Below are 144,179 nucleotides of genomic sequence, written 5' to 3' on the forward strand. Positions count from 1 at the left end.
TCAGAGTGATCCCAATACAGGAAGACCAATATATTAGTTCCGAAAGCCGCCGAGGTCAAGTCAACTTCTTGAAAGAGAAGATATAGTGTATCGATATATAAGAGTAAGGATTATTATGAAATTATTATTATACATCTCAGGATGTGCATTAAATTGAAAATCAGCAACTAATTGTAAGTAATGGCTTTAAGGGCTATACTTCAGTAATTAAAATGAACATTGAATACTACCAAGGACAAAACCCAGATATCGGGTGCCATATTAATGAAAAACGGATAACTGAATTCCAAATTAAAGCAAAATAAAATTTCAAAGAATCGAACATTTAAAAAGTATTCAATATTTAGATATAAAGAATGAATACCGAAAGAGTTGGAAAAGAGTATTAAAAAGGAGACTTCACGGAAGAGAAGTTGATAAGACCATGACTAAAGCTAATAGATGTAAACAAATAATGCAAGTAAAAGTAAAGTAAAATGGAAAAAAAATGGCAGAAAATTCATTGAAACTAATTGAAATAAAGATATGAAAGAAATATATCAAAATTTAAGAAAATTAAACGGGGGGAAAAGATCGAAACAAATATAAGAAAAATGAATACAAAAATGTCAAAAAGATATATATATATATATATATATATATATATATATATATATATATATATATAAACTATTTATTTAATCTACATGAGTAGGAATGGTCCGTTGCATAGTAGGAACTAGTTTTATTAAAATCCTGTTGTAATGGTACACTCTTCTGAAAGTTTAAGGTTAGACTCGGCACTTTAAATTACAATTGCGAATAACTTAGGACGTTTACTATGTTATAGTTGACGGAATAAAAGTATGATACGCTCGTGCATTATGCAACACGGCTGTTCCCGAACTTCCGCAAAGTTCAGCAAAAGTTCAGCAGGAAGATTTCCAAGTTGGACAGAAGTTCGGCCAAACCCACCCGTAGAAAGTCGGTACATACATCGACTAAAACATTGTTTAAAAAAAACTGATGATACAAAACAGTAGTCCGAAAAATCTATATGAAAATCTTTATGCATGGTAATGATATAAAAAGCGTTATGCATGGTAATGATGTCATTCTCGATTGATTAACAGTGTCTAACTTTTTCGGATATATACTCGAGAGTCAATTCAATTATAAGAATATTATGCTGTCATAGCCCTAAGCTGAACTGAAAACAGCTAGTTTATTAAATTTGCGCGTGGTAAGAGTGAAAATGTCATTTTACACGTAAGCGTGACAAACTGACGAACCCACATTAACACTTGTGAGCCGGCCGACAACGCCTCACAAAGATATCGAAGGGAGAATCTGAAGATGAAAATAACATTGCATCGAACGCTTCATATTCCACCTCTATGAAAAAGAATATTGATCAAAGCAACTTTCATGCTGCCGCCGGGATATAAAAAATGGCGAACACACGAGGACATTGGCAGAAACAGTTGTTCAACCAATATAAAAAGGGTATCATGAAAATTATTTAGTCCACAAGAAAAGGTGATTACAAACGTCCACAACCCATCATGCTTGCTGTCTCTAACTTTATGAGTTGACACTGACCAGTTCAGCGATATCATCTCGCGTAGAATAACAATGTCTTCGAGTCGTTTCGACATTTACTAGTTTTTTCGAGCAATTCTTTTACATAAGGCGTTCTTTTATTTATAATAACGTCAGCATATAAACGAAGTGATAAGAGAGAAAAAAAACACCCAATTCTTGTAAGAAAAATCCATTAATAGACAGAAAGTTAGTAGGATTGTGGTGGTAATGGTAGTGTTTATGGTGGTGTCGGCGGCTGTAGATGACGACGTGAATCAACAACATCTTTGACCAAAGTTCGAATCTAGGCGGTTCTATCGCACAAGTTTCACATATTGTTGATAGCAACCTTTAGCCAGGCTATCTTGTAATAACTACCGGAACTAATCACTCAGACCACTGCCAACTACAGAATTTCGTACTGTTCTTATTCATATGAATTTCCTTTACAAATTGGCAGAAGAAAATTACACGTTCAAACTTAAATTTATATCTCGTTCAAATGGAGTTTATCGTAATTTCGCCAACATTTTTATTAGTTAAATATATCCATACCAACATACTAAAATCTGAATCATTTGCAATGCATAGAAAAAGAATTATAACAATTATTTATTTATTTTCAAAATAGGAACATCCAAAAGTAAGGGACAAATATGAGAAAAACAATGTAACCAGCCAAAAAACAATAAAAATACATGTACAATCAATATTCCGTAAATAAGCCTTTGCTCTCAATGACCGCTGCTCACCTTGTACTACAAGAACGAATCAGTTCTTGACATTCCTCGATACTAATTTAAACCATTCTTCTTGAAGCTTCACTCACAAATCCCCCGTTTTAGTGGGATTTCTTTTCATAAATTTAACTCTTAAGGTCTTCCAAAGATTTTCTATTGGATTTAAGGCAGGACTTTGCGGTGACCAATCCATAATTTCGAAATCTTATTAACTGATTACCACCTTTTCCTTGTGGCATGGGGCATTAGCTTGCATAAACGTAGTCTTATCGAAGCATGAATTCTGTATGATTAGCTCAGCATGATTTTGAAAAATATTTTTGTAGATCTGAGCGTGTACACGAGTTTGTAACCGGACAAGAGGCGTTGTTCTTTCGCTAGAAATCATTCCAAATTCCATGACGCTTCTGCCCACAAACTTGACAGTTTTCTTAGTACACTTTACACTTAATCTTTCACCAATACGTCTCTTTACATTGTTTTTTTCCATAATTTCGAAATAAATTAAATTTGCTTTCATCACTGAAAATACTTTTGCCCAATTTTCATATGTCCAAATTGCATATCTGTGTGCAAACTCTAATCTTGTCTTCTTATTCTTCGAACTAACAAATCGTTTCTTCCCTGGGGTTCGATTAAACATCCCTATTTCTTGCAGTCGTCTAGAAGCAGTCTCTCACAACCCATTTAATTTTTGTGAACGACTTAAAACGGTCCTTTAATGATATACGCTGCATTATTCGATTTTTTGCCGACGTATTGCGGGGTATGCCGGTTTTAAACACTAACTATTCTGCCAGTATCATTGTAGGATTTAACAACCCTGCCTACCACTTTTGGAACGTTTCACTTTCTCAGAACTCTCTCTAATTATTTGCTTTTCCTTGTGTAGCTTCACAATAGCTTGTCTCAAAGAATAATCATGTTTTTGGCGTTTCGCCATATTATCGGCTGATGCAACGTTTACAAATGATTAAGTAAGACTTATTCTTGAGAGGAAATCTAATGATTTGAATATAGTATACAGTTTACATTGTTTTTCTCAATTTTGTCCCTTACATTTGGACGTTCCTATTTTGAAAATAAATTATTTTTCTATCCTTTGCAAATGATTCAAATTTTAGTATGATATTATGGATGATAACGACTACCAGTTGCCAACATTCCAGCATTTCACAGTTTTTATTTCTCACAAATAAAAGTTTTTAAAAGTTCCCCCTAATTTTGGACGCTACTGTATATATATATATATATATATATATATATATATATATATATATGTGTGTGTGTGTGTGTGTGTGTGTCGTTACATTTCAATCACTGGGAATCACAAGTCACCTGACACTATCGCAAAGAAATAACAACTAAAAACCGAAATAACTTTTTTTCGTGCAAATTAAATTCGTCGTTTTTCCAAAACAACTCATTCTATTACCTTTTCAAAATCTTTTCGCACGCACATGTGCTTTTTAAAAGTCTTTGTTCCCGCCACCTGACGTTTGCGTCGACCAATGTTTTCCCGCCCTCGTATGCACCCGTCCATCTTCTACTCGACCACGTGCTCTCCTTTTTTTTCTTTTTGTTTTTCGCTCCTTCTTCCCGACAGATCAGCGAATGCACAAATTACTACTTAATTTGCATATGTGCTATACTACGGCTGCTGCTTATTTTCTCACACACACCCAATAGGCGCTCTGTTACACATCATCATATACGAATCCTATCTAATTTTCAAATAGCATCTATCATTTAACCGTTTAATTTAATAAAACATGTAAAGACTAAGTAATTAAAGCTTATAAACTTTCCTGAAAATGATTGAAAATATTAATTGTTTCATGAAATGAAAGATACAAATGATGAATTTCATTGCTAAACTCACCAATGAAAGCAATTCTAAATGTTTAGTTATAAAATAGAAGCAATCCTTTATATAATATTGAGATTAATTTATCTAAATATTAAATAAAATGTTTCGGTACTCGGGTTAATATTGAAGTATAAAAAATGAATATAACATTCTATATGGAACACATAACGCTCTTTACCGAACAATAAGAATAGTAATTGTCTGTATTTTTGAGATGAGGTGTTTTCATTGATTGAGATTGTCGGACTGACTTCCTCGTCTTGGTTGTTATTGTCACAACGTTTCGGACTCAAGATGGGATGAAGTAAAAATAATAAACAGAGAGACCCACTGGAAAGTGAGAAAACTTAAAGAAACAGCTCACATGCTCGGACATAACAACCTACTGAGCAAACCAAGCATAGAGCTGAATGCAATTTGGACACCTCTGATAGAGAGAGAAAACCTTGAATAACAACATAGGTTTAACATTAACAAAAAACCAACTAAGAATTGTCCTAGTGACATATGGCCGAGTGGTCCTAGACGTTGTATCAAAGTTTGCAGTTACCTAAAGGTGCTGAGTTCAATCCTGAACGAAAGCAGTGAAAAAGTAACATTGAAAACAGAGAATCAGCAACTATGTCCCAAAGCCTAGCTGGAGTCCGAACACGGTACCCCCGTAATAATAATAAAGGGTTGGGTTCGAGACTCCTAACAAACGGTTCCCCAGTTCAATAAGCCGGAGGGCAAAACGGCCGAAACGTTGTGACAATAACAACCAAGATGAGGAAGTCAGTCCGACAATCTCAAACAATAAGAATAGTGTACTAAAAAACGAAAGTGACAAGTACACAGAGGGTCAGATGTAGAGTTTGCTGAGCAACATGCTATTTTCTCAAATATGTTGGTGAATTACAAGCATAGCCATGAACAGATCCGAACACTTTATTATGTATATCGCTTTTATAACATAAAAAGAAGGTGCTATTCTTTCTATAATCAAACGCTATTTTCATTGAACGTGTTCGACTTAGTTCCAATCTCTGTTTCCTTATTGTCTTTACATAATTACAGCAAATATAGGTTATCATTTCTCTGTGTGCGGAAGGAGAAAATCCATGAACTTAGTTTGTCATCTTTGTCATCTGTTGCTAGAAAATTAATTCTATCTTCACCTCCTCAAATCGTTTTTTTTTTATGAATCACCACTTATCCGAGCCCAAAAATCACTTCTGGATGAAAATCACTGGTTGCCAGTTGACAGATAAGAGAGCATCGCGCGATATATAATGGCAGATATTTAGCAAGATTCGATTATTAAAGACGACGAATCAACAAATATTTGTTTACATTGTATTTGAAAACGACCATATTATATTCAGCAAGAAAACAGACACGCGGAATGCATTTCATAGACTAATAGTTTAAAAAATGAGCGTTGTTTTCTTTAGTTTTAGGCACCGAGAGAGATAAAGTAAAATTATTTAAATTAGTTGTAGCTAGACACGTCTATGATGTGTATGTTTTGCAGCAGGGGAACCTTAGCTTGCAGCTCAGTCGAGAGCCTGTCATAAAATGACGATAGAAGCAAAGAAAGACTAGCAAAGTGTTCCATGTTGAAGAGGTAATAAGAAAGTCATTGCTTATTAGATTTTGTAGTCGGATTTATTACCAGGTCTAGGATGAAAATATACGCTGAGCGTCACCTTTCAATATAGTAGCCTAAATTAGGGCATATTTAGTGTTTATACATCAAGACATGTGTCTTCTGTTTAAATGTCTGAAGTATCCAAAAGAACAGAAAAGATATTTTATAGATTTAGAGTTAAAATGATTAGATATTTTTGCTTTAAGACACGTGACTATATCCTTTTTGTATGATAGCTGTTCTTTTAAACCCTTATGCTCCATCAAGCTCACTCTAATTCTCTCCTTGCATCTTAATCTCTCTCTCTCTCTCTCTCTATATATATATATATATATATATATATATATATATGTGTGTGTGTGTGTGTGTGTGTGTGTGTGTGTGTGTGAAACCTATATACTGAACGAATTTTTAATATACAGACATGAAATTTAGTACATAGGGTATTTTGACATGGGAAAAACTTTTCATTCACTTTGAATCCGGAAAAAACTGCTGCTAAGGGGTTTAAGTGTAAAAGTTGGTACATCAGTGATATCGGATTATCGTATGTCAACTGGTTCACGAATGCGCATGCGTGAATTTTTCACATAACATATTCTATAAGTGGTTTGAAAACACATTTTAATGATTGTGTCAAGCTAGCCTAATGCTTATCGTACTTGACTCACTGTCTTTGGGTTTTGGTTTCAATCTTTGCTCGAGTATATCTTCTCTCACGCACACGAAAAAATCATTATACTCACATGCACACGTCTCAATTGAATCGATTAAAATATAACATTTATACGTGTTTTACCACCGGGGCAACATCGGCCGGCCTGTTAGTATATATCAATAGTTTTTTCCATAGTTGTCCACAGTTCACATAATTGCTTATCTAAATGAAATCTAAAATTTTTTCATGCTGTATAATTACATACTTCGTACTTCTTATAAAAGAGTAACTTATATATTACCTATTTTGCATTTTCAGAAGGCGGAAGTAAGTATTAAATTAGATATTTATTATTTATATTTTATATTATTAATATCTAAGTTGATAGGTTAATTTCTAACTGTAGTGTATATCTATATTTTAGAAATTAGTCAATATTAAGTGGACGTCTTTGTGTAATGGAGTGATTGGCCCTAAGACCTTGAAATGCAACTAATCTAAATGAAGTAAGATCTGATGTAAAACGTGTGTTACCGACCTCACTAGTCATTGAACTATAATACTAGCAATAAAAAGGCATCCTTATTCCGGATAGACAATCTTCCTAGAGTTGATAGCTAGAAAAATTTTCCGGATTGCAAAACTTAAATTCCGTAAAGAGTACGTAAGCTCTGACTATTCCCCGGCTTTCATATTTCTCCTTTTGTCTATTAGCTAGATGCCGAGGAAAATAACAGGAACTTCTCAGACACCAAATGTTTGCCCTTGTTTGCTGATTAGGACAACAAGCAAGGTCACCCCAAACTTTTCTCCTTCCCACTGCTTTACCCTCGCATCTCTATTAGATCGAATAACAGTGTGACGCCTGCTTGCTACCCATGAGATTATTACGTGTTTGACAGATTCAAGGTACAAAATGGATAGTTTGTCTTACTGCTGATCCTGATTGACATTACGAAAGCTCCAATTGTTTGGTAGCGCTTGGAGCGATTGATTTTGATCAGTTTTATATCGGGGGTGGGGGTTGTCGTGCAATGTAGCACAGAAAAAAAAAACGAAAAAAGAAAAAACTGCGCAGTTATTTCTGGTGAGCTTTCCTGAAGTCACAGCTATATTGACATGGCACATCTAATAGTAAACTGGTGTATTCAGATTTCGCACTAAACTGACACACTACATTTAACTTACTCTATTCTAAATCAATGACATTTCTAGCAAAATCATCCCCTTCAAAACAGACACAAACATAAACACAACAAATTAACCTCATCCTATGAGTCTAGCATTCGAAAATATCCTTGGGTTAAAATTAAGTTAGATGGTGTAGAATATTTTCTCCTAATAAACACCCTGGACATCAATGCATTAATTGAAACGAACCTCCACCCTAGAACTAGACAGACAAATGCATGCGCCTGGTATCTATATTAATAGCCTCCTCTTAACTCGAAAGCGCAATCTAGAATCAAATGATGAGGGCTTCATGTGCTATGGGTTAACCTTGAATCATTATTTGCTCACGTTTTTCTACTCTTTTCTCTTGAAGCAGGACTGTACCATAATCAAACAGTTGTCTTGCAGTATGTATGTAGTGCTTAGATACTAATGCTCAAGTACATGTATATGGGGATTTTAATGCCCACAATAATCGTTAGATTGTTTCACCTACAGGCAACCACATAACCGACTCGTCTCCCTGAGGGTTATAATAAGCATGCTTAATTTCTAAACCTATTGTTTATCACAGTACGCAATGACCAAATGCCCCTAGACTAATGGTGAACGCCGGTAACGGTTGTATATTGGTTGACGTCGTCATAGCTGTTCAGCACTGTGCTGAGTAGGCGTTGCTTAGAATGACAAGATGTTTTTAAAAGACTGATTCCGAACACGATAAGAAAACACAGTAAAGATTACCAATAGTCTCATATTTTAACTACGTTGTGTAGAGTAGTACAGAGCAAGCCTGGAATCTCATGTTCTAACATGGAAATATCACATCATGCCCAACGTTTCTCAATGGTTCACGCTAAATTTTGCAGTTTCCATTGCTCAAAAGCAACAAGCATTCAAACAATTCGTTCGCCAAAAATTAAGTACAAGTACGCAAATGTTTATAGAAGCAGTGAATAAATGTAAGAGTGAATTAGTCGCAGCTAAGAGTATGGATTCCAAACTAACCAGGAAACGTACCAAGCTGCAGAAAATTAAACGTCGTTTTTTTTCTGTAAAATTTAAAGTAGTCTTGGGAATAATGGACACACATCTATTCTTCCTCAAACAAATAGCAATGCGGTCGCTTGCTTGGCGACCGAGAAAGCTGACCATTTTGCCCAGCGGTTTGACTACAACTTTCGAGGGAGAAGCCATACTAGTACATCTGAAAAAATCTCTCTTTCTCATGCTCATGTTACTATAAGACTTTTTGTCCATCGTTGCCTTTGAAAACTGCGAACATCATTAATGATGCTGCGATAATCGCGCGTGATTTTTTAAGGCAAGAGTTGCGTAATCTCAAATAACACTTCTCTTGAGTTGACACTATTTTATTCCAATGGCAAAAAAAATGTCAAGACGACTGGAAACAATGTTAAAATAAGTAGAGAGAACATACAGCGCCTACTATTCCCAAATTCCTATTCATCTGATACTGGGCAGGCTCATCGTTGGTTGACTTAGCTGAAGTGACGAGAACGGGTGTTTCATCGTGATTGTGCCGTACATAAAAACTTAAGCACTTCTAAGGCGTATGGGTCTGATCATATCTCTGCTATACTAATTAAGAAATATTTCCTTAACTGTCCTCTCAAAACACATCTTCAATTATCTAATAAAGTCTTACTTTTCAGATATGTGGGAATTTGCTCATGTTTTACCAGGTTTAAAAAGATTCTCGTGAAAAATTTGGCCCACACAAACTTCACCTCATCAATCTCCACCATGCTTTTCTAAAATAATGGCGTTTTCAATCAATCAAGCACTTGCCCGCCATCTTGTAAATGTTAAGCTTCTTTTTGACCAGCAGTATGCATTTAAACAAGCGCGTTCAACCGTTCCTCCATTCAGCCACGTAAATGGCATTTAAAATGTTTTTATAAACATTGTCCGTCAATTTATATATCTTTAAAAGTGAACGTGTCTGTGTGTGTCTTTGTGTGTGTACATTTTCAAACGCAATAGCTCTGCCAATTTTTAGTCTACAGACTCGAAATGTTATATAAAGGGTACTGAAATTTTGGGAAATCTTTGTAATTCGTTTGCGGCTAGAAATTTGGTTGTTAAGAGGTCAAAGTTCAAGGATTTGACCTTTGAGAACTCTACCAAACTCCTCCGACAAATTTAGCTCTAAACATTTGATATTTTAGATATAGGTTCCTTAGACATGGATCTAACGTAATAACTTGATTTGAGCCCAAAACAATAACTTTTAAGAGGTCATAATAGGGGTGAAAGTTAAAAAATTAACCTTTTTTTTTGCTCAGCATACACCGTCAAACACGCGGGCAACGCCGGGCTGAAATGCAAGTATTTTTATAAACGCGAAACTCTGCATTACAGAAAGAAGTAGATTGCAATAGTATTTAATTATAATTCTCAGCGTTAAAATGGCTGCTTATATAATTGTCAACATCTAAAATGTATCACAGCTTTTCTGAGACTATCATCAATCTGAGCCCAGGGATCGAACGTTCGCCGATGGATTTTATAGGTGATCATTCTCATAAATAAGCCATGAGTTACAGATTTTGAATTAATCCTCGTAAAAAGCATCTGTTTTTGTGGCACCTATTTTGGGCGAAAAGAGCTTTTATATGTCTAAAACAATATTTATTTGTATATAAATGTTAATCTATTTGTATGATTAAAAAAACATGTACGCATGCGTGTATATACTTAATGCTAAAATAGAAGTGTGGTGTTTTAAATGTTGCATGAAATGCAAAGCAGAAAAAGATAAATAAATGTAGATGGACTCAGTAATCCGAGTGTTAAAATACAAGTAAAAATGCAAGAAAGAGAATGAAGAAAAAATAATTTAGATAAAACATCAATAAAAAACGTCCATTTAAGCTTAATGTAACTGAACAATCTTAATGGATCTAAAGAGAAAACAAATATTAAGAATATTTTTTACTGTAAGAATTATTTATACCAGCGTACAGACCGTATTAACATATACACGGACTTTAAAATAATGTAGAGTCAAAGGAAATCAGAGAGACAAATAACGATTTATATGTTGCCAGTAAGAATATAAGTGTAGGAAAATTTTCGATAACTACACTCCATAACGAAGTCAATTCATTTCTATCACACTAATAATAGCAGGAGAATCTATATATTTTGCCAAAAAAGGGAATCTATATATTTTGCCTTAAAGATACTAATTGATACGATTTATGATACAGTATATCCGGACTAATGATTCTTTATTTGTGGGTTATTTTCAAAGATTTTCTGCAGATGCAGTTCCGAGATTTTTTTTTTTTTTTACATAGGCGTCACCACTTATCAAGGCCGATATGCCACTCAAGGATAAGGTTTAAAGAGTGTAGAGTAGTTAAAACGACAATATAGTAATCGATAGTAATGGAAGTTCGGTAAATTTGTTAACTTAAGTGGAACGGCTCATCAGAAACCTGTTCACGTTGGACTTGAAGACAACCATATTATAGACAGCTGGAAAGCAGGAAAACGGAAGACAATTCCACAGGCGTGCAGTTCTAAGAAAGAAGCTTTGATCATGGAATCTATGTTTAGGTTTAAGCACAGATAAAGAGTGGGGAAAATTATTGATAATGTTTTCAGCTAGTCTAGTGTTTCTTGTGAATGTTTGGATTCTTAAGGTATATCTTGTTAAACTCGGGAAGCTTTCTGTTGAATTCAGGAATCTGTCTGTCGAACTCGGGAATCTGCACGGATTTTTGTTTTAAGAACGTTTTCGCCCAGTCATCCATGACTGGGGTGTGCCGAGCATACCTGGAAGCGCACAAGCGTATGACTCGGGCCTACCTACGGTATAGAAGCGGACCTGGGACCTTTCGGTTACAAATCAAGTCCACTAAAGAACTACAACCATCTTACCCCAAAGTGACGATTTAGTTTCGCCCAACGGTTATAAAAAGAACAAACAGATAAGTGATTTGCGGGTTTTGAAATAAACTGCTTTAAGAACGTGTCTCGCGTTATTGCTTTTTCGTATCGTGGCGGGTCGATTCAGCGAGATTGCTCGGTCCTGCTTGAGAACGTGTTTGTCGATTCAACGATGTTTGTGGTGTGGCGGTGGATTTGACGGTGGTATTCGGAATTGCGTGGACGAATTTGTTAAGGACCGACCATGCCGTCACTTGTGAAAACATATATATATATATATATATATATATATATATAACATTTTTCTGGCGCTCTCTCTCCCTCGTATAAGGACATGCGCAGAAGTCTTAATTAAATCGTTATTGTATTTTGAGTGTCGCCTTTTAATAGAATTCGACCTTCATCTAGCAGAATTGTGTAACGTATAGGTGAGTTTTAATACTATGTATTACGCCAGGGATTCTAGCTTAGAATCCGATTATGAATTTTAAACTAATTATTCGCTGTTAAATATGACTATTTATCTTTATTAGCATATTACGGTTTTTCAAATGTTCTAACTATTAAAGACACGTGTGTATAGTTTTCCACATTTACATGCAATCGCGCGCATACGGTTTTAGTCATGTTATTTTTCGTAGTAGGTTTGACAGGCAAAAGACACTAGTCAAATGAGAGAAGGCTACCCTCTTATGTTGATCAAATAAAGGGATTTGTTCAAAATTCCGTGCAGATTCCCGAGTCATACAAAAAGTTTTCCGAGTTTCGCAAAGTTAGGATGTACCTTCAATAAGTTCCATACTTTTTTTATACGAGCAGTTTTATTGATAGTTCACCCATGAAACTCTACCCACCCCTTTTTCAAATAATCTCTTCCGGCTTGAATACACTTGTTTTTCTGTTCCAGCCAGTCCTGACAGGTCGTGGGAACGTGCCAATGACCCTCCCCACCGCCTGGTTCATCTCCTCAATTGTCTGATAACGACAGCCTCTAGTGTTTCCTCTTGAGGTTAGGGAATAACCAATAGTCACAGTGAGCAAGATCTGAACTACAGTAAAGGGTAAGCTTGATGCCCATATTGTTCATCAGAACGTTTTTTTTCTGATCTTTTCTGAGCACACTAGGGACAAACATTTCCGTATCCTCAGTTTCTCACGAATAATTGTGTGTACGTTTCCCATACTTACATCAAAATAGGCACTTATTTTTTCTATAGACACACGACAGTCCTTACTTATGAAATTATATATTTGACCGATCTATTCTGGTGTTCCGACATCTTTACTCCTTTCACACCATCATTTCTCATCGACTCTCTGCCTTCTTTGAATCTAATGCCACAAGAGAATGATGCCTGATACATGGAAGATATCTAAAAGAGGCGGAAGAACCCCATATGTTTTTCTGTCAATTTCGTCCAATTTTAAAACAGAACTTCATTGTATATCGTTTTTGTAAAGTGTCCTTAGGTCTAGATTGCATTTTTTAAATTACTCAGCTATCAAAACTGAAATAATAAAAATGCGTAAATCATCTCATATCATATATCGCAATTACATACTGTATTTTCAAGAGTCTGGGAAAATCTTGTATGCCTGTACAAAAGTATCAGAATACTTGTTGAAAGCTCTACTACACCTACAGAAGATCGCAAGTAAAATCGACCAAAACGGAAAGAAAATAACGCTCAATATAAAAACAGTTGTTAGAAGAATCTAAATAATTCGGGTCTTAAATCCTTATCTGAAAAAATAACAAACATTGAATTAACTCGGTTTAGATTTTATCTACGTGCATCCATAGAAGAGCAGATAAGATACAAAATTGATTTTAAATGTGGGTAAAAAGCAGCACCTGTAAAACCGTATTTTAGATCGGGAAAATATAATTTATATACATTTATTATTATTTAGTTACATTAGAGGAATGCTGATTTAAGTCACTAATCTCTATATATAATATTTTGATTCATCTTCTCTTCTCTATATATACTATTTTTTTTGCAGAAATTCCCCTCTGAACCAAAGTACCGCAATTTTGAAACAACAGATACCACATACAAATTCAATACACCTATCCTGGCAGCCACTATATTATGCTGCTGATTCATTACCATTTCTGCCACATTCACTCGTGAAAATAAAACATCTGAAAATAAATACATCTGATGAGCAACACAATCACAATCGCCGCATTTACAGAGGAAGAAGTTGTTTCTCTCTCTCTCTCAATATTTACTGTGCCTACCGCTACCAGTTGAGACCGGGCAAGATCCTACATTTTTCTATAATATTGTGCTTGAACATGCATTAACTGGTTATTACATAATGCATACCCATAACATTATATTTCCATTTCCTGATAAAAAAATACCGCTTCTCAAATTCCGCCCATGTTTGTTGTCTTATACCTGATTATTCTACAAGAAATAAACGAACAATCCCGAAATTATTATACATGGGCTCACTCTCTACAGAAGAAAAGCATACTAAAAATCTAAGTTAAACAGATTAACCGATTGCCGTCGCTCTCTACATATTGCAATCGTGCTGTAAAAAGCAAAAAAAAACAAAACAAAAGTAAACATAATAACCGATTGACATCGCTAAAAAACAACAAAATAAAACATGACCGATTAGCGTAACACTCTAGAAATTACAATCGTGCTGAAAAAAAAAACAATCAAAATTAAGCATATTAACCGATCGGTGTCGCTAAAAATAAAGCAACAAAATTAAATATTTGTACAGATTGCCGTAGCTAAAAAAAACAATAACAAAAACGAAATTAAACCTATTAAACGACTGTGATCGCTCTCTACAGATTACAATCATGCTGAAAAAAATCAACAAAATTAAACATATTAACCCGCTGGCATCGCTAAAAATAAAGTAAGCATATTAACCGATTGTTGTTGCACAGTAAAGATACAATTATCTCAAAACCAACCAAATTAAAACCAATCAACCGATTGACGTTGCTAAAAAAATCACAACAAAACTAAACATATAAAACTAAACATATAAAACTAAACATATAAAACTAAACATATAAAACTAAACATATAAAACTAAACATATAAAACTAAACTTATAAAACTAAACATATAAAACTAAACATATAAAACTAAACTTATAAAACTAAACATATAAAACTAAACATATAAAACTAAACATGTAAAACTAAACATATAAAACTAAACTTATAAAACTAAACATATAAAACTAAACATATAAAACTAAACATATAAAACTAAACATATAAAACTAAACTTATAAAACTAAACATATAAAACTAAACATATAAAACTAAACATATAAAACGCTTGTCGTTGCGCCTTGCAGATTTCAATCGTACTGAAATAAAAACAAACTAAATAAAACAGTAAACGTTTGGCGTGGCTCAAAAAAATAAATAAATAAAAGTAAGCATATTAACTGAGTGTCGTGGCACTTTACAGATTACAATCGTGCTGAACAAAAATCAAACAAAACTAAACATATTAACCGATTTGTGTCGCTCTATACATGAGATAATAATTTATTTTATTTTTATAAGTAAAATTTACATTAGCTTCACCTCCAGAATTTTTTTTTTGATATGAAGACTTTTATAGGTTTTTCGACTTTTATAGGTTTTCTGGACAAATAAAAAATATATTTAAGCGTATTTTACGCCCAAGCAAAGCTGGGCGCCCAGTTTCGTAAGTCATCAGTACAGAAATTAATAGTTTAGTTCTTAAAAATATCCTTCCAATACTAACTAAATGCTCTAACCATCTTGTTCTGTTTTAATATTATAGAAATCTAGTGAAACTTCCCACGTCGATTGCTCCAACGAGTTATATGCGCAAGCATTAACACGTTAAACTTGTTTTCTGCATTAGAAAAATGTCAATGTTTAGTTTAATAATTAAGCGATCATACAATGAATATTTTCCAATCACATGATTTTTTCTTGAAAGATGTTAATACAGTTAATGTAATCTGTAAATATATGACGATATTGTGCAACATTATGTCGCGATTAAAATATTCGCAAACTCTTATTAATAATCTGTCTCTAAAATCAATTCTGCAGACTAATTTATAAAAAAAAAATGTGTTTTGTCGCTACGATTTTAACAGCGATTTTTATTAGCTTTCTTTGATATTCAGCACACTAATTGACGTCTTAATTCACGGCAAACGAAGTCGAATTTCATTTCATCCTCAATCGTTAAACTAATATAAAAAATAAATATTTACGACATTATTTTTTTGCAATAATAGCCCCACTATAAAGAAACACCAAAGAACAATAACATTTAAGAGAATTCAAGTTTGTGTTGAACTAAAAGGAAGCAAAACTTGAGTAAACTAATTAAAGCAAAGCAATTATGAATATTTAAAGTGCATGTGGAATCATAAAATAGGTTTGGCATGTGTTTGTGTGTGTGTACGTGTGTGTGTGTGTGCTTCGCTTAATTGTTTACTTATAAAACGAATTAGAACTTCTGCGTCTTTAAATATTGGGTTTCAGAATTGTCTGGGTTTCATACAATTATCATGTTTTCTCATAGTAATGTTAACCTGCATCGTAGTGCTTTCCTTCCTTGATATTATGAGCAGAAATACTAGACTGTTACTTGCAAAGACGGAAAAGTATAAGTCTTAGAAAGCACAACTTGACGTCGCAGAAGTAACGTTGACTTACTCACTCCATTAATCTGCACATGTATGGCGAATTAGGATTTACACTGGAAATGACCCCTTCACATGGAAAGCCATCTTTAATGCAGACTCATATACCATGCCAATGGCGAATTTGGTGGTCGGATTTTGAGATAAAACTTGAATATCCGGTAATCACGAACTCATCTTCGAAAACGATCGGTAATCTTCTTAGTGACACACAATATGGTTTCCGATTTGCTAGATCTACAGCAGATATAGTCACAGTCATATCTTATAGGATTAGCGAATCGCTCGATGAAGGCAAGCTTTCTAGGTAAATTGCTCTTGACATATCAAAGGCCTTTGATAGAGAATTGCATAAAGGTTTCTTCACAAGATCTCCAGCTATGGAATAGCTGGAAATGTCTTCTCAATTATTAAATCATTGCTCTCTGATAGGTTCATAAGTGTAGTAGGTGGTGGGCAAAAATCAGATGCTCACAGGGCTCCATCCTGGGGCCAACTCTATTCCTGATCTATATTAATGATCTTCAAAATCACATCCTTACATCATTCGTAGACATCTATGCTGATGACACTACCATCTATGGTAGCACATCTAAGACTGTAAACGACCAAGTTCTCCCTGATTCTCTCTCCTCTGACATTGAGCACGTGGTACAATAGGGAAAGGAGTTGCTGATTACTTTTAATGCATCTAAAACCAAGCTTCTATCTTTACATCATCAACATTCTGATCTCCATCTGGCATCAGCTGAAATGAATGGATTTCGTGTTGGAGAAACCACATGTTTTGACAAGCTTCTGGGCTTGTCCTTTACTCCTGATCTGAAATCGAAAACGTATATCAAATCTGTTTCCAAGGCCGCTGAAAAATGGTGGGATCCTTTTATCGATCCAGTAGATATCTCACTGCTAATGCAATTCTCTATTATTATAAGAGGTTGGTACGTCCAGGGATGGAGCACTGTTGCCATATCTGGACAGAAGCGGCTGGAAGCAGCTTATCCTGCCTTGACAGAGTTCAAAATATACTTCGTAGCCTCATAGATGTCCTTTTTTCCCTGCAACCTCTATCTTACAAAAGAGATGTTGCGAGTTTATCTCTTTTTATCGTTATTTTAATGGCAAGTGCTCGACTGAGCTTCAATCTATTGTCGCCCCTCGCCAAAATTTCACAAGAAACACTCGTCTAGCTGAAAACACTATAAATAATTCCCCCACTCTTTATCTGTTCCTAAACCTTAACGTAGATTCCATGAATTAAGCTTCTTTCTTAGAAGTGCACGCCTGTGGAACTGTCTTCCGTTTTCCTGCTTTCGAGCTGACTATAATCTGATTGTCTTCAAGTCCAACTTAAACAAGTTCTTGGTTAACCGTTCCATATAATTTAACAACTTTTACCGAATTTCAATTACTAACGATTACTTTATTGTGCAATTGTCTACGGTACACTCTTAACCCATATCCTCTAGTGGCCTTTTGGCCTTGATAAGTCGTGATACATTTGTAAAAAAATATGCCAGTTTTGCAAAGGAAAAATACAGCTGTTTTTAATGCAATTGAATTTGAACCTCGGAAGGTTGGAACGTAGACCACTAATGTTAAAGAAGATGACCCGGTAGTTGGGGTCTGCTTTAGGAGTCGGAGTTCTAGATTTAATCCTGTTTTTTTTTTGTTTGTTTTTTTGTCTTTTTCTTGTGATGTTACATCTTTGGAGGGTTGAATGATGCGGAGAAGGTCGCCAGTTATTTGAGAAGAGCAGAGTAAAAATTGGTAAGAATGATGTTTGCAACCATGATAAGGATGAAGCCGTAATAAGTACCCAATAATATGGCATCAAGAAATGCTACCAGAATTACTGCATGGTCCAGAATCTTTTCGACAAATCGCAATGCAGTAGGACATCCTCCTTGGGGATTAATCCAAGGTTCGGGTCCCTGCCTATCAGAAGGATAACGTCATCCAAGCAAAACGTTTATGCCCAGTACACATTAGATACATGACCGCAAGGATAGAGATAGAGAAAGAAAATAAGTACATCTCAAGCGACTTCTCATAAAAAGAAACACTGCCGGCTCAGAGTACATCTATTTACTCCTTCCTTTGTCAGAGACCTCGCTCATTGTAAATGAGGACTGATTGACACAATAGAAGAAGCGAGAGTTACGGAGTTGCCGAAAACGATTTCACACCGAGTTTTCCACTCTCCATTTAAAATAACTAAGTATTGTACTTCATATAAATTCAGAACAAGCCTTTTTGAATTTCAGGAAGGAATACCAATAACTTCTCCTCTCACTAAGGTGTCTAAAGTAAAAGGGAACAACTTGGTAGATAAATAAGTAGACATTTAAAGAGTATGAACAGGCAAATAGTATTTAATAAAAGAAAAAACAACAAAGCTATAGAAATGTTCCTGAAATTAAGCGATAAATCTCATACAAGAATCTGCAAAAACAGTCATTTATAAAAAAAAAAGCGTCATCAAAAAATAACGTTCTTACAAGTTATAATAAGTAAAAAAATTTACTCGTATTATACTTTGTTTTCAAGACATAATTTTTTTTAGAAAAAAAAACATTTTCGAAACTTATCCAACATATTTGCAAATTGTGATATGGGGTTCGCAAACTAGAGACAGAAAGAGAAAGGGAGAAAGAAACAGATATATAGAGAGAAAGAAAGAGATGGTGAGAGATAGAGAGATAGATAGAGAGATAGATAGAGAGATAGAGAGAGAGAGAGAGAGAGAGAGAGAAAGAAAGATTTTGGGTTTAAGTCACGGGATGGAGAATGTGATAAACCTTATTAAGTAGTCACTGCAAAACGATAATTTTATATAGAGAAATAACCGTAGTTGTTTTTTGTGAGAGGGGGCAGCATAGGAATATACAGAACATTGTCCATATTTATAGCGACAGTAAAAAGCAAATGGAGTAAAAAAGGACAGAAAAAACTACAAATTATGGAAATGTCATTGAAATTAAGAAGTAAGTTTCATATAAAATCTGAAAAATGAAACAGCGAATTAAAAAAAAAAAGCTGTAGCGAAAAATAAGGTTTTTCAACTGAACACACGTAAAAAAATGTATGTGATTATATCCAGTTTTCAAGACACTTTTTTTTAACATGTCTGGTATTTTCAGGTTGGCAGAAACATTATTGCTGTTTAAAACTTTTAAATTTGGATTGACATATTTCGGTTCAAATAAGAATTTATTGATCGAAATAAGCACCATCGAAATAACCACACGTTTGCCAACGCAAAACGTATTTATGCCAGTAACGTAAAAATCTTGCGTTCTGTTACGATGAAGTCGATAAGGGCGTTTTTGATATCGTATTGGTTTTTTAAGCATTTCTCAGGCAAGAAGTTTTAGTAATGCTTGATAAGTGGCAGTTGGTTGGTGAGAAGTTTAGAGAATATGGCGGATGAGGTAAAGTTTCGTATCCCAATAAGTTAAACTTCAGCAGGGTTGGTTAAGCAACGTGCGGTCGGAAAAAGTGAAGGAAAATTGGGCCTTTTTGTTGACATGCTGGGTACTGTTGTCGAAGTTTTTTTTCTGATGCATTTTATTCATTTTTTAACAGTAATTCACCAACGTAATGGTTTCGTCTGCATTTTAAAAAACTATAATTGATAAGACCGGTTGAAGACGACTAAACTGCCAGCATGACCCTTTTTTTGTGCAACTTTGGCTTCAGAAATGGTCGTGCAGCTTTGTTGACGACTAACCTCTGAGCTGAATGTCGCCGGTTATCGAAACGAACCCACTTTCATCGTAAGTTACAACCCGGTCGAGTTCTTATCACGTAAAAAAGGAAAAGATGACATGCCATAACGGCATTTCTTTTGGCTGTCTTTTAATCTGTGAGTCACTCTTTTATCACGTTTATTGTCTTTTTAATCTCTCTAAAGTGGTTGAAAATCGCTGCAAACATTACATCTAATGCAGAAGCAAGTTGAGTGTTGATGTGCTTCGACTAAGACTATTAATTGATCGTTGTCAACACCAGATGACCGACAACTACGCTTATCATATCATGACTCTCCTTGCCGCCACGAAATTTCTTAAAACATCATTGTGTTGAGCGTTCAGTAGTGGTTCCTGGACCAAAGGCTTCGTTGTTATCCCTAGCTGTTTTTTTTAACTTGAATTAAAATGAGAGAATTGTGCAGATGTGTTTCTGTTCCATATTGTACTCAACGCTCTGAAAAGTAGAAACATTTGTTTCCAAACTATTGTAATTTTACTGATAAAACATGAAAAACACTCTTAAAAATGATATATGAAGTAAATGTATTATAATGAACACTGGTTTAAAAATACATAATTTGGAATCAAAATTTAAAATATCACAAGAACTTTCTTGTCAACCTAATAGCATTTGTGACTTTATAGTACTTAGACTTTAGGATGAAACCGTCTTTACCACAGTGAGAAATGTTTAGATAATAGTCTACTTGGGCGCAAGACATGTAAAAATCTAATCGTTGTAGTTCTGGTCACTTTTAATAAAAACTAATGGAACAATTGCGGTGCGAAAATACTTGTTTGCAAGAATCAAGTGTCGCTTTACTTTTTCCTATAATCCTCTCTATTATCAGGATGCTAAAACTAGTTAAATTACCTAATCTTACTTCTTAATTCTACAAAGCGTAGGTCAAACGGATGATATTTTTCTAGACAGTATTTCATATGAATTTAGCCGGTATGAATATGGCTAAGAAATTAAAACCTTTTTCTTTAATGAGAAGATGGCAGGCATAAGTTGACTTAAAATGCTAGTGTACGCACGAGAAAATCTATACTTCTAAATTAAACCCAGTGTATTTTTAGAACTAGCCTGAGTGCCCGGCGTTACCCGGGTGTTAATAAGAGATGTGTGTTTAGTAAAAAAAAAAAAATGGTAGTAGGGAGACAGGCTCGAACCCGTACCGCGAAGGAGGAAAATAACGTGAAAAAAAAGTGATGTATTTGCCGTTGCGGCCATCGTCAAACCGGAAGTGCCGAAGGTTTAAATTAAGGCTATTCAACCAAAAAGAGGGGATGACTTTAAAAAAAAAATATGGGCGAAAAAAGCGACCCCGTCCCTGTAGAAATGTACCCAGTTGAGGGTGAGGAGATTAATGTTTTTAGTCAATTTTTCGATATTTTACGTCCGAAGGTGCGAGCTTAAACGATACCAACCTCGTGAAAATCCGTCACCTCTGTCGAAAGTTTCAGGCAGAAATACAAACATACATACATACATACATTTAAACAGACAGGTGAGATTTATATTATAGAAGATTACTTATGTCTTTCTATAGATCGAACGGGAACGAAAGCGCTAAATATTTTGGTTTCGGATCAAGTAGATAACTACATACTCTTGCTTTAAACTTTTGTAAACCACTGCTCAATATTGGGTACAATATAATAATCAATATAAAATGCACCCTATAATAATAAATACAAATCCGATTGAATTAAAATAGCATATGTAAGCCTAATAAACGACGAGGTGAAACCGGGTGCCCATGCTAGTCTGTCTCTATTCATTATCTCATAATACTAAACAAATACGGCTTGAACCTAATATTACATCTTACTGCTACAAATAATACCTAAATAAATAAACTAACTACATTTTTTCAGATAAATTCACTATAGCCGAACCAACGTTTACATCTGAACACATTTTCGATATCATTAGAATAGTCTTTACGTCTACTTGTTGACATCTAACGTAATATAGGGCTATTATTTCATCCTCACGGCTTTCATTCCATCAAAAGATAATGTCGCATATTCCAAGTACATCATGTATCCGTTTCGACTGATCACTATTGCAACATCTGCTTACCTTCGTTATCATCCGACTGGACCATGTTACATAAACAGTCTCACTTATAGCATAACCCTATGTCTAGCTTTTTTAGTTTTATTGTTTTTGTTTTGTTTTTCTACAAAAACGTCACTGCTTATAAAGACCGTAAGTCACTCGAGGATGAGGGTTAACAAGTGTACAATAGTCAATGGGACAACATCGTAGTAATCGTTAGTAGTGAAAATTTGATAAATTTTATTACTTAAGTAGATGGCTTATCAAGAAATTGTTTACGTTGACCTTGAAGAAAACTATATTGTAGTCGCAATTCTCTTCTTTGGAAAAGAGGTTGCAGAAAAGAGAAAAGTGTATCCCCTACTATACTACGCAGTCTATTTTGAACTCTGTCAATGCAGGATGAGATTATTCTTGCAGCTTCCGCCACGATGTAAAATCAGTTCTCCATTCTTATACACTTGATTCTTATACAGGAAGAGAATTGCATCAGCAGTGATATATCTAATGAAGCGGAAGAATAATTCCACCTTTTGTTCAGTGACCTTGGCAACCGATTTGATGTACGTGTTCCATGTCAGATCCGGAGTAAAGGTCAGACCCAGAAGTGTGTTAAAATATGGAGCCTCCAGAAGACACTAGCCATTAATTTTAATTGATGCCAGACGGAGATCAGAGCATTGATGATGTAAAGATAGAAGCTTTGTTAGAGATACATTTACATTACCCAATCATCCTTTTCCCCCTTGTATCATGTGCTTAAGATCAGAGGAGAGAATCAAAGAGGATCATGCACGGCCTTATAAGTGTTGACATAGCTGGCAGTGTCGTCAGCATAAATCTCTACGAATTATCTGAGGATGTGATTTGGGAAATTTTTCATGTAGATTAGGAAAAGAATTGGGCCCAGGCTGGAACCTAGGAAACTTCAGCAGTAATACTATGAGCTCTCTTATGAACCTATCAGAGAAAAATGCTTAAATAATTTAGAAGACATATCCAGCTATACCGGAGCCGGAGATCTTGTGGAATAAATCTTGATGTCATACCCTATACAAGAGATTTTTATATGTTACGAGCAATTGCCTTAGAAAAGAAGCCTCCGTCGAGAGATTCCTAATCCTGTAGGATATTATCGTTAGCAAGCTGAAACATCAGTGACATGAAGGATCATATTTATAAGCAATGATTAATAAAAAAAAATAATTGAATAACACTGCTTATTATTTGTAGGGTTTAACACTTTAGAACTATCAAGCGTTCTGCGTTAGAACGTAGAAGTGGCAATGTAGCTACTTTGGCAAATGCACTTAACCAAGTTTTAAACATTCGTCTTACTCTGACTGCATACGATCTGATATAGTAGATATAATTTCAAGGTTTAGAATGCCAACTTGCATATGCATGGTGGAACGAGAAAATTGTCACTCTAGAAAAGACGAGATGATTCCATTTCCGTTTGATGAAAAACGGTTTTATTTTTGTTGAATACGATCTACTAGTAAGTCAGTTGTATACAAATCCCAAGATAGGATTTCCTATCATGTCTGAAAGTTGTTCTATGTTCAACGAGCGAGATCAGAGATGCGCCGCTGTAAAAATTAATGCTCTCTGTCGATCCAAGTTATGACATCGAGACTATTGCCTACATCCTCAAAATGAAAAGTTAAATAGTTCAACGACTGAGGGCAGAGTTCAACGAAGTTTCTGCTCACTGTTATGGTCTTTGGTGAGGTTTCAAGTGAGGACCACATCATGCCACCTCAGATCTTCGTAGTCGACTTGAATGTAAACATCAAAGTGTACTTGGATGTGCTGAAGAATGTAGCGATCCTCTGATGAAATCAGGTGGCCGCTGGCAGGCCCTGGATGTAGCAACATGAATCTTCGCCGGCTTTCAAGTCCAAAGAGACTCAGGTTTGACTTCAAAAAGAGTGCTATGGCTTTGTACTCTATTCTAACTGACCTTCCGTCTCCCCCAACATTAACCAGCTAGACTACTTAGTTTGGTCATACGTCGAGAACATCACAAACATGACCTCCCCCAACACCAAAGACAGCCTGATCGCTGCCATCCGCCGAGTATTTGCGAGCTCCCGCCGGCGGTTATGAAAAGGCATGCTCCTGTTCCGGCCCTGTATCGAGGCGGTGATTGAGGCTGAAAGCGGCTATATTGAATGGATGTCAGCTATATTACAATTACAAGAATTTTTTTTTCAATAACATGTTTCAAATAAACTGTAGTGTTGTTTTCTTTAGGGCGACAAATTAATCATTCCACCCTGTAAACTTACCAACAAGACAAGACGAAACCAGTTAACTACAAGCATGTTTCTATTGACTTTCATTTTTCCTTGCAAATCAACTAAAGTCTCAGAAATGCGGTTCACAATTATTTAAATGCCATTTTACTATAAACTGCCAATCACTTTAGTGGTGTTGTAGCTTATCCACAATTTTTAAATGCAGAACTTGGTTTTCTAGCGAATATCAAACAATGAAATTTAGTAGTTATTTAGAAATAAACGAATTATGAATGCATACATTGTAGCCAAAGTTATGCAGGTTCATACACACATTTTAAAATTTCATACAAAATGAAAACAAACAGTTCATCTGTTGGTAGGTATTAATCTGACGTCGATAAGATGAAAAATTTAGACTTTTTAAAATTTGAATTTGTTTAAAAATCTTTGTTCATGGAAATGCAAGATATGACGCAATTAATCCAAAGAGATAAATTATTTTAAGGTATCCATAAATGCCAACTGAATAGATTCTAACTTAGAAAGCAATAATCACTCCTTCCATTTTCTTTTCAGAAACATCTGTTATTGATTGTAAACACTAAATGACAAAAATAGGAGAGTGGTAGGTATGAGGCTTCCGAAAGTAAAGCAAACACTCAATTTCTACACTCTTTATTATGTCGTGCTATCAAATAAAATAATACAATTTTAAATAAACGTATATGCAAAGTGATATTGTTTTTAATCATTTGAAACATAAAGTGCTGATAATATTCTCTGTGGTAAAAAGACGGAATATTTATTGTTTTAAAAACGTATTAGATGGCTACAATTTTAAATAAATAATAATCATTTGTTTTATTTTTAAATATTTAGCAGATAACGAGAATGATTTATACGGAAGAAGAAAATTTATCTTCTTTTTTTGAATAGTATTAGCCGTGGCAAACATTTATTAATCCAAATAGAACGTAAATATTAACAGTAAATTTGGTAGATTAATGTAGAAATGCATCGCTATTATTACTTTATAATAGAGAAAATATATTTCGAAGCTCGCAAAAAAATAAATTTTGATTCGAACCATTTAGGTGGGATAATCTATTTTAGTTCGGTTTCACATGCAATTCACCGACAAGTATTTACAACACGACGCAATATGTTCTCTCTTTCTATTTTTTGTCAGATAGTCATCCTTCTTTAACTGCAATCAGCTATTCTGTTGGAGTAATTCCCTCCTGGACACATACATTGCTCAGCTCGGTTTTGAAGGGGTAGCTAGAGGAAAACCGAGTGCTAATTTAGCGTGTCTTCCGAATCGCCACGCGTTTTTTCTATTTTCTTATCCTCTTTTTTTCTCAATCTTTATATAGGCATTTCAATCTATTACGTCACGCTCTCGGCAAGGCTTAAATGCTGATGCAACATTAACTCAAAACATGAGTCCTCAATATGCATATGTATTCTAGCTTGGTCTTTTAAATGACATAATAAGGGACTACGTTACAGACACCCCCGTTGTATGCCCACAGGTCTCAGCAAGTCACTACATTAATTCCGGAAGACACAACCATACAGTGCATGTCTGGATCTCTTATACGATATAATAGGAAAACATTAGAGAACCCTGCTAGTTTATTCTAACTTTATATATTTATTTTTTTAATCGGCAATTATTTTGATTTTCACTCCAGACAGAAGGAGATCAGCCAATCACTCAGTCATTCTCATGAGAATCGCTAAAATACTGAAAAATTGAAGAATCATTATAAATGCAATCTCCAAGAGCGCACTTTTGTTTTGTTTTTAACACAGACCCAAGGAGAGAAAGAGAGAAAGAGAAAGGGGGACAGAGAGAAAGAAAGATAGAGAGAGACCCATAATCAGCACCGCTTTAATCCGGATATCTAAAAATCAATTTAATGGCGAAAACTTCGTTCTATTGCATTGTTACATTGAAACTAATTCGTCCGAAATTGCCTTTGTGAAACCTTTTATCTTTTTGAGTGTTAATAGATCTCAAGATGAAAAATGCATCTGGCTTCAGTCAATCGTTATTTGAGATCAGTGAGAGCCTAACAAGAAAGTCATCCGGATTAAAACTAATAGTAAGAAAGTCACCCCGATTGCTATTAACAGTTCTATCCAAACAACTGTTTAGACTTAATGCATAAGTGTTGGATTAAAAATAAAAGTTAAGGCCAGTTACTTAACAACTAGTAAGTCAGCATTTTAAACATATTAGATACATTGATACATATTCTGGCTACATCAAGAATATTATTTGACTGTATAGTTTTTTTTTTATATATGTCGGATTTAGCAATGGCAGTCCTTATGAAGACGCAACGAATGATGAAATACACAGTTATTGCTATTTTGCTTTTACTGCACATGTTGTATTCTCTAAAATTAGATATTGCCGTTCTCATCCTCCCATAATTTTAATGTTATTTATCAATTCATTTGTGCGTGCAGTGCTGACCAACTGTATGGCATGACGTAGTAATCGGACAGATGAGTCCAACAAAATATATCTATTAAGATTAGAAATCTGACCTAATTAGACTTACACATGAATTACAATGAGTGTGGCCCATTTATCATACGCTATAAGACAGTTGTTTTATCCAGCGTAAGATACTTTTAAAAAATCGATGCCTCCCCTTAGTCTCAAGAGAAAACGGACAATCCTGTAATAGTATAGTGTCTAATTATAAGGGACGTGTTGCGCAATCCCTCAACCATACCTCTCCTTAATCGGCATTGATTGGATCGTGACGTAATGAGAGGGCCAAGACTGACTGGAAAATGCCGAGATAAAAGGAGAGCATATAGAGAACCAGTTAGCCAGTTTAATACTGACCATCCTCAACGTTGCTTAATTTCAGTGTTCTGACGCATCAACTTAAGTATGGCACATAGACCAACACCCACCCACACACACGCACACACACACACACACGCACATATATATATATATATATATATATATATATATATATATATATATTGAAAGATGATGTACTGTGTAAAGTTCACTGTTGCTAAAAATAAAACTAGCGTATATTTCAGCGTATAAAGCGACCGTCAGATAAGCCGAGATATAAAATTGGAGCAAATTTTAATAAATTTATCATATATCAGTTATATAAGACAGTTGCTTAATCACGATGCCATGTTTGTTTAACCTAGGCAAGGGATTGCAACACCCGGTATCTTATGAAATATTGGTTTCTAAAGATGATTTTATAACTTTAAATGTAATCTTATCGGCCGAAATATACGGAAGTTTATTGCCTGTGTCGGTTTCTTCGTGTCGAATGTGGGATTTTGCTGCTGCACATTGCATTTAAACTTCGTTTTTTAATAGCAAACGTAAAATTTAAAAAAAAACACGTACATTAGATGCCCAAACAATTTTCGATACGGTTTCGATCAGTTTAAGTTAAACCTGATCGGAAATCTACTGTAATATTCAAATCCTGTTGGATATTTTCATAAAACAATGTTATAATCATTTTATTATATGCACCGAAATATATGATCTACATTAATTAAAATAACTTTATGTTTAATTTTATTTATTTTTTTACAAAATAAAAATGCATATATTTAATAAATATCACCAAATAGTAGTTAATTAACAACATGTTCTAAAAACACATATACAGGACATCGACGTTTTATCGGATGCCCTTTTCTGGGTTTGCTGGGAACGAGCAAATTTAAAGAAATTCAACGAAAAGTATCGATGGAGAAGCACTTTTTACGTGTTAATTCGTGAAGGGGTGGCCTTGTTGTCCTTTTAATAAACAAGTCTTTATAATCTTTTGTCACTGAATTTCACTCATCATTAAATAGAAATGTGGGGATAATAGTACTTGTCTAGATATTTCCTGCCTCGTACCTCTAAAATTGAAAACTGCTACTACACCTTGGATAAAACAGCTCAGAGTTCATTCTTTTAGTCTGTAAAAGTAAACAATAAAATTCACAAACTCGTAAAAATAATCTATTCTGCATGTTTTCTTTTGCGGAAGTTGCATCGCAATCATTTTATTACTCTAATTTTATTTTTATGATAGTTGCTCGGAGTAACTAAACTTTCTAGTTTTTGCTAAGCTTCTGGGTTTGACCTTTACTCCTGATCTGAAATGGAACACGTACATCAAGTCTGTTGCCAAAGTCGCTGGAAAGATGGTGGGATCCTTCTTCCGCTCCAGAAGATATCTCACTACTGATGCAATTCTCTATCTATATAAAAGCCAAGTACGTCCAAGGATGGAATACTGTTGCCATATCTGGGCAGGAGCTGCTAAAAACAGCCTATCCTGCCTTGACAGAGTACAAAATAGACATCGTGGCTTAGTGGGGATGCCCTTTTCTCTACCCTGCAACCTCTTTCCCACAGAGGAGACGTTGCGAGCCTATCCTTGTTTTATCGTTATTTCCATGGCAGGTGCTCGTCTGAACTCCAATCTCTGCCCCCCCCCTCGCCAATCTTTCACGAAAAACACCCGTCTAGCTAAATCCACTGTGAAAAATTACCCCCACTCTATATCTGTCCCTAAATCAAAACGCGGATTCCATGAACAAAGCTTCTTTCTTAGAACTGCACGCCTGTGGAACTCTGTTCCGTCTTCCTGCTTCCCTCCGGACTACAACTTCGATGTGTTCAAGTCCAACGTTAACAAATTCCTAATGAACCGCCCCCTTAAGTAAACACTTCATCAAATCTCCACACTAACGTAATGTACTTGCAATAACCCTTATCCCTGAGTGGCTTCCGGGCCTTGATAAGTGGTGATCACTGTGTAAGAAAAAATGTAAAATATTAACGGGTTGTACTCTTTTAGCAACGGCTATATAGGGGAACTTTTATTTCTTTTGTGTACAAATAACAACGAGCACAATTTTCACAAATAAAACTTTTTTTTTGGCAAAATCAAACAATCCAAGTGTAGAATATACTATCACCAGATGATTTATTCCTATCACTCACATAGTCGCCTTCAAGTCAAATAGAAACAAATATTTTTAGCCCTGCTAAATAATCAAATGCCAACTCTTCTGCCTATTCTTTTTACCCCGCCATAGTATTGATCATCATCCAATTGATTATTACTTATCCTAGAGTGACACTTGCAACTTGATAATCAGTTATTTATAATGAATTAATGATTAATTATTGTTGACAATTCACTTCGTCATTTTCCCTTTCATTATTCACTCCCTACTTTATTTTCGATTACAGTTATTGTCCTTACCAAAACAATAGCCATATGTTTTTCCCCCTTTTTCTTCTTCTTTATTTTAATATGTGTCGTTCTTTTTATCACCAAAATGTCTTAATTTTTTTTAAATTATTCTTTATTGTTTTAACTATTTCCCTTTATTGTTTTCTTTTTAGTCTCCCTTTCTTTTACTGCTTCAGATTTGTCATTGATTTCGTTTACTAAAACCCATTCTTTTTGTTCGCATTTTTTTTTAATTTTCGGTCATTTTTCTTTACTTTTTTTCTATCTTTAATACGTGAATTTTAATCTTTTTTCATTTTTTATACTTTCGCCTTTTATGTTTTCTACTCACTTTTATTCTTCTGCACTAATTAACCGTGAACCCCATAAAGTTTCTTGTAAATTTCTCAGCTTGCTCATAATACTGTATTTTTAAAATTTTTACTTCTCTGCAAGTAAAATCAAAAGGGAACGGCCACGAAGAGTTTTTTTGTGTCCCAAACTGTCCAAACCCGTTTCCGAAAAAATACTTTATAGATTACAGCATAGCAGTTTTGACGATCAACTAGAATCAATACCTCTCGAGTCATCTTTTGAATTAAGTAGTGTACTCAATCTGTTAATATTACTGTTTAATCATCCAAATCTTACTAATCCTTTCATAGAAGAGAATTTTGCTTTCATAATAATCTATATAATTATAAAACTCAAATGACCTTGTAACGAGATATGTAACCCACTTTCCGGTTTACGACATCCGGTTGCGCATGCGCCCATGACCTGCGCACTGAAATATTAACGTTATTATTTCGAAATTATTATTTAACATGGGAAGAGTGGGGTTTAAAATAACTTAAACGTAATGCAGAAATGAACTATGTAAAAAAAAACAGATATATCAAAATTTGTATTTAACTATAATAAGTATTATAGTATCTGTTCAGTGCACATTTACCTATAAGTATGGTCAACCACTTATAATTCAGTTACTGTAAATTTTTCTTTTTCAAAAATAATCACTTATAATAAACAGAACGACTCCTAGAATTCTATCTATATTCTTTTTTCATTTTAATATACTTTCAAAATAGACTTCGTGGTTTGGTGGGGGATGCCCCTTTCTCTTCCCTGCAGCCTCACTCCCACAGAAGAGATGTTGCGAGCCTGTCTTTGTTTTATAGTTATTTCCATGGCAAGTGCTCGTCTGAGCTCCAATCTCTCGTCCCCCCTCCCCAATCATTCACGAGAAACACTCGCCTGGCTGAAACTACTGTCAATAAGTTTCCCCACTCTTTATCTGTGTCTAAATCCAAACGTAGATTCCATGAGCAGAGCTTCTTTCTCAGAAGTGCACGATTGTGGAACTCTCTTCCGTTCGCCTGTTTCCCACCTGACTACAACTTGGATGTCTTCAAATCCAACATAAACAAATTCTTGACAAACCGCCCTCTTAAGTAAGACACTCTATCAAATCTCCAATACTAATGATTACTACAATACTATCTCATTTAATACTGTACACGCAATAACCCTTATCCCTGAGAGGCCTCCGGGCCTTGATAAGTGGTGACTCCCATGTAAAAAAAAAATGTTTCTGTTATGTAAAAAAAAAAAATTTTTACGTCACAAGTGTCACGCTCATACATGAATTCCATGGCTAATATAACATACTGACCAAACGGGTTAGGAGTAGTCGAGTTTATTATAGGAAACAGAAACAAAAATGTTATTACTTCTTTCTTTTCTGTTTTCATGTATTGCGTTTTTAGTTCTGGTTTTCATTTCGTCTTTCTTATTGTTCTTAAACGAGTTTATGCAATACTAACCGTTCATTTAGCTTTATAAGCGTAGAATCATCCCATCTCCTTTTAGATATCACAGGATATATCAACCGGAAAAGTAGATTCACAGTTAGTTGACTTGAAGAGAATATATATACATATATATATATATATATATATATATATATATATATATATATATATATATATATATATTATAAAACTCGACAAAACGTAATTTCCGAAATTACAATGCTTCCATCACCAAAAGTGGCGCATTTGAAAACTGAAATTCGCCCAAATTCATGTTTCATTTTTTTCTTTTCAATAAAAAGGAACTATTAATCGAAATCTAGATTTTCTATATTCCTCCAAGTTTGGCTGAAGGTCTTAATTTAAACTAGTTCGATTTATCGCGCTTTTTATTCGAACTCGACACACACACATACATACATACATACGTACATATATATATATATATATATATATATATATATATATATATATATATATATATATATATATTTCTGATACCACCAGAGTGATCTCTCCAGCGTCGGGTAATATAATACGAATTCAAACACCAAGCAAAAAAAAAAAAACTATTAAAATAAATGTGCATAAATATAGGAATAAAATTATATAAAATCTTATGATAATTGGAAAAAAACAAATAGGAAAACAGGGAAAATTAAAACAAAAATAAATAATTAATAAATAAAAAATAAAAATACGGAAGTACGCGTTAAAATGGAAAACTATCTTTACATAACACCAAAAGATTGAGGAAGTGAGGAAGCATGGCTGTGGAAATCTTTTTACCCGAATACGATGACCGGCATGTTAAAAATATACCATTTGTTGTAAAAATCTAATGGATAAACATCTGAAGAAGTTGGTGGGGACAGGATATTTTTGTGAAAACATAAATCGTAAAATTGCCATTCATTAATGAAACAGCTGTAATGGAAAAATCCAGCAAATAAACTAAGGTTATAAAAAAGAAAACATGAGTCTTTGAATTTTCAACAAAACTTTGCATTATATATATATATATATATATATATATATATATATATATATATATATATATATATATATATATATATATATATTTGTTTAGAGAAAGTTTTTAGATGAGCTTAGTGTGTTAGAGAAAAGAGTGAGCTCAATTCTATAAGAGGAGACAATATAAAGCTCCAGGAGTATCAATTGGAGATTATAAAAGAGAACAATAGGAATGGTAAATGAATTCCTAAAGACTATATATTGGTAAATATAGATTGGTTCATTTATTCAATAAAAGATTACAAACAATTAATTGGGGGATACAATGGCCTCTTATGTCAAGGCATTTTGAAACCTAATTCTTCTTATCATAAGAGTAGACAAGATACTAGGTAACATTGCGGAGAAACGGCGTCTAGCGTGCGATCCATTAGGAACAAAATAGATCAATTAAAATTATAGATGATGTTGGGGGAAATTTTATCGAAATCTAAATAAAGGAGAGAAGCGTATTATATAGAGTGTAATGTAGAAAGGTGTATAGGGTCTTTATCATATTCTTAAATGTATGTAGTATATGTTTTAAGGCTTAAGGGGGGTATCGTGTTGATGGGTGGTAATTTTATTTTATCGGTATGTAAGATGCCTATTATCTATGCAGGATTATTTTATTGACAGATACAACCGAGACGACAACAACACTATGAAGTGGTATATAATTTTGGGGTGGGTATTATGATGATGATTTAAGACGAAAGGGCGAATGGGTGTATTCTAAGCAGGGTTGAACAAAGGGGATTACATGGGGCGGCCTGTTCCAGGATTTTAATTTCGTGGGGGGGGGTTCGGGAGTGATTTAAGGGAGCAAGTAAGTGGTGAGTATGGGTGGGTAGTTGTAAGGCTACAATCTTCAATTTCAAAATGCGAATATATACTAAATAATATATATCAATAATTCTAGAGTTTCGTTGTTATTGGATGTACAGGGAGAGGTTGGGGTATGAGGCAGAGTTATAAGGATAGGATAGCAAAGTTTGGAGGTTTATAAAAGGACAAACGAGAATTTAGAATGTGGATAAATGGCGTGGTGTGATAATAGTTGGAAAATATACTATTAATAGTGATAATAACAATAACAACAATAATAAAAACAATACTACTACACTAATGAATCTCACGCAAGACGTCGCATCCCCACTATGTTACCTAGCATCTTATCTACTCTTTTGATAAGAAGCATTAGGCTTCGAAATGCCTTGGCATAAAGAGTCCATTCTATTCATAAATTCTTTGTTTGTATTCCCTTATTGTAATAAATGAACCAGTCTATATTTACCAATATATAGTCGTTGTGACTTCATTTATCATTTCTATTGTTCTCATATGTATATATATATATATATATATATATATATATATATATATATATATATATATATATAAGAGAGAAAAAGAAAAATGTGAGTTGAATTTACAATCAAATCTATTATTTGGCTAAATGCTTCAAAAAATATTTTTTCAAAGTCCTTATTCCTCGAAATATCAGAGAATGTACTTTATGCTATTCTCCTCACAAGAGGACAGAAAGAGATCAGCATGAGGAGAGTAGCAAGAATATCATCCTTTGAAATTCAGCGAAATAAGGATACGTAAATTTTTATTTGGAGTATTCAGTTAAACAATAAATTTGATCGTAAATTTCACCTTACAGCTTTAATCTTTTTTCTCTTGTATTAATCTCTACTCTCTATCGTGTGTGTATTGAGCTTTTTTTATTTCGTTGAGATTAAAGTATTTATATATAAATGCTGGTATTCATATTAGATTGAAGTTTAACATTACTTATATCAGGTAAAAACTGCATCGTTTTTAATGTTTATTATATATATATATATATATATATATATATATATATGTGTAATCAGTAGCGTCCAAAACTAAGGGACAACATTTTAAAACCCAATATTTAATAGCTGTGAAAGCTGAAAATTTGACAATTGGTTGTCGTTATCATCCTTAATAACACACTAAAAAAGGAATCATTTGCAAAGGATAGAAAAAGAATTATAACAATTCTATATTTATTTTCAAAAAAGGAACATCCAAAAGTAAGGGAAAACATTGAGAAAACAATGTAAACAACAAAAACACAATAAAAATACATGTGTAATTAATAGTTAGTAAATGAGCCTTGCTCTCAATTACAGATGCACATCTTCGACTACAAGAACAAATCAGTGCTTGACAATCCTCGATACTAATTTTAGACCATTCTTCTTTAAGCTTCACCCACAAATCCTCCATGTAAGTCGGATTTCTTCCCATAATTGTGTATATATATATATATATATATATATGTGTGTGTGTGTGTATGTGTATATATGTGGATATATGTGTATATATGTGTATATATATATGTGTATATATGTGTATATATATATACATATATATACATCAACTTGGTAAATTCTATACTACCTTCTAATCCAGGAAGTAAACAAGACCTTGGGTCTAATTAAGTAAAACTTTTGCTTTATAGCGTTTTAATATATTAGCTTGTGATGACATCATTTAATGATCCGATGCTAATTAAACGATTATCTATCGAAAATTTACATAAAACAATGGAAACGCTTAGATGATCGATATTGAGTCACAAAAATTGCACGGAAAAGTAAAAGCACACTACAACGTCCCATCCCTACTCTTGCAACACAGTATATATATATATATATATATATATATATATATATATATATATATATATATATATATATATATATATATATATAGCGGGATCGGGAAAATCTATTTTAGAACATACTTATATATAAGAAAATATAGTAACAATAGTTGGATGAAATTATGTTCCTTTTTGTTTTCTTATTTCCATTGAATCCTTTGATAAACAGATGAAATCTACAGTGGCGTCAAAAAAAGTCACACTTACGATTTTTTAAACCGCAAATTAAACTATATTTAATGTAACCGTTTGAACAACATATAACTCATTTGATTCGCCTTTTATTCTCTTCGTAGTTTTACTTGTAATGCGTTGTTTTAGAAAAAAACCGAATGAATGCATTTTATTTGCACCTAAAAAAAACCCGGAGTGAGAATGTTATTTTGGCAGGAGGTTTTGTAAAAAGGACAATTGTTTAAACAAATAAAACTCGTGCAAAATTAAATATAAGTACTGAAGTAAATACTAAATGAAAAATTACTAAAAAAAATCTGACAAAATTTCTATAAAGAGAATCATATTTCTAAGCTTATAAGTAATATTAAATTGACTAATTATCTTGCCATTGTGAAAAATTTCATTAAATAGGAAGACATTGTTTTTTGTTCATATTTTAAATTAAAATACTGAAATAGAAAATACACGTTTATGCTTAGCATGGGCTATGCTGAACGGCTTATAAATAAATTTGTTTTATTTGCGATGATATTATTCATATCGTGTGCATTTGTTTGACGGTACTTTGCTACTTTTATTCCACTAACTACTGACCACTGAATTATAAGAAAATCATGTTCTTTTAATTTTGAAATAAATGGTAAGACACTTAACATGATGGAAATTATTCATTAAAACTAAAACTAATTATGAAGATAATGCACAACAGATTTCATTGCCACTATGGTAGACAGATAAGTACCCACTAAACACGTGCAGTACTCACAGCCCTCGCTAATAGAAATTGAGCATTAAATAGCGACAATGTTTTGATATAGGCGGTTGAAAATTGGCAACAGATTTCGGACAACAAATCAAATTTCCCGGATATGGAATATATCATAGGCATCAGCACTTACTTATTTGACTTTTCTATGAAGAAAGACGCTTAGAAATTAGAGATGAGCGAGTAAATAAACAGTGCACGTATTAGGTAGAAGAGTATGTCCAAATGTATTGTGCAATCAATGTTTATAAGTCAGAATAATGATTATGGTCCGATGGGTCAGGTATCAACCGTAATAGCCCATTAAGTCCATGTAGTGACATGCTTTGTAAGTAAAGGGGTGAACATGAGTAAAATAAATGCCTTAAATAATTTCGTCAAAAGGTACTGAGCACTTAATACACAAAACCAGGCGAAAATTGCCTCGAATAATCTCGCCAAACAAGAGCGGGGCGCTAAAAGACAATGTGACATGGACTAAACAAAGAGTTTGAATAACTAGTGTTCTCTCAAATAATCGTGTTAAAAGAAACTGAGCAATAAAGAGACAAGGTACTCACAGAGCTAGAGAATAGCTTATGATAACTAATTTAGTCCAATATTTAAAAAAATTAGTTTTACTTAAAACAACTATTAAATCAGTTTACGTAAAATATCTATCAAAGAGGGAAGGGGAGATATAGACGTTATAGCTGGTAGAATGGTTAAAGAATAATACGAGGGGCGTGCAATAAGTAATATTCCTGACCCACTTTCAGTTGCCTAATCTAGCTGAAATTTTGCAGGTGAAATGATTTATATCTCTACGGGTTATGTGCGAAAGTACGGCTCTAAATTAATTGTAGTTTATTTTTTACAGGTGTTTGAACTGTGTTAGGTGTGAAATGGAGCCCGTGGAATGTCGAGCAGTGATACGGTTTTGTATTTGAAAGGACACACACCACAGGAGACTTTTGATGAAATGAAAGAAACTTACGGTGATAATGCCCCATCATATGACCTTGATGAGGTATCTGTCTGTCAAGTTGAGGTTGCCATTTTGGAAGATCGGCGCATTACTATTCGCCAAATAGCCCAAGATGTCAAGATCAGTACAGATTCTGCATAAGGTGCCTGCCAGATTGATTCCCAAGTTTCTCACACCATTCCAGAAGCGAAAACGCGTCGAGTGCTCGACGATGAATTTGGAGATGTGCTAAGAAAATGAGTCAAAGTTTTTCAAAAGACTGATTACACAGGATTAAACCTGGGCCCATCATTATAATCCAGAGACCAAAGCCCAGTCAATGCAGTGGAACCACTTGGACTCACAGTCTCCAAAGAAGGCAAGGGTGCAGCCCTCCGCTGACAAGGTCATGCTCACAATCTTCTGGGACCAGGACGGAGTAGTGATGACAGATTTCCTGGCAAAGGGTACCACAATTACAGGAGCCTATTATGCTTCACTTTTAAGGAAATTAAGGGAAGCTATCAAAATCAAGAGGCGGGCAAAATCAACAAAGGTACCCTCCTCTTACAGGACAACGCTCCGGTCCACAATTCGCATGTCGCCAGATCAGGAGCACAGGCGTTTGGTTATGAAACCATCACCCCCATCTTCCCTACTCTCCTGACCTTGCCCCCTCTGACTTTTACCTCTTCCCAGCCATGAAGTTGTTTTTGAAAGGAAAACGTTTTCCAGATGATGCAGCCTTGATTTCTGAAGTTACATCGCGGTTGGAGGACCAACATGGGGTGTTCTACAAAAACGATCTCGAGAGCGCCATCAAACGATGGGAGAAATTCATTACTCTGTGTGGTTCTTATGTAGAGAAAGACTAATAAATGTGCCAAGTTTCGTTGTTCTACTGCTATGGGAAATGGGTCAGGCGCATTACTTATTGCAAGCCCGTCGTAAACAAGTCGCACGAAAAAAAAATATGGGAAATATATGTGTAAAAATTAATCTTTAAATACAATTAGCAGTACAACATATGTGTTATGAAAACTGTCAAATAGTAATAAAATGACATGATTACTAAAATAAGAAATACCCTTGTTTTTGTTTGGTGAGTTTACACACCCCGGACAAATAAAAAGCAAAGACGTTAATATAGTCTGGCTTGAGTTTAACAGATTTTGTAAAATATAATTGACATTAAAAAATGTTTCCTATACAAGCAAGTTGAAACAGTTCAACATTGCTTCAAATAAATTTCTTCAAGAAAACATCAAAATAGTCATTCTCGCTATTTAAACACGTAATTGGGTCTTTTTATTCCTTTTCAATTTATTAACATGTTGCTTTTAATGATTAACAAAATTACGTTGGAATTCATATGTTTGTGTAAAAAATAGAAAGAACGAATAAAGAAATAATTTCTAGCAGAAAAAAAGGAAAATAGTAAAATATGAAATGGAAAAGTTTAATAGACTGTATTCTTAGAATATCTAATTGGATTGAATTACTCGTTTGTTTTCTTTTAGTACATCAGACAAGTTTTATTAAGATTATTGCAAATAATTGTTTTGAAGTTGGAAGTATGAAACAAAGCAGTGCGCTGTAGCGTATGGGTGCATGATCTGAAGACCCCTAAAGATAGATGGTTAGCGAAAATATTAGCAGCAGGAGCAGCCGTCTTATAACATATACAAATTAACCATTCGGTCGTCACCAAAAGAATAAAGAGAGAAAAAGAAAAGTCTACAGAAAAATAAGTTGTGTGAGCTGAGGAAGATGGACGTGTCCAGTCGATATCAAGAAAGCGCTTACATTCGCCGGCCTAAGGTGACGGGAAGAGACACTTAAAAATACACGTTTTATAGAAATAGCGTTCTAAAAGACACGGTGGTGCGAAAAAAAAACTTTTGAAACAACCCCGGAGAAATGCATTTCATTTGCATTTTAAAAATGTCAAGTAGGATTTTTATTTCTTTCGTTTTTAATGTGTTCGTTCATTTGCAACGGTACCAGAAAATGTATGTTTCAGAGACGTTTAAAATATAACGACACAATTTAAAATGTAACGGCCACCTTACACACACACACACATACACACACACACACATACACATATATATATATATATATGTATGTATTTGTGTGTGTCTTTGTGTGTATACATAGAGAGAAATATATAGTGATAGAAGGATAAATATAACACATTTCCGTGTGCTAGAATGTTTTTATAAAAAATTACACACGATTAAAGTTGTCGTTAACTATGCATAACTAGAATTCAATCAATTATAAAATGAAATCAATTATATAATCAGAAACCATATCAAATGAGTAAATAATTAATTAACGCTCGTCATTGAAGGAAATGTGCAAATTACTTTACATTCATGTAGTCGCCTGAATATCAATATCTGAGTATATTAATAAATTTGTTAAAGTAGAGTTTTAATAACAACGTCAGAGTGAGAAAAGCTCAACTTTATAGGTATATATATATATATATATATATATAACTATATATATATATATATATATATATATAAAGGTATAAGGAGCATTAAGTAAGTTATGCCACTGACCTACTGACAGCTTCCTAATCTAGCTGGAGTATTGCATATGCAATTATTTATATGTATATAGGTTATGAAGCAAATTACAGTTTTTAATGCATTGTGGTTTTTACATATGTTCGAAGTGGCAGGTGTAAAATGTGGTCTGTTAAGTTTCGCAGATTTATCAGTTTTTTTTTGTTTTGTATTCGAAAAAAGAACAATATAAAATGATGCCCTATAATGTGATACTGTGAAACATTGCGAAAAATCTGTTGAAACAGCTCCAGGACATGGTCGCCTTTTTATTCTACTGATTAGGCTCCTGTATCAAGGTTGAAGCTGTCATTTTGGAAAATGATTATTCGATATATATCCAGAAATTAAAGAATAGTACAGCGTATTGGCAAATTCTTGACCAAATTGATTCTGAAATTGCTGAGACTTTTTCAGAAACAAGAATCTGCCAAGTGCGCGTAGATGAATTTTGAGATGTGTCTAGAAGGCCGATTACACAAGATGAAACCTGGTTTATTACTATGACCTAGTGACCAAAATGCAAGTCAGTGGAAACAGTTAAACTAGCTAGCAAAAAAGGGAGCAGGATCATACTTAACGTCTTCTGAACCCAGGACAGAGTGATCGCATATTTCATGACAAAGCGTACCATAATTGTTCTTCACGTTTGAGGAAATTAAGAGAAGCCATCAAAACTGGTTGGGAGCCAGGATTAGCAAAGAGACCCTCCCCTTTTAAGACAACACTTTCTATATTAAAAAAAAAGATTAAGGAATGTACCAAGTTCCGTTATTCTACCGCTATAAGAAGTGGGTGGGCAGCTTAATTATTGAACACCTTTTGTGCATATATATATATATATACGTTTGCGTGAGGCTATGTGACTAATAAAATTGCCTACGTCTTATTGATATTTTTTATCGAATATCTTGTAGGTTATATATTACCTGAGAGTAAATTATATTACTTTTCAGCCAATTACTTGATTATTTTTCGTTATAGTAGACCATCTTAAACATGTCTTTGGATTTAACCTGTCAAGATTGAACCGTCGCGAATCCCAGCAGCTACAGTTTCTCTTGTACTTCTGACGCCGTATCCTACCAAATGCTTTTGACTTATTTCCACGTAAATTCTAGTCAATCACATGGTTAAAGCCTTGACGATTTGTTTAGTATTTGTTGCTGGGTTTCAACATAAGAGAAGCTTTATTTAACCAAGGAGATGTTATAAATATTTATTTTAGCAACACCAAAGACTTATATATATCAACATTTAAAGAGCCGATTAAAGAACTGAAATATTGTTTTCGAAATTCATCAACAGTAGATTTAAATAAATATATATATATTATATATATATATATATATATATATATATATATATATATATATATATATATAAGGTATATCATAAAAGTACTATGAATGGAATATTCGCAGTTGCTTTTGTGGTTGACGAATATTCAACATTGTCTCACACTTACTCCAATAATAAAATAAATTTCGACCTATTTTACTATTGCAATTGTTTACTAACTATGAAACAGCTTATAAACGAAAATTCTACTAACAGTTAAGCTGAAATGCGACCATTATAGATGAGCTCATGATGTCATAAAGTAAATTTATTAGAATAACTACACGACGTTGATGGCGAATTCTCATGTTTTGTTTTCATTTTTGTAAAATTTGCTCTTTTACAATTTCTCAGCTTTTAAGAAATTTAACAATTGCCACATATTTTAGCTATCGGTTTTACAGCTTTATAAACGTAACCATGAGAAAGGAATGCTAACCGAAAGATAAGCAACTCTGTGAAAGTATCAGCTTGACAAGGAAGTTCTTGTGGTCTTTAACTTTTAAATTCTGATGAACATATCACGGCTCATACAATACTGTATTTAACGAAATAAGCACCATCAGAATCCACAAACGTTTGCCAAGGCAAAACAAATGTATTTATGCAAATAACGTAAAACGTGTTTTTGATATCGATTGGGTTTTTGAAGCATTTCTTACGCATAAAATTATCGAGATGTTTGAAAAAATGGTAATCAGTAGGTAAGAAGTCTAAAGAGTGTGTCGGATGGGGCACAGTTTCGTAGCTAAATTCGTTCAACATCTGCAGTGTCGGTTTAGCGATGTGCGTTCGGGTTATTGATAAAGAGGAGAACCGTGGTTTTCCTGTTGACTCAGGTTGGGTATTATTGTCGAAGTTTCTAATGCATTACATCCCTTGTTGTAAGTACTTTTCCGCCGTAATTGTTTCGCCTACATAAAAAAAAAACGATAATTGATGAGATCTGGCGCAGTCAGCCTGATCTATAGTTTGTGCAAATCTGACTTAGGAAAGTGCCATGAAGCTTCATCGGCGTGTAACTACGAAGCTGAACGTTGCTGGTTGATGGAACCTTACTTTTTATCGCAAGTCACACGTAGGTCGATAAACGGGTCGTTCTTAGTGCGTAAAAGAGAGAAAGATGACACTTCATAACTAACGGCGTATCTTTTGGCTGTCGTTCAATTTATCAAGATTTTTCTTTTATCAATTTTTTATGAAGTTTTTTTTTCTTCTTTCCGATCCCTCTTAAGTGGCTGGAAATTCGCTGCGTCTAATTCAGAAGCAGGTTCTCGAACAGTTGTACGTAAATTAGCTTCGACTAATGCTCATTATTAACCGTTGTTTATATCTAAAGACAGACTATTACGCTCATCATTTTCACGACTTTCTTTGCCGCCACGAAATTCCTTAAACCACCATTGTGTTGTGAGTTCTGTAGTGGTTCCTATGCCGAACGCTTCGTTTGTATCACGAGTTGCTTATGTAGCATTTCGGCTTAAAATCAATAAAAATAAGAAAATTGTGCGAATTTGTTTTTCATTTTGTATTAAACGTTCTGGAAAGAAGACATACTTGCACAAAAGCGATCGTATTTAAAACGATGAGATAGGGCACAAAACGCCTTTTTAAACGATATATAAAGTAAAGGTCTTATAACTAAAATGTTATTTGAAAATACACCAATTAACATCAAAATAAAATATTCCGCAAAAAAACCTTGTCAACCTAATATTAACGTTTCTTAATAGCATGGCATTTTGAAGCGCTTTTTTAAAGCGGTCTCCGGAGGGGAGAGAAACTTTTCGACAGAGCTCGTTTTAGTGCACCACTTCAATTATTTTTTCCAACGCATATTCGAATAGGTGAGCGTGAGAGATATGTGAGATGATAAACACAGATAAAAACTGAATTCATACTCAATAATTATTACGCGATATACATATATGTTTTAAATGTAGGCTTACATAGATAAAAAAAAACAGAGAAAGGGGATTCCTTAGTTGAAATATCTTAAAATCTGATTATCAAATGATCTGAAAAACTGTTATACTCAATTACATAAAATATATTTGACTGAAATACTTTTATAGGGGTAACTGTTCATTTGTTTTCACTCTAGAAAGAAATTTCAGTCACAAAAGTTATGAGTTTATAAATGTATTCATTTTTCTCCAAGATCAGACGATAATGTGAGAAAATTAATGTGGGGCGTATGTGTGTGCGTTAGTGTTAGAGTGTGTATTTTTGTGTGCGGGTGTAAACTAAGATATCAACCACAAATCCGCGAGAGGAGCGAGGAGATTAAAGTAAACTAGATTTTTGCTCTCTCGAGTATCTTAGTTCAATTGTATATTTTAAAAAGTTTGACTTTAGATGTATCAAAAGAAAACATAAATTCAAAGAAATAAATGTTACTTGGTAAATGGTACAGTTTATTTTTTATTAATTAAAACGAGTGTATGTGCTGAGAAATATGCAGAGCAACTACATTAGTCGTTTTACTTTAGAACATAAAACAGTAAACGTCGGTGGCTAAACTACTTTTAATTGTAGATGCCCACTCCACGACAAGAATTTATTGATTTTCTGATTTGAAAATGTCAAGGCAATATCCAGCATGGATGCAGTCCGGCAGTACTTAGATTAAAAGTCGGAAGCCGTTGCAAAAGAATCACCGTCAAACAGGACTCCGCCATTCTGCTAGGTACATGCACGCCGACAGAAATATTTGTTAAGAATCATGGAATGAAGTATTGAATGGAATTATTGGAATTCTTTAGAGTGTAGAAGAATGCTTTATCGTGTGCTTATTTCAACGACAATTGATGCGATCGTTTTAAGAGATACTTAAATAATGTACTGAACGAAGCTTAATGACTAATAAAATGTTCTGCAATGTGAGTGGAAGAAACATTACCAGTAAGATTAACGATGGAAATCCTTTAATGGCAATTTCTATTCAGTTTAAACAACAGAACGCAAATCATTAAAATATTTGCAGCCAATACGTTACTGTGTTTCCTCGCATATTGTTAATAATAAGCTGAATGTTTCCGGAGAAGAATCAACAGCAATATGCTCATCTTTACACCATATGTCTCCATTAAGGCGACGTATATTAAGTATATGTTTAAGTACTGTACAAGAAAATATTATCTGGATAACTGTTGAAAAATATAGCATAACGAATGAGAGACCAATCATGATGCAGATTTTTTTTACATAAATATATTAATTTAAATTGTAATTGTAGTTACAGACCCATATAATAGTTTTCGTCAAGAAAAAATGTGTAAGACATGTTTTATTTGTGACAAGGAATGTTATTTAACCCTGCGTAATCTTCTTTATTTGTGCCCGATACAAGTGACTGTGCCGCAGTATAAGCATGAAACTAAGTAGTAGAAAGATGTCTCTCTGTTTGAATACATATTAGAGAGACCAATCAAAATGAAAATGAATTATATTTAAGGAGAGTATCGAGTTACTAACAGAAACTTATTTACATGATGTACCTTTCCCTTGTGCGCAGCCATATTCAATGCAAAAACATACTTTCTTTTAATCTATTTACTTGTCTATCTATCTATCTATCTCTTGAAAAAATATATATATACATATATATATGTTCGTGTGTATTTCAGCAGTATGTTTTCATTCAGTTCACAGATATTGTTAAATAGCGCACGTTGTTGCTTAATAACCTTTTTTGTAATGTTTCCACTATTCGAATGGAGGTTGTTATGTCCAATTAAAATTCGCGAAGGAAAATTTCGTAGTCGTTTTCCTCCATCTGTTTTTTTTGCAAGTACTTTAAACTGATTTTATTCAGTAGTCTTCAGGCAGTTTTGATTAGAGTTTCGTTTCAAATATGGATGTTTTGATATGCTTCAGTTCAAATTACATTTAAATTACTTAAAATAGTGAAGTGTTGAAAAACATTTCACAGGATACCTTCGATATCGACGATTGAAATCGGAAATTTTACGTGTTCAATTTTTATTTTTATTTTTGCGTTTTGAAGTGTGAGATTCATGTGATATTTATATCAATAATTGCTACCTTTCATATGAGAATAAAAATATGTTTTTACTAAAACGCTAAAATAGGCATACTTTTAAATCTTTAAAAATAAATTAAAAGTTATATTTTAGAATGTGTGATCCTTCCATATACTGGTACATAAGGAACGCTTTAGAGAATCGATACCAAAAAGAACAAAAATTAAAAACAGGGTGTGAACATTATAAGTGATAATTGTATCTGTGTATTACGGTTTTTTTTTTCAAGATACGGTAGCCCGTTAAGGTTTACAAAAAGTTGTTATCTCCCCTTTTTAAAATTAACTTAAGACGTGGATTTCCGTAGATGATGGTTGTGATTCTAACATTTTGCACCCTCCAGAGTGTAACCAAATTCTAATAAAAGTCTTTCTCAACTTGATTTACGCAATAAAGAACTGAGGAAAATACAGTATGATCTATCTTTTTAAGTGTAGCTCATTGGTTATTATAAATTAGAAAATAAGAAAGGTGAAATGATTTTAATGCTAAAAATGTATGCTTGATGTAAAAATAAAAAAGTCGTTGCTCTTTACTCTTAACAAGTATTATGAAAACATTTAAAGCTTGGTTGATCAATTATTATGAAAGAAAAATTATAAAGCGAAAATTAACATATTTCACCATAAAAACCGTTTGTAATTATAATTAAATTAAATTATTTAGAAAAATATATGTTCTTGTCTAGTTACATTAACATTCATGAAAATGCTTGAATAAATATTTAGACGCGACTGGCTTCAAATACCAAAAATTCAAGGTGGCGGCGGTAAGCACATTGTTCTTAAAATCTATGGGATCGCGCGAAATAAGTAAATTATTGGAATGTATTTAAATATAAAGTAATTATATTATAATATATTTGCAAATTCTTATAGCCAACGATAGTAAATTGTATTTCGACTTAAAAAAGTTAGTTTAATTAATTCGAAAATCTTTCATAAAAAATATTTAAATTTCGTTGACATTCGGCGAAAACTTGGTCAAACGCGTTTCTTTTGAAAAATGTAAAATTTGAAATTCTATTTAAAATGACAGAAAAGTATGATATTATTCTACTTTTGACATAATAACCTTCATGTTTTTATCTTTCTGGAAAAATAAAAATTTGTTCAGAAATAACGGATTTTAATAGTTTTTAATAAGCTTAAGAAAAATCAGTTTTCGATCGATTGGAAGTCACTAATATATATATATATATATATATATATATATATATATATATATATATATATATATATATATATATATACGCAGTTGCATTATCGCAGACAAAATAAATACATATTTTCAATTTTATTTCACAAATGTATTTAGATGTGTTTCAATTATTAATTGGATGTCTGTTATTTAAATGTTAATATTTAATTTAATATATGTACCGTTAGTGACATTTTCTTATCTAGTTATAAGGAAAATAAGTTAATTTTTAACTTAGTAATTTTCAATGTATGCATTTTTAATTTATATAACTATTTTAATTAATTACTTAAACATTAAACAGCATTTAAATGTTTAAAATTTTTCAACCATAACTTGTGATGAGAAAAATTGCTTTCAACATATCACGAGTTCGAGCCATATTTAATTAAATGATGTTAATCTTAACGGTTATGAATTTCTGGAATGGGTATTTGTATTGTTTGGATTCCCATCTTGATTGAAATTTTCACAACGTTTTGATCAATGGACACCCCGAATTCTGGAATGTGTCAGTCAAACTTGTAAATTTCGAACGAAACACGTTATTTATTTAACTGGAATAGCATGCCTTTTTCCGTAAGTTATGCCTCATTAGAGGTCTTAAATAATTCGCAATTGTAGTTTTCGATCGCCCACTCTAAGAATAGAACCTTCTACTATTGAATTTTCCAAAGACTCTACTCACTTGGCCACTGGTCCTTGCGGACAATTCATGTACACATTTTAAGAGCCTTAAACCTATGTTTATTTCTAGTTGTAAATATCACTAATCATTACTAATTATTATTGATATATATATATATATATATATATATATATATATGTAATTGTTTTTTTTACTTCTTACTTGTCCGTATTATCTATTATTTATAATTACCAGTTTCCATATCGTATTAAATTATACAAGCAGAACTTGTGGAAATTCCACAGCAGCTTCTTTCATATTTATTATATTGCTTCTGCGCATTCTGTGGACGTCCAGCGTGAATGGAGACCGCGAGATATAATTGAAGTTCTTTTGTATGGATTCCTAGTGCGGACGAAAATGTCACCATATCATTATACTATCTTTAAACAAAACAGATATTACCCTTGTATCTGAGCCAAAAGACCAAGAATGTATATTTTAGTTTCACGTACGACTCCAAATTGACATCATATATTTGTTTTATTTATTTATTTTTTTTTACGTCGCGTCTTTGGAGATCGGCGATTCTATTTATTAAAAAGAAGAATAGAAGGTGATAAAATACTTCTAACATTATATTAGCGCATCTATATATGAATTTCGTGTTCATAGTATCATCTTCTATCTTTTTTAATAAATAAAACTGCCTACCGAATAACTTATGATTTGGAAACCATGACACACGTATGTCCGTACGTTAATTTTACTATTGTATTAATATATAGATACTAGGTCTACTTAGTAATTAGTTATCTCAAAGCATATATATGCTGCTTCTTTGAGTCGTCTTTCTGATCACCGTCTTTCTGTCTATAATTTTTCCTTCGTTCCATAATAGTAAATCCTTTCTATTTTCCCTCCATATATAGTCAGACATACTCGATTTTTCAATCTCCACAGGTACTACGGTTTTTCTGCGTACTTCTAACTGTACTTCCAGTGTAGGACATGTCTCATCTTTGTATAATTTTTCACATTTACATAGGATCTCATACACAGAGTTCTTGGTCACTATTTTTTCTGTAGGGGGCTCGACTTAGAGAGGTTGTTGTTGGTGTAGAATTACGAGGATGGATATTTGTTCACATTTGTTAATGTTGATACATTCAATGCGACAGCGGCCGGATAAGGATTTCCGAAGGTTAGTAGTCTGTTGAGAAAAGCTATTGTAATATTTTTTTTTCACAGTGATCACCACTTATCAATGCCCGGAAGCCACTCAGGGATAAGGGTTATTGCAAGTACATTACGTTAGTGTGGGGATTTGATGAAGTGTTTAATTAAGGGGGCGGTTCATTAGGAATTTGTTAACGTTGGACTTGAAGACATCCAAGTTGTAGTCCGGTGGGAAGCAGGCAGACGGAACAGAGTCATTCCGGTGTTTAGAGATCTCAACAGTCAATAAATGGGTAGCAGATTGTAGGATTCGTTGGGGGCACTATAGCGGAAGGCTCAGAAGGACTTTCATATCACTTTACAATCCGTTCAACATATAATCGACTTTAAAATCTAGGAAGTTTAAAAATTGTTAATGATGTTTAAATATTTTGAGGAATTGGTTTGGAGAAACTACTTCAAGATTACAGTACACATAGCAAGTTTAACTCTAATCGCGAAGTTAGAGAAAGATATCGTTTTACGTTACCCATCCTACCACAGATATTTATTTTATTATATGCAGTTAAATTATTAATTTTAAAAATGCCATTTCCCAAGTGCATACTTTTGTGTATTGTACTATTACAGTTGTGATGAATATCATTGCGACGTTCTTCAATATATATAAAACAGTACACGTACAAGACTATACATATACGGGCGCTTATATTCGCAGAAGCATGGAACTTCATATAAATAAACATATACATACATTGTTCAAATTCATATATAAAGTTATGCGGAGATGGCTGTATAGTTGTATGTATGCGATTAACCGATCATTATGAACACTAAAACTACCATGCTAAGCGTAAGGGTATATATATATATATATATATATATATATATATATATATATATATATATATTATTTACTATAATAATTATCAAATACCTACAGACACTAGTAATTCGTCCGTTCGAGAATCATCAGTGCAGGGTGTCACGATTAAGACTAGTCAATAGATTTGAACCCGGCAACAGAAGCCACCTAGGGTTTCATAAGCAAATATCAAATCCATTCGGTCACCGAGAAACGCGAGAAATACTGTTGAAAGTTTAACATTTTTAACGTCTGACAGAGTGATCTAATCACTATATGATGATCTGCACATAAGACCTAAATTGATCGTCTTTTATTTTAACTAAAATTGCTCAGCGATAAGAAACGGATGTCGTAAAAGGGCTGACATTATTATTTACCATAAAACGATTAAGTATCTACAGAAAGTAGTTTTTCATCCTTTCGGAAATCATCAGTGCAGGGTATCACAATGAACCCGGCAACAGAGGTCATCTTGAACTTCATTGGAAAGGACCCAATCCATTCCATATATATATATATATATATATATATATATATATATATATATATAATGTTGTGTCTGCGCAAATAATTAACAAGAACACGGAAAGTAAAGGTATAACAATAATATATTAAGAAGAAAAGTTATATACATATTTACATGTCTTCAGATATTCTTCAGTTGGAGATATTCCGGCAGGTGGCGTGTTGCATATCTTACTGGAGGGAGCATAGGCGTCTTGCCTATTTGGCGGTCGTTCCGAACTCTCCCGGTATTGGTGATTGATACCTTTATATAACTCACTCACCTGCCTATGTTAATTAGTGGGCGTCTCCACAACACCCCCTCCCAAGATTTTAAGTCGTGTAGATTTCAATATCTTTTCGTCTTGGGTTCATAAAAATGTGTTCTGTAAACTTTCTTTTCCTTCTCGATCTTCTCGGTTCGGGCATGGTTTGTGGTGGTTCGATATCAAACGCTTCGTATAGTATAGCAATTGGATCTTCCTTTACATCAGGTTTGTCATGTTCGTTGTCTTTTATATGATGTTTTCTCAATTGATTTTGATATCTTTTGTGTGTCCCTTTTGGACCTTTTATACCTTTATCTACCGTACCAAACTCCCAATATGAAATATTATTTTTCATACATTTAAAATATACAAGATCACCAGGTTTAAACCTTTTACGTGACGTGTGCGTAGTTTCATGGACGGTTGCTTGCTTTGGTATTAATTTATCAAATGGTGATTTTATTTTTCTAGTAAGCATTAATTCTGCTGTCGAAAATTTGGACGGTGTATTTGGGTTCTTAGTTATCCTGTATATTTGCAGGAATTGTTGTAATGCTTTATCCGTCAGGGTGCCTATTTATTTTCTAAGTGTACGTTTTATCGTGTCTACGAACCTTTCCGCTAATCCATTTGATCTAGGATGGAACGGTGGTGTAGTTATATGTTTTACCTGAAAAGTGTCATAATCCTACCATCTTTTCAGCGACCTTGGCAACAGACTTGATGTACGTGTTCCATTTCAGATCAGGAGTAAAGGTCAAACCCAGGAGCTTGACAAAACACGGGGCCTCAACCAGACGAGAGCCATCCATCACAATTGATGCCAGCTGGGGATCTGAGCGTTGATGATGTAGGGATAGGAGTTTGGTTTTTGATGCATTAAAGATAACCAGCCACATCTTCCCCCACTGAACCACGCGCTCGAGATCAGAGGAGAGATTATCAGAGAGAACTTTGTCATGTACAGCCTTTGATGTGTTGCCGTAGATGGTCGTGTCATCAGCATAGATGTCAACGAATGAGTTAAGTATGTGTTTAGGGAGGTCATTGATGGGGATCAGGAAGAGAGTTGGGCCCAGGATTAACCCTTGAGGGACTCCAGCATTTATATTGCAGGCCTCCGATTTTTGTCCATCTACCACTACTCTTATGAGCCTATCGGAGAGAAATGATTTAATGATTGAGAAAACATTTCCAGTTATACCGTAGCTGGAAATCTTGTGAAGTAGACCCTTATGCCATACCTTGTCGAAGGCCTTTGATATGTCAAGAGCAATTGCCCTAGAAAGGAAGCCTTTGTCAAGAGATTCACTAATCCTGTGGGATATAACCGTCAGCACATCTGCGGTAGATCTTGCAGAGCGGAAACAATATTGTGTGTCACTAAGAGAGAAATTTCTACGACTCAGCGCGTAACCTTCCCAAATCCTCGCCTATCTGGCACTGGCAACGTTCATTTACGGTCCTTGCTAATCAAGCTAGAGATTACTTGTGTCGCTGAGTTCGAATCTATCGATTGGTGTTAATCGTGACACCCTATGCTGAAGATTCTCGAAAAGATAAAACACTATTATCTGTAGGTATTTAATTATTATAGTAAATGATTATATATATATATATATATATATATATATATATATATATATATATAATTATGCATGCCCTTTTAAGAACCGAATTATTGTTTACCGTTAAGAACTATACGTTGAATGAAATAAGTCTGTCACTTAAGCCCGCATACACGGATTGTTGTGTGAAAATCATATTTCAGTCTCGCCCTTCTTTGACATTTACGCTTTATGTAAATGTTAATTTTAACTATATTCTTGCCGCTGTCCGCATTGGCCGAACATTTTATTCTTTGCTAATGGAGTCAGAGATTGCTTCGTAGCTGGATTCCAGTCCTCCGACCGCCGGTAACCGTGACTCCCTGAACAGATGATACATCAAGGACAAGCGATGAAACATTTGTCTCTGTAGGTATTAAACAAAATTCTAATATATATATATATATATATATATATATATATATATATATATGCCTTAGATGTCTGTTTAGATGTATGTATGTATGCATGTTTGTATGTATGTATGTATGTATGTATGTATGTATGTATGTATGTACGTGCCTGCCTAAAACTTTAGACAGAGGCGACAGATTTTTACGAGATTTTTATCATTTTGCATTTAGAATCTTGGACGACATATATCGAAAGGTTGGCCAAAAAAATTAATTCTTTCACCATCAACTTAGCCGTTTTCTACAAGGAGAGGACGATTTTTTTCGAGCTATTTTTGCAAATCATTCTATCTGTTGAAGTGATTTTGTGTATTTATTAACGTTCCGAACTTCAGGCTGCGTCATGGAGTAGTGGTAAAACATGGAAACTACCATATTTCAGTTTATGTGTTACTATTCGGCATCATATATCGATGTGAGTTGGGTGCTATGATTTATGATTTGTATTTATATTCCAGTTGCTTTCCCAATCCCATAGTTCGTAGATTGTAGGTCGTCAATTTGATTCACTTTTATTGATTTTTGTTATTTGTCTTTGTAGTTTACTAGTATTGCTGTGGTATTCTCCATTTCAGATTTCTCTTAGTTTTCTTGTAAGCTAAAACGTAATTCCTAAAATTTAGTAATTTAGTTTGGCTACACCCTGAGAGCTATTTGGCATAATTATTTGTATGCTTGTTTAAAATGCAGTTGATTACACAGTGGACCCTCTTCTTAACTCAGTCTGTTTATGTTTGTATTTTAGGGATCGGTTTGATGCATGTAATTAGAGTACGTTTTACCATTTAATGTCTTGGTTCAAAAATATATTCACTGTTTCATGCCTTTGCCCGCCTTAGCGTTTTTTTTAAGTTACATATTATAATGTTGTTTTGTACAGCAGTAGTAATTCCTTTTCTCTCTTTCATTTCCGTGTTCATCGTAATGAACAATTGTTTGTGATGCGCATAGTTTTTTTGTTGTTTCTTTTTTTTTACACAGTGATCACTACTTATCAAGGCTTGGAAGCCACTCAGGGATAAGGGTTATTGCAAGTACATTACGTTAGTGTGGAGATTTGATGAAGTGTTTACTTAAGGGGGCGGTTCATTAGGAATTTGTTTGTGTTGGACTTGAAGACATCCAAGTTGTAGTCTGGTGGGAAGCAGGCAGACGGAACAGAGTTCCACAGGCGTGCAGTTCTAAGAAAGAAGCTTTGTTCATGGAATCCACGTTTTGATTTAGGCACAGATATAGAGTGGGGGAAATTTTTCACAGTGGATTCAGCTAGACGGGTGTTTTTCGTGAAAGATTGGCGAGGGGGGGGCAGAGATTGGAGTTCAGACGAGCACCTGCTATGGAAATAACGATAAAACAAGGATAGGCTCGCAACGTCTCTTCTGTGGGAGAGAGGTTGCAGGGTAGAGAAAAGGGCATCCCCCACTAAGCCACGAAGTCTATTTTGTACTCTATCAAGGCAGGATAGGCTGTTTTTAGCAGCCCATTTTGTTAGTCTTAATTATTGTCGACCTATTGGTCGCACATTTATGCACAGGTTATGCTATTTTTTAACCCCTTTTCGCCGTGATATCGTAATTATATATACTCTGTGTTTTTTCGGCCCATCTTAAACTAGTTTCTGTTTATTACTAATGTAGTACATCTGTTCCTAGATTTGTGGTATTAACATCTTAACTCTTATTATCACGTATGTTATAAGGTTCTGCTTGATTGGGATAGTTTTTTTCATCACTACCTCTACAAATTGGATTTACCCCTAGTCATCGACAATGGTATTTCTGAGTTTTTTTTTATGTACGTACACACACACACCTACACAGACAAACGCACACACACACGCGCGCGCGCTCACACGAGCGCAACCCCCCACAAACATATATATATATATATATATTTGCATATACATATATATATATATATATATATATATATATATATATATATATATATATATTGATTTTTTTTAATCATGCATGAAATTCCATGAACATTTTTACCAATAAGCTGTGTATTCGGTGGTTAATCGGTAGTTTTCATTTTGGTAATTTATGAAGATGGTTGTCAGACAGATGTCATTCGGTTTCTACTTTTTCTTCACTTTCCTGAAGATCTTATTTCCATTTTTTCTTTTTTAAATAATTTTAAATTGCTTTTGTACTATTGTTTATTTCCTCTTTTCTTGCTTCAGAATTGTTTTATTATTGTTGGATTCGGATTTTCTGTGTTTATTTTCCTTTTTCGTTTACGTTCTTTGTAAGAACACGCTTCTGTTACTTGGAACAGTTCAATTTTGTTTTGTAATGTTAGCAATGTTAATTTCACGTTAGTTCCACCTTTTCTTATTATATGCTGTTCGTTTTTTGTCAATTTTTTTTCTTCTTCTTATCAGTCATATAGTTTTACTACAACGTTTCCTGGTTTATTTGGCGTCATTAGAAACACTATTTTCGTTTTGTGGTTTGTATATTTTGCCTATGTAAACAAGTTTACAATGATAACGTTTGGTAGTCCATTGATTGACAGAGTTTTTTTTTTTCTTGGAAATTAATTTATATAATAACTTCTAATAGCTGATTAAACACTTGCATTACGAAACTTATGTAAATTGTAATATTGTCCGTTGAAGTGTATTCAACGAGTTTGTTAATATTTTCCGCTTCTGATTTTGTGTTATTCTATTAGTTCTTCTGAAAAGATATCAGATCGATCATCCTTTCCTAGTTCTTTGATGCGTTTGATATTCACACTTTCGTTCGATTCTCTCTGTGACTTTTCTATATTCTCTTACGTAATCTATCATTTTTCTACTTCTATTATTGTCAGCTTTTGCTGATCAGAATTGGTTGATTTGCTATTCATTGCTCCATTTTATAATAATCGAACTATATGGTTCACCGATTTTTCAGCCATTCATGTAGTTTGTAAGTTCACTTTCATAAATACTATGCAATCATTAGTCTATATTCATCTATCAGCTATTTCTTCCTTTAATTTATTGTATCGATTAAAATTAATTTAATGTATATAAAACTAATTTATGTATTACTATGTGTATTTTCATGTAATATTCTGCTATCTGAAATTAAGCAGGCGAACATTTGTAGGACGTCGATCAAATAACTTACGTGGATCACCGAGGAAGCACATGTCGGTCCTGATAATTACACTGTTCTTCGCGTTATCACGGCTTTTGTCGTCGTATTAATACTATGTGTACTAATTAAGAGGTCACACATAGGCTATGATCAAAGATTACTTACTGATAAAAATCATCTGCTGTTTCCGGAAGTCTGCGTGAAGGCAAGTAAAATCTTTCGGTGATTTGGTTAATCACAACGGTCTTTTATTATTTATTTCAGTGGCAATAATTTTCCAACATCCTAATACGCTTCATATTTATCGAGTAGAAATCTTATAAATGCCCTTTCTCTCTTTCTTCCTCTCTCTCTCTCTCACTCTCTCGCTCTCTCTCTCTTTCCTGGATCCTATTATCCTCCTTGGACCTTTCACATTTATATCGTGTCGAACTTTTTACTCGGCGTCCATGTATTTCTTTGTGCTACCTTTTGTTTACTCTCCTTTTTATTCTCATATATATTAGCTTTAATATTAGAAATAATAAGTGTCGTCCTTAAAGTCTGATAGGCAGCTTCGTGGAATAGCTGTGTGTCTTGATGCCCATAAAATATTCTGAGATCTAGGACATGTTTTTTTTTGTTATTTTTTTAGTTTCTTTCAGTATGTGGCAAAAACAGGATTACCTGCGACATTTCTGTGACCATCTCACAATAAATTAGTTTTTCCTCACTTATCACAAGAAAAACTGAATGAGGCTTAGAAGTAATGAGAGTAAACGTAAACAAAAACAGGAGGACGATAAATACAGGGAGTTTTTAATCGACCAAGAAAAAATATCTATATTTTTGTACATCGAGAATTTCAAGCATCGTTTACGTCTTTTAATAACCTTGCAAATCTTGCCGTATTGTGGCAGTAGCTTTTTTTTTTCGTTGATTTCCCGCTAAGAAAGGCATTTGGTCACATCTCGAATTCAAATGAAATTAGCCTTTCGAAAGTTCGATTTATCTCGACATCTTTCCAGTTGGGAAATTACTCCATGGTATTTCTGTTATCGTTGGCACTTCAAGAATATATGTATTCCGATTACTGAGGATTCCAGGTTATGATATTTCTGTTATTAATATTATTAGTAATAGTAATAGCAGAGGTAGTAGTAGTAATCAGTGAGTAGTGGTAGTAGTAGTAGCTATAATGGCAGGAGAAGATTGAGGGAAGCAGAGTGGACCTAGTAACATTTCATTAACACGGACCTTATATGAAGTAAGAATCATGGAAATTTAGGTAAAGCTATAATAAATGAAAAATTATAAATTACTAACAGCAAATAGACGAGAAGAGAAATAGTTTTATGCTAATGTTGTTTCTCAACAAAAAAAGGTAACAGCCACAGATAGATCTCGTGAGGAATAGACGTCATTTAGTAGGCCAGCATCAAATTATAATACCTTTTCTGTCTTCGTTTGCAGAAAGACTCTCGCAATTTTTTTTTAACTCTCCCAATTCATAGTCTATATTTTGTAGTAGCAGAATGTATCTTAAATTAAATTCCAACTTTGTGCATACTATTAACTTTATTAGTATGACATTTATAGCAATTGCTGATGAACGCAACAGAAGAAACATCGAAACAATGATTTTCGACCGAACAACACAGAAACAAATAAACCGTTATATCATGTTATATTTGCACATTCCTGAATTTTGTTTCACTCATAATACTTAGAGAATAGGTTAACATTTGACACATTTATAGCTTCACCTTCTCTGCCGCTATGCACATGTCGATTTATGTGCTTGCCTTGTCAGTTTCGCTAATAACAATTGATATTACAATTGATATATAACAAGCCCTTGACAGGAATCATACATCGCATACTTCTCAATGTTTACTTTTGGCGTTCGCGGACACATAAGATTGTTGAAACCGATTCCGCCCTCGCCAATACGACAAGTAGTTATAAGTATATCATTAAATCTGCAAACTGACAATCCTCTTAGTGATGTTTATAATGAACGCTGAAAATATATGACGGGAAACTAAAATAGGTTAATCGGCCGTGCATCACACATAGCAACCAGCAAACGCTATAGAGAACTACGAGTGCGACATTTTAGTCACCCAGATACAACTGCTCCGTGGTATCATACTTCTCAAGTGTGACTAGACGTAGCATGTAAACACGCAACGATATGTAAAAATCCGAACATTATAATGTTCGGATCTTCTAATTGTGATTGCATGTGTCAATATTTTATCTCAACCAAGTGCCAACAAATCGCTAGTAATAATAGAGTAAACGTATGTGTGTGTGTCTGTGTGTTTGTATTCTTAGACCTGAAAAATCTTTTATTTTAATTGGCGATTTTAATAGCGTTTCCGAGATATATAGTGTCCAGAGTCTGTTGACGCACAATAATTTTTTTAACATACTCAATTTGTATATTGCTTGCAGTATTTTTTTTACACGGTGGTCACCACTTATCAAGGCCCGGAAGCCACTCAGGGATAAGGGTTATTGCAAGTACAGTACGTTAGTATGGAGATTTCATGAAGTGTTTACTTAAGGGGGCGGTTCATCAGGAATTTGTTTACGTTGGACTTGAAGACATCCAGTTTGTAGTCAGGCGGGAAGCAGGCAGACGGAACAGAGTTCCACAGGCGTGCAGTTCTAAGAAAGAAGCTTTGTTCATGGAATTTACGTTTTGATTTAGGCACAGATAAAGAGTGGAGAAAATATTTTTGTTTTGATGTGTGTAATCGTTCATGTGTAGGCAAAATGCTTTAATTCCACATGATACAAAAGCAAAACAAGCTAAAAAGAAGAACAGTAGTTAATTTGTATCAATTTTAAAGTGTCGAAAAACTCTCCTGGAAGCCCTATGATCGGCTAATAACATAGCTTTTATACGAGAAGAATAGATCTCGCTCTTTTCACCTCTCATCAGCGGAACACATCGTAAAAGAGAAATAGCATGCCAATTTATTTGTCAATCTTTGATTAACAATCGCACGTATGTACAATATAAGATTTAAATACTGTGCTGCTTGATTTGTTTGAATTAAGTACAGCCATATCCTCGTTGCTCCGTCTATGTAATGAGGATAACTCGAAACAAGGAATGTAATCACTGGAAATAAGGAATTTAAAAGTAAATTTACAAGGTCATAATAGCCACCTAACAAGTGTTAGATGAATAAATTCAGACATAGGAAACAACAAATCTTGACTCATTTAAACAGTAATCGATTAGAAAATGCATGAACTTAGAGGCGATAGAGGAAGCGAAATTTATTATACTGCGGTAAAAATAAATAATCGCTTTATAAGTTTTGTTTTAAATGTAATTTTCATTTGTCTATTCCTAGTATGTTTGAAATAGCATGTTCATTTGTCAATCAAGCTTATACTAAATTTTACCCTTACGTTTGGTTTTAGCTGTAACTACGAGATGCGTTCAATAAGTTTTCAGACTTTTTAGTATGGAAAATTTTATTGATAGTATACACACGAAACTCTTGTCACATTCGAAGTAATCTCCTTTGGCTGCAATGCACGTTCTGTACCGCTCCAACAATTTTTGGAATGACCCATGGAAGTCCTCTTGAGTAAGCGTGTCAATGACGTCCCTCATCGCTTAATTCATTTCTGAATTGCCTCATAAATTCACCTTGTAAGTTGTCCTTGTGTAAGCGAATAATCAAACGTTACAGCGGGATAGGTCTAGACTACAAGGAGGGTGGGAAACTGTCTTGAATATCATCTTGATTAACTCGTCTGCAACAAGGATGGAGTTGTGTACTGCTGCATTCGCGTTAATCGTCCGCATCCTCAGTTCCTCGCGAATAAATGTGTGTACAGTTCGTAGACTGACATCAAACTGTGCACTTATTGTCTCTGTAGATACATAACAGTTCTTGTCTATGAAATTGTTTATTTGACCAATCAACACTGGTGTTCTGCTACTCTTTCTTCTTTTACACCTCTTATCATCCCTCTTTGCCTTCTTGCTTTTCGTATGCTATTCAAAAACTGATTCTTGATTCGTGCAAGATGAACTGAACGCAGTTTGAAACATTCCATACATTCCTGTGAGATGTTTCTGAGTTTAAAAACAGAACTTTATTGTGTATCGTTCTTCTAAAATTTCCTCATATCAATATTGCATTTTTGGAATTCGCCATCTGTGACAATCAGGTTTTAGTGGGGTGTATTTCAATGTCTGCTGCAACTCTCTTAAAATCTTTAAATTCAGTAAATGTATACGGCAAAGTTTCCAAGAAACACAACACAAGCGTTCGAAAACTTTTGAATTTTGGCTTAAAATTAATATTTATTTATCAAATTGGTGAATGAATAAATAAGAAAAGATAGATGATGCTTACAAAAAAGAAAAAGGTTGTTTGGTTGTTTTTGTTTTACGGCATATCAACCCTTTTCGGGTTATTTAATGTCGAATCCAAAGATTTTGAGGAAAAAGTTTTTTAATAGAATATATTTGTTGTTTTCACGTCGGTTTCTATTTAAACCATAGTTGGAACCCTAACAGGTACTACCACTCCGGGTTAAAGTGGACCTGGGAGCAATGGTAATTAAAGGGTGGCTCCACACTCCCCAAAGCCCACAAGCTGGGGCCTCACCACTGGATATAATTTAAGGTCATAGCTAGGACCCAAAAAAGAAAAGGAGAAAGTATTTATAAAAAAGAGAAGTTATTTAAAGTAAAGGAAATGTTATTTTAAGAAAACGGAAATTATTTAAAGGGAACAGAAGTAGTTATTTAATTTAAAGAAAATAACATTATTAAAGTTAGGCTAGACTATAATATATATATATATATATATATATATATATATATATATATATATATATATATATATATATGCTGAAAGTCGTATTAAATTATTCGTGCTATCATAAGTACATCAATTTCTGCCATCACGGTCAAAGTTGAACATTTCAACATTCGCCAATAACGGAGCAAAGAATGGATACATACAAGTACTATCAGCGAATTCTATTTTATTGTAAACTAAATGTATTAAGGGTATTTATTTGCTCCTCCACCGAGCAAATTAGGCACATGTCCAATTTTTAAAGTGAGGAGTAAATGGGAAATGGGGACCAACTCCCTGGAGAGTAGGGGAGCTGGATAGTGACAATTGGTATGAAGGGTTGGCCCTACATTGACCAAGGTATTATATGTGGGGTTGCCCCCACATATGGTTATTGCTTGACACGTGTTGCCCAAGCCCCGAAGGATCAGTGACCTCTTGATCGACGTCTAATAATATTAACCCAAGCATTTATTTTATTTTATTTAAAAGAAACTTTTATTAAGCCGTCACGCCAAAATAATAGGGCAACCACCATTAAAGTAATGGTAATTATCATCAAGTCGTTTTAGGAGACACGTGAATTGTAATAAGAATGCCCAATATTGGCCTTTTTTTAGTAGGACAAATTTTCTATGATAATTAAGAACTTTAGAAGAATAACATGGGCACGGATGTAAATATGAATTAGCAAAAGGAATCACCGCTAGGTTTGCACAGTAGGAGTGTACGCCTATGATCTACTATTATTTTAAGCTGTTTAGATATGCGTCTGGTTAAGATTAGACTTAGTGGTATATTTCAGCTTTGTTTAACAGAATGATGACACCCTGATATATGAAAATATAACAATATATTTATTATGAGTTACTGTTATGGATGGATTGTTGTTAAAAGGGAAATTCACGCACGGGAATACGATGAGATGGTTCTTGTAACTAAATAAACAACAACAAAAAAACAAAAAAAACGATATTCTCTCCGATTTTGATACTATAATTATTTATGATTTGAAAAGTGCCTTTTAGTCACCGATTTTCGTTTCATTGGTTTATCTTACCTTGTTTACATGTGTAATCTTTTGCTTAATGTTGACAACTCCTTTTGACAATTGATCAAGCTGGTTGCAAATTTCACAGCCGACGGTTTTGTCAGTTTCTTAGATTATTTTGAAATAAATTTTGGAATATATGATAATTAGTTTATTGGTCGCCTGACAAAAGGAGGGTAGACCTGTAAATTCGCTCTTCTCCGTTCATTCGTTCTTTCGTCAGTTCGTCAATTCGTTTGTCCGCACTTTTTTTAATAACTACGCTTTGGAATATTTTTGAAATGTAACACAGACATTAAACATGATATGAGTAAAAAAGTAACAGGACGGATTTTCCGGGAAAACTCCAGTTACCCCCCCTAGGGGTGCCTTTCAGGTTAAAATGGCTAAAATTGATACTTTTGTGTTTATTAGAAAAATTGATGCCTTGGATTTTTATAAAACTTTCAGAAAAGTTGTAACTTACTGATTTCTATATAATTTTGTTTGTCTGTACTTCGCGATAGCTATTGGGTGTGTGCCAGTGTCTCTTTTTGGGTTAATAAAAGCACTCCATTTTTGCGACTATTTTACCATATTTGTCCAAAAATTTCTGTGTATGTCTTTTTAGTATTTTTGTATTGTGCTGACCTCAAAATAAAATATGTGCCTTGGAGACTTTTGTGACTAAATGGGTGTGGCAAATGATAAATGTAGGCATTTCTTTTTTTTTTTTTTTTGCATGGTGCAGAGTTGGAATTTACATATGTTAAGGCCTAAAACTGCACCGTTTGTTTATTTTCACCAGAATTTGACGTCGCCTGGTGACTTTTGTGCAATAAATAGGGTGGATGCTGAACGCAGTCATTTTTTATGCCTCGCTCACTGTGCCCTCACGGTGGACCATGCATGTTTCACTTGTTCTTGCATTTCGCCATGAACCCACTTTCGTCAAAATAATTTCTCGGTAAAAACGACCGAGATCGCTAAGATTTGACTGAAGTTTCGAATTAAAGTAATGATTAGTTAGACTTATGATGTACAATGCATTAAATGTCCTCCTTTAGAAGGCAACGCACACAAATATAAAGTTAATAGCATGAAAGCGTGTCTGTTGAAATTTCGGGAGCCATTTATCCTCGGGTGGAGTTTCTTTTGCGGATTGATGGGCGTTATTTTCTTGCATTTTAGCGAAAAGAAGGCAAAATGACTTTGTCCTAGAATTTTGCTTGCCTCTCCCCCTTTCTTTTATTTTTGCTTACTTTTTTGGCAAAGTTAGGCGAAAGCCGGGTTTAAATGAGGATGACTCGAGCTCCATGCTAAGTGTCACTCGTGATTTGTATAAAACTACAAATTTCCTCGAGACATCTTCCTCCACTGAACGATGACAGAACAGATAAAGTGCAGTATTAAAACGTATAGCATATTGATTTTAGAAAAAATAGCGAAAGACGCAGAGTAGATTTATCAAAGAGGTCGGCTTCTTATTGTTAAAGATAATCGTTTTTCGGTTGGTGAAAGTTGAATATAATTTGGCTTTTAAAGTTTCTTCGGTTAAATAATATGAATATATTTTGTTGCAGAGGGGTACATATTGGGGACACATTAACGGGGACACAAAACAGATGATGATGATAATGAGGGAGAGACATTATAACACATATAGAGAGAAGGAGATACTTCACTTTTGATGATGGTGGGGAGGACACGTAATTAGGAAGGGTTACACAAAGTTCGTTACAAGATAATGATAAAAAACGCATTTACCTTTTTGTTATAAGGAATGACGACACGAGACAACAGCTACAAACAGTTCGTTTCTTTATTATTCTTCAATCGACCGATCAGTGATGTCAGGAATTCAAACTTTCATTTACATGGTCTATTTTCCTCCCTTCGCTTGTAAAGGGCTCTCCTCTCCAGCTGACTCTCTCTGATCAACGGACCAACTTCGAACCCTCAGATATAATATTGAGAAATCTCCTCTGTTTATGACGTCAGAAGTGTGTTTACAAACTTGACTATATCACGTTTTTTTCAACACACTTTTGGCAAACCAAGAATCCTCAATTCTACTTCTAGCCTATTTTAAAAATATATATTTTAACTCGCATTGTGCATTCTTTTAAATGACATATTTTACATCCAGATTTTTAGAAGAATGGACAATCGACTCTTTTTTCGACATAAATAATATTTAACTATTTCTAATAGAATTAACAATTGACTGAATTTCTAACATTCCGTTTTCCATTATCTTTAACACTTGCCTACAGGGTTCGATTCTAGCTTTATCCTAATATCATTTTCACTTGTCTGGTATGTCTTCTTACTTACATGAGAAGGGGGCAGCCTTTTCGTGTAACAATTTTATGTTATTAATTCTAAATCTAAATGGCTCATGTAATTTGTTCATACATTACAAAAAGTGCTGCTCATTTTTTCAAGAGCATTTCTGGTTGCTATAATTAAACACTAAATCCACCGCAACAATGAAGCGGGCATCATGAGGAAGTAAGACCCGGGTCGTGTAAAAACGGATTTTAGGTCCAAATAAATTATTATGGTCAGTGATGCTAGATTATATCATATTGAAGTTTCCCTGTAACAGAAAATGGAAAAGGATTGCCAAAACCTATAACCGACGAGTCTTGTACGTTATTACCTGCAGAAAAATGTTACCCACAATTAGAAGAAAGGACTATGAGGTATTATTTTTGTATTCACAATATGTAATCGTTTGTTTATTAAGGAATTTGTGCTGCTAAGCGGCCATAATCATCAATCATCTACTTGCAATATATGAGTACACGAAAATACGAGTATTCACTGCAAATAGACAAGCAAGATTCTCATTCCCATTCTCCTCAGTTATAGTTATAAAATGCAGCATGTTTCATCGTCAATAATTTGTCATGCTGAGTGAATTCATTAGAATTATCACAAAATATGATGAGAACCTAGGAGAGGAAGTGGTTATCTATCGAAAACATCGTATAAAACAACAATTACATACTGTAACGCCTCTGGTAACACTCAAATACGAAAAAGGCGCTAGACACCAGTTTTAAACCAAACCATTAAAATATAATTAAAGCTTGATTAATACAACTGTGATTAAGTAGTTTTGTACGGATACCAAAGAGTTATTTCTGTTGCTTAAAAGTAACGAATGTTTAAACTGTATGGTTATTATTATCACAAATAATAATAATAATAATAATAATAATAATAATAATAATAATAATAATAATAATAATATATGAGCACGTTTAATACGGTTTTTAAAATTCTTGCCACTATGACCAATCAAGTTAATCTGATATGCCAATATTATTCGATCGCACTAATATATGATATAAATATTTATTAAACATTCATTATCGAATAATTATATTAATTATGTTTACTGACTACAGATATTTTAAACGAAAAACTGTTGGGCTTGTTTAATGGTGGCTAAAATTTTTGAAATTATTGTCCCTACGAAATTTTGAATCGAAATTCTACATGGGGTCGATTGTTAATAATGAGTTGCATCTACGCTTATTGCCCGCTATTAGATGTTTTCTGATGGATGCATTCTTCTCAAATAAACCCTAAGCAGTTTTTCAAAGTACGATGCAGTGTTTGTTTGTTAAGTGAGGTTGGTGTTTGGACACAACCATCGTGTCTCAGGGTTTTTTTTATGAAATTATTCCTGTTTGTCATGACTGCTTCGTATTCTGCGGAATTGTAGACATTTATTGCCGTACAGATAAAAGCGCAGGACGGTTTGTTGCAGATAACACAAAGAAATCCCATTTTTACTCCACTGATTTCTAGCTCCATTAAAGAAAACGTGTTTGGTTTGAAATGAAGATGATTTTCAAAGGTACCCTTTTATAGTTTGGCTTTAGCGTTATAAAGTTCACATCGTTTCTATCACAATAAAACAAACTTAGATCTGCAGAAAAACAAATGGATGTGTAAGTTTATGGATAATTTGAGTGGGGGGCGTATAATATTTTATTTTTTGTTGTTTTTTATCCTTTTTCTCTTCTTATCTTAAACTAGACATATTTTACAATTCTGTAAGATCGCTGTAGAAAACCAGCCGAGTATAGAATAACAGATTACAGGAACAATATGAACCCTTTGCATATATATATATATATATATATATATATATACATATATATATATATATATATTTGTGTGTGAGTGTGTGTGCGTTTGAGTGTGTGTCTGTGTGTGTGTGACTGTGTGTGTATAAATGTATATATATATGTATGTATATATTTATATATGTATATACAGTGATGATCATATTTATTGGCACGGTAAAATAAAAGTTAAATTTTGTCTAATAAATTCTAAAAAAGGGATTAAATTAAAGAAAATAACAAAGTATATTATGTATTTTTAACTGGCCTTTCCGATGCAGCAATCGGATTTTAGAAAAAATAAATAACAAAGGAACAACAAACATAATTGCAAAAAACCCTTGTTCAAAATTATTGGCACGGCTTTGTTTTTCTTTTAGTATCAGTATAATATCAATCAATTTCCGGTTTACGTGCTTTCTGAACTTTTTTATAGCCATATTATGCTTGTTTAACGCTAATTCAGTGAATAATTTTTTTCAGATAATTTTTAGATAGCGATTTATTTAAACTATTATAAGTGACTAAATTATAATTTTCAATCGCCATGGTTAAAACTAAGGAACACAGCGAAGACGTCAGGAAGCTTGTTGTAGCATGCCATACCAATGGGGAGGGCTATGATAAGATTTCAAAGAAGCTAAACCTTCCCAACTCCACTGTTAGAGCCATAATAAACAAGTTCAAATCGCAAGGCCACGTTATGAGTTTAGAGGGTAGAGGGAGAAAAAGGATTCTTTCCCCAAGAGATGAACGGAAAATTGTTCGACAAGTAAAACAAAACCCAAGGATCTCTGTTGGGGAGATTGTTGATGAACAGAGCACCTCTGGAGTGAATGTATCTCGACATACAGTTGGTAGAGTTTTGAAGAGAGCTGGTTTAAAAGCATGTCGTCCGAGAAAGACTCCCTTATTGAAGCCTATGCACCTGAAACCAAGGCTAGCCTTTGCAAAACGTCATATTGATAAAGATGTTGCATTCTGGAAACGTGTTCTATGGACTGACGAAACGAAAATAGAGTTATTTGGCCATAATAAAGTGTCTTATATTTACAGAAAATCTGGCGAAGCTTTCCTGCCTAAGGACACCATGCCCACAGTGAAGCACGGTGGAGGCAGTTTGATGTTTTGGGGATCCTTTGCTGCCTCTGGACCAGGGCGACTTGTTAAGGTCACAGGTAGCATAAAAAAGGAAGATTATGTTAAAATATTGGATGAAAACCTGAAAGACTCTGCTAAAGAGCTCTCACTTGGTCGTCGTTGGTGGTTCATGCAAGATAATGACCCAAAGCATTCGGCTAAACTGACTAAGAAATGGCTTGAGGACAATCATATTAATGTTTTGGAGTGGCCATCACAAAGCCCAGACCTTAATCCAATTGAAAATTTATGGAGAACATTAAAATTGAGGGTAATGCAAAGGAAGCCTAAGAATCTTATTCAATTGGAGGATTATTGTTAGGAAGAGTGGGCTAAAATTACTACTGAAGAGTGCAACAACTTGGTTGTAAACTATGAAAAGCGACTGAGGAAGGTAATCAAGGCCAAAGGCTATACAATTGATTATTAAATAAATCGTGCCAATAATTTTGAACAAGGGTTTTTTGCAATTATGTTTGTTGTTCCTTTGTTATTTATTTTTTCTAAAATCCGATTGCTGCATCGGAAAGGCCAGTTAAAAATACATAATATACTTTGTTATTTTCTTTAATTTAATCCTTTTTTTAGAATTTATTAGACAAAATTTAACTTTTATTTTACCGTGCCAATAAATATGATCATCACTGTATATATATATATATATATATATATATATATATATATATATATATATATATATATATATATATATATATATTGTTTTTGTTTTTGCGATACGTTTTGAATGAATTCAATTATTTACGAAAGTGCATTTTTACCTAAATAGGAGTTGGGAATAATTTTCTCTTTAACCAATTTGGTACCCCATATGGAAAGCGGTATATATATTGTTTTCAAAATATAATTATTCATCGACACGTTTTCGTAGTCTTAGACGCATCAGAGTGGCCGAATCTAGTGAGATTCGAAATCGAGACCCCATGGCAAGAAGCCTAAATTCTTACAAGTGAATTTTTACCTCATTTGGTTAAAGGGAAAATTATTCCTAATTCTCATTTAGGTAAAAATGCACTTTCGTAAATAATTGAATTCATTCAAAACGTATCGCAAAAACAAAAACAAATATCATCTACGTAAATCGCGATATATCCGAACAATCGGCGAGGTTAACGAGTGATAAAAGTTTAGGCTTCTTCCCATGGGATCCCAGTTTCGAATCTCGCAAGATTCAGCCACTCAAATGAGTCGTATACGACCAAATACGTTTCAGTGGATAATTATTTTGTAAAAACAATATATATATATATATATATGTATATATATATATATATACACACATATAAATATATGTATTTGTCTCTCTCTCTCTATATATATATATATATGATGTATATATTTATATATGCATGTATTTATTATACATATATATATATGTAGATATATATATATATATATTTATATATATATATACATAAAGAAATCATTAAGAGCCTCGAAGAGGCTAATTAACGTTGTAACGCCAGCTGATCCGTTTACGACATTGTTACTGCATAAATGCGTATATATATATATATATATATATATATATATATATATATATATATATATATATATAAATGTGGGTACGTGTATGCAATTATATATTCATTATTCTCATATACAAATACATAGTCATACACACAATGTAAATATTATACTGTAAGGATATGACATGTGAATAATCCTTCAAAGAGACGCATGCAGATATAAACAAGAATACGTAAAGTGCGATGCTTCTATTAACATACAGCAATAGAAATTTATTGCGAAATAAATTATTTCTTGACAAACGTCATTCGGTTGTATTAAAATAGGGGAATAATTTGCTATAATTGAACATAACGAAGAAATCTATCCATCTATCTCTCTATCTATCTATCTATCTATCTATCTATCTATATATATATATATATATATATATAAGTGAACGTGTCTGTGCGTGTATCTGTATGTCTGTGTGTCTGCGTGTGTACATTTCCCTACGAATTAACTCTGTGAATCTTAAGTCTACAGACTCGAAAGATTACTGAGATTTGGGAAAAGCTTTGTAATCCGTTTTCGGCCAGAAAATTGACTGTTTAGAGGTCGAAGTTCCACGATTTGATCTTTGTGAACTCTTCCAAACTCCTCCGACAATTTTGGGTCTAAACACTTGAAATTTTAGATATAGGTTCCATGGACACGGATATAACTTTATAACTTGAATTGGGCCCAAATCAATAACTGTTCAGGGGTCATAATAGGGGTCATATTTTAAAAAAAATGACCTCTGCGGTCTCTACCAAATTACTCAGACAATTCTGGTCTAACCATTTGAAATTTAACAGAGGCGACGGATTTTACCAACATCATTATCATTTTGAAATTCGACCTTTTAGACGAAAAATATCGAAAAAATGGCTAAAAACATTAGTATATTTACCTTTAACTGGACAGTTTTCTACAGGGGGGGTCGCTTTTTTGCCGATATTTTTTTAAGTTATCCTCATCTTTCGATTGTCTAGCCGTAATTTAAACCTGCGTCATTCCGGTTTGACGGTGGTCGTAACAGCAAGACGTCAGATTTTTTCCCGTTCTTTTCCCCCTCCCCGGTACGGGTTCGAGCCTGCTTTCCAAACACCTGGGTCAAGCCGGGTTGAAATGCTAGTTATTCTATAATGAGAAAATATTTCGCAATAAAAAGAAACAAGCCTCTTATAACGCAATATAAGTTTTTTCTAAAAAATGTTACTTTAATATCTAATCAGATTGTGTTTTAACTTACGTAATTTACGTAATGTTTTTGTCGCAGAATAATATAATCAAAACAACACGAAATGTCGCTTTTATGAAAATAACTTTCAAGATAAAGACTTACGCTGTATTAAAGATCAACAGAAGTTAAACGTTTCTGATTTTCAAGAAAAAGGAGTAATCACAAAATGTAAACTATATATATATACACACACATATATATATATATATATATATATATATATATATATATATGTATGTGTGTGTGTGTTGTTGTTTGCTGCTTTTGTTTTACGGCATATCAACCCTTTTCAGGTTATTTAATGCCGAATCAAAAGAGTTTGAAGAATTTTTTTTTTTAATAGAATATATTTGTTGTTTTGAAGTCGGTTTCTATTTAACTCACAGTTGGGACCCTAACAGGTACTACCACTCCGGGTCAGAGTGGACCTGGGAGCAATGGCAATTAAAGGTTGATTCCACAGTCCCCAAAGCCCACAAGTTGGTGCCTTACCATCGGATATGGTTTAAGGTCATATCAAGGACCAAAATATATATGTCTGTTTGGCTGTCCGTCTACATATTTTTAAGCTTTATCTCTTTCGAAACCAAAAGTCGCATAGCGGAGCTAAGGGTTTCAATAATTGGAATTTTTACAGACACTTCTTTTATGGGTCTTTAGACGATTAAATAGTTTGTAAGTTGTCAAAAAGAGGTCAAAATTGATAACATTGTTTATTTTTAATCTTTTAATTTTTTATCAAATCGTATGTGTGTCACGTTGGTACAGTGGTAAAGTCACCAGCTTTTAGTGTTTCAGTTTCAGTTTCGAGTCTAGCTGGCGTCAAGTAAATACTTTTACTTTTTAAATCACGATCCTATAATCATATATACAAAATCTGGACAAATTTCAATATCATATTTAAACGTACTTTACGCCCGGGCAAATCCGCCACTCCACGCTGGTATATATATATATATATATATATATATATATATATATATATATATATATATATATATATATATATGTAGTAGTAGTAGTAGTAGTAGAGATTTAGAAGGCTATCACAATGCGAGGAATGAAATATAGTCGTTGTTGGTGAAAGGAGACGAAACCAAACTTCAATAAATACATATACATATATGTCTATGTATACACATATATTTATTCAGTTGTATTAGATACAAATATCTTACTTGTTATGTCTTCGACAATATTCATTAGTAATTTCGGAAAAAAAATCCCTTTTCAAATGGTAGACGTGCAGATTGATTCAAAGCATGCTAGATGATGGAGCGGAAGTCAGATAGCATATAGATCCTATATATATATATATATGTATGTATATATATATATATATATATATACCAGTGGTGAAAAAACCGGAATAGAGTGCTCAATGTGTAGCCAGAGCAGTATATAAGAAATTTATTACTGTGAGTCCAGAATGAGTTTACATATTGTTTCAACTAGAGGAAGATCCCCAAAGAAAGGAAAAATCCAACTAGCATCGTCAGAATTCATAGATGTCCATCTATGAATTCTGACGATGCTAGTTGGATATATATATATATATATATATATATATATATATATATATATGAGTGTGTGTATGTGTGTGTCTTGATAAAGATTTAACTTTGATATTTCTGAAACGTTTCTTCTCACCATTTCTGTTTTAGATTGTGTGTGGAAAATCCTCAAGCAATTTTCTATATTTTTGCTAGTGTATGTTTTATTGAATCTTCCAATCGGCCTTCTGATATTTAATAGATTCCGTATGAAGGTGTCACTTACAAGTGCTGAGTTAATTCACCAGAAGTTAATATCGACCAGAACCATTCTTTCTTGGCGAGACTAAGGTTAAAGGCAGCTGTTAATATATAAGATCTTTCATATAACGTTTTCCCTCCAGCGAAAGTCAAATAGAATTTATGTGTGTTTCGTAAAGTGATGTATTATGTTTTTCTACTGTGTGCTAGGGTTAAGAGTAAATACATATTCTACTTAAAATTCTAGATAGCTCACGAGCAAGACGGATTAATTTTTTTTTAAGAGTGCAATACTCAAGCTATCCAACTATACATTGCTATAGTTAAAGAACTGGAAGAGAGTAAAAGCTATACGACTGAATCTATAACTTAATATTTAGGTCCGCTCTTTGAATTAAACATGAACTGAATTTTAATTATTTATTTAAGTTTTAAATCGCATTAAATAATTTTATTTTTTGGAAATGCATCGGGAAAATGTATGTATAATCCGGCAAAGATCGTTCTATATTATCTATAGCGGTCTATCTGCGTTGCTTTACTAAATAACCTACTGGTGATACAACAGATAAACATCGATTTTAATTTAATATATTAAGAGGAGACAAGAACCGCTATGTTTGTACTTAATGTTATTTCTTCAAGGACATATCTTGAGAATCGTGTAGATCATATATTTGTAAGTGTTCTTAGATTAAATTAAACAATATATTGGTAAATGTTATTAGAATATCCCGCATAATCATGTTGACTCACTCTTCTCGTCAGATTACCGAAGTTAAGTAACGGTGAGCCTGGTTAGTACCAGATGGGTGACCATTTGGGAATTCTAGGCGCTGCATGTGCTCTCCGCTTATATCTGCATTTGTTTCCAGTCGTCCTGTACTTCACTTGCCACTGGTATTTAACAAGGTCCACTCAGGAGAGGTGTGGTTGGAGATTGCGCAGCTTCTGCCACAAATATTTCACGAGCAGACACCCCTTCGTGAATATCAATAGTCTGTGAAACACTGAAGGAGCCTGTAAGTGTTATTAGAAACAAACAATGGTAGTTCTTAATTTTGAGTTAAAGTGATTTGTATTATTTGAATTCATCGGACTACTGTTCTCATCTTGAGTGTGATTTTCACAACGTTTTGATCGACGTATCCTCCGACCTTTTTCGAGTGTATATTGTCAAACTCGGGAATGTTTCTGTCGAACTCAGGAATTTGAACGGAGTTTCGAGCGGAACGCTTTATTTACTCCACATGTGTAACGTGCACTTGTTCTGCCAGCTATGACTGGATAGATGTCCTAAGTAATTCGCAATTGTATTTTTCGCCCCCCTACACACTGAGGATTGAACCTTCAACCTTCAGGAGAATATTACCTTTTACAATTGATTTATTCAAGTACTCTAACTACTTCGCCACGGGTCCTTTTGGAAACGTTGTGAAAATGACAATAAAGATGAGAACAGTAGTTCGATGAATCCAAATAATGCGAATAACCAATCCTCATCTCAAAAATTCAGAAACGTTAGAGCAATTTGTTTAATAGACTTGAGAAATCCGTATTCGACTCGTAACCAATGATACGTTTAGTGCTGCTAGTTGTTGACTCATAGTTAATAATAAGGTTGCATCATTTCCCGAAAGCGTAATAAAATAAGTCAGGAAGGGTTTGAACCCAGCTTGGTATCATCGTTTGTAGCGGTTACTGTCGCTTATTTTCCTCCCTTTAGAATTGAAATGGATTCGTGCGATCCTTTCAGCTTATAATTTATTTGTCCAGATCAATTAAAGGAAAGATTGATCTGAGAAACAATTTATCAAGTATTCGTAATCGAACGCATTAATGCAAGGATAATAAAAGAAACGAAATTATTTCGGATATTAATAACATCCAGAACGAGTAAAAGGATCAATTTATTAATAATTAGTTACTCGCACAGTCATACACATAGACACACACACACACACACACACACATACACACACACACACACATATATATGTGTGTGTGTGTTCATGTGTGTGTGTTAGTGTAGTGTATTGTGTGTGTTTGTTGCATTACATGATAAAAATTTGCATTTTAGTAAACAATAGTTATACATCTATGCATACAATAAGAATCCACGTCAAAATGTATTCATATATAATACACAAAACCAATATTTTCTCAGAAGTGCTCAATTTTATGGAGAAATCAAAAATATTTACGATGTAAAAATGTGTGCGTCTAAACTAAGATAGTGCGCTACAACTGAATCAGGAGTACTGTTACTTAAACCGCAAAAACTCTCTATATCTCTTATATATATATATATATATATATATATATATATATATATATATATATATATATATATATATATATATATGTATACTAGCATGGGTATCCGGCGTTGCTTGGATCGACATAAAGTTCCGTTTTGAACATACCTACTATACTAAGGATATTAATCATTTTCATCGTGGGTAACGTTGATACCCCACATACACGCACATATACAACAATTTCAAAAATAAAAGAACAGATAAAAACATGTAAATGTAATCGCCCCAAAAAGAAGTACGTGATACCCTCTCCACCAGGTGAGATTCTAACAATAGTAAAAATCATTTATTTATGGGCGTCCGAAATGGCTACCGTTAGAAATATGCGAAGGGAATGCGGTATTATATCGGAGCACACTTACACATTTCCTTTACCTTATCTCTTTCATCTTTACCGTTCAACAGACGACCGAAGTAAAAGATTCCTAAGGAAATATCCTTATCTCGGGAAAGTTCTTCCACCGGCAATGAACAAACGTAAAAAAAAATAAAGACATTAAGTTTTCTTGAAAAAAAAATGTAAATTTCTTCCCGTACTTTCATCTAACAATTTATCGAAAACATGATTTACGTATTTTCTTTATAATATATATATATATATATGTGTGTGTGTGTGTGTGTGTGTGTGTGCTTGCGTTTAAAATTTCTGTGTCCCCCTCAAAAAACAACTTAACTGAACAAAAATTCTTAAAAGCCCCAAAAAACTTGCACTTACGCCTAAGAATTTACGGTGAAAAAAAGGAAAACTTTTAGCTTTTCTGGAAGGGAAAAACAAATATTTTTGTCGATAAATATTTTTTTCAAAATAAAAATAAGAAACAAAATATATAAAATAAAATAAACAAAAATATTTTCAGTACTTTAGAGGTAGGTTTTGTTATTTTTTTATTATTTAAATATGTATTTTTCCGGTTTGTTTGTTTTAAAAGCGTCTGTTACAACGCTCGGTTTAAACCGATGATTGCCGATCTCGCCCGACACATGCCTGATGGGAATTCCCGAGACTCCGGGTCAAATTATGCAAGAGTATCAAATATTTAAAAATAAAGCAAAACATCTTTCTGTCTACATGAAATAATATTTTCACGCTAGAAACGTCTTGCGATTACCAAATTAATTTATTTGGGAAAAGTTTTTTTTTTTTTTATCTTTCGAACTTCTGAAAATATAAAAAAAACTAATCAGGGGAAATAACTCTACTTGTTTCATAAAAAAATCGATGTCGGATATAATAATTCCAAATAGATTTAATCAAAATATTTCAACATACTTGAATAGACCAATTAAAACATCTCTTTGGCTAGAACTTTAAGGTAACATGCAGCTATTTAGTACAATTGGTTTTCCTTAATAATAAACAAATGAAGTAACCTATTAATCGTATATTTTTTAAAGAATCATACTATATATAGAAATAAATAGAAATACTTTTGTATATAATTATCAAATTCTGAACAAACAAATAAACAAACGAAGAGACAGGAATACGAATTTACATTTATATATATATATATATATATATATATATATATATAGATATATATAAATATATGTATTTATACATATAGATATTATACATATACATATTTATACATATATATATGCATATATATATTTATACATATACTTATATATATATTTATACATATATAAAGTTATACATTTATATATGTTTATACATATATATGCATATATATATATATATATATATATATATATATTTATATTAAATGTATTTATACAAACATTGATGGCTACTTATATGCACGCATGTTTCTGTAATCACCCGCATTGGGAGATTACGTCTTAATCCAAATCGAAACATATTAATATACCTGCTCTGTTCACTCATTGAGCACTCTTTGGTAGACACATGTTGTTTTATTGGATTTACTTCTAGGAAACTAAACTCTACTGGCTAAATATATATATTTATATATATATATATATTTATACATATATATTTATACATATATAAATTTTTGCATATATATATGTTTATACATATATATATATATATATATATATTAATATATATATATATACACATGCATATATTTATATATATATATATATATATATATATATATATATATATATATATATATACAACTTCTATATCAACATAATTTCTATATCAATTAAAGGATTTCTGTAAATTTTCGATACCAGTACAATGAATTTGACCATCCTAGCAAACCACCTAAAAGGAAAATTATAGTGTTTCAAAATCTTCAACCAGAATTTGCCCCCATACTTACAACATTGTTTAAGCGTTGTCTTAAGAAGTGCTTCCCAACACTCTGGAAAACCTGATCAGTATGTACGGTATTTAAGAATTCAGGTGACAAGTCATCTCCCTCGCAGTACAGACCAATAAGTATCATATGTGTCATAAGTAAGTTAATGGAATCCATATTAAATAAAGAAGTAATCAACCATCTCAGCAGAAATAACCTTCTTACATGACATACAATATGGTTTCTGTTCTGCTAGATCTACAGCAGATATGCTAATGGTAATATCTCATAGGATTAGTGAATCTATCGACAAAGGCTTCCTTTCTAGGGAAATTGTTCTTAATATATCAAAGGGCTTCGATAAGGTATGGCATAAAGGCCTACTTCACAAGATTTCCAGCTACGGTATAACTTGGAAGTGTTTTCTCAATTATTAAATCATTTCTTTCTGATAGGCTCATAAAAGTAGTGGTTGATGGGCAGAAATCAGAGGCCCACAGTATTAATGCTGGTGTCCCGCAACGGTCCATCCTGAGCCCAACTCTCTACCTGATCTACATACATGACCTCCCAACACACATACTTAAATCATTCGTTGACATCTGTGCTGATGACACGATCATCTATGGCAACACATCAAAGGCCGTAAATGATAAAGTTCTCTCTGATTCTCTCTCCTCTGACCGTGAGCACGTGGTACACTGGGGGAAGAAGTGGTTGGTTACATTTAATGCATCTAAAACTAAGCTTCTGTCTTTACATCATCAACGCTCTGATACATCTGGTGCCAATTGAAATTAATGGCTTTCCTCTTGGGGAGGCTCCATGTTTTGACAAGCTTCTGGGATTGACCTTTACTACTGATCTGAAATGGAACACGTATATCAAATCTGTTGCCAAGGTCACTGGAAAAATGGTGGGATCCTTCTACCGCTCCAGAAGATATCTCGCTACTGGTGCAATTCTCTATTTATATAAAAGCCAAGTACGTCAAAGGATGGAGTACTGCTGTCATATCTGAGCAGCAAAAAACTGAAAACGTAGATATGCTATGAAGAACTGGCAAGAACAAAAATTAGTAAAAACAGGTCAGTCTTCATAGGCTACTTTGTACCCGGGTATATTAATGCCGCTAGTAATCCCAAATTCTTGTGTCATTTTCTGTGTCGCATAGGATCAGAAGAAGTATAATGTAATGGTAAGATAGAAAATTTAAAACGTTTTGGCTTGTTTGAAATGCGACGGGGTTTATTCCAGGTTTGAGGGAATATGGCAAGTATTTTCAGGTTTTTAAAGGTGGGGTTGATGATTTATTATTTTTGTGTTACAGAATAAGTTTTGTCTTACATCAGAGGATGCAGTTATGTTTTTCTGTTGGTGATGTTATGTTACTGAAAACTATATTATTAACACTGAGGCGACCGATAGGGTAGTTGTTGTGTAGCCAACGTAGCTACATCTTTCAGAGTTGTTATGGAAGTTACACTTTCTAAAAGGCAATTTGTAACAAGTTTCTGTCCCTGTCAAACATTGAAATAATCTGTAATGCTAATAATTATCATGTTTGAAATATTATCCCTGTTAACAGTAGAATCGTTTTCATGATTTTGAGTGGTCGAAATGTACGAAATTAAAATTTTAAGCTTAGGGTTTAAAGCACTATTTGAAATCCTTGTTTGCGTACACTGGACGTACATTGGGTTTGGTGAAAAGCTGCAGAAATAGTTTTAGTTTGTAAAGTATACCTGTATTGTGTTCCCTAAATTTCTTTTGAATGCTCCAGATAAACGGTAATTTAGCAAATATTTATTTATTGATGTCTGATACATCTTGTTTAAATTTCAAACATATCGGAGATATATTATTTTGAAAAAGAGTTTTCACATTATATTGTAATGAACGCATTTCGTGAAAACCAGATGTCGTCGAGATCTGTAAATATTACAAATATGTATAAAATCCTCATTAATAAATATGCAATGAATTGCTGAGTATTTCTGTATTTTACACTGGGTACAAAACATTATAAAGGCAACATATTCAATATTCTTATCTTTTGATTTAAATCTTCTTATCTCCTGCCAAACTACATGTTCCTGAAAGTAATCTAATCTATGCTGGGACGCGTAATTTTTTATCTCTCTTTCTGTATATCTCTTTCTTTCTCTCTCTCTCTCTCTCTCTCTCTATATATATATATATATATATATATATATATATATATATATATTGTGTGTGTATTAGTCGATTAACATTTAATGTGTTCAGAAATCGCCAAAAGATTTTAAATAATTTAACAATCTTCTGGAAAAAAATATTCCATACATATCCTTTTAAATTTAATAGATTTTAGTATCCGACTACATTTATTTTATTTTTTGCTTTATTTTTTTTAACAAGGCACATTCTAAGGACGTCACCTTAAAAGAACATCTCTTTAATCACTTTTTTAATTTTAAATAATATCATACAAAACATTTAAACAATCAATTCGAAATTCGTGTTTTATGAAACCCTTATCTACCATGAACTGAATACATTAATGCATCAACAATTCCCCCGCTAACCAACAATCACGAGGTTGTTTGCTCAGCAACCGACAAGGCTAATATGCTTGCCAGCCGGTTTGCCTCGAACTCCACACTGGACCCTACCAACCACCCCCTGTCTGACTTTCCTTTGCGGACAGACGCCACGCTAGACGATCTAAAAATCACCCCTGCTCAAGTACACGCTATAATCAAACACCTTGACACTTCAAAAGCATGTGGACCTGATCTCATCCCAGCTGTGCTATTAAAAAGTGCTCAGTCGAAGTAGCGCCAGTTCTCTCCAAAATCTACAACAAATGCCTTAATGAATCATGCTTTCCGGGCTGTTGGAAAACTGCTTCTGTGGTACCAATATTCAAGAATTCTGGCGAAAGAATTGACCCATGAAATTATCGCCCCGTTAGCCTCCTCCCACTTTTCGCCAAAATATTTGAGATCATAATCAACCAGACTCTAGTCCGGCACCTTACAGAAGATAAATTCTGACTGACAAACAATATGGATTTAGACATGCCCGCTCCAGAGCTGACATCCTCACTGTAATCTCTGAACGTTATATACCATTCACCGGACAAAGCGGGGGAGGGCAGAACGGTAGCTCTAGATATATCTAAGGCTTTTGACAGGGTATGGCACAAGGGTCTCCTCAGGAAAATTCAATCATACGGTATCACTGGTAAAATACTTAGAAAAGAGAAAAATCCAGGTTGTCCTCGACGGTCGTACGTCTAAACAGTGGGATATAAATGCGGGAGTGCCTTAGGGGTCTACGCTTGGACCTCTATTGTTCCTAATATTTATTAATGACCTCCCCAACAAAACTGCCTCTGAGATGGGTATATATGCTGATGACATTACACTCTATAATAGGCATGACAGGAAAACAAATGAACACATATCTAAAGAAATGGCAAAAACACTAGAGGATGACCTCCAATCTGTAGTGGAATGGGGACATAAATGGATGGTCACATTCAATGCTGCCAAGACTAAACTGGTTTCCTTCAATAATTACACGAAACCTTTTCTGCCACCGACAGCAATGGTCAGTGACTCCCTGTCCGAGAGTACATCTTTTAAACTTCTTGGCCTAACGTTCACAGGAAACATGAGTTGGAACAATTATATTGAAAACATTGCCAGGGCCGCTGCGAGAAAGGTGGGCTCTCTGTACCGTGCTAGAAAACTACTGACACCTGAAAGTATCCTGTACCTCTACAAGGCCACCATTTGCCCATGTATGGAGTATTGTTGTCACATTTGGGCTGGTGCATCTGCTACTAGTCTCTCGCTCCTAGACAAGGTTCAAAAAAGAGTCGCCAAGCTGATAGGCCCTGAACTGGCATTAAGGCTTCAGCCTCTGTCCCATCGACGAAACGTTGCATCCCTCTGCCTGTTCTACAAGTACTTTAATGGTGAATGCTCTGACGAACTGCAGACACTTGTGCCCCCCTCGACGTAGACACCCTCGACAAACCCGACAGGCAGCTAAATCCCACCCCACACAGTAGAGATCCCTAGATGCAAAAGATCTTTCTACTCCAGTAGTTTCTTCCCCAGAACCGCTAGACTCTGGAATTCCATTCCAAGTTCCTGCTTCCCCAACTGTACTGACATGCAGAAGTTCAAGTGCAATGTGAACCGACATCTTGCTGCCCAAATCCCAACATAGCGCATTAGTAGTAGCTGCCCCTGATAGTAGCCCCCTACACCAAAGTTGCAATGCGCCTTGTTTGGGGTGAAAAGTAATAATAATAATAATAATAATAATAATAATAATAATAATAATAATAATAATAAAAATCAATATTCTATGGATATATGTAACGGTGGAAACATAATAAAAATACGGATGAACAAGCAACTCGCGAAGATGAAAGAGAATTCAAATAATTGTTTTAAACAATTTAGACGCCGATTAAATCATATGGAAATTATAATTTTTACCGTTGTTTTATATTAAATATTAAAAGAACATATTACGAATCATATGCAATAGCTATATTGAAGGATTGCTAATGTGAAAATAATAGTCTGAATATGAGTTAGTCTCTGTTGGAAATGTTCGGTAAATTAGCCGCTCTATTATGAAAAGAGTCGGGTTCTCTAGGTTGCCAAATTTGGCACAAATTGAATAAATCAATGCAATAAATTAGTATATATATACATATATATATATATATATATATATTGTAGTAAGATATATATATATATATATCCCTCCTACTGCAACCATCCTGATAAGGTATATATAATAGTGTACTTTTGTATGCATGTTTCATATCAAGCTGATCAACTTCGCTCAACTCACTTTATCCTCAAACTAAATTTTTAAAATCCAAATGAAATTGCATCCAAAGCAAAGAGCACACTCAAACCAGATACCAACAAAAGCAAGCATAATCCTTCCTCTTACTTGAAGCCCACATTCACAAATCTATGTGCGCTATGAAGTAACCTGTAGTAACCTCTTAATTAACTCCTCCAATAGGTCTAGCGTTAAGTGAAACCAACCAACACTTCCCTTATCCCCTCGAACTGCATAAACATCACATGATAACTTTCTCTCTGCCATAGAACCCAGGAAGTGTATCACATTCGCAGTCTACATTCGTAACACCCCCTTTAAACTAATGAGCGTAACCTAGAATCCCATGACGACGCCTTCATTTACTTCAGCCTCGCCTTAGAATTCGGTGTTACTTACTCATATGTTATATGCTGTTCTCCCTTGAATCATCGCTGTACTATGTCTTTTGCATTACAGATGCAGCATTCCTTTTTAGATCTTAACGTCCAAGCACATGCATATAGGGTGTTAATATCCGGAACCCTAGTTTGATATGTTTTTTGCGAGTTACACAGATGAAGCTAGTTGTGACGAATAACTTTACTGTATCGCATACGTTAACACAGACAGCCATGTTCACGACCAACTTTGCAAATAAGAAAGATCATCAAGCCTCACTTCTAGACATATTCATTTCCATAGTACATGAGGATGGAAGTTATAAATAAACAAAGACATGCAGAAGTGATCATAAAAGCACCGAGTGGCAGAAAATCAGATCTCGTGATTTCTGGAAAATTTATAATCGTTCGATAAAGGCTGAACAATTAATAATTCAACCAGTTACTTACAACCATGAGGTCGCTTGCTCGGTAACTAGGAAATTAGACTAATTATTCTCCAATTCCATATAAGATTGTTCAAACTACTTCCTCTCAAGTGTTCATTTAGGAGTGAAAACCCACGCTCATAGGTCTACAACTCACTCCTTCCATGTCTGTGATATAATTAAAAGCTTAGACCCTATTTAATATATGTGTGTGTGTCTGTGTGTGTGTGTGTGTCTAATACCATCCCTGCCGTACTAACAAGGAAATGCTCCGCATATCATCTGCACCTTCTTCAACAGATGCTTAGCTAGGTCTATCTTCCTCTTCTGGCCAGAAAATTGTTTACCTTGTAATAGTATTTTTAAAAATCCTGACTTTCCACATTATCACCACATCGGTGTCCTGACCCACTTCGATAAGATCTACAAGTTTTTAATAATTCATGTACTTGTCCGCCATCTTTTAAATGCTTACAAACAGTATGAACCCAGGGAAGCGTTTTCTACTGCACATATTTTACTATCAACTCTAAACGCATATACACTATACTGGAAAAGAATGTGAAAGCAGGATTATAAATATTTTTCCTCTTGTATAAGATTATTCTGATGATAAGGAAATCGAGTCCTCTATGTTGTGAATATTGTAAATAGTATTAGAACAAATTCATATTTCTCTCAATCTCTCTCTTCCCTATCTTTCTCTCTCTCTCTCTCTCTCTCTCTCTCTCTCTATATATATATATATATATATATATATATATATATATGTTATTTCATCAAATACTTCTGCATGCGAAATCCGATCCTTCATTTTGCTAATTCCGAACCTCTGATGAGAAGGAAAGTATTTCTTCGAAACTCCGCGGATTAAGGACTATCTATTTATCTAGTGTTTCCTTTTCAGATTAAATATGTTTTTAACTCATTTCAAAATGTTTTTTAACATATTTTATTAACTGTTTGCTCATATATATATATACATATATATATATATATAATATATATATATATATAAATGTATTTATTTCTATAAAGTGGGTTTCTTTCACCCTGACATTGATATTAAAAGCCTACATTTTCAATTTAAGAAATACTAACAGGAACTTTTTCATATATCCTTTCATGAATATGCGAGTGTCAACATATTTGTATCTCCCTTTTAAAGAGCTTGATTTATTCATTTCTATGTTTTCTTAATCCATTTCAATATTACGCGGAATATGTTTATTCTGCATAATTGCGTAGAATTTAAGACAAAAATGTTCCTACACACATATATATTATTGGTGTATTTCTTATACTTCTTGTCTTCATATCTAAAACCATCCATATTCTACAATGTTGTCAGATTGTTGTGGAAAAAAGAATGCGGTAGAGAATAATAAATTAAAGAAACAATCGTAATCCTTTATATATATATATATATATATATATATATATATATATATATATATATATATATATGGCATAATATGTACGGCATAATATATATATATATAAAGATATATATATATATGTATTATGCCGTATATATTATGCCGTATACACTCACACACACACACACATATATTTATATATATATATATATATATATATATATATATATATATATATATATATATATTAACCTAGAACCCCATCCTCCAACGTAGACCCCTACTACTAGATCTCCTTCTCTAACATCAGGGGTCTACGTTCCAAACTTTAAGAGGTTGAAACACAATTACAGGAGACGAAATCGGACATATTATTTCTAAGTGAAACTGGCATAGGGCCAACCACTTCTCTAGCCGAATTCATAATTAAAGGATACTCCAACTTTACATCTAAATCTGACCCCCAAGATTGCCATGGGCATAAAATATGTGCCTGCATCAAAGATGGCTTTCCATGTGGTAGGGATATCTCCAGAGAAGACCCTAATTTACCTTACATGTGCTTCCGGGTTGCACTAGCTTACACCACTGCATTTATATTTGCTCTCTATTGCCCTCACAACAGTAGGGTTACTATCTTTAAGAGCATATCTGAGAAAATTGACCACATCCTGTCTGCTCATCCCTCGGCTAACATTCACATTTGCGGTGACTACAATGTCTATAACGTGGAATGGCTGACTCACTCAAATAAGACAGATGATGAGGGGAGGTTCTGTCATGCCTTTGCCAATTACCTATGACCTCACTCAGATTGTTCACGAACCCACCCGTGTGCCCGATACACTCGGTCAATATTCAAGCCTTCTAGACCTTTCCCTCACAACATCCCTTGAGCTGTGTTCATGTTCCGTTCTATCTCCTCAGGGATCCTCTGACCACTCCGTTGTAACAGTTAAAATAAAAATGAACTGTTATAAGGCTTCAGACGTACCTCTCCACCGTACTATATATCGATACTCTATGGCTGACTGGAACAGCTTTCGTACATTCATATCTGACGCACCTCTGCATTCCATGTTTAAAAAGGATATGTCCTCTATAGTATCAGATCAGACCGAATGGTTAATTGTAGGCATAGATCGATTAATACCATCCAAAAAATTCCAACAAAAACCTAACAGCCAGCCATGGTTCTCCCCTGAATGTGCTAGTGCCATCGCGAACAGAAACCACTTTTTCCATAGCTACGAACCTAATAGATGTACTGAGACTAAAGCTGCTTTCAGGACTGCCAGCAACCAGTGTAAAAGAGTAATAAAACATGCAAGAGAGCTATATGCTCAGTCTGTTAAATCCAAAGTAGCTGAGCAACGGCTTGATTCTCACCAGTTCTGGCAAATAGCAAACAGGATCTTGAACAGAAGCGTGCGTTCTATCCCAACTATCATCAAGTTACCTCAGGTCATCTCGTAAGCATCAAACAAGGCCAGACTATTTGCCAAGAACTTTGCACCTAATTCTACCCTATGCGACAATGACCATCAACTCCCTGTATTCCCTCCTATAAGAGACAACACGCTATGCAACATACAAATATATGTGCGTGATGTCGCCAAGCTAATCAAGAACTTTGATTCCAGTAAAGCAACTGGCCCTGACGGCATTCAAGTTATAGTGCTAAAAATCTCCAACTAGAACTTGCCCCCATACTTACAAAACTGTTTAAGCGTTGCCTTAAGGAGAATTGCTTTCCAACACCCTGGAAAACCTCATCAGTATGCCCTGTATTAAAGAATTCAGGTGAAAAGTAATCTCCCTCTCAGTACAGACCAATAAGTCTCCTCTGTGTCATGAGTAAGTTGTTGGAATCATTATTAAGTAAAGAAGTAGTCAACCACCTCAACAGAAACAACCTTCTTAGTGACATGCAATATGGTTTCCGCTCTGCAAGATCTACAGCAGATGTGCTAACGGTTATATCACATAGGATTGTGAATCTCTTGACAAAGGTTTCCTTTCCAGAGCACTTGTGCTTGACATATCGAAGGCCTTCGATAAGGTATGGCATAAGGGCCTACTTCACAAGATTTCCAGCTACGGTATTACTGGAAATGTTTTCTAAATTATTAAATCATTTCCCTCTGATAGGTTCATAAGAGTAGTTGTTGATGGGCAGAAATCAGAGGCCCACAGTATTAATACTTGAGTCCCTCAGGGGTCAATCCTGCGCTCAACTCTCTACATGATCTACATCAATGATCTCCCAAAACACATACTTAAATCATTCCTTGACATCTATGCTGATGACACGATCATCTATGGCAACACATCAAAGGCCGTAAATGACAAAGTTCTCTCTAATTCTCTCTCCTTTGATCTTGGGCACGTGGTACTATCTTTACATCATCACCGTTCTGATCCCCATCTGGCATAAACTGAAATGGATGGCTCTAATCTTAGGGAGGCCCCAAGTTTTGACAAGCTTCTGGGTTTGACCTTTACTCCTGATCTGAAATGGAACACGTACATCAAATCTGTTGCCAGGGACGTTGGGAAAATGGTGGGATCCTTCTACCGCTCCAGAAGATATCTCACTACTTATGCAATTCTCTATCTGTATAAAAGCCAAGTACGTCCAAGGATGGAGTACTGCTGCCACATATGGGCAGGAGCTGCTAAAACAGCATATCCTGCCTTGACAGAGTACAAAATAGACTTTGTGGTTTAGTGGGGGATGCCCTTTTCTCTTCTCTGTAACCTCTCTCCCACAGAAGAGACGTTGCGAGCCTGTCTTTGTTTTATCGTTATTTCCTTGGCATGTGCTCGTCTGAGCTCTAATCCCTCGTCCCCACCTCGCAAATCTTTCACAAGAAACACGCGTCTGGCTGAAACTACTGTCAATAATTTTCCCCACTCTTTATTTGTGCCTAAATCCAAACGTAGATTCCATGAGCAGAGCTTCTTTCTTAGAACTGCACGCCAGTGGAACTCTCTGCCGCTTGCATGTTTTCCTCCTGACTACAACTTGGACGTCTTCAAGTCCAACAAACAAACTCCTGACAAACCGCCCCATTAAGTAAGACACTCTATCAAAATCCCCAATACTAATGATTACTACAATACTATCTCATTGATTACCGTACACGCAATAACCCTTATCCCTGGGTTGCGTTCGGGCCTTGCTAAGTGGTGACATCCACGTATATATATATATATATATATATATATATATATATATATATATATATATATGTGTATATATATATATATATATATATATATATATATATATATACACGGCGTAATCGCGTTGAGACACCGGTTCTCGACAGATCACCGAAGTTAAGCAACGTTGAGGCTGGTTAGGATCAGATGGCTGATCATTTGGTCATCCGAGGCGCTGTATGTGCTCTCCGCTTATCTCGGCATTTGTTTCCAGTCGTCCTGCATTCCACTTGCCACTGGTATTTAACAATGTCGTCTCCGGAAAGGTGTAATTTGAGATTTCGCACCGCTGAACTTTTAGGGACACGTGCCAATCTTTTCTCAATACTTTGTCTACAGAGTTGAACTTTAATATATATTTGAACTTGTAGCACACATTCAGATTCTGCTGTTATGGTGTTAAATTTGAAAACAAAATTGTTGGCTTTAGCAGGAGTAGTTGACTAAATTGGTTTACATGCAAAGATCTGCACCACTAGGTTAAACAGCGACATAATTTTTTAATTGTTTGCATGTGTATAGACAATGCTCACAAGTTAAGGAATGAGGTTTCGATCAAAGCTGATGGCACATATTTCTTTTTAGTTTTGATATCAATACTTTATATTAGATACAATATAATATTACTTCCATATATTAGGTAAAATATAATAACTGATCAGGAATTTACTCTTTAATAACAATTACGTCATATGCATAAATGAAAATATAATATTTAATCGTATTTTACGACATGAAGGCCTGCTAGTGTATATAATTTTACCAGGATAACTACTAGAATATCGGCTGTGAAATAAATATTAGTTAGTGATTTATATGTATCAGTCCAATATCAGTATACATACGTTTGTTCTATCAAGCCAAACTGATGTACCTTGCAAAGACTTGTCAATCGTTCGTATGCATATATATATATATATATATATATATATATATATATATATATATATATATATATGCAACTATGTACACACGCAAAACACACACCCACACACACATATATATACACATACGAGGGATGTGCAATAAGTAATGCCCCTGACCCACTTCCAGTCGTCTGATCTAGCTGAAATTTTGCAATGATTTATATCTCTACGGCAGGGTTTTTCAAACTGCGTGACCTGCAAACCCCTTTATATTTTAGGCTTTAGCTTGGAAACACTCTTATAAACGATTATAAAATTGACGCTCCGTCAGTAAAATGTCCGATTGATTGGCGTTATATTTCATGCCACGGTTATCGGAAGAATCCGATAACCGTGGCATGAAATATAATGCGCGTAATCTTGATTTCTCACCGGGTTTTTAATCAGGCGTAGGCCGCAGACCGATCACCTGCAATTTTTATTCTAGTGATAACAATATTAACAGATAGGAGCGAAAAAAGTCCATAATGCTTAAAATATTAATATTAAATGAAAACAGCAATAGTATTTAAAAAATAGTTTTATTGTCAATTACACACCCGTATGATGTTTCAATACACACTTAGTGAGAACGATGTGCTTGCTTGCTTTTGCACACACTGTCAATTCATGGTGATATTACTGACAAACACGTAAGTCACATTCTGAAGCAAGTCTGGATCTTTATTTCTTTTTCAGATTGGTCAGTACTGAAAATCCTGCTTCGCATAAGTATGTTGTTGCAAACGGTAACATAATCTTAACTGCCTTTCGAAATAATAATGGATATTCGGAGCTTGTTGCTGCATAAAGCTGATTTTAAAACTTCTCTCGCATGAAATTTCAGCCAGTTCTTCCAGGTCATTTCCGGTGAGCATGCTGTCAGCTATTTCAACATTAAACGGATTTCTGATCCAGTCAACATTTTCAATATTATCTGGAATATCTTTCGAGAAATATTTGTCAAAATGTTCGGCTAGTGATATCAAATGTCGTTTAACATCTACAATTATCAAATCAACATTAACTGAACCATTTTTGCTGAGATATTCATCCAGTGTAGGGAACATATCTAAAGTTTCCTTATTAACTTTTGTAGTCCATATATTCAGTTTTTTTTAAGGCTTGTATTTTATCATGACTAAATAAAATATTTGAATTTTTTCCGTGTAGAGATAAATTCAGTTCATTAAATTTGTTGACTATATCTGCCAGATAAGCAACTTTGCAAAATTTTATCGGCCATTAACGAAGCCATTTCAGCATCATGAACACACAGAAACATCAACAGTTCTTTAAGTTTAAATAAACGCTGAATTACTTTACCACGTGATAGCCATTTTACCCCTGTATGAAACAACAAACTTGAATGTTCAGCCTCCATCTCACCAAAGAGTATTGCAAAGAAACGACTAGTTTAAAAGAAATGTATCACTTTAATACAAGATGATAAGACTTCGGACAAAGAAGTATCCATTTTGGGGCCAACCACAGCTTCTCGATGAATCGTGCAATATTTTGCAGTGATATTAGGTGCTACTTTCTTAAAATGCCCCCACAACACCTGAGTGAATACCGGTCATTGACGCTTCCCCATCTGTACTATGCAAATACACTGGCTCCATAACAAGCCTGATTGAGAAAGAAAAGAATACAATACTTTAAAAACTTCCTCACCAGTTGTTCTAGTGGGCATAGGATGGCAAAATGGAAAATCTTCAAACATTTCATTTTCCCAACAATATCGCAAATACACCATAAGTTGAGATTCACTGGTAATATCTGTGCTTTCATCAAGTTGTAATGCAAAAATGCCTGTTTTCACTGTCAATTAACTGTCAATTAACTAAGCTTTTATGCCTTCTAACATATAATTTATTATTCGCGCAATCATGTTATCTGACAGTGGCACAGTTTTCAATTTTGCAGCACATTTTTCATCCAGAACTGCCTCATACGTGTCTATTGCACAGAGTAATACAAGTTCTTCAGCAATATTATGGGCCTTTCTTAGCAGGGCCACTCTCAGTTCCACTAAATAAGATGTCCGTAATAGATTATGATTTGATGTTATTAACATTGCAAAAGTTTTTGTCTGCTTTAAATAATCATTCCTTTTTCTTTCAAAAAAATATTTGGTTTTGTGGAAAATTAGTGTTGTTAAATGTCGCTGCAATTTAGCTGACTTCAGGGCTTCATTTGACAACAACTTATGACAAAGTAAACACTGTGGTCTGTTAGCATTAGACACACTTTTAATGAATCCAAATATAACATACTCCGCATCATATCTTCTTAATTTGTTTTTCTAGACAACCTCTTCTGTTTCTGTATCAGAATCTAGGTTGATTTCATCATGAGCTTTCCGTTTCACAAATTTATCCATGGGTAAAGTTTTCACCATCAAAAAGCAAAATTTGATAAAATGTTTTCCGTAGAAATAATGCAAGCTTAGTCATTTAAGAACATAAATAAGTAAAAATCAGATATTCAGACATTAAGAATTTCTGAGATGCGATCAATGCTCAAGCCTCGTTGTTATCCTGTTCTGTGCTACGCAGGAGATTTAATTTTGTGTAAAAACAAAAACTACGCCGAAACACAACGTCGGATATATTTCAACAGCTATAACAAATAACAACTCTTTACATTTTTAAATGTTCAAAATCATAGGCAAAAAATACATTTCATAAAAATGAAAACTTAGGAGTGTAGGATTTGTGCCGATCAAGTCCCTTGCTTCCTTTTTTAATGCTGCCATATACGCACTACAAACAAATGTATTAAATGTTCAACTGAAAAAGAAATTTTGTTGCATTAAAGAGGTTAAACGTATCCTAAAACAAAACCTTTATTATTTCAAACCCTTTTGACATTTTATACTTAAAAACTCACACGTCAGTAATTAAGTCAACGCTACAGAACATAAACATAATAAAGAAAGTAACCAAAATTATTTAAAATAAAAAAGGCATATGGATTAAGTAAAGTAAATAAAATCATCACGAAAGGACAGCAGCTTTTATATTTGTTTTAAGTAGGTTAAAATAAGATGTTATAAATAAGTAACAAGTATTTTAATATTACAAATTGTAACTACGTACGTTATATTAAAAACTATCAATAATTTTATTTTAAAATTTTTAATGATTCTACAAAAAATAAAAATAAATAAAATGTGTACCAATCACGATAATAAAAGAAATAAATTTTGTTAAAAATACATAACTATCATATTACAAAAAGAACTAACAGATGTTTAAAATAGATTTAGGTTACTATATTTATTAATTCATAATTAAAAATTTATTAAATTAAAACAATCAAACGAAGTTTAAAATTGGCGATGCTGATGGGGTTCCATTAAAGGAAAGAACTTAAATTTAACTACAAAATAATAATTTTAGGTACATACATTTACAGATTATAAGAAGAAATATTTCGATTAAAAAACATATATAAAATCAAATTACCCATTAAAAGTCTTTGCTGTCCGGCCACAGACCCCCTGCCTTGTCCTTGCGGACCACAGTTTGAAAACTCCTGCTCTACGGGTGATGTGGCAAATTAATGCTCTGAACTGATTGTAGTTTCTGTTTTACAGGTGTATGAAATGAGTCAGGTGTGAAATGGAGCCTGTTGAATGCCGAGCAGTGATCCAGTTTTTGTATTTGAAAGGACGCACACTGCAGGAGACTTTTGATGAAATGAGAGAAACTTATAGTGATAATGCCCCATCATATGACCTTGTAAAACGCTGGCATCGTGAATTCAAACATGGCCGGAAGTCTGTGGAAACAGCTCCCAGATCTGGTCGCCCTCTTCTGCCATTGATGAGGTATCTGTCCGTCAAGTTAAGGCTGCCATTTTGAAAGATCGGCGCATTACTATTCGGCAAATAGTCCAATATATCAATATTAGTACAGAGTCTGTGGAAACTATCATTAATGGCCATTTGCATATGCATAAGGTGTCTGCCAGATGGATTCTCAGGTTGCTCACACCATTCCAGAAGCGTGAACGCGTCGAGTGCTAGAGGATGAATTTGGAGATGTGCCAAGAAGATGAGTCAAAGTTTTTCAAAAGACTGATTACACAGGATGAAACCTGGGTCCATCACTATGATCCAGAAACCAAAGCCCAGTCAACGCAGTGGTAGCACTTGGACTCACCACCTCCAAAGAAGGAAAGGGTGCAGCCCTCCGCTGGCAAGGTCATGCTCACAGTTTTCTGGGACCAGGACGGAGTAGTGATGACAGATTTTCTGGCAAAGGGTACCACGATTACAGGAGTCTATTATGATTCACTTTTGAGGAAATTAAGGGAAGCTATCAAAATCAAGAGTCGGGACAAATCAGCAAACGTACCCTCCTCCTGCAGGACAACGCTTCGGTCCACAACTCGCGTATCGCAAGATCAGAAGCAGGCGCGTGTGATTATGAAATAACCCTCGTGCCTCCTACTCTCCTGACCTTGCATCCTCTGACTTTCACCTCTTCCCAACCATGAAGTTGTTTTTGAAAGGAAAGCATTTTCAAGATGATGCAGCCTTGATTTCTGAAGTCATGTCGTGGTTGAAGGACCGACCTGGGGTGTTCTACAAAAACGGTCACCAGAGCTACATCAAACGATAGGAGAAATGCATTGCTCTGGGTGGTATCTATGTAGAGAAACACTAATGACTGTGCCAAGTTCAGTTGCTCTACTGCCATGGGAAGTGGGTCATGGACATTACTTATTGCACGCACCCCGTATACATATATATATATATATATATATATACATATATACATATATATATATATATATAAAATAGTAATGTCTAGAAGCTTTATACGAAGTGTGGAAAATCTCAAGTAATTTATTTATGACGAATTACTTTTCTTGCGTACTGTTGCGATAGTTTTTAATGTAATCTAAATAAGTTACCGGCTTTCTATTCCCGATTATAACCCTGTCATTGTCTCTGATGGTTCTCTAAGATAACTGTTTTAATAGTATAAGATGTTCATAAACATATTAATTTCTTCTTCATTTTTGTGTACTCAATTAATTGTGTGGATACATGTATGATTAAATCATAAGTTCAGTCCTATTGCTAAAGATAATATCGCGTAAAACAAGGGGACATTCATCTTTAGTTAAAAATAAGAAAATTATTATTTTTTATTTATTATTATAAGATATTATTAAGAGAATACATTTTCCCCTTTGCTCATAAATTAAATTTTGCATTTACAATTTACTAGCGCGAGTGGGGGGTACCCGGCATTGCCCGAGTGTTTGAAGGTGTGTGTGCTCGGGCGGATGTGGGGGGGTGTTAATCAAAACATAAGAATAAGCGAAGTAAAAAAAAACAAAAAGAAAACAAAAAACGAACGTTAAAACTTTTTAAAAGTCTGAAAAATAAAGCGGGGGGTGTACCCGGGCGGTGAGGGGGATGTGGGGTGGCGTAATCAAAGCAAAGGAATAAGCGAATAAATACTTTTAAATATTAAATAAAAATTTAAAATCGAAAAAAAACACAAAAAACTAACGTAAGGCAAACGAACGATGGTAAATATAAAAATCGGGAAAACGAAAACAAAAAAGAAAACAGAAAAATGAACGTTAAAACTTCTTTAAAAAATCTGAAAAATAAAAGTCAAATAAAAAAAAAAGAAAAATTGCTTAAATAAGCCTGTTTCGATATTAAAATTTTAAAAATCGGTGGGAACCCAGCGTCGCCCGGGTGTTTTTTTTTGGGGGGGGGGTCGGTCGGAGCGAGGGGTATTAATGAAAACCTAAGAATAGGCGAAGCAAAAAAAAAAACAGAAAAACGAACGTTACGTGAAAAATGGCTTAAATAACTCTGCTTCATTATTAAAATTTAAAAAACCAAAGATATCTCGCACCAGGATTCGACCCCAAAACGTTTAGATAATGACCCAGCGCTCTAACCAATTGACCTAAGTCGACGTACACGAAATTAGGTCATTTTCTTAAATCAGGTTACGACGTCGTATGATGCATGCGTAGAAGCGAATTCGTCATGAGAGGACGGGTTTTGCTGACCCCCCCTATAGAAAAGTGCTGATTTCAGGATCAAAAAATTAACGTTTTTGGCCAATTGCTCGATATTTGTCGAGCAAAGGATGGGGCTTTCATATGAGACGAAATTTGTGAATTTTTGTGCTGTCTGTCGAACGTTTTTAGCAGACACACATACATATATACATACATTTTCGCTTATATATATATATATATATATATAGACTAGCGGGGGTACCCGGCGTTGCCCGGATATTTGTAGGTTTGTGTGGTGTTAAATAAAAAAGAAACCCGGGGGGAATTGGTAGGATCGAACCGGAAGCCCTGAGACGAAGTTTGAAAATAAAATCGGCCAGCCAGAAGGAGTTACTGAAAGATGTTTGAATTTATTTAAGTAAGAACCAAATTGACAGGTGCGCGCCCGGAAATCGTCGAGCGTTACGACGACGACGACGACGACGACGACGAGGTTTGTTTGTTATAAGCGAAGTAAAAAAGAAAACAACGTTAAAACTTAAACGAGGAAAAAACACAAAAAAACTAACGTAAGGCAAACAAACGATGAAAACAGACACGAACACGTGAAAAATCGCTTAAATAAGCCTGTTCCGATATTAAAATTTAAAAAATCGGTGGGTACCCAGGTGTTTTGCGGTGTGTGGTCGGGGGTGGATAAGCGAAGTAAAAAAAAAAACAGAAAACGATCGTTACGTGAAAAATGGCTTAAATAACACTGGTTCAATATTTAAATTTAAAAAATCGAAAAAAAACACATCTCACACCACGATTCGAGCCCAAAAGGTTTAGATAACACGCTAATCAACTGAGCTAACACGACGTACATAAAATCTGTTCAGTTTTTAAACTATTTAAAGTAAATAAGGTCATGACGTCTTCTGGCACATGCGTAGAACGACACGAGAAGGCCGTTTTTGTTGACCCCCCTGTCGAAGATTGTCAATTTCGGGGTAAAAAAAAAAATGAACGTTTTTGGCCAATCTTTCGATATTTTTCGAGTGAAGGATGGGGCTTCAATATGATACCGAGTTTGTGAATTTTTGTCGTGTCTGTCGAAAGATTTTAGCAGGCACACAAACACACATACATACATACATTTTCGCTTTATATGTATATATATATATATATATATATATATATATATATATATATATATATATATATTTAGTATAATAACCCTATTAGTTTTTTTTTAATATTATAAGTGCATTCAATTTTCTTATATAAATATTACAAGGCACCTCAAATAATTTTTCAGACATTTTTGTGCAGGAATTTAAAATTATCGTAGCCTCTTGAGAATTCAGTATGCTATTGCTATACTTTTTTTGAGACAACTGGCCATTTTTTATGATTTCACGTTCAAACAACTATATTGGAATTTACTAAAGCTTGATTATTACACCTGGTGAATTCCAAAATTGCAATATGGATGTGAGTACATTTAAAAGAATGATATGTATTAAAATTCTGTTTTATATCTTGAACATCTTGCATGAATCGAGCATCTGTTTTTTTAGTGGCATAAGAGAGTCCAGGAAAGCAAAGGGTGTGTGCGTGATGATGAGAGATGTGGGAGGACTAAGTAAGTCAGAACACCAGAGTTGATTGGCCAAATAAAACATTTTTGGACAGGGGATAGTGTGTCTATATAGACAATAGGTGCACAGTTTGATGTCAGTGTGGGAACTGTACACATAATTATTAGAGAGGAACTGAAGATGCGAAGTATTTGACGGTTTTCCCCAAGGGTGTCCAGAGAAGATCTAAAAGAAAGACGTTGTTATGGCAGAAGGATGGTGAAGATGATCAATTAAGATCTCGTAGTTCTTGATGGTCTGATGACCTTCGATGAAAGCTGGATCTACTGCTATGACCCACAATATAAGAGACAGAGTACCTAATGGAAGCATGATGGGTCTCCCAGACCTAACAAGGCCAGACAGAGTAAATCCACCCAGAAACTAATGATGACCCATGAGCATGATCTACATGAACCGAGGTCCCGCTGGATAGACAGTCAACAAGGAATATTATGTTGAGGTTTTAAGCGAGTTCAGAAAGAGATCTCGTCGAAAGAGGTCAACACTCTTCAAATCGGGTCAGTCGCATTTCCACTAGGACAATCCACCTGTTACACGATCAGCCGGCGACTGAGGTGTGACTGGCTTTACATGTTATACTATGGGTCTTAAAAGTGATCTCATGAAGATATGAAGATGGCCGTCAGTAAGAAGAAAAGCATACCTGAGATGTTGGATGTGCTGTGTGGCTCCTTCTTCTTCCAGGAAACCTCTTGACTCTGGTTGCATTCGGGTTGGAATTTTCTTTCTTCCTCCTCCGGACCGCTTCGTTTTTTAAATGAAGGCATTTATGACAAACACAAAAAAGAACGACACGCGACACAATTGAAATATATATAACTGTTTTATTTTACATTATGGATACAATATATATTACAACAACTTTTACAATTCACATATCTTAAAAACTAAATTCTAACTAGTGTTGAGGGAGGGAGTGCTCCCCCCCCTCGTTTACGGAGAGAAAGAATTATGCGTGCTCACCCCCTGATGGTCCGTGCAGAAAGGGGGGGAACTAGAAAGAGAATTATGGGAAGGCATTTCTTTGTATCTCTAAGCTCATGGCCAAATCACCACTCGGCCATGCTGTAGAGTGTGTTAGAAACCATGGCACTGAGAAATAGTGCAACACACCAGTCTACAAACTCATCCTGATATATCAGACGATTTGACCAAGATCAGTATCAAGATTGTTCCTCACTCTCTTTATCGTCCAAAGCTTGTTCCCTGTGATTTTTAGTTATTCGTAAAGCTCAAGGTAAACCTTATAAGATAATTGAGGAGATGAAAGAGGTTGTGACCAGGGTCATTGGCACGCTCACGTAAGAAAAACACTTCCATGAGACCTTCCAGACTTGTTTAAACGGTACAACAAGTATATTGCAGCCGGAGGAGACTACTGCGAAGTGGTGTAGAGTTTTATGTGTATAATTCCAATGAAAGTGTGTATACGAAAAATGTCTGGAAGCTTATTGAAGGCACCTCATATATTGGTTGATAGATTAATTCTTTGCGATAGATATCCTCATTGAAGGTTAGTTTAAAATCCGGGATAATGATGTCGGCATGATGAAAAATGTTTCATGATACATTTTGGAAAATGTGTAAAACGTTTACTATACGTTGGGATGCCTTTGTGTAGTTCAATAGTTAACATTTAAAGTAAGAAAATAAGTTAAATAAAATTGGCGCTATAAATCGGTATTTATTCAAAATGCTGCTACATATTGTTGACAACTTCTTGTTGGATTTTACTCTTCCGCAGAGCGTTTCCTCCATACAGCTGTTTATTTACCAATGTTTCAAGGCCTGTTATTTCGCGCTTGTTTTCGATTCATTATAACCAGTTTCACAATCGTAACATCTGTTATGAAATCCATGCGTTCAGAATTGTCTTAAGTGCATGATGCCGGCGGACACCCTCTCTTAAAATTAATCTACTCTCCAACAATATGTATTAAGTAGACAAAAGCGTTGTAATAATAAAACCCCCACAGCCCTAATTTTAATTCAACATGGTCTGAGCAAATATATTCGAATCGTGGAATTCCTGCTGTCTAATGAACAAGCGAATAATGGTTATAAAAATAGAATTAAAACCGAATGTGGAATGCTGTTTTACTATCTGCCTTCCATATAATTACATAGCTTTCTTCTAGTCCAATATAAACAATTTTTTTGACCCCCTCTTTAATCATCAAATTCTACCTAATTTCCACGGCTAACGATTACTACCCTGTCGCCTCATTAACCTTTATCCCCTTATACCTTCGGGCATACATAATGATGCCCCCCAATCTAAAAAAACGCGCATATTGATCAAGTTGAAATTGTAATACAAAAATTATTCTCAATGAACTTCTTAGAGCAATACAATGGTATGGAAACCGTGTAGCGCACCATGTAAGTGTTGCGTGAAAGCATCGAATATTTGGCGAAAGATCTAAAAATATTATAAATAATTCCATACATTGCATTGTTTTTTTTTTGTTTTGTTTTTTTATTACTGTTTGGGTCTTATTATCAGAATACAAATTAACAAGAAATGTACGCATTGACGAATATGTACGCATGTCTATTACAAAGATTAAAATAAGGAGAAAAAAAACCTTCCGTACATTGCCAGACTATCGATACGAAGTAGCACAGAGTGTCTACACGTGAAATTATTTTGGCAAGAGTAACACAATCTCCAGCCATACTTCTCCTGTGTCGATACTGTTTTAATTCGAGTTTAAATTGTATATATAAGTTCAGAACGTCTGAAGACAATGCCGAGATAAGTGGAGTGCACATACAACGCCTAGCATTTTAAACTACCAATCAGTGTGATATTTGCTAGGCTAATCTTTTCTTATAGTTGGTAATCGTACCAGAAGCGATGTGCCAACGTGATTGTGCGTATACAGAAAAAATAAGGTGCTATCGTTTACAGAGATGTGTCCATTGTCTCTTGAGACTGGACTTAACTTATATCTAGAAACTTATTTCTCAATTTTAATGAAATAGGAAATGTCTAACATGTAAGGGTTAAACCAGAAAGGTCCCCAACAGAGACTAAAAGTCAGAAAATCTAGCTTCGTTGATTTCTCTTGAATATGGATTAAATTGAATTAGAAGTCTGGTTTTTTTCATTTATCATGTTTAATTTTGCCCATATCATACTATTAAAAACTTTTCAGAAAGATTTTATTATGTCTTAATTCATGTACACTTACTACTGTTTCCCAAAGTTAGAGGGGTCGACATTTTCACGAAGGGATTCTAACCTGTTTGTGCATTCTTTGCACATGAAGTCACGTCTCGACTCTAAACACTTTATACATTTGTTCAAAAATTCGTACTTATCGGATAATTAGATTATGAGTCATTCCTACACTAAAAATAGGAAAAGATATCATTTTAAATATGAACTAGCATTTCAGCCCGGCGTTGCTCGGGTGTTTGGAGGTGTATGTTGAGCAAAAAAAGTGGTAGTAAGACTGCAGGCTCGAACCCATACCGCGAAGGAGGAAAAGAACGGGGAAAAACTGACGTCTTTGCTGTTACGACCACCGTCAATCCGGAAGTGACGTAATTTAAGGCTAGACAATCGAAAGGAGAGGATGACGATATTAATGATTTTAGAAAATTTTTCGATATTTGTCGTCTGAGAGGTCGAACTTCCAAAATAATACTGATCTTGTAAAAATCCGTTGCCTCTGTCGAAAGTTTTAGGCAGACATGCAAACATACATACATACATACATGCATACATTTATATATTAGTAACTAAAATTTTTTGACCCAAACCGATGAAAAAGCTTGCCCTATCTCTGAATACCGTTTATGTCAAATTTCAAATGTTTAGACCAGAAATTCTCGGGGTAAATTGGTAGAGACCGCAGAGGTCAACTTTTTTTAAAACGTTGACCCCTATTATGATCTCTTAACATTTATTGTTTGGGATTCAAATCATATTATTACGTTAGATCCATGTCCAAGGAACATAGATCTATAGTTTCAAGTTTTTATACCCAAAATTGGCGGAAGAGCTTTGTATAGTTTTCAAAGGTCTAATCGTTGAACTTTGACAAATTAACAGCCGAATTTCTGGCCGAAAATGGATTACAAAGATTTTTCCAAATCTCAGTACCCGGTATATCAAATTTCGAGTCTGCAGACTTAAAATTGACAGAAGCATTGCGTAGGGAAATGTACACACACGGACACAGACACTCAGATATACGGACACACAGACACGCAGATACACAGACACGTTCACTTTTACAGATATATAGATTATGTTCAATGTTATGCCGCAAGCATACTGGTTTTTATTATTTGCGTTCGAAAACATTAAATATTATTAAGCATACTTGTTACGAATTAGATTGGAGTCTTTTTATATTCGTCCAAGAGAAAATATTTGCCACCAATCTATTATTTTACCCAATTCAAATAACAAGCAACAATGGTTCAGACAAAAATTTGATCCATATCCCAATTTTTTTCTTTAAATAATATACTATATAAAATTTCGGCTAAATGTTCAAAATTGAAAACAACTAGTTTTCCTAGGGAGAGTGAGTTGAATAAAACATTACCCTCACTGCAAAAATATATTTTTTAGTTAAAATGAGCTTAATTTTGAACATTTTTACATTAATACATCGGTAGCCCATACGGTAACGACGCTGTGGAGATAAATAACAAATGCCAGAGCGCTAAACGCAATGGTTTCGATTCTAGCAAATAGTATTTAACCTGTATTGTTTCAATAACCTTTAAAATCATTATGCTACATACTGCATAATAAGGCTATGCAACAATCTTTTACTTATATACTATTCAATAGATTTTTTACAACTTATTTAGGGTATTTTTCACAGCTGAATCAGGAAATTGTATCTCTATAATGTCACGTTTTGCGATAAGTATATTTGAAAAAAAAATAAGATCTTGTAAGAAAATCGATTATATGTTTGAAGCATAACCCACTGATGTTCTCAAGGCATATCCTAAATATGTTTTTAAAAGAAAAAGACATTTTGCCAACAAACTATATAGATTACCTTATATACACATAAATTACTGTAAACTGACCGATATGTATTGATAAAGGTAAGTCCAGAACATCGCATGTTTATTCACCATTATTCAAACTTCCGTTTCCCCAAACTCCTGGCATGTCTAACAGAAGCGACTCTTCTCTCCAGATTCCAGCAGTAGTCAGCGTGTTGCATATATAAATTTATATGCGTTTACGTTTCTATTATGTATATAACGTTTTTATATTTATTAATGTACTATGCTTGTCTGGTGTTTTCGTGGGTGTACGTGTCGCTATATTCACAGATACAGTTCAACAACAGATATTTTACATCGGGTCAATCAGAGAGACATACCTGCTCCATCTTTGGTCTGGTTTGACGAAGAGCTTCAAAGACAATTCATTCGAACGAATTAACAAATCTCAAGTTGTCTTTTCAGCAACTTTATTGCAAGTGTTTTCAAAGTTGGAAAGCTTCGCGATTGTCTTGCGTCCCTTTCATTTTATAAACGTTAAACCCTCGCTCGCACATGTGCTTCGGGCTATCAGGACAGGTCGGCTCGACTCTCTGCCTCCTTCAAGCTCTAACCACTAACTCTTAACCCTACGCATCTAACTTCCAATGACTCAATCAGCACTTATCGGCTGATGTCTGTGACGTATACTTGTTTATTCAGCTAATATTCATGTGTGTGTTAGTAGCAATAACGATCATAATTATAATCTTTCAACCGGACCCACTACGTAAGAAACCATCATAACTGCGTCCCTCTGACCAACATACCTGGTCTCCATCTGTTCCATGTCTTGATGGAATCCACTTCCACCATCACCCGGGCATCACTTATTGACCCCAGGTTCACAGGAAAATAGTTAGTGCGTTCTTATTTTATATTTAATAAATGCTTCAGAATATTTTTTCAATATAATCCCAACATCCTAAGGACTTTAAAGTTTTTTTTAAGACTATGTTTATCAGATAGTGTCATGCCATCGGGCTACAACAGCTAACAGAAGATTATTAATGAAAATGTCCATGACGAAAAAGGAAGATAATTATAATATGACAATTTCTCTGCGTTGCAAATTAGTTTAGTAAAGAAAATTAAAAAAATAATAATTAAATGCGTTTGATTCTTTTCTTGGGATTTAACTTTATTTTTATTGTTTGATTGATGATTAAAAACTTAACGGATGTGCCGGAGAAACATTTCTATTTTCACAATAATAATAAGTAAATATAGATTTTCATAAAAATAACATTTAAAACATCATTTAAGTGACTTTCTTTAGTTCTCTAATAAAAATAATATTATATATATATATATATATAAAAATTGTCCGTGACACATTACACCAAATAACGTATATATATATATATATATATATATATATATATATATATATATATATATATATATATATATATATATATATTGGAAACTATAGATATCTGTGTAGATTTTCTATATCGTGGCCGGATATCACCGCCTCCTATTCCTGAACACATCTTTATTGAACTTATGAAACTTGCTACGACATCTGTGGAATTTAGTTTCAACAATATTATGTACCGGCAAAAAGATGGTGTTGCCATGGGGTCAGTACTTGGACCGACCATGGCAAATATTTTTGTGGAGTTCCATGAAGAGCGCTTATTATCTGGACCCATAAAGCCATTGGTGTACTTCCGATATGTTGATGACACATTCTGTTTATTTAATAACCAAACGGAAGCTAACACCTTTTTCTCCTTACTCAATGGAATGCATCCCGCGTTAAAGTACACCTATGAGGGAGAGTGCAATTCAACTATAGCCTTCCTTGATGTATTGGTAACAAAAACGCCATCTAGTTACCATACATCTATATACCGTAAACCAACGTTTACAGGTTTGTACACTCGTTGGGATTCATTTTACCCCAGAAAACGTAAGATAAATCTAATTTGGACCCTAACACATCGTGCCCTTATGATTTGTTCCAAATCAAAATTAGATGAGTAATTGAAAAGAATTACGGATACTTTATCCAAAAATGGGTACCCACTTGATGTGATTAGGTCAACTATTCAAAAGAAATTGGCTGATTTCTATTCATTTATAATTTTAAATGTGGTTACGGTGCCAACTACTTGGGTCGGACGACATTAACGTTAGATGGAAGAATTCAACATGTACCCAGTAAAATTAGGAATGTCTGTTTATGTACAAATATGCGCTTGGCACATATCCCAATATCTGTCTGTTTTGATGTGGATAGGCTGTGTAAGTGCAGATAATTTCGGCATAAGTTACTAAGGGAATAAAACTTAATGAAAACTATCCAGTGTATACAAAAAATTTAACATAACTTTTTAAAATTTTTATTATATTGACTGCCCGAGTGAGCCTTTCTAGCATTCCAAAGAATATTAAAGCGTGGATGATCAAATTGGATTTTAGGTTATATGAAATTCAGCATTAGACCGATGCAATAAATCGAAGCGATACCGAATAGGCTACAAAAACATATTGTGTGCAACTGATATGTATATATAATTGGAGAATTAAATAAACTTACACTAGTGTATAATGCGATGATTTTGTGTAAACAAATGTAGCTTTAGCGTTTAGACAATGTTTGGTGATTGTAAAGCCATATATACATCTTAGCAGCAGACATATAGCGTAACGGTTCGAAGTACGGCGGTCGAACTCCAATTATGGCTTCAGGTATTTGCTAGTCTAGCCGCACTAAAAAGCTGTGATAAAGCGAAATAGTCTTCTGAGAATGACTATATATATTACGGTAATGCATTCTAAATAAATATAAAGTTGTATTTTACAGACACAGACACGACTAATTCATGCTAGACAATCGTCAACAGAACAAGTGATAATTACTGCCGTATGTGCGATTTGACAGAACATCGTCCTTAACTCTTTACGCCGATATTTTCGCTCTAGGCTAACAGAAATTAATACAGAATTGGGAGAAATTTAGTACGTATAAATGCCAAGACAGTTAGCATAAGCATTAAACAATTATAAAGTGTTCACCGATAGTAAGATCAAACTATTAAATATTGCGCTAATGATGACGGCGTTTTTTCTTACACCCTAATAAGGGCAAGCTAGAATAATAATGATTAAAATACTAATTTCATGAAATACTCAATACTTTTAATCAGGTTTCAAAAATTCAACATTAAAAAATATTTTCGTGTACTACTGTCTTAGAGTTTTTTTGTTTATTTAATTAATTACATATTCGATATGATTTATCGTTTAGACTGATGATTGTTTTAAGAAGTAAACTAACAATCATATGAAAATATAATATTAATAATACATAGACATACTGGCACACTCTATATCTATTTAGTGAATGCACCCGTCGTCATATCTATTTATCTCTCTCTCTTTCTCTCTCTCTACACACGCACACACACACACACACACACATATATATATATATACATATATATATATATATATATATATATATATATATAGTAATTTATAAAATATATATGGCGATTAGCATACACTGAATATTCCGCGTTTCATCCACTCTAGGACTCTTCATGCGCATAAGCCGATCTTCCAAAATGGCACCCACAACTTGACGGACAGATGCTTCATCAATGGCAGAAGGGGGGCGACCAGGTCTGGGAGCTGTTTCCATAGACTTCTGGCCATGTTTGAATTCAAGATGCCAGCGTTTTATAAGGTCATGTGTTTCTTTCATTTCATCAAAAGTCTCCTATCGTGTGCGTCTTTTCAAATTCAAAAACTGGATCACTGCTCGACATTCAACAGGCTCCATTTCACACCTGACTCAGTTCACACACCTGTAAAACAGAAACCACAATTAGTTCAGAGCAGTAATTTGCCACATAACCCGTAGATATATAAATCATTGCACATGCAAAAGTTCAGCTAGGTCAGACAGCTGAAAGTGGGTCAGAGGCATTACTTATTGCACGCCCCTCGTAAGTTGTTTTATGATTGTTTTCTATTCTTTCAAAAACCGCTAATGGGTTATTATATTCTAAATCACTTTGCTAAAATCAATTAGTCTTTCAAGGTTAAGCTAATTTAGAGATGGAGGGAAATGGGTCTAATTCCTTATTGTTCAAGGTAAGTTGATCTTTTTTTTTTCTGAGCGAGCGGGCAACAATGAATGTCTAATAAAATTTTAGAGTATACTATTATTTTTTGTTCATCTCGTTTTAGGGAAGTTGTATATCGTCAACACTGGTGGGGAGCTATGATTTATCTTTGAAAATGTGAATGAGCTTCTGTATTCATTATTGTATTACCCCTACTATCTTTACGGTGAAGTTTATTATATTAAATGAGATATATAACTTATTATTTATTAATTGTAACAATGTTTTCATGCAAGTCAAAAAAATTAAGTAACGAATATATAAGTGTAATCTTCCATCTACACGCGTCTGGCCTGTATGATTTGTCTTTACTATATACAAGAAAAAAACACATAAATCTGACAACAAATATAGGTAAATGACGTCATCGCTGCCATAGAAACAACCAATCATTGAAGGCAGGTCAACTCTCGAGAAATAGAAACAGCAGCTTTACATCTACACAGATAATATTTACCTGGAGCAACTGAAAATGTCCGGAGTAATGCAAATACTCAATTAAGGCACGGCCTTGACAACTGGATACTTGGTGGCAAGGTCTAATCACGGATAATATAAGGTTAAAGGGAGCCAGTGTGTGATTTCACATGCAGGAGTTACTAAAAGATTTACGATGACAGATGATGATCTTAGAGGATAGAGTTTGTATTCCATTTAGATACTATCCGCAAGTGTTTTACCCGATATGTACGAAGGCTTTAAACACCCTTGGCACAAAAATAGTTCCCGCTACAATAATCTATCAAAACCTACATAACGCCCCCTTAACATAACTATCTAATCATAAGAATTGTTTCTCTTATTCCAGTGATTATAACACCAATAATTAGTACAAATACTCTAGGAGACAAAATTAAATCTTGTATGAAATCTTGCGCGACTAATTAAAAAGAACAAAACATGTATACGCTCACATGCTAAATAGATGTATTGAGGGAGAAGAAAACAAATATTCTGCATCGTTTTACTAACACCATATATAAGAATTATGCAGTCTCTTTTTTTCTATCACTCGAATATATGTCTTTCATAAATAAATCAAGTTTTAACCTCAGAAAGAGGTTCCTTGTTTTCTAAGAGCAAACCGATGTAAGTTTTTTTTTAAATATCGCAAGTTTTAAATAATCCATCCTAATGTCAAAACATAATAATTTAGCTATGTACGTGTGACGGCTGTTTTGAAAACAAAACGATTTATTATATATTTATGTTGGCCATTTCGATCCCAAAATAAATTAATAACCGTTAGTTTTATGTTTTCATTAACGAAATGTTTTCCAAGCGTCGCCCGATTTAATTAATGATTTTAATTCCATTCATATTATGCATATTGATGTGCTTGATCCATCATTAATCATTGCCAAAAGATTGCACACACAACCGATTCCACAAATATTTCCTGTTTTAAATTAATCATATTCAATCTATTGAATGTTTCCTATGTGTCTGCATAAAACTGAAACTATTTTGTTATATTTGCGCTATGAGTTAAGATGCGGAGGTGGAATATCGGATGGTTTGGTATAATTAATGGCTGGAAAAATATTATCTGATTGTCTGGAGTTAGTATGAATTGGTTTTGAAGTTGAAAAGACAACAATAATAGTTTATCAAAGATTGACAAAGAATTAATGTCGGATTTCAAAATGTTTTTTTTTTACTTTATATAAATATATATATATATATCGTGTTTTCGTAGATTTGTTAGAATAATGTGATTTTTTAGATTAGTAAGAAAATACCACTTTTTTCACGAGTTGGTTAGAAAATAATATCGGGTTTTCTGGAATTATGAGGAAGATAATGGGCATTTGTTGTTAAACTGAAAAGACAACAATGATGCTTTATCTTAGGTTGACAAGGAATTAATGGCGGATTTCAATAGTTTGTTTTTGTTCTTTAAAAAATCGTGTTTTCGTGGATTTTTTACAATAATGTCACCTTTTTAGATTAGAAAGAAAATATCACTTGGTTAGAAAATAATATCTGGTTTTCTTATAATATCTGTTTTCTTCCATATTGGTAAAAACATAATTTATTTTCTGATGTTCTTAGCTTAGTAAAATGGGTATAAAGTTTCTTGCAGTTTATGAAAAATAATGTCTGGTTTCCTATGGTTGGCAACAACGTAAATTTTCGTATTCTAAGATTGTTAACATAACGTATCGCATTTTCTTTAAGTGTTAAAAACTAACGTCACGTTTTCTTTAAAAGAAAATAAATCATATTTTGTTAGTTGCTATTAAATATTTCGGCGGCTTTGCATACATTAGTTAGAAAATTATAGCAGTTTTCGCATGTTTGTAAACAATTAATATTGGAATTTGAACGATTAAATAGAAGGAATAAATTTCTTTGAAGTGATTTATAAAATAAAGGTACTATAACGAAAACTTATTAGTAAATTCCTTATTTTATAGCAAAATTAAAAGAACCTTCTTGCTAACCTATTATATATATATATATATATATATATATATATATATATTGCGTAGGTATGACTTCCTTACTTCCATAACTCGATATTATGATTACAAAAGTACATTAAAAAACATCGAATGAAAACAACACTAGCAAACAAATACTGGAAACTAAAAGAAAGCGGACGTTCGCCGGTGGTCGAATGAAAAATAGTAAGACGAACAACACATGTATAGATCTAGGCCATCCATGTAGATTATGCCTTCATAAAAATTTGACATCCCATACTTTAAAAACCCCATCATCTATTAAACTGTAGAAGAGAAATAGATAACAACTGTGTTCACAGGATAAACTATACTCTAGGATAGCGATACAAAATAATTTTTAAATTAACAATAACAATAGAAAATAAATATAATAAACATACATATACATAAATTATCATATATATATATACATATATATATATATATATATATATATATATATATATATATATATATATATATATAAACTAACATAATTTAAAAAATAGAGGAAAAACACATTTAATTACACCTAGGTTTAAAATAGGTCAGATCACTAGATAACTAGGCTTCATGCAATAACAGCACACACAAACAAAGGGCTGAACCTAAGGTCAACTTGGAATTTTTCCTGTAAGTTCCGGCCTATTGGCTGATTAGGAAAGGAAGCGGCGGAAACAAGAAAGCTGATTGACTAACTAAAAACTCAATAGAATGTGCGTATATAAAACGCGAAACAAACACAAGTTTTTGCATGAGTTTAACGAATTTTAGCGTGGATGAAATGCGGAATAATCTGTGTAGCTTGAGTGCCATATTTCATTTTATAACTGATTATATATATATATATATATATATATATATGTGCATATATATATATACATATATATATATATATATATATATATATATATATATATATATATATATATATATGTAAGAAACTTAGCAAAATGGGAAAAATAACTTCACGTACCATAATAACCAATAAATTAATAATTAAATATGCACATATATATATATTTATAATTTCACACACACGCATATATATATATATATATATATATATATATATATATATATATATATAGAAGTGTAAGCCATTTTGAGTTTCAGATGGTTCGCTGTTACACACAAGTCCTGGTAGGTGACTTGTTTGTAGTAGACAGTTCCACATAACAAAATATTCTTACCGTGTCGAAACCCGGGAAAAGATCATCTGAAATTGCTCCAGAAAAGGTTTAATATTTATGAAGCAATTCTGGTTTCTGATTGGTTGGTAGCAGAAGGTGAATTAATTTGATTCGTCAGTTCTTAGCAGCATCGTTTATAAATAGAATCGTCCGACTGTGTGGGATCATACCCCATCAAAACACTCTTTTGATGGGATGTCTCCTAGCGGCTTCGGCTGCATGGAGACAGGGTAGTACCAGTCAAGGATTCGTCACTTGACACTCAGCCCAACAGGTGAGGGGCCGGGAACCGGCCCAGCACCTGTTGGACTGAGGTACACCGCCTGGGTAATACCTAGGAGGTCCACCCTCCCAGGCCTTGCCACCGGGCTTTCCGGTGGGGCAAGTTTATTGCTTGCTGCCTGAGGCGCCCCGACCGGGGAATGCCGACGGGGTTACTCGGGCAATTTTTAGAATTGCAGGAGTGCCCCTCCTTTAGGGGAGCCTGCGGGGTTCCCACTTTCCGGCCTTGTGCCACATTTTGCTGAGGTGGGCAGCAAATAAATATCTACCCCCATTACAAGTCCATTGTGATGGGATGTCTCCTAGCGGCTTCGGCTGCATGGAGACAGGGTAGTACCAGTCAAGGATTCGTCACTTGACACTCAGCCCAACAGGTGAGGGGCCGGGAACCGGCCCAGCACCTGTTGGACTGAGGTACACCGCCTGGGTAATACCTAGGAGGTCCACCCTCCCAGGCCTTGCCACCGGGCTTTCCGGTGGGGCAAGTTTATTGCTTGCTGCCTGAGGCGCCCCGACCGGGGAATGCCGACGGGGTTACTCAGGCAATTTTTAAAATTGCAGGAGTGCCCCTCCTTTAGGGGAGCCTGCGGGGTTCCCACTTTCCGGCCTTGTGCCACATTTTGCTGAGGTGGGCAGCAAATAAATATCTACCCCATTACAATTCCATTGTGATGGGATGTGTCTCCTAGCGGCTTCGGCTGCAGGGAGACAGGGTTGTACAAGTCAAGGATTCGTCACTTGACACTCAGCCCAACAGGTGAGGGGCCGGGAACCGGCCCAGAACCTGTGGGACTCAGGTACACCGCCTGGGTAATACCTAGGAGGTCCACCCTCCCAGGCCTTGCCACCGGGCTTTCCGGTGGGGCAAGTTTATTGCTTGCTGCCTGAGGCGCCCCGACCGGGGAATGCCGACGGGGTTACTCAGGCAATTTTTAAAATTGCAGGAGTGCCCCTCCTTTAGGGGAGCCTGCGGGTATCCCACTTTCCAGGCCTTGTGCCAAATATTGCCGATGTGGGCGGCAATTAAATATATACCCCATTACCACTCTTGTGATGGGATGTGTCTCCTCGCGGCTTCGTCTGCATGGAGACAGGGTAGTACAAGTCAAGGATTCGTCACTTGACACTCAGACCAACAGGTGAGGGGCCGGGAACCGGCGCAGCACCTGTTGGACTGAGGTACACCGCCTGGGTAATACCTAGGAGGTCCAACCTCCCAGGCCTTGCCACCGGGCTTTCCGGTGGGGCAAGTTTATTGCTTGCTGCCTGAGGCGCCCCGACCGGGGAATGCCGACGGGGTTGCTCAGGCAATTTTTAAAATTGCAGGAGTGCCCCTCCTTTGGGGGAGCCTGCGGGTATCCCACTTTCCAGGCCTTGTGCCAAATAATGCTAATGTGGGCAGCATTTAAATAAATACCCCATTATAAACCTCGTATGATGGGATGTCTCCTAGCAGCTTCGGCTGCATGGAGACAGGGTAGTACCAGTCAAGGATTCGTCACTTGACACTCAGCCCAACAGGTGAGGGGCTGGCAACCGGCCCAGCACCTGTTGGACTGAGGTACACCGCCTGGGTAATACCTAGGAGGTCAACCCTCCCAGGCCTTGCCACCGGGCTTTCCGGTGGGGCAAGTTTATTGCTTGCTGCCTGAGGCGCCCCGACCGGGGAATGCCGACGGGGTTACTCAGGCAATTTTTAAAATTGCAGGAGTGCCCCTCCTTTAGGGGAGCCTGCGGGGTTCCCACTTTCCGGCCTTGTGCCACATTTTGCTGAGGTGGGCAGCAAATAAATATCTACCCCATTACAACTCCATTTTGATGGGATGTGTCTCCTAGCGGCTTCGGCTGCATGGAGACAGGTTTGTACAAGTCAAGGATTCGTCACTTGACACTCAGCCCAACAGGTGAGGAACGGGAACCGGCCCAGCACCTGTTGGACTCAGGTACACTGCCTGGGTAATACCTAGGAGGTCAAACCTCCCAGGCCTTGCCACCGGGCTTTCCGGTGGGGCAAGTTTATTGCTTGCTGCCTGAGGCGCCCCGACCGGGGAATGCCGACGGGGTTACTCAGGCATTTTTTTAAAATTGCAGGAGTGCCCCTCCTTTAGGGGAGCCTGCGGGTATCCCACTTTCCAGGCCTTGTACTAAATATTGCTGATGTGGGCGGCAATTAAATATATACACCATTACAACTCTTGTGATGGGATATGTCTCCTCGCGGCTTCGTCTGCATGGAGACAGGGTAGTACAAGTCAAGGATTCGTCACTTGACACTCAGCCCAACAGGTGAGGGGCCGGGAACCGGCCCAGCACCTGTTGGACTGAGGTATACCGCCTGGGTAATACCTAGGAGGTCCAACCTCCCAGGCCTTGCCACCGGGCTTTCCGGTGGGGCAAGTTTATTGCTTGCTGCCTGAGGCGCCCCGACCGGGGAATGCCGACAGGGTTGCTCATGCAATTTTTAAAATTGCAGTAGTGCCCCTCCTTTAGGGGAGCCTGCGGGTATCCCACTTTCCAGGCCTTGTGCCAAATAATGCTGATGTGGGCAGCATTTAAATAAATACCCCATTATAAACCTCGTATGATGGGATGTCTCCTAGCGGCTTCGGCTGCATGGAGACAGGGTAGTACCAGTCAAGGATTCGTCACTTGACACTCAGCCCAACACGTGAGGGGCTAGGAACCGGCCCAGCACCTGTTGGACTGAGGTACACCGCCTGGGTAATACCTAGGAGGTCCACCCTCCCAGGCCTTGCCACCGGGCTTTCCGGTGGGGCAAGTTTATTGCTTGCTGCCTGAGGCGCCCCGACCGGGGAATGCCGACGGGGTTGCTCTGGCAATTTTAAAATTGCAGGAGTGTCCCTCCTTTAGGGGAGCCTGCGGGTATCCCACTTTTCAAGGCCTTGTGCCAAATAATGCTGATGTGGGCAGCAAATAAATATCTACCCCATTATAAACCTCGTATGATGGGATGTCTTCTAGCGGCTTCGGCTGCATGGAGACAGGGTAGTACCAGTCAAGGATTCGTCACATGATACTCAGCCCAACAGGTGAGGGGCCGGGAACCGGCCCAGCACCTGTTGGACTGAGGTACACCGCCTAGGTAATACCTAGGAGTCCACCCTCCCAGGCCTTGCCACCGGGCTTTCCGGTGGGGCAAGTTTATTGCTTGCTGCCTGAGGCGCCCCGACCGGGAAGTGCCGACGGGGTTACTCAGGCAATTTTACAAATTGCAGGAGTGCCCCTCCATTAGAGGGGCCTGCGGGTATCCCACTTTCCAGGCCTTGTGCCAAATAATGCTGATGTGGGCAGCATTTAAATAAATAAATAAATACCCCATTATAAACCTCGTATGATGGGATGTCTCCTAGCGGCTTCGGCTGCATGGAGACAGGGTAGTACCAGTCAAGGATTCGTCACTTGACACTCAGCCCAACAGGTGAGGGGCCGGGAACCGGCCAGCACCTGTTGGACTGAGGTACACCGCCTGGGTAATACCTAGGAGGTCCACCCTCCCAGGCCTTGCCACCGGGCTTTCCCGTGGGGCAAGTTTATTGCTTGCTGCCTGAGACGCCCCGACCGGGGAATGCCGACGGGGTTACTCAGGCAATTTTTAAAATTGCAGGAGTGTCCCTCCTTTAGAGGAGCCTGCGGGTATCCCACTTTCCAGGCCTTGTGCCACATATTGCTGGGGTGGGCAGCAAATAAATATCTACCCCATTACCACTCTTGTGATGGGATGTGTCTCCTAGCGGCTTCGGCTGCATGGAGACAGGGTAGTACCAGTCAAGGATTCGTCACTTGACACTCAGCCCAATAGGTGAGGGGCCGGGAACCGACCCAGCACCTGTTGGACTGAGGTACACTGCCTGGGTAATACCTAGGAGGTCCACCCTCCCAGGCCTTGCCACCGGGCTTTCCGGTGGGGCAAGTTTATTGCTTGCTGCCTGAGGCGCCCCAACCGGGAAGTGCCGACGGGGTTACTCAGGCAATTTTTAAAATTGCAGTAGTGCCGCTCCTTTAGGGGAGCCTGCGGGTATCCCACTTTCCAGGCCTTGTGCCAAATAATGCTGATGTGGGCAGCATTTAAATAAATACCCCATTATAAACCTCGTATGATGGGATGTCTCCTAGCGGCTTCGGCTGCATGGAGACAGGGTAGTACCAGTCAAGGATTCGTCACTTGACACTCAGCCCAACAGGTGAGGGGCTGGGAACCGGCCCAGCACCTGTTGGACTGAGGTACACCGCCTGGGTAATACCTAGGAGGTCCACCCTCCCAGGCCTTGCCACCGGGCTTTCCGGTGGGGCAAGTTTATTGCTTGCTGCCTGAGGCGCCCCGACCGGGGAATGCCGACGGGGTTGCTCTGGCAATTTTTAAAATTGCAGGAGTGCCCCTCCTTTAGGGGAGCCTGCGGGTATCTCACTTTTCAAGGCCCTGTGCCAAATAATGCTGATGTGGGCAGCAAATAAATATCTACCCCATTATAAACCTCGTATGATGGGATGTCTTCTAGCGGCTTCGGCTGCATGGAGACAGGGTAGTACCAGTCAAGGATTCGTCACTTGATACTCAGCCCAACAGGTGAGGGGCCGGGAACCGGCCCAGCACCTGTTGGACTGAGGTACACCGCCTAGGTAATACCTAGGAGGTCCACCCTCCCAGGCCTTGCCACCGGGCTTTCCGGTGGGGCAAGTTTATTGCTTGCTGCCTGAGGCGCCCCGACCGGGAAGTGCCGACGGGGTTACTCAGGCAATTTTTAAAATTGCAGGAGTGCCCCTCCATTAGAGGGGCCTGCGGGTATCCCACTTTCCAGGCCTTGTGCCAAATAATGCTGATGTGGGCAGCATTTAAATAAATAAATAAATTCCCCATTATAAACCTCGTATGATGGGATGTCTCCTAGCGGCTTCGGCTGCATGGAGACAGGGTAGTACCAGTCAAGGATTCGTCACTTGACACTCAGCCCAACAGGTGAGGGGCCGGGAACCGGCCCAGCACCTGTTGGACTGAGGTACACCGCCTGGGTAATACCTAGGAGGTCCACCCTCCCAGGCCTTGCCACCGGGCTTTCCCGTGGGGCAAGTTTATTGCTTGCTGCCTGAGACGCCCCGACCGGGGAATGCCGACGGGGTTACTCAGGCAATTTTTAAAATTGCAGGAGTGTCCCTCCTTTAGAGGAGCCTGCGGGTATCCCACTTTCCAGGCCTTGTGCCACATATTGCTGGGGTGGGCAGCAAATAAATATCTACCCCATTACCACTCTTGTGATGGGATGTGTCTCCTAGCGGCTTCGGCTGCATGGAGACAGGGTAGTACCAGTCAAGGATTCGTCACTTGACACTCAGCCCAATAGGTGAGGGGCCGGGAACCGACCCAGCACCTGTTGGACTGAGGTACACTGCCTGGGTAATACCTAGGAGGTCCACCCTCCCAGGCCTTGCCACCGGGCTTTCCGGTGGGGCAAGTTTATTGCTTGCTGCCTGAGGCGCCCCAACCGGGAAGTGCCGACGGGGTTACTCAGGCAATTTTTAAAATTGCAGTAGTGCCGCCCCATTTAGAGGAGCCTGCGGGTATCCCACTTTCCAGGCCTTGTGCCAAATAATGCTGATGTGGGCAGCATTTAAATAAATAAATAAATACCCCATTATAAACCTCGTATGATGGGATGTCTCCTAGCGGCTTCGGCTGCATGGAGACAGGGTAGTACCAGTCAAGGATTCGTCACTTGACACTCAGCCCAACAGGTGAGGGGCTGGGAACCGGCCCAGCACCTGTTGGACTGAGGTACACCGCCTGGGTAATACCTAGGAGGTCCACCCTCCCAGGCCTTGCCACCGGGCTTTCCGGTGGGGCAAGTTTATTGCTTGCTGCCTGAGGCGCCCCGACCGGGGAATGCCGACGGGGTTGCTCTGGCAATTTTAAAATTGCAGGAGTGCCCCTCCTTTAGGGGAGCCTGCGGGTATCTCACTTTTCAAGGCCTTGTGCCAAATAATGCTGATGTGGGCAGCATTTAAATAAATAAATAAATACCCCATTATAAACCTCGTATGATGGGATGTCTCCTAGCGGCTTCGGCTGCATGGAGACAGGGTAGTACCAGTCAAGGATTCGTCACTTGACACTCAGCCCAACAGGTGAGGGGCCGGGAACCGGCCAGCACCTGTTGGACTGAGGTACACCGCCTGGGTAATACCTAGGAGGTCCACCCTCCCAGGCCTTGCCACCGGGCTTTCCCGTGGGGCAAGTTTATTGCTTGCTGCCTGAGACGCCCCGACCGGGGAATGCCGACGGGGTTACTCAGGCAATTTTTAAAATTGCAGGAGTGTCCCTCCTTTAGAGGAGCCTGCGGGTATCCCACTTTCCAGGCCTTGTGCCAAATAAAGCTGAGTTGGGCAGCATTTAAATAACTACCCCATTAAAACCCTGTTTTGATGGGATGTCTCCTAGCGGTTTCGGCTGCAGGGAGACAGGGTAGTATAAGTCAAGGATACGTCACTTGATACTCAGCCCAACAGGTTCGGGGCCGGGAACCGGCCCAGCACCTGTTGGACTGAGGTACACCGCCTGGTTAATACCTAGGAGGTCCACCCTCCCAGGCCTTGTCACCGGGCTTTCCGGTGGGGCAAGTTTATTGCTTGCTGCCTGAGGCGCCCCGACCGGGGAATGCTGACGGGGTTACTCAGGCAATTTTTAAAATTGCAGGAGTGCCCCTCCTTTAGTGGAGCCTTCGGGTATCCCACTTTTCAGGCTTTGTGCCAAATATTCCCGATGTGAGCGGCAATTAAATATATACCCCATTAAAATGTCCAAAATATTGCAACATCCTTCCTATTTTTTAATGGGGAAATCCCTTGTGTTTGTTCTGCTCAAAAATAAATATATATTTTTATATTTACTTAGACATAACAAAAATTAGAAATCATTTTGATCTTATAATTTTAGCATTTAAAAAGACGCCATTTTTTATTGTGTTCAAATGTCAAAAAGGAAAATTACAAAGATTTTTTTTAAGCAAAAGTATTAGTTACGCATTAGTAGGTTAAAATGTTAATACAAATAAAATGGATACAGTTTAACGTCTTGTCCAGGACCATTTTTTTTTTATATATATATAGAAATCTATATACTCTGAGGATTACCCCTAGGGGTGTCCGCTGATATTCATGCAAAAATGTAAGAGCCTTCTCATAACTGGAACTTCGCTGGTTTGTATTTTTAATATATAGAAATCTATATACATACAGGGCAGTGAAAGAAAAAAAAAATATTCAGTCGAATTCACCAACAAGTTTTGAGAAAAAACGTATCTTTATCCGTGTCGCCGGTTTCGTAAATACATCAGCGATATTTTGTTCTGATGATATGTAATTCAAAATAATGGATTCCTTTTTTATCTCGTTTTTTATGAAATGGTATTTTATATCTATATGCTTAGATCTTTGGTTGATTATCGTGTTCTGTGCTAAGACTATACTGGCTTGATTATCACAATTAATTACTACGGGGCTTATAATCAATTCTGGCTCTAAAATAGTCTTCAGGATATTTTTAAGGTAGAGTGCTTCCTGGGTCGTGTGTGTGAGCGCGATAAATTCTGCTTCACACGTAGAGAGAGATACAATCTGTTGCTTTTTAGATTTCCATGAAATAATAGACCAATTTTCTGAGAGTCTGAAACAATATCCAGATACACTCTTGCGATCTTCGTCCTTTGCCCAGTCTGAATCCGAAAAACCTTCTAATTTTAGGGGATTTCTTTATTTTCTAAATACTAACTTCTGTTCTTTGGTTCCTTTTAAATAACGTAGGACTTGTTTAGCTTAAATCCTTCATTGTCGGTCGTGATAATTTTTGTGACAGTTTTGTTACTTTATAGCATATGTTGGGCCTGGTTGCAGTCATTAAATATATAAGACTACCTATAATTTCGCGATATTGTGTGTCATTTATTATTTCAGATTCAGCGTGTATATTTTTATTAATATCATTTTCGACCGGTGTAGAGCGTTTCTTGCACTCTCCCATTCCAAATTTTGATAATATTTTGTCGATGTATCTCGATTGAGTCATCGTAATAAGTCCTTTGCTTTGAGTAAATTCTATCCCTAGAAACCAGGATATTTTGCCAAGATCGGTCATTTTGAATCTTTTACTTAATTTGTTCTTTACATCAGTTAACATTATGTCACAATTTGATGCGATTAAAATATCATCGACCCACAAAACCAAAATCAGTAGTTTATCGTCTTTGAGTTGGGTATATAAACAGGGGTCTACAGCGTATTGTCTAAATTCTTGTTTAATAATATAATCATGGAATACTGTGTTCCAACACTGAGCACTCTGCTTTAGATCATATAATGACCTGTTAAGTCGCCACACGCTATTTTTATTTTTCATTATAAATCCCTCTAAAGGGGTAATATAAATTTCACAGTCTATTGGGGCATTCAAATAAGCATTTTTTACGTCCATTTGATGGATGTTTAGGTCATATGGTGATGCGACTTGCATTAAAATTCTGATTGTCGTGAGGTTTGTGGTCGGCGAAAACGTAGAAAAGTATTCTTTATCGTAAATCTGAGAGCACCCCTTAGCAACAAATCTTGCTTTGTACTGTTCTACGCCTGATGCTGTACTCTGTTTTGTAAAGACCCATCTGGTAGAAATAACATGTTTATCTCTTGGGAGAGTCACTACCGTATAGGTATCATTTTCGGTTAAGGCATCTATTTCTTTTTTCATGGCAATTTTCCATTCATCACAATGTTCTGAATTAATTGCTTCGTTGAAGCTTTTTGGCGCATTTTCCATTGAATAGCAATAGTCGATTTGACAATGTTTTATATTGTCGACCACAAAAAAATCGGGTCATCTTCTATTTCTTTGGGGATATCTTTCGACTTTATCATCATCATCATCATCATCATCATCATCATCATCATGGACACTCTCGTCTCCGTCAATTTATTGTTTTCATTTGTTCTAATTATTTGAGGTAATATGATTTCATCCTCTTCATATGACGGGTTTTCGTCTGTAAAATTACACGTGTCTGTGAATTTTACACACCGGATTCTTTTTATTTTATTTTTTTCGGGAAAAAATATTAAATTGGCTGGACTGTTTTTATTGTATCCAATAAATATACCTCTGTCGGCTTTAATATTCAATTTACTCTTTTTCTCTATATATGCGAAGCAAGTTGAACCAAATATATGCATTCTGCTTGAATTTTTTTTTTTTTACCGCAGAAAGATTCATATGGAGTTTTAGATAGTGTTTTGTTAAAGCACCTGTTGCGTATATAGGCTGCCGCCATGAGGGAATACGTCCAGAGGTTTTTAGGGAGTTTTGATTCAATGAGTAGGCATCTTGCCATTTCAAAAAGTGTCCGCCACGCACGTTCAGCAGTCCCGTCTTGATGTGGCGATCTAGGAACTGATGGTTCATGCCTGATATGATGGTTAATTAGCAAAAGTTCAAAGTCTTTATTGGTGAATTCCGTACCGTTGTCAGAGGGAATACACTTGATTTCACCGTAGGGGGGCATGTCAGCTAGATATTTCTTAGTTGCTAGCAGGGTATCATATTTGTTCTTTAAAAAGTAAACCATTATTAAACCTGAATGGTCATCTACCAAATTCCACACATATCTTTAATGTTCTCTGGCCATCGGTTCTACGGGACCGTTCAAGTCACAATGCACCATTGATAGGATTTTTTTGGCCTTTTTGTCTGGTATCTTGCTTTGATAGTTTGTCATTTTCCCTTGCATACAGACGTCGCAGTTGAAGGTTTTTGATGTTTGTATTCGCATTCCATCAACCACAGTCGGCAACTTTTTGATATCAGGAATATTGCAGTGTCCAAGCATTTTATGCCATGTGTGTAGATCATGGCAGGCGGTTTTTGATGGGACTACGGTATTTAAATAATATAGTTGTCCATTTTCTTTAATGTCGAATACAGTTCCATTCGGGTATACCAGTTTTGATTTATTGGGGCTAAAGTTTATATTTGCACCTTGCTTTGTGACAGCTTGTACAAAAAATATGTTTTGTTTAAATTTTGGGATTTGAAGAGCGTTTTCTAGAATACAGAAACACAGTTCACCTTTATTGTTCTTTAGCGAGATTTTCGCATTGCCTCTTTTCAAAACGATATCATTGACTCGACTCCCGTCAGCTAGTTCTACAAAATGATTTTGTGGTTTAAAGTTGGGGTCAAGATTGATAAAATCAGATTCGTTTGTAATCACATGTGCCGTGGCCCCACAATCGACAAGAAAATTATTATTGTTTGTTGAAGCATCAAATGTACACGAAAATAAAAATGTATGTTCGCTAACAGAGCTCTCTACATTTTTAATGTAGTCGCCATTTTGAGTCCTGTATCTACATTGGAAAATCTTGTGATTAGGTCGTCCACAATTATAACAAATAATTTTTGTACTTTTCTTAGGAAAAAACCTGCTTTTGGCAAAGTTGCATCTTTTATTCCTGGCATGGGTATAATTCGATTTTGGTGTTTTTATGTGTGTATTTTTTAAATTTCATGATATTTGTGGATTCGTTTTTTTCTGTGATCATTTTTTCAGTTTCTTCGTAACTTCTGAATGCTACCTTGAATTGGCTAAAAGTCATGGGTTTTTCTTTCTGGTTTATCACGGTGGTAAATGGCTTGAAATCACTCGGTAATCCCTTAAGGACCATGGAAATTAACAGGCTGTCACTTATAACTTTACCAGACATTTTTAAAGCATTTGCAGTTGTCTCGGCTCTTATAATATAACCAGTAATAGTTTCGGCTTCCATTCGTTTTAGAGAGGTCAGTTCAGTGTATAAAGAAATAGTTTTGGGTTTTCCTTTCGATAAATAATGCTCTCTCAATATGTTTAATGCTTTGCAGCCGTCGTCCAGGGCTTCTCTCATTACCAGTGATAGACTTCGGTCATCTAAACACTGTATTAATTCCGCAAAGACAGATGCGTTCTTTTCAATGAAGTCGGGGTCGTTTCTGTTTTCAGGTTATGTTTGTAGTACTTTGTGTAACTTTTGGATTCGTAGATATTCCAGAAATTTAACTTGCCACAATTCGAATTTTGATTCGGATCCATCGAAATAAAGACGAGGCTGGGCCCATAACCTCTAGAAGTGTAAGCCATTTTGAGTTTCAGATGATTCGCTGTTACACACAAGTCCTGGTAGGTGACTTGTTTGTAGTAGACAGTTCAAAAGAACAAAATATTCTTACTGTGTCGAAACCCGGGAAAAGAACATGTGAAATTGCTCCAGAAAAGGTTTAATATTCATGAAGCAATTCTGGTTTCTGATTGGTTGGTAGCAGAACGTGAATTAATTTGATTCGTCAGTTCTTAGCAGCATTGTTTATAAATAGAATCGTCCGACTGTGCGGGATCATACCCCATTAAAAGTCCATTTTAATGGGATGTCTCCTAGCGGCTTCGGCTGCATGGAGACAGGGTAGTACAAGTCAAGGATTCGTCACTTGACACTCAGCCCAACAGGTGAGGGGCCGGGAACCGGCCCAGCACCTGTTGGACTGAGGTACACTGCCTGGGTAATACCTAGGAGGTCCACCCTCCACGGCCATGCCACCGGGCTTTCCGGTGGGGCAAGTTTATTGCTTGCTGCCTGAGGCGCCCCGACCGGGGAATGCCGACGGGGTTACTCAGACAATTTTTAAAATTGCAGGAGTGCCCCTCCTTTAGGGGAGCCTGCGGGGTTCCCACTTTCCGGCCTTGTGCCACATTTTGCTGAGGTGGGCAGCAAATAAATATCTACCCCATTAAAACACTCTTTTGATGGGATGTCTCCTAGCGGCTTCGGCTGCATGGAGACAGGGTAGTACATGTCAAGGATTCGTCACTTGACACTCAGTCCAACAGGTGAGGGGCCGGAGACCGGCCCAGCACCTGTTGGACTGAGGTACACCGCCTGGGTAATACCTAGGAGGTCCACCCTCCCAGGCCTTGCCACCGGGCTTTCCGGTGGGGCAAGTTTATTGCTTGCTGCCTGAGGCGCCCCGACCGGGGAATGCCGACGGGGTTACTCAGGCATTTTTTTAAAATTGCAGGAGTGCCCCTCCTTTAGGGGAGCCTGCGGGTATCCCACTTTCCAGGCCTTGTGCCAAATATTGCCGATGTGGGCGGCAATAAAATATATACCACATTAAAACGATTTTGAGTCTACGCTGCGATTATTCTGTAAGTTATTATCTCCTCTCTGTCTTTTTCCTTTTCTTCTTCTTCATCGAGCCGGATTTTTTTTTCTACACGACCTTTCCCCCACCCCTACTGTTTTTACTGTTATTTATAACAGTTTTGTGAACTTTTTTTTCAACCGTTTTTTAAAACGGTCCGGCTATGGCCGCTCCTGCGAGCCAAACGCCTGTCGTCATTAAAATGGAGACGGAGAACGTCGCAGCTGCAAATCCGAACCCGTGGACCAAACCCCCGAAAGTCGACATAGACGTAGACTAGTTCATCAAGAAGACAAAACAATGCCTGGACAAAGTTACCAGCACCGGACTCATAGTCGACATACCAAAACAAGAAGAAATTCAGAAGAGGTGCCTTACACTATTCATCGTTGATAGAAAGACTAAAAAAGTAATCCGAGCCTCAGTCGACATAATCATCAACCTACTAGCCAACGCCGGATTGAGACCCTTAGGTGTCATCAAATGTAAGGGGTACAATACGTGGCGCGCTCTCTTCAACACCGCGAAGGAGTGCCTCACTATTTCCCAAAAGGAAATAATCACCCAACAACACATCCTTAGAACGGAATATATGGGCAAGAGACGTACCACAGTCTCGGTATTCCACGTTCCGCAGCACATAGACGACGAACAACTTGGTGCCTTCTTCTTAAAATTCGGGGAGATGGTCCACGTGGAAGTAGACGAGTTCCACGGAGTATGGAGTTTTGATATACTCCTTAACAAAGAAATATCCCGTTCTTCTGGGAGGTAGGAGAAGAAAAACTACCGATAATAGTGGCCGGCAGACGTTCCACATGTTGGAACTGCGGGGAAATCGGACACCTCACATCCGAGTGTCCGCTTAAAAAAACCCAACCAAACTCCAAGAAAACTGCAGGCCAGCACTTAGGAACCAGCCTACAAAGTGTTCCCAACCAACCAGCTAACGAAGTGACCAACGACACTGAAACCCTGAAAGGAGAACCCTCCCAGATCGCTCCCGGCAAAAAGACCCCTGGACGCATCTCCCTCGACCAGATGAGGGAGGAAGCGATGTTGCAAAACGACCCCGGTAGGGAAAAGTATCTTGAAATTGTAAATTTAAAAAAAAAACTGGATCTTCAAAAAAAAAAAACAAATACCCCAATCCCCATGCAAATCACCTCCATCTAAAAACATCAGACTAATTACTAAGCCCCCCACTGCATCCAAAACTCCTTCCCCTTTCAAAATGCCTCCTCCAGTCACATCTCCCGTCCTTCCGAAAACACGCAAACTAATACCACTAAGCCCCCTTAAGAAAAATAAATCCTCCACTCCTGTTCCAGCCACCTCTAAGTCCCCTCACAATACTCCTCCTGCTTCTTCTGAAAAAAACCCTACTTACCCTATTAACATGGACACCACCCCCGCAACTGATATAAAGAAATAACCTCTACCTCTCTGGAAAAGATATTTGCATATTAAATGCAGCCGACTTAAACAATAACAAGAACTTTAAAGGTGCTGACCTCAGCAAGTATATCGATTTCAGGGAGGTAGGGGGAAGCTAATAGACACCCCCACCAATTTCCCCAATGCAAAACGGGTTTTAACCGTTTGAAAGAATAAAGAAGAACCCAAGGACCTATGGCAAATGCTGGAGGAGGCAAACAAGACCTTCTATCTTTCCCCTCCCATAGTAATATTCAAAGACTCTGGTATAAAAAGCCTGAAAAAATGTTTTGTTGGGAGGGTCCCGGTAAAAATGCACCGCTCCCTGTATAGGATAGTCAAACTAACCTATCTCCTGCATGTCGGCGGTATCTCTCGTGACAGACTCATCGACACTGGGATGGGTACCTATTCCCTCACGAGAGCTGTCGGCACGCTCCGCGATGTTCGTTTCTGGTTCTCAACCCTAAGGCACAATCATGGATCTCAAGCTTGCAAGTGTGAATGTCCGAGGGCTAAGGGCCGACTCGCGAAAATGGCGCTTGAGTTTGGACCTGCAGAACCTCGGAGTGGATATTTGCTGTGTGCAGGAAACCCATTTTATTCCTGGTGACCATTTACGTGCGCTGTATGAGACCTTTAAGGATTATTAAGCGTACTTTAATTCTCACTCTAGAGGGGTATCCTGGCTAGTTAAACGGTCTCTAGATGCGTCGTGTGACCCGTGCTATATGGATCCGGAGGGAAGATTATGTGTTTTGGATGTTACCATAAAGGATAGGGCATTACGTCTTATTGGGGTTTATGCGCCCAATAGCCACGTTGAGCTGGCTGCCTTTTTTCGGCGAATCGAGCAGTTCATGGATACTTCTCGAACGGTTATCTTAGCGGGAGACTGGAACGCGGTACTGGATCCCGAGTTAGATCGATTTGGGTTACCTTCTAGGGGTACTAACAGAGATCGGGATGCTGTTTTATTTCGTGAATTTGTGGATAAGTTTGATCTTATAGACAAAACCGAAATGAAAAGCCCCGTGACTTAGTGTGGACTTGGATAGGTAGACGCGGCTTCGGTCCGGTACAGCTCTCGAGCTATATCGACTGGTTCTTAGCTAGGAGAGTCGATGGAGGAGTATTGAATTGTCCAAGTTTCCACAACATAGTTTACTCGGATCACAGACTTGTCCGTGTACGGGTAAACTTAGATAGACCTAAGCCTAGATTAGCCGGTTACTGGAAGCTCAACACGTCGTTATTCGATGTGAAGGGCTTCCGGGAAGGGTTACTACTAACCATACAGCGGGAACTGACGGGGGCAATTATAGGGAATAGGTGGTGGATAAAAAGTAAGGAAGCCATTAGGTCCTTTTCTGCCAATTTAAGCAAAAGACTCAACCTAGAATCTAGGGCAGCTAAAGCGACACTAGAGTCTAGATTAGATCGGGCGGTGGAGGAGGGGGATAGTGCTAGCGTTAATTTAATTAAGGCTCAGCTTGCCTCCCTTACTGAAAAGGAGCACCAAGCTTTAGCGATTAGGGCTAGGTTAAAAAGACTGCCCCAGGAAGCAACAAACATGGCCGCTTAACTGCGTGCAGAGGAGCTGAGGCAAGCGGCCGATAGGCACATCGCTCGTGTCACATTGCCGGACAGGCGTACCGTGACCACAAACTAGGGTGTGCTGGAGGCGTTTAGATCTCATTTCCAGGAGCTTTTTTTCCATGGAACCCGGTAAGTCATTAGAACAGTTCGACACCTATTTGGCTGACTTTTCTCGTCTTTCGACGACCGAAGCGGCTAGGTACGAAGGTGACATAACGGAGGATGAAGTCATTGAAGCCTTAAAGCGGGTCAGCCTTAATAAGTCTCCGGGGATCGATGGCCTGCCCTACGAAGTGTATTTGAGGTTGTCGCACATCTTTGTCCCTTTGCTGACGGTTTTATTTAACTCATTATTTAGGAACGGCTCAATCCCCAAGTACTTTACCATGGGTGTGATAAAGCTTGTTCGTAAAAACAAAGATGGTGGGGATGGGTTAGGTAATTTCAGGCCCTTAACGATGCTTAACGCGGAGTTAAAGATTTTGGCCAAGATTCTCGCAAATCGTCTGCAGCTTGTCCTGGCTCGTCTAGTTAGCCCCGAGCAAACGTGTGTCGTGAAGGGCAGGAAAATCCAGGATAACTTGCACACGATACGCCTGATGATAGAAAAAGTCGACACTGAGGCCGCGCTGATCAATTTAGATCAGTCCAAAGCCTTCGATAGGGTGGATCATCGGTACTTGGGGGCTGTTTTGTCGGCGGCCGGTTTTGGCCTGCAATTTCGCTCGTGGATTCATCTTCTCTATGGTAACCCCGCGGTGATAGTGGAAGTAAATGGGAAGAGGTCGAGACCCTTCAGTTTGTCACGTTCAATTCGTCAAGGGTTGCCGTTATCACCCATGCTGTACGTGCTTGCAATAGAGCCATTTCTGCGCAAGCTAAGGGTGAACCCGGTCCTACGCGGAATCACTTTGCCAGGTGTGGATGCCCAGGTAAAGTACTCCGCCTATGCCGACGACGTAACTGTGCTTGTAACGAGCAGTGCTGAGATTAGTGTCGTCGGTATAGAAATCAGATTGTATGAAACGGTAACAGGGGCCCAAATAAACTGCGACAAGTCTTCGGGTTTGCGCATCAGTGCCCGGAGGGGTATGCCCCTTCAGGGACCCTTTAGTTGGAGCGACGGGCCTTGCAAGATACTCGGCGTCTGGTTTGGTCCTGACCTCCAGCTGGAAAAAAATTGGTCGGAGATTCTGAAAGCGGTCCGATCCGCAGCTGCGCTTTCTTTGGCTTGGAAGGGCCCCTATGATCTGTCGCGATGTCTGCTACCTACATCCATCTGAAGGCGGTCTAGGTATGCCAAACGTTAAGATTCGGCTCCACGCATAACGGCTCTAATACCTAGATCGAAGTTCCTATTAAGAGTTAAGGAAAGCCTCTCCAACGTTCTGCTGTTGTCCCGAAAGGCATTATATCGGGTACTAGTGAGGGGATCCGTAAGGGATATTATTGGTGAGGGTCTCCCTTTGACGAAGGGACAGCTCCTCTCAATCTGGCCTTGGGCGCCTGGGTCGGGATGCCTCACTAATGACGAGGCATCCTTGACCTGGCTAGTAATTCGGGATGCTCTCTGGGTCGGTAAGAGTCTTCACTCAGCTGGCTTGGCAACTTCGCCTATTTGCAAAGGATGTGGCGATGAGGTCGAGACTTTATGTTACGCCTTCGTCTACTGTCGCATCGTGGTGCCGCTGATTGAGTTTGTTACAGGTCTCATGGTTCGCATATTGAACATATCGTCATTTACTTTGGTTCCTATCAATGTATGTAGCAAATGGGCTCCGACAACGGATAGGATTAGAAAAGAATTGTGTTTGACCTTGCTAGCAGTTATGAGAGGTGTTATTTGGAAAACACGTATGAGAGTGGTCTACGGATCTGAGGACTTCGCTCCCCTCGACCTTATACGAATCTTCCGTTATCATTTGAGGAGTCGTATCAAGGCCGAGAGAGTTAGACTCTCTTCGTCAGACTTTGTTGAAAGGTGGGTGTCAGTTGCGCGTGTGTGTCGGGTGAGAGAAGCAAGTCTTGACTGGTTCTTGGATGTCCCTTAGGAAAAGAATTTTGGGTAACAGAAACGAACGTCAGCCCTGACTCGTTTAAAGTCGAGAGTAGGCCACTATTTAGGCAAGATTAGAACCATTTTCTAGGCTCTTGTGTTCATAACCTTACTAGTGTGTGATAGAGATCATTAGGCCCTTTTTAAGTTTGTCCCGGTTTTTAAAAAAAAAATTTTAGCCCGTTCCCTCCCCAATTAAGGTGACAGATCGCTCGATTCGCCAGAGATGCGGGTCTCCTTTCGAAGTTTTCGTAAGTGGAAATAAAGCGTTCGGACCCGCATCACCTTTTCGACTGGCTAATCAGCGCACCTGCCACATTTTATTAACAGGGGGGTCTTTTGTTACTAACATTGTATATATTGCATTGTATTTTTGTATATAAAATTTTTATATCCCAAACCCCCCTTATTTCTTATGGGTTTTAATTAGTTTATCATGGTATGATGTTCTTATGGTGAACGACGAAGGATGTATATGCTGATGGATGTATAGTATGAATGTGGTATTGTGGTGAAAGTAGAGTGAATGTAGGAACTAGTTAGGTTAGATTAGTTAGCTTTAGTCAAAGAAGACTGCCCTTCTCCCTCCCCCATGTTCGGCCTTGTGCCAAATTTTTCTCAAAAATACTTGTAAATATTTTCTGAAAATAAATATTTACCCCATTAAAAGGTCCAAAATATTGCAACATATATATATATATATATATATATATATATATATATATATATATATATATATATATATATATATATATATGATCTTCTAGCTCCCCTGGAGATAAGCACTTTTGACTAAGATGTTATCTTGTTAAAGGCAAATATCGGTTAGTCATAAACAACTCAACAATCTTCACACAAAAATCCAAAAATCCTCACCAAAATGAAACGCTTTCTGATCTCTAAATAAATTCAAGGAGTTCAGTAAAGGCTTTCACAACATAAAAGTAATGGAGGATAAACTACAAATAACCAAACATTTACCAATTTAATAATTAGACTTATGTTCACATAACTTAAACCCATTTTTTTTCACGATGTAGCGCCTAATTGGCATTTATTCTACGCATACATCAACTACTAAAAATCTGAACTTTTAATTTTATACCCAAATATTCTAAAACTCGAGTAAAATAATGAAATAAAAACAAAACCGGAATTCCGCGATCTTCACAACGTAGATACTACATAACTTAAATATAATAAAAAATAAGGCATCTCCTAAGTAACAAAATATTTGAACTAAGGCGCATAGGAATCGCAAAACCACTCATATTTAATTTTTTTTAAAGCTGACAAAACTAACATGTATATTATCCTTAACAAATGTAGATACAACCCTAAATTCAATTAAATTACAAATGATCATAGCAAATTTAGTAATTACTAGCATGGAATGCCCGGCGTTGCCCGGGGGTTTGGAGGTGTGTGTTGAACAAAATAAAAAAAAGTGGTAGTAGAAAGGCAGGCTCGAACCCGTACTGCGAAGGAGGAAAAGAACAGTAAAAAACGTGACCTCTTTGCTGTTACGACCACCGTCAAACTAGAAGTGATGTAGGTTTAAATTAAGGCTAGACAATCGAAAAGAGGGGATGAGCTTCGAAAATATCGGCGAAAAAAGCGACCCCTTCCTGTTGAAATGTGACCAATTGAGGGTGAAGAAATTGGTGATTTAAGCCATTTTTTCGATATTTGTCCTCTGAAAGGTCGGGCTTCAAAACGATACTGATCTTCTGAAAACCCGTTGCCTTTATCAAAAGTTTTAGGCAGACATGCAAACATACATACCTACATTTATATATTGGTAGCTCAAATTTTCGAACCAATCCGATTAAAAAGCTTGCCCTATCTCTCAATACCCTTTATATCAAATTTCAAAAGTGTAGACCAGAAATTGTCTGAGTAATTTGGTAGAAACCGCAGAAATCAATATTTTTTTAAAATTCGACCCGTATTATGATCCCTTAACATGAATGATTTTAGGCTCAAATCAAGTTATTAAGTAAGATCCATTAGCAAGAAACCTTTATCTAAAATTTCAGTTGTTTATACCCCAAATTGGCGGAGGAGTTTGTTAGAGTTCTCGAAGTTAAACCGTTGAACTTTGAACTCTTAACAGCAACATTGCTGGCCGAATACGGATTACAAAGATTTTCCCAAATCTTAGGACCCTGTATATCAAATTTCGAGTCTGTAGACTGAATGAGTTATTGCGTACGGAAATGTACACAGACACACACAGAAACGTTCACTTCTATATATATATATATATATATATATATATATACTAGCAGAAGTACCCGTCATTGGCTGGGTTCAAAAACAGCATACAGAAAATGGTCTATGATTGAAAAAGTATGATAGGTTATGAAAAGGAGGGGGTTGTAAAGAGATAGGTTTTGATACTCAAAATCTTTACCCTAAGCAAAATATGATGAAACTAAAGACAATTTTCGCGAAAATATATATTTTTATATCAACTTTTGTTTTTATTCGTAGCCAAGAATGACCAACAAAATGATGTTTCCTTACAAAGAGAAAATATTATATATATATATAATAATATAAATATACAAGAAATAAATGTTAACATAGTCAGTAAAAGTTACTTTTATGATAGAAAAGTTCATTGGTTTGCATTTTTAAGTAGTTTGTAAAAAAAAAAAAAAAATTTTTTTAATTCACGAACCGGTTTTTAAAAAATCAAAATGACAGCGACTTTGAAATGGAGATTCCCGTTTTCAATTAGAAGCGGGGTGCTCCTGAGAATTCTGTGTCAACAATTTAAGAGAGTTCCGTCAACATAAAGAATATTTATAAGCATATTTGAATGTTTTCCGTTATTTTGTGCTTGAGGAATATTCGATTATGGCATGTGTAGTTTATATAAAAATTCATTTAAGTAGTTATCGCCTCAAATTTCGTTTTAGTTTCGGCTCTCTGAAATTATTTAAAGTAAAGAGCATTAAATACTATTTAAAAACCAAAAAACAGGAACTGAACGTTTATTGACTATGGTAACATTTATTTCTTGTATATTTATTTTTCGGGTAGTCGTTTGTTGGCTTTTCTGCTAAACACTCTTACTAAATAATATCGGCGAAATATCGAAAAACAAAGAAACAAAAACAGTTTTGAAAAATAATGAAGCTTTACTTACTTTAGTAAAATAATCCGAAACAGCAAAATAGGATATTAAAAAAGTAAACTCGTAATTACTTTAGTTTTTTTAAAGCAAAGAATCGATATAAATTCGGATAAGAAGAAAAGCAGAACAGTGTCATTTCAGTTTTACAATATTGAATGGTGTAGTATTGCGCCGTCGGATTCAGAGATGTATTGTTGTAATGTAAAGAACACGCAGAAAGGGTTGAAATCATCCGAATTTCTTCTTATACACTGACAAATAGAAGCTTAAACAGATATATAAATAAAAATAAAAAGGCTATGTAAATGTTTTTTAAAAAGACACGTAATGACGTGAGCAAGATTTTTTTCTTTTTTTTGACACGAAAATAAGTAATGTTCTTATGTTTTGTATTATTTATCTGTTTATCTATTTTCGAAAGAGTGCCACGTGCAAGTGGATAAGGAAAAACAGAGTTATGCAAAATTTGTGTCGAGAATTGTCCGACTTTTTTTTTTTTTTTGGCTTTCACTTTTATAAGAACGTGAATTTATGAGGTGAATTTATTCGACACAGTATGATTCAACTCCAAAAAATAAATAAAAGTTAACGTAAATTAAGATTTAAGTTAAGGTGTTTTTGTGGACCCTCACCCCTTTTAATAAAACTTGTTAACCTTTGTGACATATTTACATTCTATGGAGGCCAGGTGCGAATGAACATCCAGTAATGTTATTATACCATATTTCTTCAAACTGAAACATAATTGTCAAAGTATACTTACGCAAATAGATATGAAAAGTCTTTGTTAAAGTTTGTGCCATATTTCCATGGAGTACAGGCGGAACGCAGACCCCACAATTTTATTATACCATCCCTATTTAAGTTGAAACATACTTATCAAAGTATTCTTATGTACATCTATATCAAAAACCCTTGTAAACGTTTTTTTTCATTTTTTATTTCAATACTTTGGGGGTCAGGCGCGAACGCAGACCCCACAATTTTAATGAACCACCGTTTTGCCAGATCAAACATGACAATTCCTGTGTCTCGATACATCTTCTATTATTACGACCTTCCTCTGGCCATGTCAACTCTTGGCCGATCAACTCTCTCCGACCGACTCTGCTGACTGTTCTGCCTCAACTAGTCTGATCTGACTAACTCTAGCTCCTATACTGAGAATCACCCTTTTGCTATGACGTCAGAAGTGTTTCCTAAATGTGACCAATTCACGTGACTATGCACACGTTTTTCCAAACACACTTTTGACAACAAAGAATTCTCCACTAACTTATTTTTTAACCTAACCTTTTTTAACAATGTATTTTTAAGTTGTATTGTTCATTTTTAAGCTGACATTTTTAATATTAGTTTTGTAAAAGAATGAACAGTCAATTTTTTTTTGCGATATAAACAATATCTAACTATTCATAATAGAATTTAACAATAGACGTTTTTAACATTCTGATTTCTAACATTCTATATCCCAACCTTGCTTACAAGGTTCGAATCTCAGCTTATCCCCACCTCACTTTCACTTCTCAAACGTTCTTTTTATTTACATGGAAGGGACAACCCTTTTTCCTGTAACACACACACATACACACACACACACACACATATATATATATATATATATACATATGTATATATATATAAACAGATCTTTGTATATTATAATACATATATATGTAAAAATGTGTATATATTATATTATAAAATATATATATTCAGAAAACAACACTATAAGTAATTTGTAATATCATCTGTACAAAGAAGAACGATGAAGAAACAGGTGGACAATCAAATGAAACAATTACATATGAAAAAGCATCTTCTACGAAAGTTTCTTAGTATAATAACCTTATCAAGCGAACGTTAACTTCTCTGGAGACAACATATAAGAAGATGAAACCAACAAACAACAAATTACACTATGGTTCTACAGAATCTGATTAAAAAGACAATCCTCTGTGTTTAAAGGGTTATTCTGCGACATCCGTGTGAAGTATTGATGTCGGCCGATTTATCTGTCAATATGATCTGATAAATTGTACCTAGATATACGGCGGCATTCTGAGAAAACGGGAGCGGTTTCAAACAGGGAATGCGAAGAGGTTAGAATACGTTTATGTCATCAAAATTCGCGTGAAATAAAATCGATATAATGGCGACGTAAATGCCGTCACATAACTAAAAGAAACAAACAGAAAAATATGGGCAAAGCTTAACTCGGAGAAATCTTAGAGGTAGAGTCAATAAGATAATACGAATTAATAATCCCGATGGACAAATCTTTCATTCTCTCATAACTGGGTTGTGTAATTAATCAAATAATAGCTGGGACCTGTGGAAATTCCACAGGGAACTTGTTCATATGTAATATATTGATATTTGCATTGTGTAGACGTACTGTATAAAGGGAGATGCTCTGATATTACTGTAGTTTTTGGTTAAAACTGCAAAATAATCTATCTAAGCTAGAACGAATGTCAGACAAAGCGCGGTCATAAATACGCTTAAATATGATATTTTTTTCAGATTTCGTATATATTACACGGAGTTGATGTTCTATCGATTTTTATATATTATAAAAAAAATATAAAAATATATGTATATGACTTGAGTTCATCAGCTTTAATCGATACCGAATCCCAAACTTATATATATATATATATATATATATATATATATATATATAACTTTAGTTCCTTCAGCTATAATCAATACTGAAATCCAAACTTCTGAAAATTTATGATGAAATTATTTATTTAATCTGCCATCAGCATAAATCGAAATCGAAACCAAGACTTATGAATAATTCTTGATAAAACTATTTTTTAAAAAAATAGATTATTGGAGTGCTATTATCTATAATCGAAACCGAAAACAAAACTTATGAGGAATTCTTGGTAAAATTATTTTTTTTAAAGTAGATGACTTAAGCGCCATCAGCAAGAATCGAAACCGAAACCAAAATTATGAATAATTATGAGTAAAATTATTTATAACAAAATGAAATTACTTCAGTGTCATCAGCTATAATCGAAACTGAAAACAAAACTTAGTAAGAATTCTTGGTAAAAATATCATTACAAAATAATGGAAGTACATAACAATTTAACGACCCGGGTGTAAGTGTGACACAAACAATAACACACACTCTATCGTATTAATATATATATTATTGTAAGATTAACACCCGAGGAAATATGGTTTCATCTTTTAAAAGTAGCGAATACAAATTACATAATTGGTTGTTGTGCGAGGGATTTACAAACGTTGGCAGAATAGAGTAGAAACAAGAGCGAAGTTGTGTATGCATAAGGTATAATAATTAAAGATAAAATTTAAAAAATATCAAAATAATTATTTTCAAGTCGGAACATTCTTAACCCTTCGTTAGTAAGTATTATAAACAGAAAAAACATATGCAGCTTCACACGATTTTACAAAAAAAAACAGAGACAGATAGGGATCATATTTCATCGGAAAAGTCCTCTGATTATTTTCTATAGAGAGAAATGATCATCACTGTTAATAACAAACTTGATATCGTTCTATCTTATTCAAATATACATAACTCTTCTCCGAAAAGATGTGAATGTGTAAATTGAATGACGTTCTTTAACCCATAAATGGCAGATTTGTCAGATGAAAATTTCGTATTTATTATTATATTGCGGGGGTACCCGGCGTTGCCAGGATGTTTCGAAGTGTTTGTGCTCTTAAATAAAAAAGAAACCGAGGGGGGGGTAAAAAGTTTTGGTAAGGTGGTAGGATCGAACCCGAAGCCCTGAGGCGAAGTTGGAAAATAAAATGTGAAAAAAACATGAACCGTTCGGCCAGCCAGAATGAGTTACTGAAAGATGTTTGACTTTATTTAAGTAAGAACAAAATTGACACGTGCCCGCACGGAAGTCGTAGAGTTGGCATTTTGTGCGAGCGTTACGACGACGACGACGACGACGATAACGACGACGTAAGCAATAGCCATTCAGCAGTTAACATTTTCTGCATGAACGTTTTTAATGAGATCAATGGCCAGGTTTGTTTGTTATAAGCGAAGTAAAAAAAGAAAACAGAAAAACGAACGTTAAAACTTATCTGAAAAATAAAGGGGGGGGTAATCAAAACAACGAAAAAAACACAAAAAAGAAAACTAACAGAAGGCAAACGAAAGATGTTAAATGTAAAAATCTGAAAAACAAAACAGAAAACAGAAAAACGAACGTTTAAACTTCTGAAAAAAAAAAAACACGTGAAAATGGTTTAATAAGTCTGTTTCGATATTAACGGGAGTTTTTGGGTTTCGCTAAGAATAAGCGAAGTAAAAAAAAAAAACAGAAAAACGAATGTTACGTGAAAAATGGTTCAATATTTAAATTTAAAACATCGAAAAAAAATAAGACATCTCACACCACGAACCCAAAACGTTTAGATAATGAACCAACGCGCTAACATACTGAGCTAACACGACGTACATGAAATTTAGTCAGTTCTTCAACTATTTAAAGAAAATCAGGTCATGACGTCATCTGATGCATGCGTAGAACCGGTTGTCGTCACGAGAGGACGGTTTTTGTTGATCCCCCCCTGTCGAAAATTGTCGATTTCCGGTGAAAAAATTAACGTTTTTGGCCAATTTTTCGATATTTTTCGGGCGAAGGATGGAGCTACAATAGGATATCGAGTTTTGGAATTTTTATTCTGTCTGTCGAAAGTTTTTTTTTTTTGCAGACACACAGACATACACACATACATTTTCGCTTTTATATATATAGATTATATTGGACCCAATATATAGTAATGACTTAAAAAGCTAAAATAATGACTCGTTCGCCACCACCAAAGAATCAAAACCAGAACGATTTATTTTATTATATGTTTGCTAATGGCTGAGCTATGAATAAATGTTTTCTACAAGGCTAAGAATTTAAATAAGAACCAATAGCTACTACGCTATGCATGAATATTAGTAATGCCATTGTTCGAGCTTCACCTGGCAAGTTTCAATTTTTTAGATCTTGTAAACTTTTGTATCGATTTTCCAGGGCTAAAACCCAAATATAGTTTTGCATGGGCTCTAATGCCTTATCTATGAACCAATGTCTGTAAGCCAAAAACTCTTAGAGGAGTTTGGTAGGCAAAATTCTTTGAACAAAAATATATATTTATACATAAATGTTTTGTGTTCACTATAAATTTTTACGTAAATATTACGCAAGTATAAATCATGTAGAATATCTGAATAAATATGATTACACATAATACTTAATTAACGATGATCATCCCATATCTAATAGAGAATTAATTAAAAAGAATAGTTAAAACAAGTTTTATTTTCTTTTAAAATAAACAGAAAAAAAGGCTAGCTTTTTCTTCAGGCCACGATCACTATGATATTTGTTCTGATGCTACAGTTAATTTAATTCAGTCAATGGAGGGGAAACCCTCTATACTAAGTCAATTATTATTTTTGGTCCTTACCAGAGTGCCCCTTTCCCTTTTATTTCTTGACCTTCGGGCCAAGATCCAAGTGTAGCATCTGTTCTAGTTCTACTCTTAAGTTAATTTGTCCTTCGTTAATGATGGTGAAACTCGCTATACTGAGACAATTATTATTTTGGTCACTACCAGGGTGCCTCTTTTGCCCTTCTTTTAGGGAGCTGGTTTTCCCCTACATTAAAAACGATCTTGTGTCACACGTTGCGTTCGTGAGGAAGCAAATATATACCAATAAACCGAATAAAAAGGGATGTTAAATAAATATCAATGCACACGCATACACATATACATGCACACCAAAAAAACAGATTTAAAGGAGTATAAATATGTGTGTGTGTGCTTTCCCGCACCACTTTTTATATAACACTAACCTGGGTGCTCGGCGTTTCCCGGGTATTTGGAGGTGTGAGTTAAGCAAAAAAGTTAAAAAAAATAGTAGTAGGCAGGCAGGCTCGACCCGGGACCGCGAAGGAGGAAATGATCGTAATAAAAAACGTGACGTCTTTGCTGTCGCGCCCATCGCCAAACCGAAATTGACGTAGGTAAAAATTAAGGCAAGAGGAGATGATTTTCGGAAATATCAGCAAAAAACCCTGTAGAAAAGTGGCCAGTTGTGGATGAAGGAATAAATGTTTTTGGTCCATGTTTCGATATTTGTCGTCCGAAGGGTCGGCTTCAAAATGATTCAAATCTCGTGAAAATCTGTCGCCTTTGTCGAAGGTATTGGGCAGACATATAGCATACATACATACATACATACATACATACATTTAAACATACAGGTGAGATGTATATTATAGATTAATTATTTTCTCCGTAACGCACTCAAAACAGAGAACGGTGAAACCAAGTACGTTTCAGATAAATCTCGTATATGAGTAATTGTTTAACTTCAGCTGTTCTTGTTACAGCATTCACAACCGCCGAGTTTCGTCGGTTTTCACCAGACGAGGTACAACAAAACTATCTCAATATAATCTTCATAATAATTACGCTGAACATGCTAATAAGCCGAGATAAAGATGTTCAATGGTTTTACATATTTTGAAGAGAGTTGGCGCTGTTTTAAAGCATTCAACACCTGGTTAGCTCAAATGTTTATTTAACTGATGGAAACCAAGCTCATGATCCTTAACTTCGGTGATATTAGGGGAACAGATGCTTCAACATAATTAATTCGCATTCATATGACACGCAAACAATAGTCGGCGACCGATGCCTGCTCTTTTTCACCCTATCTAGCTGTCTATATATTTCATCCGTTGCTTCTTTTACATATTTACCACTTTATATACATATATATATATATATATATATATATATATATATATATATATATTGCTGGTTAATATCATTCAAAGGTAAAGCATCCATTAAATTTAACGAGATCTATACAAAACTACAGTACAAGACTTTTTTGATACATCGCATTATAATGGCCTTAGTTAGTTGACGGGAATATGCTCATGAATGTGTAGCGATACCTAAATGTACATGGAAAAATAAATGAAAAGTATATATACATATATATATATAAGTATATATATATATATATATATGTGTGTGTGTGTGTCTATGTAACCGTATTGTTATTCCTTTTTCAAATGACATAATACTCTATTTAAAAAAAAATACCCAAAGAAATAATCAAAATATTAGGTTGGTGCATAACAATATCGTATTCTCACATCTGTTGCTTTTCTATATAATATATTTCATTGATATATATATATATATATATATATATATGTGTGTGTGTGTGTGTGTGTGTGTGTGTGTGTGTGTGTGTGTGTGTATAGCTATGTCATCTTATTTTGAAGCGCGTTTTTCGTTCTATAGATTCGTGTTATTGGTTTCTGTTCTCAATCTCCCCATTCATTTTCTTACAGGCTGTTCGACAGCATGGTAAAACTTCAAATCCGCACGATGATTTAGTTCCAGTTCCAGCTAGGCCGAAAAGCTTTCCAGACAGTATGTGATATCAATGATGCATTTGGCCCAGGAATCACTAACAACGGTGGTTCAAGAACGTTTGCAATGGTGACGAGAGTCTCGAAGATTAAGACGGTCTCGATCGGTGGATTGCGCTTAATAACGAACATTTAAAAGCCTTGATTGAAACTTATACTCGCAAAACCACACGAGAAGTTGCTGTTGAACTCGAGATCGACCACTCAACAGTCGTTCGCCATTTAAATCCAATGTTCAATTCATGCGGCACCCATTTATCCTTCTTTAAGGATAAATGGGTGCCGCATGAATTGAACAATTCTCAAAAAAAATTGTCGTTTTCAGGTATCATCCACGCCACTTCTGCGCAACAAAACCGACCCATTTCTCTAGCGGATTGTGATGTGTGATGAGAAGTAGATCCTCAACGATAACTAGTGACGTTTGGCGCAGTGGTTGGATGCTGCTGAAGCTTCACAACACTTTCCGAAGCAGAAATCGCACTAGAAAAAGGGTATATTGACTGTTTGATGGTCTGCGATCGGTCTCATCCATCAGAGCTTCGGGCGAAACGATTACTACGGAGAAGTACTGCTGACAAACTGACGAAATGCACCAGAAGCTCAAACGTATGTGCCCGAGATTAGTCAATATGAAGGAACTAATTCTTCTCCATGACAACGATCGCCCGCATGTTGCTCAACTGACCCTGCAGAAGCTGAACGCATTGGGAAACGAAACTATTCTTCATTTCCCCATATTCACCGGACATCTCGCCCACCGATTACCACTTTTTAAGCAAATCGACAACTTTCTGCGAGACAAATGCTTCAAAAGCCGAGACGATGCCGAATCGGCGTTCAATGATTTCATCGCCTTCAGAACTCAGAATTTCTATGCTAATGTGATAAATGAACGTGTTTCCCGTTGGCAAAAATGTGTTGATTCTAATGGTGCTTATTTTGATAAATAAAGTCTATTTGGAAAGGAGCTATGATCTTTTGAAGCTGAACGTCAGAAAACGACATTATTTTTGCACCAACCTATTAACTAGAGATGTATCATCGACAGTGTGTATTATGATTTATGTATGCTTCAGACGACGCAACTATCAAACATTACGAATAGGTTATCTCATTATTTAATACGGGTTACTGTAGATTATTGTTTGGTACTATAAAATAGACGTTCGTGATAATAGACGTTCTTTGTCTACAGCCATAAAAACAAAGGTAAGAGTGACAAATATTTTCTGTTCCATTTTGCACAAACAATGCTTGTACAAGAGGCAAAAAAATAATACTGTTAAAATATGAAGATTTGTTTTATTTTATGGTTATAGACAACGGATAAAACTGTTATCGTTTGTTTTGATCACACCACCAGTTTTTAAGAAGTAAAATATAGGTAAACAACAATTGAAAAAATAAATTATCACATATGTATTTGAACTCAGAATGCTTACATATTTTCATTTAAAATTTAACGTTAGTATTTTTATTACGCTGCTGTGTATGATAGATATTAAAATTATGATACTGGTGAATCTATTACTAATGTAGCCGTCTGCCGGGAACGTGACTCAACTATTACTTTTATCACTGCACTTTTGTATTTTCTTTATTGGCGCAACCCAGTTTACTATAGGATTTCACAGGAACCCTATTTCTGTTGCAATATTTTTTATATAATAAGGCGGTATGATTAAAGAAAATTATAGTACTCTATTTATCGACATTTGGGATAGGAACTAACCAATAAAATGGAGCTACGCTCTACTCAACCAATCAGAAACCAGATTAGCTCCGTGAAAATATTGGATCTTTTAGAATTCCCGCAGCCTTTTAATCGCTAGGACTTATACAGAATTGCTACCCATCGGAAAATATTTGGAAATTAAACAAGTCTTTGTATTTCCAAAATGTAGGTTTGCTATCAGGACGATTGAACATATACAACTAATAGCACACCTACTTATTTTCTGTAGGATACTGTAATATCAGTTCCGTTGTTCGTACACAATCATTCAATGCATTCCTTTATCTCTTTTGTGGAGGTACTATACTACTTATTTTTGTTGTAATTATACTAACTTCCCGGAAATTACTTCCGCATTTGCACAATCAGGTTAACACAGCGTTTCTCCCCAGATCAACCAAGGCAAGCTACAATGACGTTGGCCAGTACCGCATGGGTTATTATTTGTATTTTCTATGTGGTTGATGGGATACATGACCATTTTATTGGTCTGCAATTTTCAATAAACGTATTTCCAGCGGTTAAAAATATTTTAAAGTTAAGAATTGAAGTACATTTTATATTGCAAATGATTGGGTATTTTAATGGCTTTCGTTTTTTCTTCTCCCCTCTCTCTCTCTCTCTCTCTCTCTCTCTCTCACTCTCTCTCTCTCTTCTGTCTTTTAATTTCTCGTCTAGCTTTTTTCTATTGTATTGTTCTTGTGTCATTAATAATATACTATGCACTCTAATCTATATTTTGTATCTGAAAACACGCTATGTCACATGCAAATATTTGTGCGTGATGTTGCTAAGCGAATCTAAAACCTCGATTCTAGAAAAGCAACATGGATTTGACGCCACTCTTATTATAGTGCTCAACAAGTTTCAAGCAAAACTAGCTCCCATAATTACGAAGTTGTTTAAGCCATTGTCTTAGGGAGAATTATTCCCCCACACTCTGCAAAACCTCATCAGTATTTAAAAATTAAGGTGATCAGTCATCTCCCCTTCTCAATACAGACCTATCTGTGCCTCATAAGTAAGTTGCTAGAATCTATGTTAAATGCAAAAGTAGTCAACCACTTCAGAAAAAAACCTCTTCAGTGGCATGCAATATGGCTTCTGTTGGTCAAGATCTACAGCAGATGTGCTAATAGTTATATCTCATATGATGTGCACACAACTCTATGGAGGATTCCTTCCCAGAGCAATTGCTCTTGATATATCAAAGGCTTTCGATAGAGTATGTCATAAAGGTCTTCTAAAAAAAATGTCCATCTATTATTAAATCATTTTTCTCTGACAGGGTCAGAAGAGTAGTGGTAAATGAGCAGAAATCAGAAGCTCACAGTAATGATGCTGACGACTCAAGAATCTTTTGCAACAATTCAAAGGCCTAAATGATCAATTTCTTTCTTACTCTCTTTCTCTTTCTTTCTCTCTCTCTCTCTCTCTCTCTCTCTATCTCCACTGACCTTAGGCACGTGGTACATATATGGCTTTAACATTTATCTTTCTATCATCAAAGCTCTGATCCTCGTATGGCATCAATTGAAATGTACCGCTCTCATATTAGGGAGTCCCCATGTCTTGACAAGCTTCTAGGTGTGACCTTTACTTCTGATCTGAGATTAAAAACGTACATCAAATCCGTTGCCAAGACTGCTGGAAAAATCGCGAGAACGCTCTACCGCTCCAGAAGATATTTTACTGTTGATGCATTTCTCTCCCTGTACAAGAGCCAAGTACGTCCAAGGATGAAGTACTGTTGCCACATCTGGACAGGAGCTGCTGGACGCTCTTATCTTGCCATTGCAGAGTTCAAAATTGACTTAAAAGCCTAGTGGGGAGGGCCTTTTCTCTTTTCTGCGACCTATTTCCCATAGAAGAGATGTTGCGACACTGTCTCTGTTATATCGTTATTCTCATAGCAAGTGCTTGACTGATCTCCAATCTATAATTCTCCCTGACCTGACTTTCACGAGAAACACTCATCTCGCTGTAACTAATATCAATAACTTCACTCACTCTTTATCTGTGCCTAAACCTTACCGTAGATTCTATGAACAAAGCTTCTTTCTTAGAATTTCAGGACTGTGGAGTTCTGTGCTGTTTTCCTGCGTCCCAACTGACTACAATATGGTCGTCTTCAAATACAACGTAAACAAGTTCTTGATGAGTCGTCCACTTAAGTAAACCTATTTACCAAATTTCCCCTACTAACGATTACTACGACATTTTCACATTGACTATTATGCACTCATTAATCATTATCCTCGAGCGGCCTCCGAGCCTTGATAAGTAATGACTCCTTTGTAAAGAAGCCATTTACCGAGAGAAGTTTTACGCTTTCTTTTACGCATTATTTCAGTCTTACACGTGGTGAACAAATTCGTGAGACATTGTTCTAAACATTATACCTCTTCGGAAGACGATCAAGTAAGAGTTAATTCGCGCCATACATTACGCCATTTGCTCCGATACATGCCAGTCGAGATTTCGAAAGAAACTGGATTATTTCGGTGGCCCTTTATCTGTCAGGATGGGTTATTTGCCTTTAGTAGTCCTTGGATACCATCCATCTTATGCTTTGCTTTCTGTAGCTCGGTAAGAGTAATGGTTATTGCTTATTGCCTGATGCACTCCGACGGGAACGCCGTCAATTTTGAAAAGGCTAAAGCTCTACTAATTTCGTTGCTCTGGTCAAACCCTCCTCATCTTCTGACCTAAATAAAGTCACTATCAGTAAGTGTTGATCCACATTATGCATGCAACTAAGTAGCAGCATCCGACGAAGAGGTGTATCCTTGATTTCGACGTCTCGACTTATACCATTAGCTATACCAAGAAAATAATACTATTTTCATTTCGTTATATATAAATTCTAAGCGGAAAAATATTAAACCGTGTTTTATATACCAGTCTACGGCAAATATTATCGTTTACTTTCTCGAAATTTTAAATTATCATGAAACATCGATCATATGGACATGTGCATTTTCAGTTGTACAAAGCGAATTAACTTTTCGAAAATGTACTCAGTCAAATTTGAAAGGTAATTAAATTGTCAGTTATTGTTTGCATTGAAAGATGAAATAGAAAACACGGCATGTAAGGCCGTGGCAAAACTACGGTACATATTGATGAGTGAGCGACTAAAGTGTGTTAGTACAATATCAATGTTAAATTGGTTATATATAGAACTATGACTACAGCATATTCTTTTCATTATTTTAGTGCGTATCCGTTGACATCCTCTATGCTTTTGTATAGAGTGGTGTGGTTCTCGGTTAATAAAATGTGTATAACTGTGTCGGATATATACTCGAGAGTCAAAACAATGATAAGGATATTCTGTTGCGATAGCTCTACTTATTACAAAGTTTTTTTCTTTTGTTCTTAGTTGAGAATTTTATTAAAACTAAAACGGTAGCTTCAGAATACTATGTATATATATATATATATATATATATATATATATATATATTTATTTATTTATTTATTTATTTATATATTATTTCTTTTAGTGTACGTCGGTTTGTTCTACCATTTAAGCAAAATACTATGTATATATATATATATATATATATATATATGTATATATATATATATGTATGTTGGATGTGATAACTAATGGTTACACATATGCAAACATGTTTCAGTGACCACCCTGCCAGGGAAAATTACCTTCATCAGGCCAAGAATATCCACGGGAGCCTGATGAGGTGACTGAAACATGGTTGCATATGTTTAGACATTAGTTATCGCATCCAACATATTTATATTGTTCTGTATAAACATTGAACAGTCTTTGGTTGACGCATTTTGGTTTTGTTTAAATAATACTATAAATAATATAAAATATATATATATATATATATATATATATATATATATATATATATATATATATATATATATATGACAGAAAAGAGAGTTTCTGTTAACCCGAGACGTCTTTCTCCATCTTCATCATGGGCGGACGATGCCATTTTCATTTTAAAAGAAGGAAGCGGAAGAAGCTAAAAATAAGATCAAAATGAGTACATATTTGCAATTAGCATAACAAATCTATACAAGAGTGAACATATTTTTATGGTAATTGTAAATATGTTCTCATTTTCATATTACTTTTGGCTTCGTCCACATCCTTCTTTTTTTTTTAAAATCAAAATGCGATCGTTCGCCAATAATGAAGATAAAGAAAGACGTTTCGGTTTAATAGGAACTTTGTACCACTAACAAACTCTTTATATATATATATATATATATATATATATATATATATATATATATATATATATATATATATGTGTGTGTGTGTGTGTGTGTGTATATATATATATTCATATTATACATTGTTCAAATAGGTAATCTCAATTTTTTACACAGAGCATCGCTTCATACGCTAATTGTTATATATCACTCTCCAAATGCTCAACCTAAGATAGGGAGCATTATATATATATATATATATATATATATATATATATATATATATATATATATATATATATATATATATAAAATACGCATCAAGTGCGATTGTAAAACAAATGACAACGCAATATTAGGAAAATAAACAAATATTTTACTTTCTTGAAATTTATAATTTAAATATATTTTGGAGTCAAACACTATCCTCAGTATGTTGTAATCTTTCTTTTTCTTCCTCTTGCTATTTTGTAAAGTTGGAAAAAAAGTATGTTTGTAAAGATTCGCGCGTTGTCTCCTAGTGGTTCTATTTTGAAATGTTGGAACGTGGCGTTGGCTACGTGAGATTTACGTAAAATGTGTGTGTTCCATTATAGAAGCGTTGATTTAATTTGAATAAAATAAAATATGCACCAAGTGCGCTTGAAAGCCAAATCTAAAATATATTTAAATTATAAATTTCAAGCAAGTAAGATTTTTTTTCCTAATATTGCGTTGTGATTTGGCTCAATTTAAATCACCGTTTCTGTAAGGGAACACCCCACACACACTCACACATACAGACACACACAAACATATATATATATACATACATATATATATATATATATATATATATATATATATTCGGGTTTTTCATCCATCAATATCGCTAATTGTTAGGTAAAACATAAATAAAGACTGCTAGAATTTTTTAGGACAGGTGTCATAACGTACATAGGCCTTACGCGAAGAACTCCCGCGTCAACTACCATACTCGATCTATACTGTAATTTATTAGTCGAACTGAAGCAAGGCCGCTCACGTATTTAAAACGATATACATCTCTTTTCTGGGATCATATCAGCGGCAAATCTGGACTTGAAACGAACTCAGAGTTAGAAAAGAAAATTCTAACGACGAGCTAATCAGAACAACCTAGCAAGTAAAAAAAAGAAAAACTAACAGAGAACGTTAGAAAAAAATTCCGTTTCTTAGATAATGTGAGTGTTTATTTTTTTATTATTTCTCTCCAATTTCTGCAAGTTAAGAAAAAAGTAAAAAAATAAACATTCCTTTAGTTCGCATAGAAAATGACACATTGGCTCTTTCTCTGAACGTACGACGAAAAGTTATTGTCTATGAAAATTGGGGTAATACTTTTCTCGTGTGTATTTTCCAAGAATAATAATGATACAGAAAGGAAAAATAATGAAAGTACTTCAGCTCACTTTTGAACAACAATTTCAACAGTAACAATACTGAAAATACTATCACTTAAAACAAGAGGTTTGAAAAGTTATTCAAACAACGAGAAAATAAATTACTACTGAACGACATATTGTCTAGGACTATGAATCATAAGGTTTGGGGAATTTTTCAGCTGAAGTAATTTGAACTAAATTTCCTGAATTTTAATACGACCTAGATATTAATTCTCAAGCGTTTTCTTTTGTAGATTTGAAACAATATTTAGGAAAAGATGCAAAGAATGAACGAACAAAGAAAAAAATCTCGCTATTCTAACAAAAGTTGCGAACATAAGAAATTATTGAATATGCAAATTTAATTTCCTCCCCCCCCAAAAAACGGAGAACATGTTATTTTGCGAAATAATATAAATGTTGTTAAACATTTTCGATAAAAGAAGTAAGCCTGTTCCATACGCGATATAAATGTTTAAATATCGTGACAATGAGGACGACGATATTGTCACCTATGCTGGTGTGGTAAATACTCAGTGTAAGGCATGTACGTAAACGGAATTATCGAGCGATTTGATGTTACAGTGTTTAATTTTCCTTCAAGCTCTAACCGCGCTCAGGGATGAAGAAATGAGAACAACAATTCTTAGTAGTATGACACAACGGGGGAATGCAGACATCTAATAAATGTTTTAATGATAATAATCGATGGAAGCAAAAAGCATATTACGGATACAATATGTAAGACAAACGTCAAATAAAAACAAGCAAAATAACGAAATTCTATTACGCAATTTTTGTGGTGGAAAGCCTATTAAAATCATTGTTTCGTCAACGATAAAATGTGCTGCAATTATAAGCGTGTAGGCTATAAAGGTTCTCATTGTCCGAAAAGACAAATAAAAAATCGAAACATAAGGGGGACGTAGTTTTGTCTAAAAACGAAATATAAGATGATAATTTTATCCTACTACCATATATATATATATATATATATATATATATATATATCTCAGAGGAAACATAATTTAATTTAAATACAAAAAAAAAAACAAGAAATGGGCAGGTGAAATTAAAATTTTCCCTAAGGCCTTATCGTCTGACCCTCTAAGAGGAAACGTCAGAATGATAGATTAAAAACTAAGAAAACGAATGAGGGAAGAGGGGAATTTTGGTTACAGTTGGAAGAACAGTGGAGAAAAAAAAAAAAATCTCACTGTTCAGGTGGTTTTAAATCAATGAATATCTCCAACTGATGTCTAAGAATCTTTTGTCTACACAGGCTAGGTCGAGAGTTGTTAATAACTAACGCCTCAATGATATTGAGATGATAGTTCGACCTAGCACTGTATAAAACAGAAAACCACCAGACGATAAGGCCTTAGGGAAAATTTTAATTTCACCTGCCCATTTCTTGTTTTTTTTTTTGGTATTTAAATTAAATTATGTTTCCTCTGAAATTTCTCCTTCCATTCTGCTGTACCAAAAATTTACATATATATATATATATATATATATATATATATATATATATATATATATATATATATATATATATATTGTATATTTTGGCAGCAATTCATTATTCAAGCATGTCTGACTGAACACCACAGAGATATTCTATTTTTTCGAGTTTTCTGGGTATCCTTTCCATTCGTGGAGCGGTTTGTTTATATTTTAGCTGACATGTTGTATATAATGGCGCTCAAACGTTGTTGTTCAGCCATATTCTTCTCAAGTGCTTTCTATCGATGCAACCGATCGTCAAATTGAAAAGATATCAAGTTTCTGGCAAGAAGGAACTCGAAAAATGAAAATGATCCACCTTAATCTCTTTCCGTCTAGTAGTTGTTGATTCATCAGAAGAGATTATTAGTAAATGTGCTAAAATATTTATAGGAATAATGTTTCCGACAAATACCATGCTATTTTCAGAATTATTGGTTTATGATTTCTTTTGTAGACATTTATGGATATTATCACAGTTTTGAAATTGATTTGTTGATAGTGTATTTTTCTTATATAATAGAGCTAATTGTATATAGAGCTTTTGCTTGTTAGTTTGTATTTGTTCCAG

This window comes from Euprymna scolopes, chromosome 8 (assembly GCF_053919585.1).
Source record: "Euprymna scolopes isolate OS-2025 chromosome 8, ASM5391958v1, whole genome shotgun sequence".
Classification (NCBI taxonomy): Eukaryota; Metazoa; Mollusca; class Cephalopoda; order Sepiida; family Sepiolidae; genus Euprymna; species Euprymna scolopes.